General features: G+C 45.6%; 1 protein-coding gene across 1 annotated transcript; it reads left to right on the top strand.

The window, feature by feature from the left end:
* Positions 1–37,022: 37,022 nt before the first annotated feature.
* Positions 37,023–131,096, top strand: BATF2 (basic leucine zipper ATF-like transcription factor 2). The gene is made up of 3 exons (XM_069645080.1): positions 37,023–37,183; positions 107,879–108,004; positions 123,874–131,096. Exons 1-3 carry the CDS (start codon positions 37,112–37,114, stop codon positions 124,072–124,074), a joined length of 399 nt encoding a protein of 132 aa, XP_069501181.1. The 5' UTR covers positions 37,023–37,111; the 3' UTR covers positions 124,075–131,096.
* The last annotated feature ends 13,083 nt before the right edge of the window (positions 131,097–144,179 follow it).

Here is a 144,179-nt window from a genome sequence, read left to right as displayed (position 1 = left end):
AGGATTGGCAGACTCCGCCCCTATACAGCTCATTCCAGATCAGAGACTCGCCACAACGCGTGTACGCATTGCTACTTTGCCGTCCCTTCTTCGAAAGGTTTTGCCGAGAGGCAGTACTAGTCTACACTGTGCAGTCAATCGGGTGCAAGAGTGCCGTGTCGGCCTTACAGACACTAGGAGATTACTCTGATCGCCGAAACTGATTTCAGAATATTCCATCAATCATATTCCCGTTTCCAGGTACAATTCCGTTAGATAGAGTACACATACTATCTATTCCCTTGTTCTAACATACTATTCCTCTGACAGGGAATTCGTCCAAGGTCATATTTCACCAGTGCTGCATGCCGGAACTTACTTCTGTCTTTAATTGGGTAAATAAATACATTTCCTATATATCTCTCTCTACTGTACTTTTACCCAAATCTCATACCTTGTTTACTTACCCCTTTGCTTAGACATCTGTGTTCGACTAGAACTTCCAAGACTAAACTGCTGCATTGAATCCATCCTAAGCAGACGGTGACCTGAAGACGGAACAGGGTTTTAGTCCCAGGAGGTTTCCCTGAGATCCTTCTCCTCTTCCGGGCTTTTCCTGCCGTTGGGGAGGAGGAGAAGGAGTTTAAGAGGATTCTTGCATCCACTTTTCCCCTTGCGGTTCCTCATCACTCAAGTTAAGGGGGAACAGAACCTTTGGTGAGTCCTGTGGTTAATTCCTTGCCTGATCAACGTATATAAGAATATAGATATTGAGAAAGAAAAAAGAACTGTTGTAATTACAGGAAGTGTCCAATTTAAGCCACAATTTGCAAAATGTTCTTTGTCTTTGTTTGGCTGGTCATGCGTCCTTCTTCCTCGTCACGGATCTCGTCTGCACGTGCTGTGGTTCTTCCCCGTCGCTCGTTGATTCCTCTCTTTGGGGTGCAGGCAGGAGCCCTTCTCCGATGTAGGGTTTGATATCGCCCAGACAAACCAAGCTCTCCTGCCTTGTAGTTTCACTGCGGATGGATTGCAGTCCTCCACTGTGAAGGGACCGTTAAATCTTGGCTCGTCCCACTTTTTCCTTGTATGGTTCTTTACAAGGACGGTGTCTCCAGGGAATATGGATGGTATACAAAGTCCTTGAGCTGCTTTTGTAGTAGTATCTCCATCTGTGTTTCGTGCTGCCCTGAACCCCTTTCGTCGTCGCTGCAGGTGGTCTGAAATTACAATAAGGCAAGATGTCATGCAGTTCAGGTAGTTTTGCATTTCAGACCTTAAATTTTCTCCTGTTGATTGGGCATCACATCTAGCTCTGTCTCGGGGTGTCAAGGGAGTTCTCATTCTTCTTTCTGTGACTATCTCTTGTGGCGTAAGATGATGGTCAGAACCGGGTTGGTTCCTAAATGCATATAGTGCCAAAGCAAGGCAGTGCAACCGTCCCTTTCTTAGAGTCAGCTTCAACTTGGCTATCCTTTCCTTTAACAAGCCGTTGAGCTTCTCACAGATCCCGTTACTTTGCGGATGATATGCCGACGAGAACTTGTGCTTTATACCAAGCAGCAAGCTAATCGGTTCGAATGTCTCGTTTACAAAGTGAGCTCCATTATCTGATCTCATGACTTCACACACCTCCACCTGGGGAACATCTCTCTCACTGAAAATCTGGCCGCACAGGTAGAGTCTGGGTGTGTACAGGGACCTGCCTCAGTCCATCTAGAGAATGGACACACCACAACAATTAAGTATCTGTACCCATTACATGCTTAAATCATGTCGACGTAATCGACCTGCAAGTGCTGAAAAGGCCCATTTGGCTTTGGGATGATTCCTCTCATTACTTTTAATGTGTGCCCAGCTGTGAATTGTTGGCACAAATCAAAAAGCAACATGCTCGGCTAAATTCATTATGAACTAGTCTTCTGCAAGTGTTGCTGCGAAATTTTATTTTGTCATGTGCGCCCGATAATGCAACTGCTCCAGCGCTATTTTTAATAAGGCTACAGCCATTACTGATTTACCAGTGCTGTCTTGTCGCCACAAGCTGTCAGAGGGGTTTAAAGAACACTCTCAACGTTTCCAAAGGTTCTTTTCTTCCTGTGGTGCCTCCCCTTGGAGTTCCATTAGCTGTGTTTGCCCCAAATTACTGTAACTTTCAGGTGCAATCCATGCAAACATCATTCGCTCGTTGGCATGCATAACTTCCACTTCCATAATAGTCTCACTTTTGGATGCCATACGCTTGGCTTCCGTGTCTGCTGCGTGATTTCCGCGTGAGATAAAATTTGTCCCCTTCGTGTGGGCAGCCCATTTTATGACCGCTATGCCCACTGGGAGCTGTAGTGCCTTGATCAGCCTGTCCAATAAGGCTGCGTGTTGCACTGGCGTGCCGTCTGCTCGGAGGTAGCCCCTCCTTTTCCAGCGCGCTAGTCCTGCGTGCACTGTCAACGTCACATAGGCGGAGGCACTATACACCGTTACTTCCTGGTCTGCATGATTATCAATGGCGAGTATCAATGCCAATAATTCTGCAGCCTGTGCTGAATTGTGAGATGGTAATAAGTACTCTGAATTCTCCATTTGCTGTGTGCTTCATTACAGCAACGCCTGTATATCTTTGTCCGTCACTTTGATCAGTCCTCGAAGAAGCGTCAATAAAGACGATCTCTCCTTCTACCAAGGCATTTTCTTCCACCCTGGGAATTTCATCATAAAATTCTTCATAGCTCGCACAGTCATGTATTGGCTCTACTTCAGTGACTGGCTCTGCTATAAACGTAGCTGGGTTCACTATCTTACATCGTAATACCTTAATCGAGGGATTTCATATGATCACTTCATAAGCAGAAGCTCTCTGAGATGTCAATGTGCCCTTTGGTTTCTCTAGAATGGCAAATAGCGACTGCTCGACGTACAATGTCATGGAGCATCCCATCACAATGATTGTAACTTTCTCTATAGCGAACGCTGCGGCAGCTAAACTTTGTTCGCATTACTGTGTCCAAATGTCCACTGTAGTAAGCCAGGGGCTTGTAACCCAATGTGGTTCTCTGCGTGAGTACTGCTATCATAGCGCTGCCATTCGTGTGTGAAAACAGGTAAAATTCCTCTGCATAATTGGGAATCCCTAGAACTGGTGATGTGCAAAGGGCTTTTTTGAGTTCAGCGCAGACCATTCAATCTTTTCTTTCGTTACTTGGGTCTTCTATAGGGCCTGAAGTAAAGGCTTAGTGTAAGAGCTATAGTCAAAGACCCATGCTCTGACATAGTTGCATAGGCCTAAAAAGCTCTGCTCTGTTTTTTTGTGTGTGGCTTAGCAGTTTTCAGTATGAATTCAGCCCTTTCTGGGGTTACTCTCTTTCCCTCATGTGAGATCAGCTGGCCTATTTACAGCACTACTTGTTGACAATATTGTAACTTCTCCTTGTCAACCTTATATCCTTTCTCAGCCAGTATAGTCAATAGCTGAACAGAATCGTGCCTGGATTGTTCTTCTGTTGTACTGCAAATTAAGATGTCATGCACATATTGCATGACGACACTTTTTAGTGCAATATTGCTCAAGTCCATCTGCAGGACTCTGTTAAAAATTGATGGAGACTCACAATACCCCTGCGGTAGCCTCATGCTTTTCAGACGCATCTGTCTGAATGTAAATGACGTCAGATCTTGTGAGTCACAGTGCAACGGGATTGAGAAAAATGCATTTTTCAAGTCAATCACCGTGAAATATTTTGCCTCAACAGGTATATTACAGAGAATTGTAGCCGGGTTAGGGACTAGAGGGAACTCGACCTCAACAATATCATTTATTGGCCTCAGATCTTGGATTAAACGCCAAGACCCTCCCTTTGATTTCTTGATCGGATAAACTGCGGTACTGCATGACGACTCTAACGTCAATAAGATGCCTTGCTCCATCATTGCAGAAATTGTCTTAAATATCCCCTCATCTGCCTCTCTGGATATGGGATATTGTCAGGCTTTTGGTAGAATTGCTCCTGGTTTCAGTTGAATTTTCACTTCTCCAAACCCTTTCAAGAGGGCCTACGTGTTAGGGGCCTGTGGTCCATACTGAGACAGGCACGTGGGCCATGTCGTCATCAAAATATTCAGGACGGTTTCGTGCCAACATCATTCTCTGAGGCACTTCTCTTTTGATCATTTTTACCTAAAAGATCAGACTCACTTCCACCATTGTCTCTCCCATATCTGCTTGCTCTTCAAACAGGTCGTCATCGGTGTCATCAGTCAATCGATATCCTTCTTCAATGGCAATTACTGCGCACCATTGTCGGCCCTCATCATCATAATCATCAATCAAGGCCATTCTCCCTCGTACTGCAGCTGTGTGGATCATCAAGGGAAATACTTGTCCCTTTTCCTCGTGCATCGGTATTCTTGGTCTAAATAAGAACTCATCTGGGGTTCTCATGATTCTGTCTGCAAGGCCTGGCAGTCCTGCCATAGGTACACGCATACCATATGTGGATATTTCTGGCTCTAATGGTATAGCCCTCATGGCTGTGTGTCCCGCATATGCTCTGATTATTTCGCATACGTTTGAATAGTGCATCCCTGGAGTTGAGCATGCTATGCCCTCCTCCATGAACGAGATTGTCATGTTTAACTTTGTCATTAAATCTTGACCCAAAATGTTTACTGGGGTATGACGTAAATATAGTAAAGGCACATTCAATTCACATTCTCCTATAGAGACTGGAAGTGCATTTGGGAAGGGAACATGACTTGTAGCTCCTGTAAAACTCTGAGTATTTATGGCCTCACTGGACAATGAAAACTTGCCTTCACGTATGCACGAGTGTGTTGCACCCGTGTCAACTAGGAAGGAATATTCTTTATCCCCTATAACGACATCCACCCTAGGTTCCCTGTGAGGGTCTGGTGTCACTGGTAGGATAGAACACATCAGGGTTCCCAGTGAGCTGTCCTAGTCCATATACACATTTGGCCCACTGTGTGCTGGTGGATTTTCCCCATTCCCCTTGTTACTTCCCATTCCAGGGGTCTGCCCTGTGCCAATCGTCTGCGATAGTTGCATCGGTGCCTGTTGGGATTGTCCTTGTGGAAAATTCCCCATGTTCAGTAGTTGCACGCCTTGTTGCGCTCCTGGCGCTTGTTGTTGCACCGTGTGATTTTGTGCAACACCCTGCTGTAAAACTGCAGGTGGATTCGCCATGCCAGCTCCTGTCCCTTGGCCGTTCTCCATCATGCCTTGGTTCCTGCATGTGCGCGCTAAGTGCCCTGTTATCCCACACAACCAACATACTGGCGGTGGTCGGATCATCTGCCCATTTGACATATCTTGATTGCCATTTTGCATATTCTGGAAACCTCCTTGGTTATTCTGAAAGCCTCCCTGATTGCTCTGCCATCCTCTTCCCCTAAATCCTCTTCCCTGTGGGTAAAACCCAGTACTGCTGTGATTATTCTGCTGTGGATTAGCCACCTGCTGCATGCTCGATTCAGCTGCGCTAGTTATCATGGCTCCCTCAAGAGCATATTTTGACAATCTCTTCAGCACCAATTTCGCTTCCTCACCCTTTCGTGCAGCTTCCTTTTTGCGATTCTTTTCTTGCAGCAGTCTGCAATAGTGTGCGATGGTCAGCTGTATTTCTGCCCAAGGTTTCTGTACCGGCTCTGGCAGCCCTTGGCACAATATATGGTAGAACACAGGTACAGATTTCATCCAAGATTCATGAGTCTTGAGTACCCATACGTCTTGAAAATTCTGTATGTAAATTAACGGATCCTCAGACTCCTTCATTTGTCGTGTCATTATAGCTCCCATATCGGAAGTCTCTGGGTAAAGCACTCGTAGCACTTTCCATACTGCAGCTCTACAATTGTTAAATGGAGATCCGTCATGCGCAGTATTCATTGTGGTTATACCAGGGTAGCCTGCCCGTGTCCACACTGCTCTCTCACCAAGTATGGCGATTAGGAGACCCTTAATATCACCTATTGCTAACATGTTCCCTCCTGTTATTTTCTCTAACTCATGTATCCACTTTCCGGCTCCCGATGTCAGCATTGGAAGCTTGTTCTTCAAATGTTCTCGATCCATGTGTGGCCATGTAATATATTGTGGTCTCACTCCCCTTTCTCGAGTAACGGAAATTGGGATGCATAATTCTCTCTCTCTTCCCTCATGGTTCTTCTACCTATGGCAGGGGTGATATTTCCGCATCATCGCCTGCCAGGTAGGGACCTAAGTCTGTCCACGTAGGGCGGTGATGACACCCCCCTCTGACTGTGAGATAATTCTTCATGTCGGTCTGACTGCATGGCTGACTCTGATGCCCTCGGTGCAGACTCACTAGTGTCTGACCATCTTATTCCTTTTTCCCTTGGGAGTCGTCTTTCGCTTCGTCTCTCTTCCTCATTTTCCTCACGCTCCTCCCTTTCTGAGTCAGACATTGTCTGTGCTTAACTCGTGCCACTTCTCGTGTCTTCTTTGTCCCTACTTATTTCTAGCCTATCCAGGGAAAGCTCTCTATTCCCACTACTTTGGGAGACATCCTCAGTGTCGTACAGCTGGGTGCTCTCCAGGCACTCATCTTCCCCTTCCCTTTGGAGTATTTGTTCTAGCCCCATTTCATCATATATTCTATCGACTGTTTCTCTGATGTTTCTGGTGTCGAAGTCATCTTCAATATGCGCCCTAGACATGCCTGGTACTGAATCATATGCAGGAAAGAATTCTTCTACATCTTCCAATCTACTACAGGATCAGGTTTTTTAACCTCTCTCCCCAGATATTCAAGATTGCGTGCTCTCTGTCTTTGCTTACGTTCTACATCGTCATTAAATTCTTTGCGCTTCCTCGCCTCTTCTCTAACCCTATCTTCTTCCTTTTTCTTTTCATTCCTACATTCATCTGCCCTTCGGATTTCCTCATCTCTTCGTCTCTTTATTCTTTTCTCTCGTATTCTTTGTTCTTCCTCTAAACCTTCCTGTCTGTCTTGATCATTGGCTGCTCTTGGTTTGCGACTGAGCTGTCTTTCTTGCTCTTCGGATTATAGCTGTTCTCGCCTTTGTCCTTCTTTCTTATTCTTTCATCTCTTAACTCCTTCTCTTTCCCCTTTCTCTGTACATCATCTAACCTCTCCTTTTGTTTCGCGTCATCAATGCCTTTGCCATCAAGTTTCAATAAAATTTTCCCTCCCATCCATTCGTCTTTTGCGAATGCTACCTCATCAGTTCTATCTTCGTTTCCCTTCCATCTTTTCCCTTCTCTCTCTTTGTAGAGAGATGCGCTTGTCTGTACTTGATCCCTTCTTTCGTCATCGCGTCTCCCCTTGTCCCTTGGGACTGTGGAGGTAATATCCTTATCCTTATCTTTCCCTTGATTTTCGTCACTACTTTGTGTAGGTGACCCATATGCGGGGTTGGTATACCTCATGACAGCTTTAAGTTCTCTCAGCGGGTATAATCCATCGTCTTTACTTTCTTCAACTTTTGTTTCGGATGGGGCGGGTGGCGCGGTCGGCGTCTCAACCCCCTCTGTGCATACGTTAAGTATCCAATCTATTGGCGGCTCCTCTCCCTTCTCCAAAGTTCAAAGTTCTCATTTTCCAAAGTTCTAAAATAGCTAGGCGTTTGTCTAACTTTTTGCCCGTGTATGTGGCATGCAAATATGTCGTCATATGTTGCAAGACAGCTTTAGATAAGGGCCCACCTTGTGGCCATGGCATAAACATTTTGTGGGCGGTTCCCTTAACCCACTCTGTACTGTATTTCTTCAGTTTGGGTGCGTGTTTCGGCAACTGTTTGCATAAGTGTGTCAATGGAGTTATGTCTTCCATGCTTAAGTCTGTTCCCTTTCCTATTATATAACACTTGTCAACACTTTCTCGTGACTTAAACAGTTCCAACAATATGAGTCAGCACCAACAACGCAAGCTCCAATCCCAATTTTTCACAAAATTTTATACCTTCTATTTTACTCAAAAAACATCAATTCATATGCAATATTATCTCAACTACTCAATAGCGTAAAATTGAAATCAGTTTTCTCATGGCAAATTTTCTGATGTATGATGTCACAACAAAAAACATGTAAGAGAGACGCTTAACAGACTAGACGAACACCATTACCCCTTCATGGAGTTTAAACGTACCCCTTGCACGGCGTCTTTAATCGCCGTGGTAGTCCATTTCTTCCCCTTTCTTTGGGACTATGGGTACACGTTTCTTCTAGTCGCTTGTATGAAAAGCGTAGGAATAAGGCGAATCCTCTCACTTCTCAGGCGTCTTCGCCGGTAACCTCTCTCTTCTTGGGTGTCCTCCCCGGTAACGTTTATTTACTTAATTATCCTCGAGTCATTATCCCCTTATATATATATACATTCTTCTCTACTTCTAACTATATTTTGTTTTCCCACCTCCCTCCGTTACCTTTTTCCTTTACTTGTTCTAAAGCATGCACTTTTGCCAAAACACTCAATCTTTTTTACTCACCGTTCTCATATTTCCTCTCTGGATCCTCGCGATCACCACCTTCATCACCGCCTTCTTTGGCTTTTCACCCGCTCAGCTGCCCGTAGGAATGGAAAGGAATAATGTGGGGAACACGGGTCCCTTCAGACCCTGGTCTGCAGTTTTTTCTTACACTACCACTGTCTACGTGGAGCTTCATAGTCTACTCTGCCGAATGGCAAAGGACTTGTGATATATTGCCAAAGACCTAGAGTTACTTTATGTCAACGGTCAATGGGTTTCTTATTCTAATCAATAATTGATAATCAATAACCATCAATCTCTGCTACCAAGTGTACTCCGGAGACCCCCGGCCAGCCCACAGAGCTGAGGTTTGCTCCAAAGTACTTTAAGACGAGATAGCTGCACCCTTGAGATGGATGGGGGTAGATTTATTACTCCAACACCGATCAATAACGACAACTCAATGGTTTGGCAAAGGGAGTCCGTTTAATGACAAGTACAAAAAACGGGGAGTCATGGAAATCAGCAGTGATGCGATTGTCCTACTCGCTTCAACTCCAACGAACTTCATACAAGTTGAAACATTTATGCTCAAAACTCGTCATAATTGACGTGTAACACTCAAAAGTTAACATGCAATTCTATTGGTTCAGAATATAGGTACTATATCTATATATAGTAACGGAGTGAGAGGATTGGGTAAACACTGTCAGGTGGGCATCTAAGCCCTATCTTCAAAAATGACTACTGAAAACGTCACTAAAAGTAGGACGTCTCATTGGTTCTACTCACTATAGGATCCTAGATTATTTGGTCCGCTGTGATTGGGTTGGCACCAACACCCTGCATATTCTTCCACTTCACTTAGCAGCACGCAGAATGGTCAGCCAGGTGCGGGGTGCACCATAGTTACCCGGCCTTTCTCCAATTAAGGTTACACTCAATCATTGCTTCAGCAACTATGTGTCAATTATTTCACTGTGGTTGGCTTGGAAACTGCATCTTCAGTCTGGAAAAGTTCTGATATCTCTGCCTGGGCGGATGCCAAGCATAGGTGTGAACCTGTGCTTCTTCTCGCTCAGCTGGTCACGTGCTTCCCACACCATGAATGTGTCTAGTTTCTCTCAATTTGTGTATTTGATTCTTATTTAGCTTGCCACTTGCCTACGCCTCCTTATCTTGACCTTTCACAGACAGGATATTCTGTTCTTGATTTTCAATTATATGTAGCTACTGTTCGTTCCTTCTGTTGGTATGCCCTTGGCTCTCCAGGCACGAGTTGCATCTGCCGAATTTCGATTCAGCCGTCTCTTGTTGTTTTGCTAGAATATGAATCTCTGTTCATTTGGCCTATAGTAACCTGAGTTAATTCTGCTTTGTTTGCAAAGTGGAATATACTTATACTAAAGTGTTTCGTTTAAGGTAGATTTATGTATAATGGCACTTGCCGCACTATTCTTCTACTTAGCATAGCAAGCCACACTGTTTTCTTAGCTTTCTTGCGATTCCAAGCATATTTACAGGTGTAAACTGGTTGAACATCTTCCTTTTGCTTACAGCTTGAACTTCTTTGCATTTCAACATCGTTCTTCCACCTTAGGTTCCCGGTACTTCAAAATGGTGAACCGGAGTGCAGGCATTATTTGGAACCTCCTCTACACTTGCGAGGGCTGTTGTCGATTAATAATACCTCAAAAGATTTGAGAATTTCCAGCACTCATTGCCTCCACCATCGTATGGCCATCACAGAAATTATACCGACATCTTTGAGATCTGGACCAATTCCTATATTCATTTTTTAATTCCTTCTTTTGGTTAAGAATCGATGAGGAGAAATGTTGGTAACTTAGCACCCGTATTGCCTTTCTCATTGCTCTTTTGCGATTCAAAGTCTCCTTATCGAAAACTGTGCTCGTGTGTGCTCATGTGTGCTGGATATTTGCCCCACCTTTGCTCTCGGGGGGGGGGGTCTAGATCCCAAGGAAATTTCACAAAGCCTGCCAGTCTACATGACTTTTTCCATTCAGCATCAGCTATAGCGCTTAACACTTCCACTGATTTTGTATTCAGATTGGCCACTTCTCGAACAAATCTAGATATTCTATTCTTTCTGGAATTTACCATGACAGCTGTATATACACATTTCTCTGCTTTCTCCATTTTAAATAGAAAGCAAGCTAGTAACGGACTTTGGTCGCTGATTCTTATCTCTCTTATTCTCAGGGTTTCACAGCAGTTAAAAATGTCTGTAGAGAGAATCAGGTAATCCAGTACTGATCTAACTTTCCTGTTCTTCCAAGTAATCATAGGGATCAGATCTCCATTTACGTTCCCATTAGCTAGTCGTAAATTCCAATCGGCAAAGAGTCTTATTCATCTTTCACCATTCTGTTTCCCTATGGAGTTCTTATTAGTCCTGCCTGAATTCTCAAGTCAGTAGGAATTTAGTTTCCCTGCCGTTAAGAGTCCATCCTGGCCAAATCTAGAGTTCACCTCTGTGAGTAACGTGGATAGTTCCTCCAGAAACACAGACAGGTTTGAATGCGCAGGGTTCCAGTATAAATGAAAAACTACTATTGATGCTATTACTTTCCCCACTTTGAATGACACACTCACAGCTATAATTCCCTGCACACTAACCCTAACACTAATCATGTTAGATTTTTGCATTTTTGAGTTGTGTATCCCTATCAAGAGACCTCCTGATGGTCTACCACCATTTAAGCATGTAGCCATGTGTGCTATAATCATGAAACCATCCAGATTGAAATTCTCCTGCAACCAAGCCTCTTGAAAAAGAATCAAATCATATTCCTGGAAAATAAACTCACTCATCATCTGACCCCTAAAAGAACTGGAATCCCGTGTATTCCAATTTATAACATTAATTTGCTCCTTTGCTAAAGCAATTTCTCACTCACATTCAGTTTTTGAAACACTTGGAACAGAATGTCTGGAAGCAAGGCCCTGATTTTAGTCTTCTCCATTACAAAAGTATTACTTTCTCCCCCACCCCCAGATCTCCCACTGCAATCACCAACAGTACTTTTACTGTCAGTCACTTGCCTCAGACTTGGGGCCGAGCTCCCTCTGCCTATTTCCACACTATTTGTTTTGCAAAGTTCTGGGACAGAAGCTACAACCTAAATTCCCAGCTTTTTGAATTCCAAGTCACAATTTAACATTGCATTTGTACCCATCCTGATTTGCATACTGTCATGGTTCCGGGAGGTTGGAGGGTTTGGAATCGTTGGAGAACTAGACTCCATTAATTGTGCCATTACGTTTTTCACTGCGTTTCGGTGTGCGGTCTAGTCTTTTTTGCAACATGGCCGCTGCTGGCAACCTGTAAAACAGTTAGAATCCCGCCGACTGGCGCGTTGCAACTCGTTAGAATTCCTGTTCTACTTTGCTGCGTTTGCTTGCTGTTTTTTCTCATTGGCAGTGCTCTGCCTCTAGTTTTCCTGTTCTGTTTTTCTCTTGGTCCTTTTCTGTTTCCTCTGTCCTTTCTGATCTAATTTTGGCTTCCTAGCCGGTGATTTCTCTCTTGTTTCCTGTGTTTACCCTTCACCTTTCACGGCTCCCCGCAGATACTCCTCCTTCTTTGTTTTTCTTTCGCCGCGCGCTTCTGCAGTTTACTTTCCACTTCTTACCTTTCTTCTTCTACCTTTGGCGGCCTCCCGCCTGCTTCTACTTTTGCTTCTGTGGCTCTGGTCACTGCTCCTATTCTTTCCTAACTTCTGCTTACCTTTCCGATGCACGCTGTGTTTCTTGCAGTTGTGCCCGCGGAGGGTTGGCTCCATACAGGTACCGCTGGGGTTCAGTCTTAGTACCTACCCTTTAATAACCTTGTTCAGAACGGAGTGTTCTTTTTTTTTGTATTGGATACTCCTTGACAACTTGGTACAGTCTACTCTACTTGGACCATCTCCCGAGTATCAGACTTTCCTCTGGACACCACAAACTACTCTCTATTCAAGATTTTTGTTATGCTTTGCGGCTTTTTCCCCTTTTCCACTGGCTGCCCCGGAAACAAAGTCCCCAATTCTGCCTTTTAGGCAGCCAAGGTGGCTTCCATTCGTGGCAGACCCTATCTGCTAAAAAATAAAGAGAGAGATTCCTCTCCGAAGACGGAAGAAGGAGCCTTCGCCAGAGATCAGCACCTCAGGTGAGGAGGAGGAGGGGGACTTTTTGACAGAATCTACCACTTCTGAAGGAGAATTTGATAATAGTGACACATACCTACTTCAACAATATGTGTACCATCATCATATGGGAAACAAACATATTCAATATTATAGGTGGAGACCAGAAATAGATCTGGAATCTCTCTCATTAGTGACATAATAGTACCACGATTTAATACTCTGTGGCCTTCACTTATATTCAATTGTTTTAGCCATACTTTTGGCATTGCAAAGGGCTTGGGAGCATGACCCTCCCCAACCATCCCATTCTCTACATTAGATTCCATGGGGGGTTGTCATCTGAATTTCTTTCCTGGCTGCCCATTATTGAAGCTGGGTATCTGATGACACATCCGGACCTACTAGCTCTAAGTTAACCTCAAAAGTTGGAGCCACATGGACTTTCAGAGAATTTGTTGCGGGAGCGGATAAACAAACAGAATTCTACCTCTGGGACTCATCCTTAAGAGATATTTCTGAGGCTCTTACTTCCTCTACAGAAAATGGGAGCCCAACGGATTGGCTGGGATGCTGGCGGAGCCGGCTTCTCTGTTTGGAGGTCCACACTCATTTTTCTGATTCCATGGCATCTGCTTGAATCTTAATAGCGTTATTCATATACACCTGTTGACTAAAGGACTTGGTTTTAAGTTTTGTGCAGGTTTTTTCCTTGTGTACCTCATCACAGATTTTATTTAGAGTAAAAAAATTAATCCTTCCGGCCTTTTTCGATTTTCCTTGTCTTTGATGATTATTTTTAGGGATGCAATGTTGTGACTCACTTTCAACTTCAACTTTTCTTTACTAAGTGCACTTCCTGAAGTGTGCTGATATAGCTGACCGAAGACCTCACTGTTTGCTGCTCTGCTTTCTGTCCTGTGCTCCGTGCCCTTTATGCTGCACCAGTGACTGGAAACACGTGACCCGTGTGAAGTCCCTCCCACTCTATCCGCAAGACTTACCAATACGTTTGCCCGCGCATTTCGCATGCGTGCATCCTGGATGTCCGCTTCCTGAAGTGTGCTGATATAGCTGACCGAGGACCTCGCTGTTTGCTGCTCTGCTGTCTGCCCTGTGCTCTGTGCCGTTTATGCTGCACCAGTGACTGGAGTCACGGTATGAACACTTTACATGAAAGCAGGTAGCAAGGACTAATGCTAATCTATGTCTGGACTGCCAAAGGACTTTCAATGGACTCTGTATAAGAGCTAACACATACTCTATTTTCCTTATAGTGACCATTGTGAAGTCCCTCCCATTCTACCCGGAAGCCTTATCAATCCGCTTGCTCGCACATTCCGAAGTGCGATTCCTGAAGAGTGCTGATATAGCTGATAGGGCTGGAGCCTGATGTGCTGCAGTTCGATCCGTTTTGATTTCTACTTAATAAAAATTGAAGGTATCTAAGAATAGTTGGTGAAAATTGTAGAACTAGCGAGCGTTACATTTTGAGTGAGTAGACTAAAGCGTAACGATCAGCTACTTCATTAATGTCAATCTGTTATACTCTGAGCTCTGCAATGCCCTCACCAGACAAAATAGCTTGCGCCATGGCTTTGGCTAATGTTACCCCCAAATGTTCGTCTCGCTCTGTGACTTTAAGTCGCAGCGCGAGCACTGCTAATCGTGCCAAAGCCATGTCGCTCACAACCGACATTAGAAAATGTTATCCGGCCCCTCTCCTTTTCCTCTGCTACTGGAGACAGGCATGGTTACGGGCTCCTCTATTCCTCAACTTGATACACTGTGTGAGGAAACAATCACGCCCATAGACTTATGCACTCCATCAGATTCTTTAATGGTGGAATTGGATTTACCAAATATCGTGCTTGCAGTAGAAGGAGTGTTGCAAGCGCCTCAAGACCAGCTTCAGACACTGGATGTAGCCGTCTGCTTTCATAGAACTGATGATGGTGCTTCGAGCTTTGTGCATTCAGCTAACACCTTCACAGAATCATTGAATGGTTCTGTGCATTTTATGGGTCTGTTTACGGGAGCTGCTATTTCAGTAATGTCATCCCCGAATCAGAATCTTGATGATACCATATTACCAGTACACTCTGTTTTATCTCAGACTCCTGTGATGTTTTCCAGCTCTCTACAGGATGCCTCTAATGCATCACTCTGTTATGCTCAGAGCACCCTGAGAAAAGCTAATGTAGCTGATGGTCAACGTGGAGACACGGCTATGGCAGCTGCTTTACCGTTCACTGAGATATCAAAAGATATATGAGAGTCTAGACTACAGACTCAGTGAACAAAATGGAATGATTAAACAGATTTTGGAGGGCCAATGTCAATTGAAAGTTTCCTCAAATGTGTGCCCCAAGAATTTGCAATTTAAGTCTCCGACTAACAGTGACCAACAATTAGATAAAAGAGAAGTGGAAACAATCGCAGCTCCAGAGGCATTGGCTACCATGAAAGCTTCTGATTTCAATTTGGCTCTTTCTCAGGAACCATCAGTAGATATGAACACTATTGTAGATACTATGAGTGTTCAGCAATCTCAAGGCAAATCAAATTGTAAAATCATAAACTCTGAGAAGAAGTTAGACTCTATAACTCTGAGTGACCCTAACACCGAATGCATTGGTGTGCTGGACGGTAAACCGATATTTAATATATTTTCTAAGCCTAAGGTCAACAAACACAGTGGCACCCAAGTGTTAAATGAGCAGGTTACTAACAAGAAAAAGATTGCAGCTCCCACTACTATGAAATCTAAGTCTAATTCCCGGTTCTTTATACATTCATTGTCTTTACCTTCAAAAATCAAAGCTAAATTAAAGCCGACCATAATGAGAAAACGAAACAATAAAATAAAAAACAGGCTGGTAACCCAACTGAAAAAACAAACACCAAGCCCTTCCAGCGAAGCACTGAAGATTTGTCCATATGCCCCACTGGACAATTTAGTCGAGAGATCCAAAAAGTGGAAACGAATCAGCCCATCTCACAAGAAACTCTTATTGACTCGGCACCAACAGTGAAAGCCCTAGATCAACAACAAGACATTGCAGAAATTTCTCGTGGACAATTTCTCACACTAGAGGAGCGTCGTAAAGAAATTGAGCAAATCATTCACTTTCTTTATGGCTGCCTCTTCAAAGGCCCTTGCCCCTGCCCTATTACAAACAGATGGCAAAGATCCCTTGAGAATTCCTATGGAACCGGTTCTATATAAACAATTCCCAAACACGTCCAAAAACAATCAATTGAACACTAATAACAAAGAACCTTCTAGGTCTTTTGATCCGAATATTTTGGGCAAACAACCGCATCAAGCCCAAACAAACATTACAAGAGAGATAGACCCCATTAATAATCACTCTAAATCCTTTTATAGGCTGAAACATACCAATTGTGACTCAACACATCACAATTTGATTTTACGATGTAGAGGAAATGATTATCCAACCTATGATTTAAATAGGATCTCGATTTTAAACATCTTTGAAGACATACCCAAGTTACAAGATATTAACTCTAATGATCTTGCGCAGATTGAGTTCATCCATCACTGTGATACAAAAGTAGCTTGGTTATGGATGTCATCAGGGACAATAATAAATATCATCTGGAGTGCTCATGAGATCTATACAACATGGGATTTTTACTACTATATCAATCTAATCTTGCAGTAGGTAGCCATCTAGACAGCGAGCAGAACTCTCATCCATTACAGAATAAGCAATGGATTACAAATCCCTTAGTGGTCTCTCGCTCCTGTATCGATCCACTTTCAGCCTCAAATCTTGGACCCAAATCGAATTACAACTCATCAACGATCAAACTTGCTAAGTGAATATGACATAGTCATGCTACAGGAAGTCTGGCTAACCTCAGCCCCGATATGGGAGAATCACGTAATTGCTTTGATTCCAGCATCTAAAGCAAATCGAGGGAGATCAAAAGCTGGTCTATTAATTGCTATTAAATCTTCTGTGAATATTACGATTCACCCAGGGGCCTCTTCAAGCCCCTACATCCAACTTGTAAAGATCAGATCTTCGGCTTTTAACATCGCCTGTGCAAATAGTTACTGGAATCATACCGCAGAAATCGATGATCAGTTTATGGAGGATATGGAAACCACATTGGACCTCATTGCCAATGGCTCCTCAATTGACTATACAGTTGTCGCTGGTGACTTAAATATTCAGTGTCTTCTGTCCCAAAGCAAGGCAATGTCGCCTTCTGCGGCTCGATGGGTGAATCTCATGCACAATTGCAATCTTCTCTTAACAAACAATGCTAATTCTGGAAATAAACCGCCAACTCATACATGGCAAAGAGGTCGACAATCAACGTTGATTGACATTATATATATATATATATATATGTATATATATATATATGTATATATATATATATATATATACACACACACACACACACCATAATCTCTTTGCACATATGAATGAATTTAAAGTAGTGTTGCAATCTGTCAGTGATCACCATATTCTGACCTTGACGTGGTCTTTATTACTGGTTGATCAGACAGAAAAGGCAAAGTATTACAATTCTCAAGTATCTTGCACCAGTAAAGGCTACCGCTTTAGATGGACGACTGATAAATTACAGGCTTTTATGAGAACAATTAGATATCCCTATATCCTGATGTCATTTATAGAGAAGGGACCTATGTTGCAGCCATGCAAATCTATAAGACAAATGGAATAAATCGAACAAACCTCACTATCACGTATATGAACCTGATGTTCAGAAACAAAAGGCTAGCTTAAGAGCGAACATCCAAGCTCTCATCAATTAACCATATGAAATGAGAATTCGAGAAACTCAGACACTCAAGAATAAATACAGAAATTGGATAAAAGCGCAAGGAGCTAAGTTACACATGAATGATGCTCAAACTATGCTACGATCCCTCATATCGAAGAGCTCTGCTCTAATATGGGGTCTAATGAAAAAAGTAATCTCTCCTAACCAAACCATGATGCAAATAAATGCAGTCCCTGAGTTAGTTTGGACGCAATATTATAGCCCTCTGTATGCAGCATCCCTTGGGCCTATCATCCCCTTCCTACGCCTGTTAATTTAAAAATGAATCTGGAAATATCGGAAGAGGATATATTATTTTATATATCCAAATTGTCCACCTCATGAGCACCTGGCCCGGATGGCCTGTCTAATAATATGTTGAAAACTCATCCACAAGAGTGGGCTCGAATTTTACATGTAATTCTTTTACAGACCGTTATAACAGGCTGACTTCCTCCTGCCTGGCACAAATCCATAATTGTTCCCATATATAAGAAGGGTGATCGAACCCTCCCCACAAATTATAGACCGGTTGCTCTCTTAGACACATCGGGCAAACGTTTTGCACAGTTTATTCTTAAGGAATTCAACCGATGGACTAAGTAAAATAACATTCACGATCCCCATCAGTCTGGATTCGTGCCGGGTCTTAGTACAGCAATCAATTTACATACACTACACATTTTTAAACATCAAGAAAGATGTATACGCCCAGATGCCTTGGGGTCAGGTGCACTCTACAAATAAAAACAAATAAAACAAAATACAAGACGGTAAGAAACATCAACCTCTCTATGCAGCCTTCATTGACTTCCAGACGGCTTTTGATTCTGTATCTAGAAACCCTCTTTATTCTAAGTTGATCAAAGCCGAATGACCTGAACACCTCTATTACTGGATCAGAGAATTTCATTCAAACACCATGATCCAAATAAGATTAACATTGGATGGCAAACTATCAGAACCCATAAAAACTCATAGAGGCCTAAAACAGGACTGTCTTCTGGCGTCATCGTTGTTTAACTTTTTTATATCGGATGTTAGTGAAGGTTTTCTACAGGTAATTTCAGAGCCCCCTCGACTGGTTCAGCATAAGATTCCCTGGTTATTTTATGCTGATGATTTGGTTTTGTTGGCAAAGATGCCTAGAGGCTTACAACTATTATTGGATGAGCTGGGCAAATATGCTCAAAAGAATGAATTGATCATTAATCATCTGAAATCTAATATAATCATCTTCGCCCCTCCTAATAAGAAGAAGCAAATCAAATCTAGGTTGATGCTACAAGAGAAACCTCTAAAAGTAGTACACCAGTCCAAATACTTGGGGCTGACTGTGAACGATGAACTCTCAGAAGCCCCTTACTGTTGCGAACTACTAAAATAAAAATGAAAACTGCGACAGCTCAAGCTGTGATAACTAACAAAAGATATGGCAGATTTGATATGGCAGATTTTCATTAATCCCGACTCTAATGTTTCACATGCAGAAAGCTGTTCCCAGCACTATCTATGGAGCTGAGACAAGGAACTGGCAAGGTCAGCTTTTTTGGACAACTATCAAAGGCCAATTTTGGAAGAAACTCTTAAGGCTACCAAAGTGTGTCTCGATGTGCATTGTAAGATTTGAACTGGGTCTAGCATCGTTATATGTAATGTGCATGTGGAAGCTTTATCCCCTGCACAGAAAGTGTATCAAGAATACGAAGGAGGGCTCACTAATGGAGATACTGCACAAATATAAAAACACGACTGATCATAGACAATTGAGCATATATGGCGATCTAGGGTAGAGGAGTTTCTACTTGTAGCTGATGTAACACTTGAATTGTGAATCCATAATCCCATTAAGGCCAAAATTAAAATCTGGGAGTGGGACTGGGACTGGAGCAATACAAGAATGGAGTGTCTAACAAAGAAACTTTTCAAAACATACACTTCTCTTGATAAAAAACCACAGACGCCAGAAACATATATCCAACAATTTCCATCTGCACGATATTGTGATCTGTATATTCGGTTTAGGCTAAATATTTTACATACAAGAGAAGTTCTGGCAAAGTGGGGCCTGATCGAGTGTAATAGGTGTCGATTCTGCAAACAAACAGGCGAGTCAGAGACTTTTGTACATTTGATCGTCTATTGCTCCGAATTAAGATTGCTTAGGAAGAGATATTTTGAGCACTTCTTTACTGGGTATGATATGATATGATATTTATAAGGCGCCATCGACTGATAACTTCGGAAGTATTTTGGAATTTTGGAACATCTTATATACTCAGATTACTTCAATAAGATTAGCAATTGTTAACTTTCTGTTGGCTCTAACATTGGATGTGGATGAAGTCACAGAGTTTTGAAAGAGTCTATATATAAACACACAAAACAAAACTGGTCAAACAGAGAAAATCTTGAACAACTTAGTCAGTCCTGATATATGTGTCATGCTGTTTGTAAGGAGATTCCCTTGGAGCCTGAGAAGCCAATGGCAACTCCGCCGCCATTAATTGTTCCACCTTTTTTTTTCCCATTTCCTGTTGCTACGCTCTAGTCTTTTTCCTGCCTCTTCCTGGTTTCGCTTTTAACCACGCCTCTTTGTTTTGCTCGGCACGTTGCAACTGAAGCTTTCACGCTCTGTGTCGCTTGTGCTCGCTTCCAGTTTCCTGCTTGCTGCCTTGCCGGTCTTATTCCGGTACTCTTCCCTTTCTGCCCTTTTCTTAGCCTTTCTCTTTCCGGTGCCCTTTCCCTCTTTAGTTCTCCGCTGATTTCTCGTCTTCGCGCGTCTTAGCGTTCCGGTATTTTTTTCCCTTGGCCTTTTCTTCTTTTCTCCTCCCAGTCCCGTTCCCTCTCTCCTTGTCCTGCCTTTCCCGGGTCTCGGCCCTCCTTCTTCCGTGCTTACCTTCTTCTGAGCTTACCTGTTTCCTTACCCATTCTTTTCGGGTCCATTTATCCTTCCTCCGTTTTCTATTCTTACTTCCTGCTTTTTTCTCCCTCCTTCTTTCTTTTCGGTCTCCGCTTCCACTCTTCCTCTTCCCGGTCTGCCGCCGCTCAACCGGCATTCCACTCTTACCGCTTTCCCCTTGCCCAGCTCAGCATTCACGTGATCCTCAGCGGTCTCTGCGATCCTCTGCTACCCGGAACATCCTCTCCTTCGGATACCTGGAAAAGAACCTTGTCTGGTTATCCTTACACCGCAACAAGATCGAAACACAAAAGAGAGGTTTTTTTTAGCATAAGCTTTTTCCCTCTCTTACGGCTTCTGCGGAAACGGAGTCCCTTGTTTCCCTGGTACTACGAGGGGAAACAGGGTGGCTTCTAACTGCGGAAGACCATATCTCTTCTCAAAAAAGAAGTCTACAAGAAAAAAGGGGCGAAGAAGCGAGGAGTCTACAGAAGAATCAGGTGAGGAGGAGTGGGTTCTGCATAAAGACAGTTCTGGTTCCGACGAATTGAGTGATCAGCCTAGCATTCCTGATAGATTGCAACGCCCAAATGATCCTACAATGGCTACAGATACAGGAGTTGCTAACTGCGGTACACAATCTCACACAGGAACTACAAACTGTCAAGGCAGAGAACGCGGTTCTAACACAACATATTGACAACCAAGATAGAGCACGTGCAGAATTACCCCCTATGCCTTTGGCATCGGGTAAATACGATGGCTCTCCACATAAGTTCAAAGAATTCATGGAGGCATGTATTATACATTTTACTTTCAGACCCCAGACATATGCCTCCGATAATGCCCGCATAGGGTTTCTCATCTCCAACCTTACTGGAAATGCACTGGCATGGGACACCCCATTAGTTACCAGTGCTAGCCCACTGCTGCAAGACTATAGTGGGTTTACGGCCCATTTAAAGAAGCCTTTGAGAGACAAGAAACCGCCTTGATAGCCAGCGAGCAGTTGCTTGACATCCGTCAGGGTAACTCGGATTTGCTATCCTACATTTCCCGTTTTAAGAGGGTCGCCGCTGATACCGGGTGGCAAGAGGCGGCTCAATACACCATTTTCCGTCGTGGTCTCAGAGAAGAATTGAAAGACGAATTGGCATGCGTGCCCACACCTGCAACTTTGTCGGAATTGTGGTCTACCGTTCTCCAATTGGATTTCCGCCTTTCCAAGAGACGTTCAGAAAGACGAAGAGGTCGAATCACACCTATTTCCTCCGAGCCTCGTCTACCTACTGCCTCCTCCGCCCATCAAACCAAGGATGAACCCATGCAGATAGGTACCACCCGGGGGCCCCTTTCGTCTGATGAACGAAGGAGAAGAAAGGACAATAATCTGTGTCTGTATTGTGGTTCTAACCAGCACCTGTTACGTGACTGTCCAGAAGTACCTCCACGACGGTCGGGAAACGCCCCGCCTCGGAACTAGTGGGGACAAGTTACCGAGGGGGATTTCCTGGTCCTTACGTCTCAATGTCGATAACATTCATCTCATCCACAGAGGACACCTATCTCATGGTTCTGATAGTCCAGCTTACCCTTCATCAAAGGACTTATGATGTCCTTGCTTTACTGGACTGCGGTGCAGCAGGATGTTTCATGGACATCATGTGGCCTAATCAATCTGGTATAGAACGACTAGAGAAGGATGAAGACCAGAAGGTGGAAGGAATTTATGGCAAGCCCTTAAGTTCTGGCCTGATCACCCATGCCACCCCGCCCATGACTATGAAGTTGCTACAACATACAGAGACTATCCAGTTTGATCTAATAAGAGCTGCCCACTTCCCAGTTATACTAGGGGTATCATGGCTACGCAAACACAACCCTACCATAAACTGGAAAACCAATCAGATGTCTTTTTCTTGTGATATCTGTTTGAGGAAATGTCTTCCGGAAACCAGCTACGCCACTGTCCAAGCCATCTCTGAATCCTCTCCAACATCTGACACCTTGGGAATTCATACAATTCCCATCGACCTGGCTCAGTATAGTGAAGTTTTCCAAGACCAAGAAGTCCAAGAATTACCTCCACACAGACCTGAGGACTGCGCCATTGATCTGGTCCCAGAGGCCCTCGTACCATTTGGGCGAATGTTCTCCCTTTCTCTTAAGGAAAAAGAAGTCCTCAAGAAATACCTTGACTCCAATCTATAAAACGGTCTCATTCAATCTTCACGTTCTCCTGCTGGGGCATCCTTGTTTTTTGTGCCCAAAAAAGATACTACAGAACTAAGACCCTGCAACGACTACCGAGGTCTGAACAGCATCACCATTAGAGATCGGTACCCGATGCCATTGATTAGGATATATTAGAAGCCGTACAAGGGGCCACTGTTTTCTCCAAGATCGACCTTCGAAGAGCCTACCATTTACTACGCATTCGATCCGGAGATGAATGGAAGACTGCATTTACGACCCCCTTCCGCCACTACGAGTATAGGGTGATGCCGTTCGGCCTGGTAAATGCTCCATCAGTTTTCCAGCGATTCATGGACCGTACCTTTTCTGACTTGTTGTATAACTGTACTATCATCTACTTGGACGATATTCTAGTGTTCTCTAAATCCCCGGAATTACATGCACAACATCTCCATCAGGTTGTCCAAAGACTTAAAGATGCCCATCTAAAGGCTAATCCAGACAAGTATGTTTTCCAGGTAGCAAAGGTTCCTTATCTTGGGTTTATCTTGTCTGCCGAGGGAATTCAGATGGACCCTCGGAAGGTAGAAGCCATCTTGCAGTGGCCAAGTCCGACTTTGGTAAAGGAAGTCCAAAGATTCCTCGGGCTAGCCAATTTTTATCGCAAATTCATTTCTGATTTCTCCAACAAGGTATTGCCCATTACCTGTTTGTTAAAGAAATCTTCTTCTCCCTTTCTTTGGTCCAAAGAAGCAGAGGACGCTTTTCACCAACTTAAAACTGCCTTTTGTTGTGCCCCAGTGCTACGTCAACCAGATCAAGACCTCCCTTTTATAGTATAAACTGATGCTTCATCTGCAGCTTTGGGAGCAGCATTGCTACAAGAACATGACGGGGTTGAATTTCCTGTAGCCTATGTATCTAAAACTCTAACACCTAGCCAACGGAACTATTCCGTGATAGTGAAGGAGCTGCTTGCGATGAAAGTGGCATGTGAAGAGTGGCGACATCTCTTACAAGGGGCTGCTTTTCCTTTTGAACTGCGCACGGACCACAAAAATCTAAAGGTCATACAAAATATGGAGTGTATAAATTCACGACAAGCCCGATGGGCCCTTTTTTTCCCAGTATGACTTCGTGCTTACTTACTTACCTGGAACCCAAAACTTGCTTGCTGATGCATTATCCAGAAGACCCTCTCCAGAATGTCTGTCCGAACAACATCTAAACCTCATGTTGCCTCAGAAAAAGGTGATATGTACGGTAAATGCTTTTCTAGAAGGGGTACGCAAAGCCACTGCCAACATAGACAAACCCCCTTCGGTTAAGGCTTCAGAAGATCTCTTCCTCCAGGATGGCATATATCTTTGCAAAGGACGTCTATTTCTTCCAGACTCCACCTCCCGTCTACAGGTCTTGAAATGGTGTCACGATGACCAAATAGCTGGACATCGAGGTATTAAGAACACTCTGGATTTACTCAGACGTCATTTTTGGTGGTCAAGAATGGAAAAGACAGTAGACGAGTATGTTTTGACCTGTCCTATCTGCTCCAGATCAAAATACAGCACTCAGAAACCTGTTGGATAGCTACAACTAGAAGAGCCACCTAGGAGACCATGGAGAGTAATCTCCACCGATTTTGTAGTTGACTTACCTCCTTCGGACGGTTGCTCCTGCATCATGGTAACCGTGGACAGTTTTTCCAAAATGGCACATTTTACCCCCTTGGCAGGACTGCCAACAGCAGCTGAGATGTCTTCTGTTTTTGCCAAGGAAATAGTCCGGTTAGATGGAATTCCAGACAAGATCATTTCTGACAGAGGTTCACAGTATAACTCCCGTTTCTGGAAAGAGCTCTGTAAGAGGCTTCGAATAGAAAGAGCTATGTCCTCAGGGTTCCATCCGCAAACGAATGGTCAGACAGAACGGATAAACACCTTACTGGAACAGTATCTTCGTTGCTTTACCAATTCTCAACAAGATAATTGGGTGGCCCTGCTACCTACAGCCGAGTTTGCTTACAACAACTCCACTCATAGTGCCACCAAATTAAGTCCTTTATTTTGTACTTATGGCTTTCATCCCCGTTTCTTACCAAACAGAACCTTTCCTCCTGGGGATATACCTTCTGTCGACGCTTTGCTTGCCAGTATTTCTGAGGCACATAAGACTGCTTATGCTAGTCTGCAAGCCAGCAAGATCCGGTATAGTTCTTTCAGCAATCCACGACGCCTTCCTTCTCCCCAATGGCAAAAGGGCACCCAAGTCTGGTTATCTACAAAGTACCTCCCTCGCTGGTTGCATTCTTCCAAACTTACTCCACGCTATCTGGGTACTTATACCATCTTGGAAAGGATAAACCCAGTGGCCTATCGACTTCGGTTGCCCGACTACATGAAGCAAATTCATCCGGTCTTTCATTCCTCTCTTTTGAAAGAATATCAGGAAGGCACCTACAAGCGAAGAATACCGAAAGATCAAAAACCCAAAGACTTACCACCTGACGAATATGAAGTAGCAGCCATCCGAGACTCCAGATATAAGGGAGGCAGACTGGAGTATCTCATACATTGGAAAGGTTACCCGCATTCGGATGATTCTTGGGAACCTGTTTCTCATGTCCATTCCCCTCGTATAGTGCGGATATTTCATAGACTTCACCCTGGCAAGCTGGGGGGTGTCCCATGGAAGGGGGCATACTGTCATGCCGTTTGTAAGGAGATTCCCTTGGAGCCTGAGAAGCCAATGGCAACTCCGCCGCCATTAATTGTTCCACCTTTTTTTTCCCATTTCCTGTTGCTACGCTCTAGTCTTTTTCCGGCCTCTCCCTGGTTTCGCTTTTAACCACGCCTCTTTGTTTTGCGCGGCGCGTTGCAACTGAAGCTTTCACGCTCCGTGTCGCTTGTGCTCGCTTCCAGTTTCCTGCTTGCTGCCTTGCCGGTCTTATTCCGGTACTCTTCCCTTTCTGCCCTTTTCATAGCCTTTCTCTTTCCGGTGCCCTTTCCCTCTTTGTTTCTTCGCTGATTTCTCGTCTTCGTGCGTCTTAGCGTTACGGTATTTTTTTCCCTTTGCCTTATCTTCTTTTCTCCTCCCAGTCCCGTTCCCTCTCTCCTTGTCCTGCCTTTCCCGGGTCTCGGCCCTCCTTCTTCTGTGCTTACCTTCTTCTGAGCTTACCTGTTTCCTTACCCATTCTTTTCGGGTCCATTTATCCTTCCTCCATTTTCTCTTCTTACTTCCTGCTTTTTTCTCCCTCCTTCTTTCTTTTCGGTCTCCACTTCCACTCTTCCTCTTCCCGGTCTGCCGCCGCTCAACCGGCATTCCACTCTTACCGCTTTCCCCTTGCCCAGCTCAGCATTCACGTGATCCTCAGCAGTCTCTGTGATCCTCTGCTACCCGGAATATCCTCTCCTTCGGATACCTGGAAAAGAACCTTGTCTGGTTATCCTTACACCGCAACAAGATCGAAACACAAAAGAGAGGTTTTTTTTAGCATACGCTTTTTTCCTCTCTTACGGCTTCTGCGGAAAGGAGGTCCCTTGTTTCATTGGTACTACGAGGGGGAACAGGGTGGCTTCTAACCGCAGAAGACCATATCTCTTCTCAAAAAAGAAGTCTACAAGAAAAAAGGGGCGAAGACGCGAGGAGTCTACAGAAGAATCAGGTGAGGAGGAGTGGGTTCTGCATAAAGACAGTTCTGGTTCTGACGAATTGAGTGATCAGCCTATCATTCCTGATAATATGACTGGTCAGTTGTAGTCAAGGAATTACAGCCTGAAATATAGATATGTGAGATATCTTTTATATGAGTTAAACTAATTAATTTTTAATTTGATTTTAAGCTTTCTAAATGGATAATGAAATAGAAGGTCAAAGTTTTATTTCTTCTCTTCTATCTCCTTTTCTTTTTGTTTTGATTTAATGCAACTGATTGATTTTATAGTGTTTAATTGGTTAATTGTTTATATTGAAAAGTGTCAACAACTGAATCAATAAAAAAATAAAAGAATTCAAATACTACTTTTTTTGCTTTCTTTTTCTTCTTTATTTGTTCATGTTGCTCATGTCAGAGGCCCATCCGAGCATCTATAGCAACAGTCTTAACAGTTGTGGTTAAGGGTGTCATTTCCACCTCTCCTGATATACCTGCTTGGACTTCCTCTGAACTGAGATTGTCTGCAATTTTGGACGTACCCGATTAACTCTTCCAACATCGGCTGAGAAAGTGGTGTGGCGTCCATCATACACAGTGCAAACTCTTCCTCTAACTGCGATGAATTCATATCTGTCACTATATCCTTTGATCTATTAATGTTAATATCTTTTAGATCTTTTATTTCTTCCCTGTGCCCATCTAGCTGATCATTAACGTTGCCAATACTATCAATGAATTTTTTCGGGCTTACCGATTGGTCTTGCTCTGATGAATTCAGAGTCATCAGGGCATTCATCACAGATTTATTAATTGAACCGCTCAGACCCACCATCGATGCACTGCAACAGCCCATCTCCTTCGACATCTCTAAAAGGATACCCGAGTGCATTTGTACTTCACTTTTCAAAAGTTCGAAAATGTTTACCAGAGAATTCAAGACAAAACTACGTGCTCCTAGAGTAGATTAATAGTGGTGCGTCACCCATCTCTGGAGCGTTTAGATCATCTCTTAGACTACCATTTCTCAGATACTTCTCAGATTGTAGATGTTAGGCATCAGCGCCTTTCCCTATATTGCAGTCTTTGTACTGAACCACCCCGAACAATTACAGAGGTTCCACTTATGACTCGGAGGCCTTTTATTATGAGATCACTCCTGATCAAACGATCTTTCACTGAGACACAATCTGCCATTCAAAAGTCCACCTCTTTGGCTTCCTGAAAATTGGACGAATGACTTGAAAACACCTATACTATGCCACTGTGGGTTTATATTACTGGTCTGGTCTTATGTGACAGTACTCTGTTGCACAACGATGAGCATAGCCAACTCACAATAGCCTTTAACATATAGACTAAACAGCGAAAGATTCAGTAATGCAGATGCAGGCCACAAAACAAATCAATCGCCAAGACTAACAGAGTCAGCGTCCAGCTGTCTGAGCTATTTGTGCAGTGAACTATGCAGAATTCAAAGTACAAATCAATGTCGCAGGGCAGTAATTCAAATGGACTCGGCCATCTCGGCCATCTGATCAATTAGGAAATCCGGGTTGCACATGCTGACTGTATTTTCTCAAGCAGAGAGATTGAAAAACTGAGATCAGGCGGGGCAACAGACGGTCTCTAAATAATAAGCCCCGAAATTACGCCTCGACATCTCCAGCCCAAGTTCAATACAATCCACAGCATCAGTCTCTCTGTCTCAAACACTCACCGAGCAAAGGGTTACTTCCATCAACCAGCATCCATACCTCCACGACCACGAGAAGACGTCAACACACTCCACAGCGCTCTGCTTACAAATGGGTATTTGTGTGCATGAAGGTTCTGCCTCCACAGCAGATGGTGAAAGCAGACTGCAAAGCATTTTAGGGTCCACACAGCAACATACTCCAAAGCATGATTACTATTATCTTATGGTATACATATTTCGCCATATTGTACAAACTAGGTATATGCTTTTAATTCAGAAGCTACAGGTGAGGTTTAGTTTGACTTTCAAAAGAAATGAATCTCCAATGATTTGTTTAAAACATAAGGTAGAGCTGCATACCTACATAATATATCCCGTTACTAGCTGAACCCGGTGTAACATGCACCACTCTAGCTGTACCCAGCGTAACAGGGAAAATTGCAGAATCAAAGCATGCTTTCCCATGTGCATGAGTCACGCTTTGTGCAAGTACTGTAAGGCAGTCTTTTGGTGATTCTTACTATGGGGAGGGAAGCAACATCTCTGCACAACTTGCAAGAAATATGCATTGTCTGTTTCACCCACATTGACTGCTTCATGAATTTTGTGTCGTGCTTTGGTGGAGCCTCCAAGAATCTTAAGAAGTGCTGCTCCTCAGACATTAATATTACCATCATACTAACTGAGAAAACTGTTTTGCTGAAATATTTGGGACATGTAGTACTTTTGATGTCTGGCATGGGTTGTGGGAGTACTGGGAGTTAAGGGGGCTAGGAGCGGAAAAGAGACATTTATTAATGGCGGGTGTCATGACCCGGCGAAATTGCCCCTTCTGGACCTCATGGTCATTGTCACGAAGGGCTTGTACTCCTTCTTCCTCCCAACATGGCCGTACCAAGCTCCGTGCTACACACTTGCTTTCACGTCGTGGCACGTACTATAAATTGGTCACGCCCCTGCGGGTCCGCGCGTCTCAACGCTATCTTCGGTAGTGACCCGACGTGTGTTTACTCTCTACATTGATTTCCTTGATCCTCTTGCTTCCTTCCTTGCCTTTATCCTGTTCCCGGATTCCCCCCCTACTTACTCGTTCTATGCTAATCCTGGATACCCTGAAACCACGGACTTCCCGGAACTCTGAACGCGTCCTGCAACCTGACGAGGAAGAGTCCTGCGGCCGTAAAAGGGAGATCCCGATCACATGTGAGACGGGGGAGATTTACGACAGTTTGAGACGCCAAACGATCAATACGGATTCTACCATGGAGAATGCTATTCAGGACCTGATGCGCGGAATGCAAGAACTTTCCACAGAGATGCAGAATTTAAAAGCCGAGAATGCGGCGCTAAGACAGCTTGTCTTGTCACGTGACTCCGCGAATAAGGACAGCGTACTATTGGGAGGAGTGGTTGATAAATACGACAGTTCAACAAAGACCTTACGTGGATTCCTGGATTCTTGTTTGGTACATTTTACCTTCAAGCCCTACTATTTCTCAACTCCTAGGGCTAAGGTGGGCTTCATAATATCGCATCTTTCCGGTAATGCCCTTACATGGGCCACTCCTTTACTCAATTCAGGGGATGCTCTCCTGGATGATTATGAAGGCTTCATCGCGGAACTCAAGACCATGTTCGAACGTCGAGAGCTGGTCCACGGTGCTCAAGAGAAGCTACTCGACTTCCAACAAGGATCCCAAGACATGTTGACCTATGTTACCAGATTCAAACAGCTAGCCAAAGAGGCGGACTGGCCCCTGGAAGCCAGTTTTACCTTATTTCGCAGAGGTCTAAATGAAGAGATTAAGGACGAATTAGCCAGAGTGGCACGTCCTAGTTCATTCCAGGCCCTCCTGGACTTGTCTATGCAAATAGACTTCAGAATCCAAGAAAGAAAGGCCGAGAAGAAAAAGAATAAAGTCTCAATTCAAAGAAACTCCCCAGAGAATACTACAAGGACCGAATCTGCCAAGAATCCGAGCACTGATTCTGAACCCATGCAACTCGGAGCCTTTCGTGGACCAATTTCCCCGCAGGAAAGGTTAAGAAGGATACACACAGGCTTATGTATGTATTGTGCCTCAGATAAACATCTAGTTAAAGAGTGTCCTCTGGCTCCTCCCCGACGCTTGGGAAACGCCAGCTCCCGATCCTAAATGGAGCAAGGTTTCGGGAGAGCGATGTTTGCTCCACATCAATTCCATCCTTGAACTCTCCTGGACAAAACAAATTGGTGATATTACAGGCCTTTTTATCGCCATCCAAGGACAAGGTCTACCCCATACTGGCCCTGGTGGATTGCGGAGCAATGGGAGTCTTCATTGATCAAGACTGGGTAAGAATTCATAACATTCCATATGAAGCAAGAAGTTTTTCACAGCCAGTGGAAGCAATTGATGGAAGACCTCTTTCCTCAGGACCCATAAGTCTGCAAACAAGGGAGATCCATCTTTCCATAAATCATCATCAAGAAAGGATTGTGTTTGACATTATAAAATCAGCCCATTACCCCTTGGTTCTGGGCATGCCCTGGTTACAAAGGCACAATCCATATATTAACTGGACGGCCGGATCCTTATTCCTGGGCTTGGAGTTCTGTATGAACCATTCTTTAAACCTGGATACCTCAGTCACAGCTCCTATAAGTCTACCAAGGTGTCCAGAGACACCACTCATGGTTTCCAATATTGTACAAGTTCCAGAGATCTATCAAGGGTATGCTGATGTATTCTCTACTGCCATTGTTCAAGCCTTACCTCCACATAGACCCGAAGACTGTGCCATAGATACTGAACCCTAGGCAGTGATTCCTTTTTGCAGGATGTTTATCCTTTCAGAACCCGAAAAGAGAGCCCTCCGGGAATACCTAGACACTAATCTTGAGAACGGCACCATAAGACCTTCAAAATCACCAGCTGGTGCTTCATTGTTCTTTGTTCCGAAAAAGGATACTAAAGAGCTCAGACCTTGCCTGGACTATCGGGGCCTAAATCAATACACCCTGAAAGACAGATACCCTCTACCCCTGATCTCGGATATCCTTGAAGCTGTGAGAGGTGCAGTGATATTCACGAAACTGGATCTCCGAGGTGCTTAACATTTGATATGTATCCGGGAAGGAGACGAATGGAAAACAGCCTTTAGAACACCCTTTGGTCACTTTGAATACCTAGTCATGCCCTTTGGTCTGACCAATGCTCCCGCAGTCTTCCAGCGTTTTATGGATAGGGTGTTCTCTGACATGTTATTTCTCAATGTTATCATCTACTTGAATGACATATTGATCTTCTCCAAGGACTCCTTGAAACATGAAGAACATGTAAAAGCAGTACTTCAACGTCTCCGTGAAAATCAACTCTTAGCCAAACCAGAAAAATGTTTGTTTCATGTCACATCAGTTCACTATCTGGGATTTGTTCTCAGTTCAGAAGGAATTAGTATGGACCCATCAAAGGTGAAGGCCATACTGGCTTGGCCCGCCCCAACATCTGTTAAGCAAATACAATCCTTCCTGGGGCTTGCCAACTTCTACCGGAAATGTATTCCCACCTTTTCCGAGATTGTTCAACCCATTGTTAATCTCCTGAAGAAAGACGTTCCATTTAACTGGTCTATACCACAAGACAAGGCATTCCAACGCTTGAAGAAGAATTCACCCAGGCCCCCATCTTGGCCCAACCTGATATAAATTGTCCTTTTCTAGTGGAAACTGATGCCTCCAATTACGCCATAGGAGCAGTTTTAAAACAAGAATCCGATGATAAGTTGGAACATCCAATTGCTTATCTCTCACGGACCCTGACCACCAGCGAGACTCACTACTCAGTTCTGCAGAAGGAGTTATTGGCTATTCGTCATGCCTTCACTGAATGGAGACATTTACTCCTGGGTGCTAAATATCCAGTTCAAGTCCGTACTGATCACCAAAATCTTCAGGTCCTACAATCCATGGAGTGCAGGAATAGTAGACAAGCTCGATGGGCCTACTTCTTTGCTCAATATCAATTTCAAATTTCACATGTTCCTGGATCACAAAACTTGATTGCCGATGCCCTTTCTCGGCGTCCCGACTATGTTCCCTTGGAGGATAAGATCTATCCAAAAATGTTTCCACCCACAATCTTTGTAGCTCAAGCGATCAATCTCCTGGAAGAAATCAGAGCACAGACTCAATTATCTGAACTCTGGAAGGACATATCGAAGAAAAATCCCTGGCGTCTGACAATCAAGGAAGGATATTTATTCAAGAACAATTCCGTGGTCATTCCGACAAAAGAACTTCAACAGAAGGTAATGAATCTATGCCATGATACTCTTCACTCCGGCCATCGAGGAGTAACCAACACCTTCCGTCTTATACAAAGACAATTCTGGTGGCCAGGGATGAAGTCCAGTGTAGTTCAATACATCAAGACATGTGCTATTTGTAGTCAGAACAAGTACGATAATCAGAGGCCGGCGGGTCTGCTTCTACAACCTACGTTGCCAACCCGATCCTGGGAAGTTATTGCCACTGACTTTATTGTTGAATTACCACCTTCCCGAGGATATACAACCATTATGGTAACCATTGACTTGTTCACTCATCTAGCTCATTTTACACCATTGTATAAACTACCATCTTCCTCAGAACTTGCTGGAATTTTCCTGGAACATATTTTTCGTCTTCATGGCCTTCCTTCCAAGATTATTTCGGATCGGGCACACCAGTATATTTCACAATTCTGGAAACATCTCTGTCGTGTTCTAGGAATCCAACGTGCCCTTTCTTCAGGCTATCATCCACAAACCAATGGGGCAACGAAACGAGTAAATCAAACCCTGGAACAATATCTTCGTTGTTTTGTCACCAAGGTTCAAGACGATTGGTCTCTCCTTATACCCTTAGCCGAATTCTCCTACAATAACTCAGATCATTCAGCTCTCAAGATCAGCCCTTTCTATTGCAGTCAAGGTTATCACCCGTCTGTTTTACCATCAGTTCTTCCCGAATCTACTCCGGTACCTACCCTTGACTCTTGGATTCAGACGCTGATCGACTTACAAAGAGAGGCAAAGGATCAGTTAGAACAGGCCCAGAATCGAACCAAAAGATATGCGGACTATAAGAGAAGGCCATCACCTTCCTATTCAGTTGGTGATCAAGTCTGGTTAGCCTCGAAAATGTTACCTCGACATCTACGACCAAACAAATTAGCTCCTCGCTATTATGGTCCATTTTCTATAAAGGAGGTCATCAATCCTGTCTCCTTCCGACTTAAGCTTCCGGATTCCTGGAAAAAGATACATCCAGTCTTCCATACTTCCCTGTTGAAACCCTACGTTAGTTCTACTCGAAAACCCTTCAAACCCGCACCTGTGGTTGTGGACGACCAGTTGGAATATGAGGTGTCCAGGATATGTGATTCCAGGTACAGGAGGAGTCGACTACAATATCTGGTCGAGTGGAAAGGCTACCCCCCTAGCGAGAGAACATGGGAACCAGTTTCTAATTTAAAGACCCCTCGTTTGCTCAGAAGATTCCATCTTATTCACCCAGGCAAGCCTGCAGGAACCAGTCTTCAGAGGGGGCATGCTGTCATGACCCGGCGAAATTGCCCCTTCTGGACCTCATGGTCATTGTCACGAAGGGCTTGTACTCCTTCTTCCTCCCAACATGGCCGTACCAAGCTCCGTGCTATGCACTAGCTTTCACGTCGTGGCACGTACTAGGAATTGGTCACGCCCCTGCGGGTCCGCGCGTCTCAACGCTATCTTCGGTAGTGACCCGACGTGTGCTTACTCTCTACATTGATTTCCTTGATCCTCTTGCTTCCTTCCTTGCCTTTATCCTGTTCCTGGATTTCCCCCCCTAATTACTCGTTCTACGCTAATCCTGGATACCCTGGAACCACGAACTTCCCGGAACTCTGAACGCGTCCTGCAACCTGACGAGGCTCGGGCGAGCCTATTCAAGACCCGAACCATCCACAGGAAGAGTCCTGCGGCCGAACAAGGGAGATCCCGATCACAGGTGAGACGGGGGGAGATTTACGACAGCAGGGAGATGATAGCTTTCCATCAACTTTAGTGTCAATTTAACTAATTAAATGGTGAAGTTGAAACCGGTACAATATGGTGCCCACTGGGTTTAGAAGAGCAGGGCCAAAGTGGGCTGGCTTACCGGGTACTCTAGAGATTTCCTACGGGTCCTTCGCACTAGGAGTCTCTTTTTGTGGTTTCAGTTCTGTTTACCTTTCTCCCATGCAGCTCATTTTTTCCAACTACTCCTTATCCCCCACCTCCAATAATGTGTTTCGAAGACTCACTCTTAAGAAATGTAATATAGCAACCGCCAAGGAAACGTAACAAAACTTGTACGGAAATGTACAGAGTACTATGGAAGTGTACGGAAAGCGGAAACATACCCAAGCGTTTTACATATATCTATATATAGATAGATGACTACAGCTTTCAAGTACATTGGGGCATGGTTTGGGCCTGTGATCGAAGCAGATCTTATTTACCAGGGAGGTATTTGGGTTGTGAGAGTCACAATGCTTCAAAAATTAACAAAATCAGCACAAGGATGGGACAAGTGAAACAAATTCTCCTCCCATTTTTGGTCCTGTCAAACCATCATGATCCACCTGGCTTCTCCTAATTTCCCCCTCCCGACCGCCATCTTTGGCTTTCAGAAGTGCCCTATTTTATAGCGGTGTGTTGAAATGTACACAAATCAGAATAAACCACCCAGACAACTATATGAATCCTTAGAGAAATTTGATTTTAGTGTTATTTCTGCAATCTTTTTCAAAGGTAGACTAAAAAAAACAGAATGAAATTCAGCGTGAGGCTAAAAAAATGTCCTGCGTATTTTGGGGCTAAGAAAATTTCCTGCGTGCATTGCAAATGCACTTTGAAGACTTAGACTCACAGCAAAAGATGCGTGAAAAAGTAACCTGTACGTGTTTAACTGTGACATTCTATGAAAAACAAAGGCTTTTTGCTTTCGAAGAAGTGTGAATAAAAAGAAGGCAGATAGTTTAGAATTCTGTTTTTGTTTAACATATTTCATTGTCTTGAAAGTAGACATTAGGTCTGGGTAGCTAATCGGTGCGATCTGTATCCTGTTAAAATTAAAACTCCATACTGCAGCTCTTGTGCCTAAAGGTTAAATTGTACGTTCTTGTTGAAAAGAAAGATACTGAAATGAACCATCACCTACAAACAGCTTCTTATTTAAATGCCCCAGTCTAACAAAGAAAGTATTAAGTACTGAACTATTCGCCGGCCCAAGTGGGGCCTGCTGTGAAGCTTTTTTTTTTTTGCTTCGCCACTGGGGAGGTGGTTCGGGGGATGCATCTGCACTGCCTCTCTGGGGGTTTGGATGTGACACCAGTGCCTGGTCAGGGAAGGCAGAAGAAATGTGCATAGTACTTGCAATACACAAGACAGCTGGGTCCTGCAGGGCCCCATGAGAGCGGGCCCTGGATAAACGCAAAGAGGGCCCATTACCAGGGGCATCCCTGTGATTAGGTTCACTGCTGGCGTAGTAGCATAGCAGCAGTGCTTTAAGTGGTCCAAAAGAAATCGAAGGGGTCTCTAATGCGTTGTGATGCAATATTTGGGGACAGGGTCTAAAAAGGCTCTTGCTCAGCCTCAAACCCCAAGTAACTAATAAGCTTTAAAAGAGGGGTGGCTTGTGTAATTCAAGGAGTGACTTAACAGAGCCAACCAAGTTTAGAAATGTGCAATGAAAGGGGATCAATTCTGGTTTAAAACATGTATTAAAATATGGTTAATGTGTGTAAAAATGATGACAAAATAAATATATTCAAATAGGAAACAGACCATCAAATCAAAATGGGTCAGTAAACCATGCAATACCACAGTTCTACTGAAAGAAATCCATTATTTGTACATACTAATAGCATTATAATGATAGTACTTTAATATGTGTAGCAAAAATTGTACAATGTATTTATTCCCTTAAAATGTCCCTTTCATTTTTGAAAACAACCTCATTTCAAATGTCTTTAACTGATATGTTTCTAAACATCCCTTTGCTGTTTGAAAACAACCTCATTTCAAATGTCTTCCATTGAAATGTTCCTAAACATTACTGAAGGGGACATCTACTGACAATGAGCAGTATTTCCACACTTTTTTTAAAGAAATGTGGCAAGGGAGGCCAGTTCGGAGAGCTCTGGCTCAAGGGCAATATTTGGAGACTGCCAGGGCTGAGCTCTTGCTAGCCCTGGCCCACTTAAAGCACAAAGCAGCAGTTTCATCCACTATTCATCCTGCACTCCTGCAGAGCAGTAGACATTTCGTCAGATATGGATTAGGAAGGAATGCCATTTGTGACTAAGAAAAAGCAAAGAAAGTGCGCAATAGAAGGCTATTTCTCCTAAACCGTTGGATTCCCCCTTCTTATCTGGCCGTCGGAATTATAGTCTTCTGTCCGTTTACCCGTTTTACTGGCAGAAGAACCAAATATACAAATTAAAAGTATATATTACAGAACAACCATCCCTTCCTCTTACATCACGCTCAAACATTCAGAAGCGGCGTGATGCCCAGAAGTGTTGCGGGGATTCCAAGCACGTGACTTCTTGCCGGACGCTACTGCCCTTTCTAAGCAACGACCTGGTTTAGAATAAATCGAAACTGCAAGAAGAGTAGTGGGACGGTCATCATTGGGGAGGGGCGGGGCATGGGCGTATCGTAATCCGGATGTCTAATGGAAAGAGATGGGTAATGGAAAGCGATTTTAGATGTCATTTCGGAATTGAGAGTTCACCCAGTTAAAGCAGCGGAATATGAATACGCGACCCAGTTAGATTAACTGTTAAACATGCTTTTACTTATTTACATTTAGTAATGATAAAATATCCCACATTTCTATTTACATTTGTTAATTATGTTTTTACATATTTTTCCTCAAGCATTACAGTTGTACTCACTTTTTACTTTTATATTCCCCAAATGTAATCTATACTTGCGAATTAGTATCGTTCAAGCTGTATTTCAGGCGTCCTTTATTCATTACGCATGAAATGACATCCTTCAAACATGGCGAACAATATCGACTCTTCTTTGGCCGTCTTCTGTGTTTGATTTTGTGGGGGCTGCGTGTAAGAAGCATTTAAAGGACTCAAGGCCAGCCGAGCATTCACAGACAGAGCACAGCTTGGGGTTGATGTCGCGCGCGCTGACTTCTTGTTTCCGCGGGGGCGCGCGCACCTGCTCTTTAGAGGCTTATGGAGCCGCCGCACAGCAGCAGTTGCGGCAGCATTTCAGAAGATTCGCAAGACATGTGCTTTGTAGTTCAGGTGAGGGACCGCCGTGTCGCAAGGGTTCGAGCATGGAAATACTGTCTGCATGCACTGGATAGAATAAGTACTATTGATTCAAAGCGTGAATTATTATTAAATTATTATCCGCAGGTGCCAAACACTCCCCGCAGAGGTGGTAGGAGAACACAGTGGGGCGCTATTGTATTGGTGTACAAAAAAAGAAAATTACAGTAGCTCTGAAGTTGTCAAATGTCACTAGTACGTTCAGTCCTGTCTATTCGTTACATTCTAATACCTGTAGTTTTGCTTCCCTGACTTTTGAGGTTAGTATGTCCCTGATTGCAAAGGGGGCGAAAACAGGACTTGATGAGCTGCTGTGTTCTCCGGCATAGGTTTGTTATCGCTCCACCAGGGTGCATTGTGTACATGCACATAAAGGACGATAATCAAACAGTGCACTGTGTATAGGTCCGTTTGGTGTTGTCATCTGAAGTGTGGAGTTGGTGAGACACCAGATTGCCAGCACGAGTTTCCAGTTTTTGTGCGTCTAAGACAACTTAAAATTGGGCTTCGAGCGGGGGTGTTTTGATTTTTGCTGTGTGGGGTGACTTTTTTTTTGTGCACATACTCAATGCTTAAGTATCTTGATTTGCGACAAAAATGTGTAGAAATATCAAAATAGTTTAACATTAAAATTGAAGGTGTGAAGCAGCGTACAGGTACATCGTTTTGTCACACGGAAATGTGGTAAATTTTGGTTTCTTAACGAACAAAAAATGGAAAATGCCAGCAGGGGACTGCCTATGTTTGCACTTACGTGCTTTGTGGTCCCCTGCATGCAATTTTCGTCACTCCAAAAGAGGAGATTAAACAGGTGAAATTGCCTTGCAACTCATGTTGCAATGACCCGTTATATAAATGGAAGTAGTAAAAACCTTGTGTAAGGCTTTCTATCCCCTTTTAGGCAGGCGGGCAACCACCAGTGTCTAGTGCCAGACCTTACGCCTACATGAGGGATTTTTAGTTCTTGAGGGGTGGCAAATTGTGCATTGAGCAGGCCTAGTAACTTTTTAGACTTGTCCACTGCTGTGTGATATAGGCTTTAATGCCTTCTATTCACGCCACAGCTCATTTTTAATCAGTTTTGTGGCAGAGAGGAGGGGCGGAGCACAACTTGTGTTTCCGCCGCCTCCCTTCCTCTCTGCCATACAAATGCTCCAGCATTTGCACTGGAATGTGGTCCATTGTAAATGCTGCTTTCCTTGCTCACATGGCAGGCTGCATTGCTCGCATGTCGGGCAGCATGTAATTGTAATTGTGAGCGCCTCTTGCCATACTCAAATGGAAAGTGGCGCTCACACTTAAACATAACCGCTGCCTGCTATGTGAGCATACCATGCATCGCTTACTCACTTTGCACGGTGGAGTGCAAAAGTGCATGGCGAAAGGTGGCTGAAACACGTATACGCCGCCTTTTGCCCTGCACTTTTGTACTCCACCGTGCATATGATGAAAATCTGGCGGCTGGGAACTGCCTACGTGTATGTCAATATGTAACTGCTCCCCAACGCCAAATTACGTTATTACTTAACACGACCTCCCTTTGCTCTCTGTTTTTACTCTCCTCTTTCAGATGAGTAAAACATGGGCTGCATATACGCTTTGCTGGCTGTGTAAAATGTGCAGAGTATTCCATTGGAATCCATTTCTTTTATGCCTGCATGATCCCATGCATGTGTAAAATAAAGTGTTTTCCTGAGGTGGAAGCAAGGCAGAGGTGCTCTCAGCTATGCTGCTCTCTATGCCTCAGGACGGCAGAAAAATGAAGTGTAAAAGCAATTTCACGCTTTTCAATCCTGCTGCTCATGACCAACCCTCTCTGCCCCCAACGTGTTACTATCAGAAAAGGTGAAGACAAGACTCTAGGGGTTTACCTGAACCAGACCACGAGTATGCAACCCCAGATTACCCGCATAGTCTCTAGGTCAGTGTATTATAGCTAATTGCTGACTTTCATCCGACTGTTCCTGTCTAAGACCAACTGCATCATCCTGGCTCGGACGATCGGCTCCAAAATTGATTATTGTAGTAGTCCACTGGCAGGCGTCAATAAGGGTGACATATCAAAACTTGAAGCGATCTAGAATAGCGTGGTGAGTGTCATGGAGGGGTTAACAAGGAGAGATCATGTCTCCCAAGCTAGAAGAAAGCTTCATTGGCTGCCCATCAAAGTGAGAATCTTACACCGTTATTACCATAGTGCACACATGTCTGTCTGGCAATTACCGTACATATTTAGTAGAAAGCCTGGCTTAAAAAACTGGTGCAGGGGGGCATAAGATCTAATGACACTAACCTGCTCTGTCCCCAGGACAAAACCAACCACAGTAGGGCGATGTGTATTCTTTTGCGGCAGCAGCCGGGGCTTGGAATGCCTTGCCTCCTGGATTTGAGAAGCATTAAATCCCTGGAAATCTTCAAGCATGTCTTGAAGACACATTTTTTTTTAAATCTGATACTTGCTTCTTTTTGGATTCCTTAGTCTGGAACTGATTTCAGCCCTTTCGGCGTAGGTCTGTTTGTTTTGTGTTTGTACCCATTTTGGGTTAGTGCCCATTATGCCTTTGGACCCTTTTGGAGCTCTATAAATATATACATTTAAAAAGTGCAAACAGGGCTTTGCCAACACTGCAACCCATACATACAGGTTGCACAGGCTCTCTAGAGATCCAAATACATGTACCAGGCCCCATGGGATGAACATTTGTAGAGGTCAATGTTTTCTCTTCACATGCAAAAGTCTACTGAATTTAATTTGGGAATTCAACAGCCTACCAAATCTAATAATGCTGGAAAATGCCGATTTTCTTAGCTAGTTGTGTACGAAAATGGTGGGTTTTTTTTAATTAAGGACAACGAGGCATAGATTTTGTATTTCAACCTCTTTACTAACTGCCAGTAGCAAAGACATGACGGGGTTAACTTGTACAAACAGAAAAAGGACTTTGCCCTGGCCTCCCCATGACCCAGGTGCACTCCATCACCAATAGTCTATAAATAGTTCTGTCTCCCGCCTTGTCCTCTTCTTTGCTCGAAACGGCATCGCCACCAGCGAACCAATGGAAACTTGCACAGGAACCCGTCGTGCATGCCTTCTCAGCCAACAGGACCACCTCTTCAAGTGTTGCTTCCTGAATGGTTAAGGCGAGGACAAGGGCGGGAGCATCTACGCCTCTTTTGTCTGTAATAAAATCACGATTTTTGTAAACAGCTAGCTAAGAAAATCGACTTTTTATGGCAAGACACAGAGGCTGCGATTTTGCACGTTCAAAGCGCATTCACCACCAATTGCGAAGCATGCATGACCGGCATAAAATGGAACACCTTGAACATTGAATCGTCAGACCAATCAGCTGCTCTGAAAATGTCCTGCAATGAACCCCCTGCTAAATACGATTTCAAAGCCATGGCACCCCTAGAGGAATGGGCGCCACACTGGGACACATCAATACCATATGGGCACATCACCCATCTAACTCACTGAGATAACGTAGAAGAGAAACTGGTCAAAAAGGCTTCTTAAAAGAAATGAGCAACTGCGAGTCATTTAATATTAGAAGTAACATGTTCATATTGTTTCAAACATTTGACCACACAACTTTTCGTGTCACGGAAAAGCAGGATAGGAGATAGATGAAGAATTGTGTTTAATGCGCCTGATAACATAAAAACGCACTGCAAACAGAGTACTGTTGTCCACATCCAATGCCCTGACATCAGACACCCTCCTAAAGGAAATGAGGCAGAGCAACATTGTCCGCATAGCAGACAACTGTTTCAGCGATACCTGTGAATTACCAGGCCATGAGGGAAAAAGGTGAAACACCAGACCAACATCCCATAATGTGGAGTACCTAGCCGCGGGGAGGCGGGGGGGGGGGGGGAGTTCAACACATTGACCTCACTCAGAAACCTGCAAACCAACGAGTGACTACCCACCCGTACACTGTCCAACAAGCAATGTGCCACAGAAATGGCAGCCGATACAAATATATTGTACAAAAGGCCTTGCCCTGCTCAGATAAGGTAGCCAGAAAATGTACTACCTCCATGGAAAGCCCTGCAAGGGGATCCAAGTCTGACCCTCGCACACCAGTGCACCCAAGAAGACCCTGCAATACCAACTCGTGAGACCTTTTGCTCCGGATCCAGTAACGCCTCTGGTAACATGGGCAGTGGTCATGGGCAATCTACGGACAACTCTAGCAGGGCTTGGCACCAGGACTGAGCTGGTCAGAGAGGCGTCACGAGGAGCAAAGATGCCCTCTGCATCCTCACCTGCCAAATCAGTCTTGGAATCATGACAAGGGGGGGCTGGGGGAAGCATACCCTTTGATGCCTGCCCAATCCTGCTGAAATGCAGCTTCGGGGTCTGGTCTCCAATGGAAAAATATAGGAACCTAACAATTGAGGCGGGACGCAAAAAGCTCCACCTGCATGGATCCCAAATCCCCACAATCCATCTGCAAACTTCAGGATGAAGGCTCCAATCGCTGAAATTCTGCAAGTACCTTGAATTCCAGTCTGCCACTGTATTGCGCAGGCCCAGCCATGACAATCTGTCTGTCCAGGCAGAAATGCCCAACATCTTTTGCAATTTCTGCTAATAAGCGAGACCTGGGACCTCCCATCTTGCTCATTATATGCAAACATTCCCTCTCCTTTGCAAGACTCTTCAGAGCGAACGACCCTGCTGGGAGCTCCAGACAATTGGTGAAGGCCCCTCTCCAGGGTAGTCAATTTCCCTCATGTGCACAGGGTACCACATCTCGCCCCCAATGCAGAAGTCTGGCATCCCACTCGATAACCATCTCCATGGACATTACAGAAATGGGCTTGCCATTCCACGCCTGCATATGGTGAAGGCACCCCTCCAACTCCTCCCAGGCTTTGTAGGAAAGGGCCATGCAATCCACATAACCCAACCCCAGCCTCTGATGCGGTCTTCAGCCTCTCAAGGGCCTGATAATGGAGAGGCCCCATAGATGCCTACTAAAGACCTGCAATCCGCGCCAGCGTTCTGAACGACACCATTTTAGCCGCCAGGATAAACCATCTCTTTTTTGTTTGCCTTGATATTGGCCAGTGGCAACAGGGTTGCTTGCACAGTTCGATCTGAAACCCCTAGAAATCTATCCTCTGACTCGGCTGTGTCTGAGATTTCTCCAAATTGACCACGAACCCCAGGCTTTGCAACAATGATACCGTGATCTATAACGGACATAGGGCTGGCTCCTTGGACTGTGACATCAAAAGCATGTTGTCTAGACAAATGATGTACCGAGTCCTGAGGGCTGCCACTACCGGCTTCGTCACCTTCGTGAAGCACCGCAGGCCTAATGACAGCTTGAATGGTATGGATACTTATTGATTTATATAGCGCACCTTACTGTAAGGTATCTTGGCGCATTACGTAAGGTTGCACAATGAGTTTCATACAGGCACAAAGATATACATCCATGAGTTATATGCAGCAAGTTATATACAACAAGAAGCGCTATATAATTTATATATATTAAATTTATAGAAGTATAGCATAGAAATGTAGCAGATGATTACAGATTGGCAAGAAGAAGCATGCATTTACGGAGTCTCCTGGGTGAGGAGCCAGTTTTTACGTTTTTTTTCTATACCAATGCCCATTTCTAGAAACTGCAGGCACTTCTGGTGCGGGCTGTGAATAGGTATGGTCAAGTAAGCATCTTTGTGATCCAACCTCATCATCCAATCCCCCGGAAGGAGAGTGTCTCTCATAAGATGAATACTTTCCATCTTGAAATGGTTGCATTTCAGGAACATATCGAACTCCCGTAGATTGATTACCGGTCGCAGGGGTAGGCCAGGTCACCTGGTGAATCGCCCCTTTTCGGAGCAGGTTTTGCACCTTCTTATCTATCACCTGCACATTCTCCTTCGAGAAAACGATATGCTTCGGAGGCGTGACCTGAAGGGCTCCTTGTAAAACTGTATGTGGAACCCCTAAACAGTCTGCAGCACCCTTGGATTGTGTGTGGGCACGCACCAAGAATGGAAAAACCCAGTAAACTTGCCTCAGAAAGAATTGTGAGTTGGCAATAGAGGAAGGCTCACCTCTGTGCGTCCTGGAACTCTGGCTACCTCGGGGGGGGGGGGGCTCGGTCTTACCCGCCATCCTCTAGCATGCTGCGGATGGTCGTTTTTGAGCCAGGGCGGCTCTGCTGACGGCTGCACAAACTGTGACTGAAGGTTAGGGCCTTGACTGAGACAGCCGGGTAAGCGATCCTGTCCTTTACTAGCCCGTCCAAAAAACACGCCTGCAAAATCCCTCTTCAGAGAGGCCTGTGCCTTATCCAGCGAAGTATAGTGACCCACATACTTCGATATATCTTTAATAAACTTGTCTCCAAGTGTGTGCCCGCCTGAACCCCGGGCTCTCTCTTGGGGCCAAATCTGCCAACTTGGGGTCTAGGGCAAACAACACACTTTTCCGGGGCTCCGCTCCATAGCCGCATTGGCGTTGCCCAATAAACAAATGGCCCTCTGCACCCACTGCCGAAGGCCCTGGAGTCCACCAACCTTGCTCCAGTGCTTCTTCCGAAAGATCAGAAATCTTTGCAAGAGGTCGCGTAACATCAAGCACTTTATCTTGACCCAACTTCAGAGCCCTATCCAAACCTTTTTTAGGATCCTTGCCTGACTTGGCAAAACTGCGGGGTCACGGTGACCTTTTGAAAAGTGGACTGCCTAGGGAACACTGACTGTAGCCTATTCTTTTCCTCTCCAATGGCTTCCAAATGCCGTGCCACGGGGGGGGGGGCACCCACTCCGGGGACCCAGGTTGGGCAACAGCAAGGGATCAAATAAATGCAACCCCTGTGCATCCAGCATCTCCTGTGCTGCCTCCGGTGCTGCGCTACCCTCACCCATAAGGGGCGCAGAGCCATATCTACCCAGGTCGCAGGAATCCGATTTCCCCATCACTCCCAGAAGGGGAGACTGCGGCATCCTGCTTTTTCAGCGCCACACTTGCCCCTGCCACCATGGACACAGGGCCTGTCCCTGTACCCCGGGCCACCTTCTTTGACTGAGGCGCACACACCACCTTCACTTTCCTTGCCACCTCTGGAGGACTTGTGCCCATACTTTGCCCCCCGACTCTTTCTTCAAAGGTGCCTGCATAACTGATTCCTCCGGTCCTGACCACTTAGCCGACCAAAACTGTTCCTCTTCATGAGCCATCTCAACGGGGGGGCATCCCTTTATTGCCCATGTGATGCCCCTCTGATAGCTTTGCCAAGTTGGTAGCCATAGATGAGGATAGAGATTGCACAACCCCCAACAGAGAGGAATGCAATTGTGCCAGTTGCTGAGCCTGCACCGCAGAGACTGCAGAAGGCCCTTCACCAGGCCCAGACTCATTGCCACTTTGTGACCAGCTGCACACAAGAAGACCACTACAGAACTCTGCTGCACCAAAAAAAACAACAATTAACTTAAGTGGGACAGCGAAGTACGAAAAGAAAAGCACTTAACTGGCAGCAGCAAAGAGGACGAGGCAGGAGCCAGAACATGATTTGGTATCGGGTAATATTGTCCCCGTAAATAATGTCGCCATACATATAGTGGCCGGGAAATGGCATGCGTGACATTATTTATGGGGTCAATATATAGAGGATCAATCCTGCTCACGTTGCTCCAAGATTTCTCGGGCGAATGGGGGAGTTGCAACGTTTGCCGCCATGTACTTGCCGCCTATGGTTGCGAGTGATCTGCCAATAGCCCTTTGGATTGTCCAAACATCAGCTTGACCTGTAGTCATGCAGGCAGCATTTACAATGGCGCCCACCTGCGTTTATGCTGGTGTGAAAAGCAGGCGGACTCCATAGGAATCCACAGCATTTGCGCTGGCATGAAAATCCATGCTGGTGCAAATGCTGTTCTATTTGTTGGGAGGAGGTGGAGGGAAGTAGCAGACACTCTGATCTCTTGCTCAAAGGTAGGGCATTGCATAGCCATGGGGTCGGGTAATGAATGGCCCTGCCGCCCGAATGTTCGTTTTTACTAGTAAAGGGGCCTACCAATTGACTGATAGGCTTCAGCGGACAGGTTGGTCCCTTCCTCGTAGTGGTCTCTTGCAGCAAGAGAGCCCCATGTTGATGGCTTCATGCGCTATGCATGGTGCTTTACAAGGGGTTTCCTGACTGCAGCGTTCTGCAATTGTGTAGTCTTTTCAGTACATGGGCGGGCAAGTCTAGGGATAAGGCATAGGCAAACGTTAGCCTCTGTGACGCCAGTGCTGATCTTTCTACTTGGTCCCTCTAGATATGAAGATATGCTTCAGTGTATTCAGACAGAAAAAAAGAGTGCGCGACTGCTACCTCCTGGTCCGAACCATGACCAAACTCAATCCCCAAGGTTTCTCCCCTCCATTACTGGAACCAGGCACTGTCTAAGCAGGATTAAACGGTTGCAAGCTAGTCACCAGGTATAGTGACTCAGTCGCACCCTCACTTCTCCCCATTCACACACAGCACAACATCTCTTGCTCAGCAAGAGTCCCTTATCACTAGCAGTGAGTTTAAATTGTGAGGCCTGGTTTAAGTTCTGTTGATCAATATTAGTTTGCAAAAGAGAAGTATCTGGTCTGTGCACTAGTGTCTTTGTTTTTGATGGATTAAGTTTCAACTGTTTGTCGTGCAGCCATTGAGGCTTATGGGTTTGAGAATTTGACAACTTGGAAGCACCTAATCTGCTTATTTGTGAGATTTGATGCCACCGTTCTTCATTGGCGCTGTGAATAGGCACCCGCACACCTTGAATAGGAGTGGGGACACCGAGTTGGCACCCCCATATTCTTGTGCACCATTTGGAAAACAAAAATGTCCATTCCAGGATGTCTCTGAAATGGCAATATGTCTTGCTCCATCTAGAAGAATGTCTTGATCCCCTCTTGAAGGCCACAGGCAAGTTGAGCAGCACCAAGGCTGCGGAATCCCCTTAGTCTACTTGGTTTTGGGTGGTATCGTGTTAACAGCCTTAGTGCTGCCGTGCGCTTGGCTAAACTCGGGTTAATCTCCATGATACCCTCATGCAGCTGGCTTCGAGCCGCAACCATCCGTTCCAAATGATGGACTCATGTATAGCAGCATCACGTTTTTGCAATTGAGGGGTGATAACGGGTGTTTTTAAATCGTGGTACCCCGCCAGACGGACTAGAAGAGTTATGTGCAAGATTGTTGCTAAAGGCTGGATGCCAATTCTTTAAACAAAAAAAGAGTTGTCCACAAAGCTGATATCGTAGTTAAAATAAAAGAATGTTATGCGTGAAATGACTTGGTGACTATACAGGGCTCCTCTCACTCTGCATTCCACAATTGTTGCAGGCAGCCTCCTAATAAGATCACTGCTTTCCTCCAAAATCGGTGGTTAAAAAAGATTGGGCAAGCTGCAGCCCAGTTTGAAGCCCTGCCTTGGTTACTGTCTTAATGTAATATTGTGAAAATGCGGATGGGGCGATTGTCCCGCGTCCCTTCAAGTTTATGCCCGACCCTTACAAGACAGCATTGGGAAAAGCCTGATTGCATAAATGCTCGTTTCATTCTAGTGACGCCACTGCCTCGAAAAGAAAAAAAGCGCCCGCTGCTATGTGACAGCCCTCCTCCTCGCCCCCCCTTCCCCCCAACAAACTCCCCACTCCCCTTCGTTCCTCCTGCCTTTGAGCGCTATGCTGGCACTTTTTATTGAGGTAAACATTGTTTCTACAACTAGCTGCTAGTGGCACAGCAGCCTGTTGTTGGCGTTCGCAGCTGCCAGTGAGTTGCTAAGCAAGCATGGAGACCGTGCCACGTGTTACACGTGTTCCTCAAGTTCTCCCTTTTCACCTCACCCCTCCTTTGGTGCATCCCAACGCCCTGGTCCTACTGGCTGGAGAGAAGGTACGTTTAAAGTGTTTGTATGTATGCGAGCGCATGTTTAACATCTTGATACTCTGTGACTGCGTGCCAGTCTGTTTGCATGTCTAAATGTGCAAGTGTGATCGGGGTGATGGAGGGGCGGCACCGCACCAGCAGCATGAAAGTTTTGCCCGTGCAACTTCAGCGAAAGGGAATCACAGTGACTCTGCCTGCGTTTATTATGCACGCAGCGTCCCTGGCATTCCCCTGGACGAATGCTGGTCCTTTTGGGCACTGGGTCAAGTTGGGTACAATATAAATGCTAGCCTGGAGCTCTACATTGTGAGCAATGGCGTGGCCATGAACTCATAACCTCCCACCCTTAAAATGCTTTTAGGATATATTGGGGAGCAATATTTAAGATTCACGAAAGCTGTGCCTCTTAATGTTTTCACTCTTCTTCTGAAAACGATTGGCTTTGTCTGTGCGTGTTACTCCAATTACCCCATGGATCGGGGTTCTTACCTCGGCTGCCAATCTTGTAGTATTTTTAGTGCAGAAGCACTCGCTTTCCTCTCCTAAACATCCGGTCCTCTCCACCCCCTTTTTTTTTTTTTTGTTTTTCATTTTTTTTTTTTTTTTGGTCTCTCTCTGTTTTCGTTTTGGCTGTTGCTTACCACACCTGTAAGCCGAAACAATTGCATTGAGTACAGATGGGGAGGAATGGCATAAGGGGGGGGGGGCGGCGTCGGGGGTGGGGGGGGGGGGCACAGCCTGTAAGTGTTTGGTTATTTACGCACTCATTGACTGCCCATGACCATTCCTACCCAGTTCCTGTCCCGCCCTGCCCAAAACCTCTCCCCAAGGGAATTCTTTGAGTTCGCATTATTCGAGCCTTACCCTCAAACTTGCACTGGAATTGCCTGCCAGTTATTTTTTTTTTTAAAGCAGTCCTCTGAGAGTTGATGACTTAATTGGAGTTGTAAGCCCTCTACTGGTGCAATTTAAACTGTCTGAACCAGGTGTGCCTTCAGCCACCCGATTTATAAGCACTCTGCTTGTCCTTCACTGAAGTCCTGTTAAAAACAAGCATTGCCAAAGCCAACAGTTTTGGCTTGTGTATGTATCCGACTTTGCCTACAAAAAAGCTCAAACTGTTGGGATTGCCAATGCTTGTTATGGTTTAATGGCACCAGCTGCTTTTGATCGGCTCTCCATCAAGCCATGACGTGATGAGGACGGCCACTGTATTGCTGCCACAGCATCTTGAACCGCTCCTGAACCCAGTGCTTGCAATTGGGGTAGCTGCGCCTTTTTAGTGGGCCAGCACAAGCCTTGTACACATTCCTCCAGCCAGGTTTGCCTTTCAGACATATTCTAGGATTAGGGTATATGCCTTGAAACACTTGTGAATGGTGCATTATAAATAACCAATCGATCAACCATTTGGTCCTGAGTGGCAAGTAGCTATTGCATCTCCCTGGCTTCTCCATACGTCCCTCTAACCTATTCAATTACCACGTCCTCAAAATCTACATCTGCCCATTAGGGTTCCGACTTCGACATGGGATGTGCTGTGTTATGATCTGTTTCGGACCGTGTCCTTGAAACTGAGGGAAAGACCACCTACTTTGCTCATGCTGCACTGCTGTTATGTATGGTGGGCATCACTAATCGGTAGTGTCGTTTGTTCCTTGAAGCATAATGGCCGCCAATGAGAACTCTTTTCTTTCCTTTTTCTCAGAAATGTGTACATTCATAAGGAGTGCAACCCAGTAGTTAAAGGATGTAGGTCCTCATGTACACATTTTCTAAATACCAAGGATGCTCAATTGATAGCACAATGAGTTGTATTGATCTTAGGAAACAACTTTTTCAGTTTATTAGATATACATCTAGCCCATTTGGCTTTGTATAACACAATACATACAACATAACATACATACAATTCATCTGTGTCCAAATGTTAAAATTCATATAAAAACTAAAATACATTATTCAATACATTTAAACATTTCCACAATCTTTAGATAAAATAGTACCAAAAATATATCAAATTGATATCATTTCCTCTCATAAAATTCAACCACAATTCCATATTTGCATTCACATCGACAGTGTTATCATAGGATTAAAAATCTTTAGTTCTCAAAGTCATTAAACCTTCACAATTCCTAATCAAATGATGTAGGGATTCGATTACATTATTGCCACATAGACGGCATTTCCTCTGTTCTTGGGCAAGTCTCAATCTGTCGCCTTTCGTCTCTAAGGCCTCTGACACATTGAATTTGAGCAGTAAGTAAGTGAAAAATGTTCTAATGCTTGGATAAGCCTTTATATACATTGGGGGCACAGTTCTAGATCTCTCTTCACAATATCCTCCAGTGTGTGCTAGCGATGCCAAGTTCACCATGGATTGCTCATAGCTATGGGCCTGCGTTTTCTTTTTTAACCATACTTCCAGTTGTATTCTTGTACTTGCCGGATCACTTCCCAGCTTCCATTTTTCTTTGTAGTAAACCCATTGTTCCTATGGTCACATTTTCCTCCAGATTCAAGAATGCTTTTACATATGGTACTATTATCATGTCAGTTTGCTGTTTGCATATCTTTTCATAGGACATTACGCATTGACTCGTCGACATACCAGATCCCCATTGTATTGAACTCCAAGTACAAGTATTCAACACTAACACATTGAGGCAATCTAAATAGTTTCCTCAATATTTTAGCTTCAAACATCACAAGGTGTTTTACAAATTTGTGTCCCCAAATTTCCACAGCATACAGTAACATTGCTCTTATTTTTGCCATGTAGATGGTAATTACCGCAGACACCGAGTATCCATTGTTTCTACCAATGAAAATACACCATGTATTTACCGGTACAAGACACTGTGTTTTCAAGCCTTGCCACTGTTGCTCCCAGTTAAGCTTCTCATCAATGATTATACCGAGATACTTATACGTGGTGACCTGTTCAATCTTTTTGAGCGCCAAATTCCATGAATATCTCTGCTGTCGATATTTATTGGAGAAGACCATTGTTTTACTTTTTTCTATATTGATTGTCAGACCATTCTCCCCACAATACACGACTAATGAATTTAACATGCACTACAGACCTGCTGGAGTACAGTCTAACAATAACAGGTCATCGGCATATGCCAACTATCCAAGATGTACATTGTTAACTTTCACAGAGTTTGCTTCGGGTATAGTGAAAGCCGTCTTCATATCTGCCAGATATAGGTTAAAGAGAATCGCAGCAATCGTGCACCCTTGCTTTACCCCAGAACTGGTTGCCATAAAATCAGAGAGTCTTCCTTCTGCATTAAATCTTATTCTTAGAGTTGTATCTGTATGGAGCAACATAAGCATTTGCAATAATCCCTGTGGAATTCCCTATGAGTTTAATTTCTGCCATAATCTATTGCGTAACACTGTATCAAAGGTGACTGAGAAGTTGGTGTACGCGCAGTAAATGTCTAGATTTCGTTTTACCCATGCATGTTCTACTGCCTTTGTTAACATTAACAAATTATTATTATTTTTTTTTTTTTTTATTTGATTTGGCTGAAAAATTCAACCTTTCAATATAAAATCCATTTACTTCATTAAAACATATAAAATGTGTCATGACACTACATAAGTATTATATTCATTTAACTGATCACAATTCTCATAAGTTATTTCTAAACTATTCTAGGCATAAATCATTTGGGTTCATATTAAAGCACAAGTAAAAGATAAACAATAAGAAAATATGAAGGTATAAAGAGAGAAAGTGCCATGTTCAAGATGAAATCAAATGGCAGTTATTTAGCATACAGAGCAAGGTACTTTGTACAGTTCTCAGCATAGCATATAATTATTGTTTGTTTTGATTGTGTTATCTATTAGCTTTGTTTTTTGGTTCTTCATCATTTTCTAGTTTTAATTCATTTAGAAAGTTTACCGTTGCATATCCTATTGATTTTGAGTGCACATGAAATATAAACTTCCATAGATCTTTAGCCTCCATGTGTGCTCGGTGTTGAAAAAGGTTTTTAAAATTATTTAACTCTTAAGCTATCCAACTTTGTACACTCAGTGAGCAATTGTTCTAGTGATTCCTCATGCTTATTACAGAAGCGACATAGACTACATGCTACAGCATCAGGAAACCATCTAGATGTAATGTCCCTGGTTTTCCATTGGTTCAACCTCAAGCGCAGAAGTCCTGCTCGATTCGAGACATTTGGTGATTTTAAGAGATACTCTTCAGGGGAGCCAAGGGATTTTAAGGCAAAAGGATTCCGTCTAAAGGATTTGTAGACTTGACATTGTTCTCTAGTGCTTATCCAATCCATTTCCCAGATCTTTTGCTTAGCTTTGTCAGGATTTAACAAAAGCTCATTCCCTACGTCTGCTTCTTGCAAAAATTTCTGCGCTTGGGCTTTCCAATGCTTAGCAAAACTGTAATTCGATGTTTTTACGTTTTTACATAATTTGCTAAGTGTTTTACCAGCCTATTCCTATGATCTTTCAGGACACATTTTCTGTATAGCATGCATACTTTCCATTTGTAGGTGGCTTGCATCGATATAAGCCCTAATTCGTGCCTTATGAGGGCTATGGGTGTAGATTTCGAGAGTTTCAAAAGATTTTTCCAGTATTCTCCTTCTTTCTTATCCCAATAGTTGCGTGTTTTGTATAATCTTGTCTCTGACCCATATAATTGTATTGGCAGAGCCTTTTGCTTATAGTATGTCATTAGGGGAGCGATGGTGAATTTACAATAATTGCCATTGATAATTTTTGCTTGGGAGATTAAATTATTCCATTTAATTATTGCAGTGATTTCATGTGGAGTGTTCTGTGGGCTATTGTTAATGTTCACTTCCAGGTAAATATATTCACCCACTGATTCGAGCTGCTGATTATCTAAGACCCACCTATGATCTTTATTTCTTTGCTGTGAATTTCCAAATTGGATCACTTTTGTTTTTTTAATATTTATAATCATACCATTGCATTTGGCATAGTTCTCCAGTACATTGAGCATATTGCGTAACCCCATCGGTGTCTTTGATAAGAGGAGGAGATCATCGGCATACAAGAGCCATTTGTTTTCGTGTTTGCCTACATTTGGGGAATCAGTTATGATGATAAACTCTTTACCCATGTCAGAAATGAAAAAATTAAATATTGCCAAGTCCTCTCGACGTGTCAATGGGGTCAGTCAGCAGACCATCGCTGTTTAATCTTATTTGTAGTGAGGTACCCTGATGAAGCTCAATGATCCACTTCAAGATGTTCCATGGGCAATTGTTTCGCATTAGCTTCGCCACTAGCAGCTCCCTCAATATAGAATCAAACGCAGTTTTGAAATCGATGAATGCAATATACAATGGTAGATTATTACTCGCTTGTTTTGCAATGATGGCATTTATAGTGAATAGGTTAATACCTGTTCCTAGACCTTTAATGAAACCTGTCTGCCAAGGGTTCTTCAGTCTCTCTCTGTCTAGCCAGTTGTTAAATTCATGCAAGACAAGACGAGCAAATATTTTCCCTGGACAGTCCAGGAGGGCTATCGGTCTATAGGATCCCGGATCAAGTCTGTCTCCCTTCTTAAACAACTGGATTAAAATTGATTTTTTCCATGATGTTGGAATCAACCCGGTGCGCATCACTTCCGCAAATATTTTCGTCAATATTAGTGACCACACTTCTATCTCTTCTTTGATGGTTTTGTTATCAAGCCCATCCGGACCAGGGGCCCTTGAGGAGCTTAGTTTTGAGATATAGAATAAAATGTCATTTTGATCGAATTGTATCATGTGATCCCAATTCATACCTTTAAAAGGTATTTGCTGGATCATCATTGGTGTCTGGTATATTTTCAGGAAGTAATCATGCCAGGTTTTAGCCGATATGGAGTTAATTTGTACAGAAGACTGCTGTTTATAGGTGACATTATTCAGGACTTTCCAGATTTCCGCTAAAGATTTGGTGGCTATTTTTTTAAGCATGTCCTCACTGTCTCTCTGGTAACATTGGGCCTTTCTACTTCTTAACCAGTTTTTATATACTGTCCGTATGTGCCTTATCTGTGGAAGTTTCTCTTCTAATGTTAGATCTTTTAGTAGTCGTATTTGTTTTCTCATTTTAGCTTTTTTGGTTTTGACATCAATGTCAAAAACATGAGCGTGTTTGTACCCTTGTCCTTGTGAGGTGTTTTTCACATATGCATATTTCTGCATTATTGTTACATAATCCAAGCCTGGACGAGTGGACAAATGTTTGTCAAAATCCCGCAGGGAAGCATTAGACCACTTGATTTTATTCCTCCTGTTAGTAGTTATATTTCCATAATATGTCTCACGTGCTTTTATTGGGGGATTTTTCTGTTTCCCACACCAAGCAAAGTTGGCTGTGATCACTTTCCCTTTTTGACTTTACAGTCATGGACTGGATTAGATTCAACAGTGCATTGTTCACGAATATGAAATCTAGTATGGCTTCAGATGGACCATCATGCCATGTGTTAGCAGCCTGCGTATCCCCCTCCACAGTCCCATTTAGCATAAACAACTGCATGTCTTCCATTATTGCTAGCCATCTTCTTTCTTCTACCGTTCTTTTTCTTTTCCTCTTATTCAGCAGATGCATGTTAAGATCGCCCATGATCATTATATGATCAACATTTCTTTCTTTAGCAATTTTGCCAAATACTTCTTGACAAAGTTCAAAAAAACAATCCGCAGTTAGATGAGACCGTCCCCTATAGATGTTTGAGTATAAGTAGGTGTGAATCACTCTTCAATTTGACAGTTTGGATAAAAGGGGTGGTGGAATCATACAAAGCTATTGTAAAGCCTTTTGATTTCTTTACTGCAACTAAAAGCTCTGCCATTGGTCTACCACGCGGTAGGCATATTGCTGGTTGTAAGCATATTTCATAACCATCCCAAATTGGGGCTTCGGCCAACCATGTCTCCTGCAAGACCACTATGTCAAACTTGTCAAGTTCAGTATTCGCCGTATTCGTAAAGTGCTTGAACCCCCCCGAGTGTTCCAACATATCAGTTGGAGTTTCTCTTTTGCTATGGGTTGTTATGAACGATCTAAGTAATTACCTCTTCCCTCATCTGATGCAGCAAAGTTGGCGCCATAAATGCGGGGAATCCACTTTGTGGAGCCTCCGACTTCTTCATTCGATTGACAGTCTTCTTGATACAAGTTAAAGCCCATTTGAAAGAAAGCATCTCTAGCTTGCCATAATATATCTGCAAGAATGGTTGAGTGTATAGATATTCTGGATCGTGTTAGATCCTGATCATCCATGAACTCAACTCTGTCGATGTCCGACGTTGAAATGTTCCTTAATTGAGATATCTCCCTGCAGATGTTTATGACTCTTGATCGATTCAGGTCAAATTGCTGGAATGGATGGTCCCTGTATTCCAGTATGAATCAGTGGCTGTTCTTCTGAGTCACTGCCCTCGATTTAAATGAGACTTCTTTGCTCATATTCTTGTTCTTTTGCCATTGTGCTGTCTTCCTCATACTGGCATTCTCCATCATCTCATTATTTGAAGACATTGCGTTGTTTATGGGACCTCTCACTAGGCGACCTCCTGACATGGATTTTATCTCCATCTTGCTAGATCCAGTTTCCGTAGTTTCCTTTAACTTGCTGGCCATGTAGTTTTCTACAGTTTTTTTTTTTATTTCTTCTCTCATTTGCACCTCATTTAACCCCCCCCCCCCCACCTTGAATCTATCTTTTCACTGTTGGGGAGTGCCTGAGGTTGGGCACTTTCGCTTCCTCTCATTGCTGTTTCTACTGCAACTAAGTCATTTAATGGTTTGTAAAATAGGCTTGGTGTAATTTTATCAATACTGCTTAAGGGCATAGTTCTCATGTGCTCACCGCTTTCATCAGTGATTTTTGACTTTTCTCTGGTTTCTTTTATAGCACTTGTTATCTTCAAAATTCGTCTATTCTTTACTTTCCCTTTAACACCTTTTGCTACAGACATGGTGCTTTTCATTTTATGTGTTAGGGATTGATTCTCTTTGTTTTGCTTGTTCTGTTTTGCAACTGTTTTCTGTTGTTCTTTTTCACTACTACTGGGCTCACTAGTTGCTTCCACGATTAACTTAGTCGTGGACGGCTCACCATCGCTACCTTTTGCAACGTTCTGTAACAGATGCTTTGAGGGTTCTTCAAGATTAATAGTGTTTGACGCCCCACTAAAATTGAATTGTTTTGGGTGCAAAGGAGTCTTAAACCTCTCGTTCATATTAGTTAGGGGGATTGTGGTCTGAGTTCCCGACTCTTTTGATTCACAATGTCTAAATATTTCGTATTGTTGAATGCACTCTCTTCGTTCTCCCATTTCCTGGCAGCTGTTACTTTGATCTGTCAGCTTATTCAATAATATAGTTTGATAGTTCAATTTTTGGTCCATTGCTTCATATAGTTTGGTCAACGATAGCAAAGCCGTGTGCATTGCTAACAGGACCGAATTTTTCTCGATCAAGGCCTCCGCCTCTTCTACAGGACTTTCAAGAGGGATTACCGGCCATGCTTTCCCAACAGTAAGGTTTTTATTTCCCCTTATAGCTTGCCTGGAGGTTGGGGGGGCAAAAGAGAGTGATTTCACAAACGCTTCTTCCTCGGAGCATTCTAGCATTTCTAAAGATGTCATTGCTTTGTAATTTTGTGATACATCCATTATGTCATCCTCTTCAATTCTACGCCTACTTGTGTTATGTTGTTGTTGTATTGGAATGGGCGACACTGTCTATTTGCATTAAGTCTCCTGTGTTGGAGTGTACAAACACAACTCCCTCTGTACTCATCGAGGCAGAGCTACAATCCATAAACTGTATTGCTTCCTCATCTGCTTGACCTGTGATTTGCAAGTTATGATAAGCCTCTTAGTTTCTGCTGGGCTTCGATCGTACAGGGCTTGGGCGGACTTTCAACAATTTTTTCACTTTATCATTTTCACACCGTTTACTCTCATGTTCCATGGTAGTGTCTGAGATTGCATTTCCCACTCCAACATTTAATATTACAGGTGCGCTTACTTTAATGGCAGCTACTTCCATGTCAAGGCGCTTATTCAGCTCAGTGAGCTTTTCTTGATTCATATGACAATTTTTGGTTTGTTGTTGTTGTTCTTGGGGAGTTTCAGTCCCTGTGCTTGTATTCAAATTGTAATATAAGCGAATATCAGGTAGCCTTGACATTAAGCGGTTCCTGTTTCTGTTTCCCACTTTTTTTTTCCCCTGCACAGGTAGCTCCTTTTTTCTTTAAGATTGGGACTGTTGGAGTGTGCGGCATACCCACCATATTTTTTTATCTTTGGATTCATTCCTTCTTTAAATAGTGCACTATTCATGTGCGGCATACCAGATTTCGGTGTGTAAGGACCCTTCTCCATGCTACCACAAATAAAACACAATTAAGGTCACACTCGTGCACGGTGCGTAGCCTAGAGATTACTCTATGGGTGGGAATAATAGTACAGGCAATAGCCTCTCACCCTTTCACGTAGAGCAGTTTTCCCCTTTATTTTTTTTTTTAGTATATAATTTTTTTAAGCACCTTTCTTTCTCCTCCTTGTTTGCAGTATGGCTAAGTCAAGAGCTTCCAGCCCAATCCGTGCCCCAGTCACAACGAACAGCAAACAGTACTTATCCGTACTTAGTGCGCGGCGCAAGTGCGCCAGGGAGAGAGTATTTGTAGAGGAGGAGGGGAGGAGTAACTTGCACGTCACGTGCTTAACAAGGACGGAGTCTTCCCTCCAGGAAGTGCCCTAAACAAAAGAATAAGGATACACTCTTAGTAAGGCTTGGTGTATGTGAGGACAATAACAGGCTTATCCAAACACGAGTTCAAATAGAGTCCAAATATGCTCATAAGACACGAGTCCAATTAAATACACACACACACACACACACGGGGGACTGGGTACTCAATCACCTTGTGGATCAGGAAGTCAGGCGCCGCATGCAAAGACGTCCTCCTGGACGATTTACTTTGCGTTTTCACGGCACAGCAGCGGGCTCAATGAGAGTCTCGTGGTGATTTCCTTCAGCGTGTCCCGCAGATCCAGCAAACAGTACTTATCCATACAAATTATGTGTGGTGCTCGATTTGTCCCTAAAAACTATTTGGTTGGTAGGAATTATTTTGATTTTTTTATTTAGTATTTTTTTTATTTTTTAGATCCTGTAATAATACTCTTGTGAAGATCTTTGATGGGATGTCCAGCATCGTTAGTAATCGAAAGTTTGCTGGTTTGTCCCACACCCCTTTCTTGTGTGCTGTTAGAATGTGACCAGTTTTCCACGAGGGGGGAAATCATTCCAAGTTTACTCATTTGTTTTAATAGGAGTAGTGCAGCGCCCCATAATTCAGGTTGTCTTTTAATATCCCATCAGGGCCTGCTGCGCGTGAGTTCTTTAGATTTTCGATTATCACAATTCTGTCCAATTCTGAGGCCGTACAATCCCAAATTACATTAGGAATCGGAAGTGTAGCCACAGGCAATGCGACTCTTCCCAGAGTTTCATTAATATATTTTCCCCAAATTGCTTCAGTGATGCAATTAACGGTCAGATCACGTTGTTTACTTTTGCTAAAGAGTTTCCATAGGCCCTGATTATTATTCGATAAAGCCAATCTTGCTATTTGTTTTGCCATTGTTTGATCTCACAATCTTTCTTGCGTATTTTTAGCCATCGTTTATAGTTCCTTTTCAGAATGTTTTTTTTTTTAAATTTGGCATGCTACTTCATATTCGGACAGTTTTTTTTTTTTTTTACGTCCTTTTGTCTCATCACACTCTTTGTCATAACGCGTAGATTATTCCTCACTATATTGATCATTTTATCATTGCCAACTCTTACTGGTAAGACTGTTCGATCTTTCACCTACTGTTTTATATGTTCTCGTTTCTGCGACAAATTTTGGGATATTACTCATTAATTCCAAGTAGTTTGGAATCTTCGAAATACTGCCATTCGTTCTCAGCTCGCCTTCCCGTATAAACTCGGGCAATAAGGACGTGACTACATGGATTGCCCTGTCTGTTTTGTTAGTGCCACAGTATACGATTTTTTTTTTTAAATTTTTTTTTTCCCCTCACTTATGTAAACCATTCCATTGGCATCATAGTCAGAGACCTCTTTCATTTGATTTGGGATTTCGAAGAGGAGACATAGCGGCAGATCGCTCTCCTCTCGCTCTACGATACCCATGTCCCGTAAAATATTGGATGCCCATATTTGAGAAAATGTAATCTAGAGTTGCAGCATAAGGCCATTAAGTTTCACTAGTTTGTGTGCATGTAGTAACTTAAGCCATTTGATCCCTTGTTTGTTATGGGTCTTGCAATTTGATTTAGATCTATGCGTTCTCCCCAAGCGCTCATCATTTGTACCAAGATCGCCAATTTTTGCATTCAGGTCACCCATTAACCATAAAGGGTAACAATGGTTATACATCTTTAGCACGATATCAACTGTTGACATATTTTCTTTTGTCATTACCATGTTGGGGGGGATCATAAACATTAATTGCTATAATTATTATTTTAGTCCACGATAGTTTAGTTGCTAGCACATACTCCGTTGACATGGATAGTTTCTCAATCTTCCATGGAGATGAAACTAATACTAGCAGACCTTCTTTCGTCTTCCAAGAGGACCTTTAGTGGCAACTTGACGGACCGTGCTTCTGTCATCTAACTGCACCTCACTGTTAGCCATGTTTCTGGGAGTGCTACCACACATCTTGCCATATTTGCGATAAGACCTTCTTCTTCAAACAAATGTGTATGCCCTCCTAGTATTCCAGGAGTATAGCAAGGCTAATGGTTTCGGTCATTGTCGTGTATCCGCAAAGTGTTGCTTAAATGTCAATGGCAGCCATTGCTAGTAACCTTCAGGAATATTTTTTGGGTCACCCTTCACTATAATAGGGGCTAGGGGAAATGCATCCCTCTCACTACCTCGTTCCACGGCGGAATTGCATTCATCCATATTCACTACGACTTAGAACCCTACCAAGTACGATTCTGGATTCTGCGGAGCTACTCTGTCAAACTTCCACTTTCGGCCAACCAAACGGCCACCATTCATCTAATCTATAGACCGCCTGGCCCCCCTTCATCATTTGTGGACGACATTACCTCAATAGTTCTCGACAAAGCAAAAACTAACTCTCTCCTCGGAGATCTCAATCTAGGCTACTAAGACCCTAATGACCTTGCAGCCCTTGACCTGGCCAACACCCTAACCGATTTAGGTTTCTCACACCATATACAAGAACCCACTCACATCAAAGGGCGGGCCTTGGACTGGCTAAGCGACACCAACTGTAACATCAGCTTGCTATCTAACACCCCATGCGCCTGGTCTGACCACCATATCATCATCTAGCAACTCCTCTACCTACACATCCCGTCGCTCCAGCCATTCCTACTAGAAATAAAAAGAACATAACCCCTGAAAAGCTACTCCCACTCTCAATAACGTCACTGACTCTTGCTCGAACCCTACTATCTTAGCCGACACTTATAACCAGACAGTGCTTGCAGCTATAAATTCTATCGCCTGCTCAAACTTAGGAGACCTGAACAACATGTGCTCCTTAACTCGTGGTTCACACCACAGCTCCGAGTGTTACGCAAATAGAAACGTCTTACAGAGTCACGATGGAAAAGTCACCCCCCCCCGACACTTGTCCTAAAGACAACTGGTGTACCAATATTCAGGCAGCACTCTTGGGCAAAATTGCCACTCCCCAAACCAAAATTAGTGACAAACAAAGTCCCTACAGTCAGACCAACTTCCGACCGTTCCCATGCCTAGTACCCACAACGCCAACTTGACCCACAAACCGTTCTCCTTCTCCCCTCTCACTACCATTGAAGTAGAAGGAATTATAAACAAACTCAAACCTTCCTACTGCCAAGGCGACCCCTGCCCGGCGCCTATCATTAAGGAAGCCTCTCACAACCTAGCTCCCTTCATTACAGCCTTCATAAATGCCTCTTCAAAACGGGTATAGTCCCTGACAACCTCAAGGATGCCTGGGTGATCCCACTACTTAAGAAAAACCATCCCTTGACCCTAACATACTGACCAACTTCAGACCGATCACCACAGTCCCGTTCCTGCTCAAGATCCTATACCACGCACCTTACCTGCAGATCCAAGACTACCTTGAATCTAACAATCTCCTGGGGCTGACAACAATAAGGCTTCCGCCCGAAACATGGGACCGGAACAGCTCTGATTGATTTTAAAAACACAGAAGGAGACTCTAAAAGACAATGGGAAGTTAGCACTACTCCTTCTCCTTGACCTCTCTGGGGCATTCGATTTGGTTAACCACCAAATACTCTGCCAACATCTCAAATCCGCAGCCCACTTCTCAGACTCTGCCAATGCCTGGATCCACTCATTCCTAAGTAATGGGTCCATGCGGGTCTTCTCATCCACAGCATTGGCAGACCCTTCTCCTATCCTTTGCGGTGTCCCTCGAGGCTCTTGCGTGTCGCCTACACTTTCCAACGTGTTCACCAACCCCATTTTTGATGTGCTCGATTATCTGGGTGTCTCCTACACTAACTATGCGGCTGACACCCAGATACTAATCCCCATCACTGGTGATTACACAGCCGACACTAAATCATTGAATGATGTCTATCTAGTCATCCAGGCCTGGATGGCTCAACATGAACTTTGCCTCAACGATGACAAGACTGAGCTCCTGTTACTAGGATCAACTCAACGTCTCTACAAACTAGAACCAGCCTACAAGTCCTTCAACTTTGACGGTAATGTCTTCAATGTCTCTAAAGACACTAAAACTCTTGGCGTCTTCCTGGCCTCCACCCTCTCCTTGAACAGACAAATGCGGTAAGGTCGGTAGCAGCCTACACATGTAAACTTATTACCGCCTGCAGACCCTTTCTGAACCCGCATAACTGCATTACCCTTGCCAGAACACTCATTATGTCCAAAATTGATTATTGCAGTGCCCTTTACCTAGGGACTCGCCAGTCCAACCTCAATAAATTGCAAACCAATCAAAATAATGCCATAAGGGCAGCTCTCAATATTCCCACGGTCTCACATTTCCAATGTCGGATCTGATCAATGCTGGCTCCCGGTAAAACAAAGCATTGCCCTGAAAACTCTAGCCTTGACTCATAAATGCCAGGACAACCAAGCCCCACCGTATCTCTCTGCTCGTATTACACTCCACACATCCTCACGACCTACCAGATCAGCTCAAACTCGCAGCCTAATCCTGCCCAAATTTAAACTCCAAAAAGCAGATGGTGTGAGCTTCCCTGTCCTAGCCTCAAAACCTTGGAACACACTGCCCACCACCATCAGAACTGAGTCTTCGTTCCTAACTTTCAAGAATAATACCAAATCTTGGCTGTTCACGCAGACTCTATGCTCCTCCACCAATTCTGCTATTGTAATATATCTCTTGCTTGTATATATCTTAAAATATTATAATGTATGTGTATCTTAATCTATGTATATTGTAACTTGTTTCTAAGAATATGCGCCTGGTTGCCCATGGGCCTGGCTGCGCTTTACAAATAAAATAAACTTCAAACATGATTGAATTGCGTAGATGGAGACCCCAGACCCTGCTTACTCAGGGTATTTCTATTGGTAAGCTTATTTGGGACCGTGGTACGACCACCTTGCACTGTTTTGGTGGTGGATATCTGTCCTTGTGGTGAAATCTCATACCGTTGTTTAACCAGCGGTATCTCTACTCTTTGGACAGCATATCCCAAGCACAATAGGTCAATCTCGAATCCCATGGTGTAAACCAGAGTTGTCTCGGCTTCAAAGCACACATTGGTGATGTAACGGTTTGATACTTCTTGCTGATGGACCAATCTTATATCGTTGGATGTGATTACTCTCAATGGCACAATGTATTGAAAGATACATAATACAGTTGCTCGATTGAGGAGTTGAGTGCCTTTCCTGATGGACTTGGGTGATTTGCATTGCCGCCATCTTATTTTGATTAAGTTTTGCTTGGACACTACTATCTGCGTTAGAGTTTTTTTGACTCCCATACCTCCGGTAGTGTCAGTCATTTGCACCTTATCTACCGGTCCACTCGTGGTTGGTGGATTTCTCACATCAGTGGCTGGCTTTTTCACAGTAATGGTTTCATGAACAGATGTGTTTTTTTTTTTTCCCCTCTTCTTTGTCATCTAATATCATAACAGCAGTGTTAGCTTTTTTTTGCAGCGGTTCCTTCCATTTCATTTGTTCGTTCAGAACCTTTCTTTTTTTCACACACATCACACCGATGCTCCCTCATATTTGTATTAATCAGTAACGATTGGACATCAATCTTAGTCTCCAATGATTACATTTCGACAGCAACATGGACAACAGATTTACTAATGCGTAGAACATGTCATCAGAGTTCAAACTAACGTTCACATCATTCACACTAATTGCTACTTCTTGATCTGTTTTAGCATTAGGGGTAAAAGCAATGATATCCCTCTTTTCAGCCCAAGCTTTAGACTTGAAGCTAAATATTGGTGGAATTATTGGAGCATATTTAATTGTGTCAGGGACCATTACCCCATAATTTATGCCAATCGGTACCTCAGAATCGATTGATTCCAATTTATATGGTTGCGTTGGGGTGGATAGCGGCACTGAGGGGTCATTACCCATATACTCAATATCAAACTCCTCTAATGCAGAGTCAGAGAGATCGATTGCACCTTTTGCATTATTACTGGGCTCCTTGTGTATCATGACATCAGTCCGGACCTTTTGGGTTCACATATCCATTCTGTTCCACACTTTGCTCACTGCATATTTCTGTTGTATTGTAATCTGCATTAGCGACAAATACAGTAGCCATAGGGTTGGGTTTGCTAGCCGTAGAGATGTTATCAACCCTTTCCCTCGCAATGATATTTACACCCACGCTTTCACATATTTTATGTTTTGGATTACCGAATAACACATCAGACAGTAATTTGCTACTCACACAACCCAGTTCACTTGCCAGCTCAGAGGCCAAATCTTCGATACCTTTTGTTAGGACTTCATCATTTACTATAGAGTTTGTGCGAGTCACAGTTGGCATCTTACTAAAATATTCAGTGATCGCATTTCCTTGGATTGCAGCTTTCTTTGGTCTAGAAATTATTTTAGGGATGCAAATACGCCTGTTTTTCAGTTTTGTGCATAGCTATTTTCTTTTCATAGTCATCCATGACCACCCCTTTTGGGGATTATAGAAACTCGTAACGTTTGGAGATTTGTTTGTTTGGGCTATATTAATCCCCTTGAAACCACTACTTCTCAATGGCATAGACAATTCAATGTTAACAGTAACACATCAATACCACACAATACAGCTAAAGATTTTACAAGCGACTTACTTAATTTTTGTGCAAGGAGGTAACACTTTGTAGCTGGCGCCTTTGTATCACAGCGGTCACGGCAAACCATAGGCAACACAAACAACAATGGATCGGCAGCGGCTGCCGGCTAGCTCGCTTGCTCCACAGCGAACAGCTACTTCCGAGCCACTTCTCAGATCGTGCGCGCAGAAGGCTACTTTTAATGACATGTAGGGCATGGCTTACTTCCTAGAAAAATGAAATAAGATGGAAAATGAGGACTATAAATCAATGACAACTATAAATATATTAGAGTCCAAGTCAATCTAATTATAAAGTTCTTGGGTAGAGATGAAGGCGTACCAAGCAAAGTCCTCTGCAGCACAGGGTGAGTTGAACGTAGATTCCAACCGAATAGCCACTTCCGAGCCACTTCTCGGAGCAAACAACTTTTAGGAAAGGCACACAGGTGGGATTGGTTCCATGTGATAGTCGCATGGAAAAAGTACGGGGCAACGTATTTGTGTTTTGTGTTTTTTTTTTTTTTTTTTTTTTTTTTTTTTTCCTGACCCCTAAAATGCTTTCCCCAAACATTCTAGGAGGGGTATAATTTTATATTATAAACTCCAATCCTAATATATTGGGGAAAGTGTTTGATTACTGAGGGTGCATTTTTATTTATTTATTTATTTTTCCAGGAATTATCACTTGACATGTGGGATCACATAGCCAATATTGATTTTACTTTCCACCCCAAAAAATTATCTGAATACGCTAGAGCGGGATTTCCCTATTTAGCAACGTTCAATTACCTGGTATACACCACGGACCGGAAATTACGTTTTTATTATAAAGTTGAGGTTTAACTTGCTTTCCTCACTTATGATAACTGGGCCTAGGGACAATATCCTGTATACAGATCGTCTTTGTAGACCTTTATTAAAAAAAAAAAATTGGAAACTACAAGGCATTTATTTACTCAATACCCTGCACTGGACACTTTATATTCGAACCTAAATGTTGGCCACGTAGATGACATTAAAAATAATACCACTGACCAATGTTGGCCTAATGTTTTGGCGGCCAACCCTAGGGTGTTTACTCAATGCTTTTTCAGAGGTATGGAAGTACATTGGTACTGTAATAACATGTACACCTTAGTCTTTGGTCAGTGAAATGTATCTGTTAAATATAAAGTAATTGCATTTTTAGATGACTTGCATGAAGGTATTGATAAATTATGCTCATCTAATATATTAGATGATAATTCGTATTGTTGGATGTAAATTATATTGAATTGTGTAAAGGTTACATTTTGTAACCCAAGTACATTAAAAAAATAAACATTTTATACAAGTTGCCCTACTGCAACATCAATCCTTGTAGCACCCCCTCTTTTCCAGACGTACACCTGCACCCACCACTAGGATCCTATTGGGGGATGGGAGGGATTGGAGGTAGCAGGGTCCCAGGCCCCCACAAAAGCCTTGTGGATGATGCAGAGGGCCTTGAACTTGATCCTTGCAGCAGCTCGGAGCCAGTGGAGAGATTTTAGGGCTGGAGAGAAGCGGCCCATGGGCTTGAGGCCAAGGATCAATCTTGCAGTCCTATTCTGGATTAGTTGAAGGGGGCAAAGGTAAGATTTAGGCAGATTGAGGAATAGGCTGTTCAGTAGTCCCTCCTGGAGAAGACCAGAGCTCTGGAGACATTGAGTTTCTGGGGGAAGGTGAGGAAAGGGAGAATGCCTTTGAGGCGGTGCAGCTGATGGTGGGCCTTCTTGGCAAGGCCCGTTATGTGTAGAGTTGGAGATGACGACAAGGTTTTTTTTGCCTCACAGGAGGGTGAGGGAAGGAGGTCCATGGAGTTCAGCCAGAGAGTAGGAGGGCGGCCAAAGAGTAGGAGGCGAACTGGGGTACCAATGAGCAGGATCTCCATCTTAATGGCATTAAGCCAGAGATCATTAGCAGTGCACCATGCCTGAATAGCAGACACAGTCCAGAATGAGAGAGGAAGAAGAGGAGGCAGTGGAAGGAAGCCTGAAGGAGAGCTGCGTTTCATAGGCGCATAACACTGGAAGTGAGGAGAAAAGGCTGAGATCAAATGGGCTAGAGATGTTGAAGAGCCACGTGGAGAGGATAGAGCCCTGAAGGATACCAAGGGTGGAGAGTGTAATGGAGGAGAGAAAACTGCCCAGTTGAACCTAGGAATGTCGGTCAGAGAGGAAGGTCAACCAGTTCAGAGCCCGGTCAGTGATGCCAAGGGTGGCATGATTACCCATATCAAAGGCAGAGGAAAGGTCATGAAGGCTGAGGGAGAGTTGGAATCGAGATTAGAGAGCAAGTCTACATGGGAGTTAAGGAGGGCAGTTTCCATGCCTCTGGCTGCTCTGAAGCCAGACTGGTGGTCTTGGAGACCACCAACAGATTCAGTGCAGTGGATATGCTGGGAGATGCCCGGCTTCTCCAAGAGTTTGCCCAGGAAGGGGGGGGGGGGGAGGGTAATGGCGGTAGTTAGCTAGACAGGAGGGGTCGGCAGTAGGCTTTTTGAGGAGAGGGTGCACAAGGGAGTGCTTGAGGAGTAGCTGGAAGGAGCCAGTGGCAAAGGAGTGATTGCAGAAATCAGCCATGGCTGGAGCAAGGGAGGCAATGTTGGCCTTGGTGGGTCTGGAGGAGCACGGGAGCACCTGTCTGGATGAGACTTTCATAGGGTAGCCTATTCTAGAGACCTCATCATTTGGTTTGAACTTTTATGCCCATGCCCATGTCCATATCCGTGTCATCTGGGAGATTTATCAGTCTAATTTCTCCTTTTGCATTCTGCTTTGCCCATTGTAAATCTGAACTAAGGTCTCAGACTACAAGGAGCCTCTCCAGGAGGGCATTGGACGTGTTGTTGTTGGTGGCCGTTTGTACTGAGTTGTGCATTCGGGCACAAATGCTTTATGCTGCAGTCTACCATACCTTTTCTTTCAATTTTCCTTTTCCATCCCTGCAACCTCATCACACTTGCACACACATCCTCGTGCATATATAATCATAGAAAACATTCTCCCTTCTCTAAGATGCACTGAACACTGTAATATGTAGTTTTTGTGGAACCTCTGTTAGTCAGACTGAGTGTATTGTGGGACATGTTGCCCTTTTGTGGGGGGATCTGAACTGAGTCACTTTATTTTGGTCTGGTTGTCTTATGGGGGCATCTGCATTTTGTGATGCAAAATGCATTTGAGGCATGTCATTTTTTGGAGGCATATGTCCCTTATTGGGCAGAGGGGATTCATAAAAGGAAAGTCCTGCGGGCGCTTGCATGCAGATTGCGACAATGTGTATTCCTTTCATTGTGGTTTGTATGTTTGATGGGACTTAAAATAGGTGGTAAATGAACTGCAAGAAGAATGGCAGATTGCCACGTGTGCCCGTAGGTAATCCTGAGCTCTCTTTCTTTAAATTCTTTCTGGTAACCCAAAATAATTCAGTTAATCCAGCCACAGAATGCGAGCAGGGAAAATCTGGCCTCTTTCAAAATGCTCCATCATGGTGGAAAATTTGCACTAGCCATTGGATATTTCGCTTGGTGAGAAAGAAATGGTATGCTGGGTGTATGTATAGAATTGAATCAGCGAGTGCCTATTGTTTGGCTGGCAAGTAGCTTGCAACCTCAATTTCTGCCCCCCTTCCTCCATGCTGAAAAAGTATTGAAACAAAGTTTGTATGCAGGAACTGTCTACTGGCACCCACGGAAGGTGCCCTGGAGTTCAGCAACATGGCAGTTAGGGAACATGTGCATTCCTGCAAACAACCTGCTGGATCTAAACGTTACAAGATCCAGGTTAACCCGTAACCCTGGGCAGCCCTCATCAGAATTACTTACTGTGCACCCCCAAATACTGGTGCATATTCATTGATAGAAAACAAATATAAGCAGTACCTAATTTGACATGGTGGCCTATGGGGAATATATAGTTAAACTGGTCTAAAGCCGTTGATGTTTGTTGCCCACCGGATTTCCAGTGACTTTCAGCTGTAGCACTATCTGGGGATGATTTATGTAACATTCACCAATATGGCATCTTGGCGTTACTCAACAGGGGAGGGGGGGGAAAATTGAAGTTTTCAGAGCATGGTGAATGGAGAGATTAGCTGTGGCCCGAAGAGGACGTGGAAGGGAGTTCCACAATACAGCAGCTACAGCCGAGCAGGAGTCGCCCGCCCCATCCAACTGAACATATCCCTAGGGACGGGGACAAGGCAGGCATCCGTGAGCGTAAAGCACGACCAGGGATGTAGGGGTGGAATTTAGCTTGGAGGTACTCTGCCCCCTGTCTGTAAAAGGCACAGTGTACCAAGCAGAGGGCTTTGAATTGAATGTGCTGGGCTACCAGGAGGCGAAAAAGTTTCCATCGAACAGGAGCAATGTGGGCACAGCAGGGCATAGAGGTGGCCAAACGCGCTGGCACAGAGCTGCTCCAGAATTAATGTAAGAATTTTACGAAGCAATTTTAGCTGGAAGTAGCTCTAATGACACACTGCACTGACTTGTAGTTCCATAGAAAGGGAAGAGGAGAGCTTAACTCCAAGGTGTTTGGGCCCCTTTCCTTCTCTGGTTTCTGTTGTCAAAGAAGGCCAAAAAAGCAGGAGTCCAGAAAGATGAAGCAGACGGAGGGCCCACCACCAAAACCTCAGTTTTATCGCCGTTCAACTAGAGCAAGTTACTACACCTCCATTCTCCCACGGCCTGAAGACTGTGTAACCCAACACAGATTATTGGGGGCCACTCCTAGAAGCACCCCTTTACTCTCTGCTGAGAAAGCGTGTGATTCTCAAGTGAATAGAATATACCCAGGAGGTGGGAGTGGGAGGGCAGGGTAAGAGGGGATAAGTGCTCTAAAGGAAAACCCTGCCAGCACAATGGAAAGTTGCACCAAGGTGGTAATCCCTGGAGTTTCTGATTTACAGCAGACCATGGATGGGGAGGAGTTGCAGCCAGGAGAAGGATCCACCATCTTGGAATCTTGGGCCCCTATTACTTCCAGTTCGCCCCTCCCACTTCCTGCAGACAAAGCACTTTGGGGTTTGACATCAGGCAAAGTCTCATCTCACACAGCCAGGAATGGGACCCTTGCAGAAGGCTTGAAATGGACCAACCCACTGCAGCATAATAACCACAGGGGTTGAGACTCCCCTCACAACCCCCTTAACCTCTTTAGTTTATTCATCCTTGGACCACAAGATTTCACCTGGAACATTATTTGGCTACAGTCTGCCCTTAGCCCTCTGCCAGAAAAGGGAAGATAAAGAAGACTACTATTAAACGAGCAGTGATCCTAATCAAAGGTGAAACGAGGAACCACATGACTGGTATACCTCCCTTGTCTCTTAGGGTAACACAGGCTACTCTGGATGTGAGCCAGCACAGAAGTATCCAAAACTGCAAATGCACTGTGGTACCACAACAAAAGAAAGGCCCACTTCAGGTTCTATTAAAAAAAATGCAAACCTTTAAACTAAAATACACAACCAACCCCTTTAAAGGAGAATTGAATATTCAGCCTTTGGAATAAAGGAGTACTCTGAAGACTGGGGCAGACCGGCAAGAATTTCAGCAGCAAATGTTCAAAGAAGATGCCTTTTTAAAAGGAAGAGACTGGGGATTTGAGTCACTTGGGCTGTTAAGGCATACCAGGGGCACAGGACCACTTCAAATACACTTTTTTTTTTTTGTTTTTTTTTTTTTTTTTTGTTGTCCTAGCGAACCCAACAGTGTTGAACCATGCCACTAAACGCTTCCTGAGGCAGTGATTCTCCATCTGGTTGGTGAGCTGGTCGACTGGGTCCAACATGCTTTGCAGTCCAAGCAGCAATGACATGTGCCATGAAGTTTGGGGCAGGCATAGCATGCCCAGGTTGGAACCAGGGCCAGGGTTGCTGTGAGGGTCTGTACAGTCTTTAGGAGAATGGGTAGTCCTTGTCCTGCGCTTCCATGCTCTGTGGTTTACCACAGAGCATCTACAGGAACTGCAACTTCATTTGAGCACGATCCTGGTTCCACTATTCAGGCATCAGGTAAGACCTTATTCCACATAGCAGCTTCACCCGAAATATGCCCCTGGGAGCATTGCACAAGAGCTAACCTCTTGGAAGTCTTTGGTGTTCTCATCTCTGGCAGAGCACCTTGGGCAGACTACTTCAACCAGGTTCCAGGTGAATCCTTCCGGAGCACAAAGAGAAATCAACTAAGGGTTGGGGATCTCCCTCCTCATCCCCACGCCTCACCTTTATACTAACAAAATACTACAACAGCTTGGTCCATGGGAAGCCTCTTAAGGGTCCAATCTTGGCAGCTGTAGCAAGTGCCCTTTGGCTGCCAATGTCATACCCAGAGTGCCTTGTCTGCAGGAAGTGGGGATTGGGACAGGAGGTTTGGGATCCCTAGCAAAATACAAGATGGCGAGACCCCTCTGGACGGAAGCGCATTCCTGGGCTATTCTGACCCTGCTCCCTTCTAAACGACTCCAGCAATTGGCATCCAGGTGGGACGTGGCCATCAAAGTGACAAGGCAGTCTTGGGAGCACTGGTTCCCAGGGAACTCCCAAGGAGTGTTTGTTACCTGGTGGAAGGTGACCACATTTCTCAGGTTGGTTTAAAGGAAGGGCCAACATGGTTGTTATGGGTACACCAGCTCAGTTTAATATGCACCAGGCCATAATCATAAATGTGATATCCCAGTAGTCTCAATTTCAAAACCTAGACCTGGCTTATATTTATTATATACTGCTACAAGATAGCTGGGAGTCCTACAGTTTATATAACTGTAAACCGCATGCTTACTTTCAAATGTATTCCTATTTTGTATGTGCAAAAAAGCCAGTCTGAAAAACCTCAGCCAGCTCACAATTATTTGGAGCACATCTTCCTACAGTACGAGCCCTCCAGACCTTTACCACTTTTGTAGCAATTTGCAACCAAAATTGTGTTTATGATTTTTATTAGTGAAAATTCAGGTTTATAGGGGGTGACTAATGTGTATCGTAAGTTCTATAATACTCCCGGTGACCGACAGGCCCTTCTGAGTATGAGCTTGCCTACACCAGTTTGTAAAACCCAGCGTGCTGTCTGAAAGGGAGAGTGTTTAGCAGATCGGAGTTTCATGGCCGAATCCATTACTATAGCTCCAAATACCTTCGAGATTACCTGTAGTAGATGGCCAATATGTCACACCCTATAGTTGTATTGTTTATTTATAGAGCGCACCGGGCCGTTAAGCAACTGGGCGCTTACAAGAAATAAGTCTTGGGCTACAGGTACATAAATATTTACATTTCTTATGTTACATGGTCACATATCAAACATTAATTATGTTACAAAGTAACGTGATTACAGTTAGGATATGTTAGTTTCAAATATATTATAATAAATATACAGAGTATTTAGTGGAGCTCTGCCTTTAGCAGTCATTGGTGTGAAGGCAGAGTTTTACATTAGCTTTGAACACATGGAAGGAAGGAGTAGCTCTAAGTGAATCTGGGATGGAGTTCCAAAGATGAGCTGCTAGTACTGGGAAGCAGGATCCTCCAGTTCTTTTCAGTTTGAAGTTGGGAATTTTGATACTGTTTGATTGGGCCTTTCTGATGGGATGTTCAGAGGAGTACTTTGTAAATTTCTCTGTGAGGTATGCAGGTGCTTTATTGTTCAGACAGTTGGGTGTAATATTCAGGGTTTTAAGTTTGATACGGTCATTGATGGCCAGCCAGGTAGCGGCTCTTCTTTGATCAGATATGTGCTGCCCTTTTGGAATGCCTAATGCTGTTCTAAGGGCGTTGTTCTGCAATGTTTGGAGTTTGCTGGTGCCCAGGTACAGGGCGTTGCTGTAGTCTAATTTAGAGAGTATGAGGGCTCGTGCTATGGTGGTGCAGCTGTCTGTAGACAGGTATGGTTCACAGGCGTGAATAACTTTGCAGGTGTAACTAGTTGCTGAGGCAGTAGCATTAACTTGCTTGTCGAGGGTAAGGGCTGAATCTAAGTAAAAACCTAAGGTTTTAACTTCTTTGGCTACCTTGATTTTGATGCCATCTATAGTGATGGATTTGTATAGATGATATAATTTGTTAAGTTTACTGGTGGACCCGATGATTAAGAGCTCGGTCTTGTCTTCGTTAAGACATAGGCCATGTGTGGTCATCCATGTTTGGATGATTGGGTAGATTTTATTTATGAGGCTAGTGTCATTGTTTTAGTCTCCTTGGCTTGGGATAAGGATTTGGGTGTCATCGGCGTAGTTGGTATATGAAACCCCTAGTTTGTCCAAAATATCAGAGAGACTTTGTAAAAATGTTATAGAAAGTGGGGGAGACACATGACCCTTGAGGGACTCCACAAGTGATGGGGACTGGATCCGCTGCTGATGTTGGTGAGAAGACTCTTATGATCTACCAGGTTGAATGCGGCTGATAGGTCTAAGAGATTAGAAATGTCTCCTCTGTCTTTGCTCTCATCTAGTTGGTTTTTGAGCTCAAGGAGTGCCATTTCGGTACCATGTCTGGGTCTGAATCCTGATTGTCTTGTCCCTAATAGGTTGTTGATCTCCAGGTAAGATTGGATCTGTAGAAAAGCAGCTTTATCTAGGATTTTGAGGAGGAACGGGACAGTTGTTATGGGCCTATAGTTCGTTGGGACATTGGGGTCCAAGTTGGCTTTTTTTAGGAGAAGTAATATCCAAGCATCTTTAAGGTTGGTGGGCACACAGCATGATTTAAATGAAGCGTTGATGAATGATGTGACGAGAGGGGCTTGTTCATGTGCCCCTTCGATAATTGGGGCTGGGGCTTGTTCATGTGCCGCTTCTTTGATAATTGGGGCTGGACAGGTGTCGCTGAGACAAAGCGAAGGTTTAAGAGATTTAATGATATTCTTAGTTTCCACAACAGAAATGGCTTTGAAATTGAATTGGTTAAGAGGTTTGGTTGACAGCAATTTCTTGAAGGATTGCTTCTTGCATGGAGAGGGCAATGTTGTGGAGGGAGGATTTTTTCTGGCTGATATTTTGTCTTGTAACATTGATTTTGTTGCATAAGGCATTTTGATTGTTTGCGCACCAGGCTTTGTCTTTGATACAAGAGTCTACGGGTGCAATTGGGGATTCTAATTCTCTCAGGATGGAGAAGATTTCCCTGGTATTGGAGTTCGCTTTTTTAATTCTGTCGTTGAAGGTCTCTTTTTTTTGCCTGAATGATTTGTTTTTTGTAGCTGTTAGTAAGGAGGTTTTTATTGTGAGGAGAAGGATTTTTTCTCCAGCAGGCTTCATTTATCTTTACGTAGGGCTTTTAGGGTGGGGGTGAACCAGGTATTAAGATGTGCAAGCGGTTTGGATTTGGTGAGCTTCAGCGGCGCAATGGCGTCTATAGTATTGTTATACAGGTCAGCTAGATCGTTAGGGTTGGTGATCAGGCTGGACTGATTAGTGATGGGTTGGATCAGAGGAAGGAGGTTCGATATTGTTATGTTCTTTTTACAGCGGGTCAGGGTGTCATGATGCCCCACACTCCACAAGGCCCTCAGCTCTGGGAGCAGGCATCCAGACATTTGTTTAAACCTCAGCAGCCCCGGCTAGGGGCTGTCTGGGTTCAGTCCTGGTGCCATAGGGGCCAGGCTCATAGACTTTACTTACCTGGTGCAGACCATGCTGCAAAAGAGTCCAAGCCTACATGAGGCCTGGATGGGACTATTTTGTTACAAGGACAATTTATTTACTCTGGGGTGGCTCTAGGTAACTTCTTACCTGGAACTACTTTGGAGGTTATTTAAACCACACCCGAACAGCAGCACATGCTTCGCGTTATTCTGCATCCAGCAGCGGGGCGCTCACTGTGCCTGCAGCCTGCATCCAATCTTCTGCTACGCCCGCGTGCCTGTAGCCAGCATCCATTCTTCTGCCACGGCCGCCTCGAATCGGGAGCGCCTAGAATAAAGAAGAAAAGGACAAGGTTAGAAAACAAACTTATTTCAAATTCCTCCCCTAATTCTGGAACCATTTCATCTCCGGACCTGGAAAGTACATCAGTCCTGCACGCGTCACTTCGCTAGCTCCAGCACGGCACCATACTCGCCAGTTCTCACAGCATCTTTCGATCTGGCACTGTCCATCATTTATTCGCCGTAATCCGGCACCTAGGGGACACAAGAAAAAACAAGGTGCGCCAAGGGAATCAACAAATACCTCTTACCACCATAGACTTACCACCGGTGGTATTATTCCATAACTCTCCACATTTTCATATGCCGCATCTGTAAAGAGGGAGAAAAACACGTTAACGCATGCAATAGTTACCGGACAGCGTTGGGTAACAGACTCTTACCTGAACGCCAGCAGCAGCTACGAGACCTTCTTCTCACAAACTCGGTTGCAACTTAAGGAAGGAAGGGGACAAGAGTGAACATCGGGCACATTGAACTCTTTGAACCTGATACTTACCAATCCCGCCAGGGACTTCAGAGTCAATACTTGCCGGAACTCTCCCAACGCCTTCAAACCAGTGAAGTAACTGGTATCTACGCGCCCCTGCAAGACACGCAGGATGGAGAGCTCATCTTTTACGAACATAAGGAAAATACTTCTTCGGGTCCAGCAGACAAGACTAGGCGGGCCAGTCCAGACAGTCATCTCTGCACTACGCATCACGTTGAAGGAGACCGCAGCTGTCTGGGTCCAATCGACACCCCTGTGGGGTCCAGGTGAGCGTAACGCAGGGCAGGAGGAGCATGAGGTTTGGTAGATTTGGGTTGGGGCAGGTCTGTGATGGTCAAGGAGATCAGATGGTGATTCAATTGCTGTTATAAAGGAGACGCAATTGATGTCTGCAACCCAGTCCAATGTGCGACCTTTAGCGTGCGTGGAGCCGTTATTCCGAATAGAGGCCTGCTTCCAAAATAGTGTTGACTATGGTGGAGGCATTAGTGTCTTTTAGGTCATTGTATCCTAAGTTGAAATCACCTAGTAGAATTATTTGTGTTCCTGGTTTGGCGCTGGTGTTTAAGTCTTCTTCAAAGGTGCCTAGTGGACCAGGGGATCTGTAGATAAGGTGCACTGTGATGGTGCGTGAGGCAGAGATTTCTAGTTTTAGGGAGAGTAGTTCAGCCGATGGCATGGTGATACTATCTAGTTCTTTGATGGTAAGGTTGGCCCTGCAAATAAAAGCTATGCCACCTCCTTTGGAAGTATCATCTCTAACTTTTCTAAAGATAAGTTCGGGGGTATGGCAAGCATTCGGGCGGGGCCTTCAGCTTCGTGCAACCATGTTTCAGTGACTGCTAGGAAGTCGAGTTGGTTGCAGGTGATGTCAGTAATTTCAGAGGCATGGGCTATAAGAGATCTGACCTTGATGAGGCCTCCCTTGAGGTTGTGTGTTGCTTTAGGACTATCGCTAGTGAGGACCTTGTTGGGCAGGGTTTCAGAGAAATTGTTGTGGGGTGTTTGGTTATGGCTGAGTTTCCTTTTGTAGGTGTTGCGCCTGGCGTGTGTTGACTGTCTTGGATAGGCCGTGAGGCAGGTGGGCATGTGGTGGATAGGTAGACTAGTGCCTAGTCTATAGTTCCTTAGGTCAGTAGGACAAGCCTGAGTCAATTGAGTCTGGGTGGGGGGAGCAGGCTGTTGGAGTGGCTGATCCACAGGCTGTTCCCTATCTGTGGGCAGATTGTGGTGGGAGGCTGCCATAATTGATAAGGCAGTAAGTGTTGAGAGTATGGCTAGATAGCGTATGGGTATATCGGGTGTGGGAGATGTCATAACGGTGTTGGTGTGGGGTTAGGCTCTAGAGGGCAGGTGTGGAGCCTGAGAGAGTTAGTGCAGTGTAGTGAGGGTAAGCGAAGGGTCATGCAATTGCAGTGTGACACCAACAGTTTAGGGCTAGTGAAGTTTTAGTAACGGTCAACATGAGGTTAAGTCTGGCATCAGGCTACAACAGGTTACTATAAGATAGTATGGCAAGTAGTCCTATACCAGTATTGATATTAACAGACTAAGGGCGTACAAAGGTAGTGTGCCATGAGTACCATGAGTATATGGCTCACCTATTCTGTTTTCTAGCACTCATTATAATGTTAGGCGGATAAAACCAATTACAACAGAGTAGCAGCCGCTATGCATGGGTAATGTAGCTGTTTGTGGTGCCTAAAGCTGCTGTATCGAGGATAATATATTTGCAATCAAGTGCTGCTGGCAAGCCTGCACATGTAAATTAGTTCAACGAGCCGCTAAAAGAAGGTGGGGGCGGTACAGTTGACAATGAGCATAGTATCAGAGAATAAAGGCATGTTGAGGCAATACAGTTCAAGGTTACAGTAGTATAGGAAGGTAAGCAGTGGTGGCTAAGGCATACCAAGTTACTGCCAGTGTTTTCGGGCTGTAAATGTTAATTGCGGCTGCGTCGGCGGGGGTATTTCTTGCTGGGTGTAGACAGGAGCGTGGTAGGGCTGGTTCACTCGGCGCAGGGGGATGGGCCCTGGCCTCTGGGCAGCTCTGGACAGGCGCCTTAGATCGGCGCCTTTGTTCTCGGGCCGGCGTTCTCGCCTGCCGGTGCTCGGTGATTGGGTTATGCAGAAAGACTGTAGCCAATGGCATCAAGTCCAGACAGGAAGCCAGGTAGAAAGCGGGGCAGTAGATGCTTGGTGCATCTCGGCGGCCATCTTAAGGTACACTTTGCTGGACATGGATTCATGTCGGATAAAGTACCCGACACGTGCAATGCACTGATCCTGATCACAGGGAGATTGTGTGTAGACACAGTAAAGTTTGTATGAATATGCAGGCTATTGTAACTTATTCACAATTGGTTGGTAGCATTTCTGGGCTGCGGCTCATGTGGTGAGGCTCTTGGGCTTACCTCCAGTATGGGTAAACGGCATCGTGGGCAGTTAGTTACAGTTACACAGGATGAGCAATTGTGATCTAGACTTCTAGTCCTCAGTGTGAACCATTGTTGTGTAAGGCGGAGAATGCCTCTGGGGAGGGTGGGGGAGCATTTATAATTAGTTTTGCTAATTGCATATTATTTTACCCTAATATTAGTTGGACATGTATCTCCCTGGAGACTCTTTACTGGGTTAGTCTCAGTACAATGTCTGTCACGCTTTCCTACTGAGATGAGGCACACTAATTGGACCTGGTTTCACTTTTGAACTGAATGAGCTGTTCATACCTGAAATGCCATCCTTTGGCGCCTTAGTACTTTGTGAAGGATGTAAGGCAAGACCTACAGACCAGAAAAAACACTCTTCTAAGAAAGAAAGCTTGATGTACCTCTTTGCAAGGAAAAAACAGGTTTATGTTGTATACAAAAAGGAAAAAAGGTGATTGAAGGTCCCCTAGAACCAAACTGCCACAGAGCTCTGGTAGTTCAAAGCAAACATGGTGTTATAAGGAAAGACTTTGTCATTAATAACGCACACAATATATAGTGTTCATCCCCCAACCCTCATTGGCTACCACCTATAGACACACTACCAATCCCCTATAGTGATATTGATCGATTGGCCACATCCTAATCTACCCCTGCCCTCTAACATGAGGTCCCCCTACTCTGTCATCTTGGTTTCCCGCTGCCTGTTTGGTGGGCCACCTGGAATGTTACCCTCCCCTGGGCCTAGTCACATGGTGTGCACCTGGTCATTAACATGGGCTCCGTGTATACCTTTTGAGGTCAAATTGTCCCTTTAGAATAATGGTGTGCTTATCTTGATAACATGCAGGTGCCCTACCATGCCTCCCTGTCATGGTACTACATTTGCTGGCATCTCCTCTTGCAACTTGTATCGCAAATCACAGGATGCCTTGCTTCCCCTTATCCCCATCAGCTGCCCCTCCGCAGAGCTTTTTCTGGGCCTCTCGAGGACCACACTAATCAGCCACATTCTGATGGACTTGGGTATTCTGTTTTATGGGCGTCTGGCAGTTCAAATGGGATGACCATTATTCTGGTGGGTCGTTGTGCCCTACATCTAAGCCTGGCCTTTTGGCAGCTTGAGATCTCTCCCATGAGTTTGTCCTTCAGGACTGGGGGCAAATCCCTGCCTGTGCTCGCTCGGCTTTCACATTCCTTTCTGGTTTCGTAGGCCTACAACTCGATACAAATACCTTTGTATCTGTTTGGCCTGACGGCCTCCATGTTTGGTTTCGCTGATCAGGCTTGGGATGGGAAGGTGAATTAAAACTCTATCGCACTATGCTGCTACTTTCAACAGAGCCTGCAACATACTAGGCCTCACTACCAACATGGCGGTGCTTCAGTAATTCTTATGTCTGTGACCAGGACCTATGTCATCATCATTGTGCACTGCATTTGAACTAGTGTACTTCAATATCACTCATGCCCTATACCTGGACCTACCTAGATTTCCATGACTAACAACTATATTTATTATCCCCTCTTCGCGCATTCCACCCCGCTCCCCTTCCTGCAGCCGCACATGCTCCTGTGCACTAGTATATTTTCTGCAGCCTAAATCATTTGGGAGGGCATGGGAGCTCGATGTGCATCCCAACAGTCCTGTTTTCATTAACTAACCCATCTGCTTCGCTTCTATAGTTATCTTTCAGTATCCATGTCCTTTATACATGACGTAGGCTTCCCCCACCCTGGGCATACTGTTCCGGGGTACATGGGAGAAAGAGGCAGTCCCCATCTCCCGCTAGGTTGACCCAGTATTCTCTATTATGTTCAGGGTCCTTTGGGGGTGATATTACAGTGCCAGGGGGATGTAGAGGCCTGTCAATTGCCACAATGCGCAATCTATTTGGATTCTCTGTTTGGGTATACCAGTCGTTTGTGATAGGAGGAGCTCTGCCTTCCCTTATCGAGACCAACATCATGGCACTGTTCGGGAGAGTCTTTGTGCTGCACTGGAGTATCATTTGGCACATGCAGAACATTCCCAGCAGGCACATCATGATAGGAACCAGTACCTTCACTGCTACTCCTAGCCATGTTGGTGCCCACGAGAACATTGTATCAAACCAATCTCCAACCTCCAATCCTGCTTCAGTCTCCATGTCTGTCTTCAACTTGTGTAGGGCCACTGATGTGTGACCCGTTTTCTGCATCGTTTGCGGGTGGGGGGTAATATATGTGCAACATAACAATCCAATCTTCCTGCACACGCCCCCTTCCATGGCCATTTAAGTCCAGAACGTAACAGTTTTTTAGGGTCATCAACTGAATCCCACGCATCTCACTTTTGATCAAATTCAACCCTTTTCTGTGTCGTTCGCAAACTGGATCATTTACCATTGCACGATTTGGTGTTGGCTGCGGCCCAGATATCTGGCAGTAGAAGAGAGGCAAATCACACTTCTGTTTTGGTATACAGGTGATATTTTGCTGAAATTGCTTTCAATAGTTTGGAGGAGTTTTCGGATAAGTAATTTGTTTTCTTATCAGTGATTGCTTCTTCCTCTTTGCTTGTGGGGGTTGGGATGACTGTGGCTCTGCAGTGGGCATCTGGAACCGCTAAAATAACCAATTGCAAGGTCGCTTATGAGCATGTTCCTCTCCATGATGGTGGGAGATGCATGTATGCCCGCAGGCAGCACACCCAGAAGATGTCCATAAGAGCTGGTGTGCCTTTGCTGAGAGCAGGAATGAACAATCTTGTGTTACATTTGCTGTTAGTTCCCACAGGGGAGTTTGGGGTCTTTCATCTTTTGCAAATCAATCAATACAACTCGTACTCTGTGCCCTTGGAACATGCTTCGTACCCAACACAGTGCCAAATGAACTAAACACTGGGCTTCTAGGGATGGCATCTCTTGGGATGCTAACATTTTGGCTGCCCTGACGCATTCTGGAAAAGTGAGCAAACCTAACCGCTCCTATTTTACCTCAGCTTACCCACTGAGCGCATGTGACTATACCATAGGTTACTAAATTTTGGATGGTGCACATCAGTCATTGTGCCAAATACTACCCCTTTATATTGGTCATATTCCTTCTCTTCTTCAATTCCTCTTTTAACCATGGCTTCCATTGCCATGTAACTGTATCATGTATCTGGGTTCTTTTTATATTTAATACCTTACTTTGAAAGACATTATTCCGAACAGTACCATATTCAAAACCTTCCTTTCTGTACACCCTATAATATACCTCCCCCTTTAATATACCTCCCCCTTTATGTCCCCACCAAATAAACTGACTCAGTGAATATATGCATAGTCCTAAACAAATATACAATATAGACATTATTGTGCAATGCTTGTGATGAGAAATCTGCCAGGGTGAGAAGAATGAGACAACCATGCAATATTAATATAATTTCTCATGTTGGAACGAACACTTTGTACTGCTGGCCAAATATGGTCCTAAAAGGGAAACTCATCATTCGGTGGAACTTGTATTTACACAAGATGCCAAGAGCTGTCAACTTTATTCAGATGGACACTAAGAATCTCGTAAAGGGGAGCTGCATTTGGAGCCTTCCGGACATCAGAAAGGTGCACCTAATACCTCAACTCCTTTACTGCGAACGGGGTGGCATAAACCACGCTGTAAGGTTCGTTGAAGCGCGGCACACCATCTGCAGACAAAATTGCGACTGTAGATTGTCTCCAGGCTGTACCTGTAGTGGAGGCAAGCTCGCAGTTTCTGGTGCTGTTGTCTTCCACTCCTGCTTTTCTTGGCACCATCTGGTGAGAAAGAACTTGTATGCATTTTGTTAACTGACAGAAATATCCTGTAAACTAGCCCTGTGAGCATTGGATGCACTCCGTTTAGGTGAAGTGGCATGTGTAATTTACTCCCCGTAACAATTTTGTGAGGTAAGAGGTGATGGTCCTTACAGGGCTGTGTCCTTAATAGGACCAGGGTCAAACAGTGGACACAATTCTTTTTGAGGGTAACACGCAATTTGCCAAAGGGCGTTCATTCGCTCAACAATGCCACTGGCCTTTGGGTGATAGATGGCGCACATCTTGTGTCGAATGCCGAACAGAGCAGCTATTTCTTTAAACGGCTCATGGGAGGCGTGGGTGCACCACGATCTGATTTTAATACTTCACACACTCCCCAGTGAGCAAACACTACTCGAACAAAAAATGTGGCTGCTGATTTATCATCTGGTTGTGCGCATGCCCAGCCTCAGTCCAACAGAGAACAGGCAGACAACCACGATAAGGTACGAATAGGTATTGCACCGCTCTCTCACGTCAGCACAGTCGATATGTAACTCTCAAAATGGTCCAATGGGGCACAGTAATGTGCCTCGGAGTGTCCTCAGTGTTTCCCCCCATGTTGTATGTATGACAGGTGGTGCAAATCGCAACATTTAACAATTCTTGGATGTTTGGCACAATCTATTTGTATGTCTGCAGCGGTGTGCTGCTTTGTCATGTTCGAGGGGTGGTGCAACTGTTTAAAGCAACTATCGCTAACTCTTGGGGCATCACTACTTTACCTGTGATGATCTGTCTCCATATCAGATCAGTGGGAGATTGCATACACCCTCTCTTCTGCCATAACCGTTTCTCTTCCTGAGGTGCCTGGCCCTGTAGTTCAATAATCTGGTTAATGGGTAATGCTGTCTATGGGACCTATATTTGTACTTGCACACTGGCCACTTGTGGGTAGCCACAATATCTGGCAGTGGGAGCTAGGCAGCTAATTCGGCCGCTTGATCTGCTGCCTTGTTACCAAGAGAAATTGGGTTAATGTTCTTAGTATGCATGGCACAAGAGAGCATAAATCAAATAGTGCTGCGTGCTGTACAGGGCACCCGTCAGCCCTTAGAAACCCCCTCCTCTTCCACTGCAATAATTCCGAATGCACGGCAGTGGTGATGACATATGCTGAATCGCAGTATATTGTAACGCGACAGCCTTGGGATGCCACCAGTGCCTCATTCAGGGAAATGAGTTGTGCAGCTTGGGCAGAATAATGCGTGGGCAATCTCCTCTGCACTAATACCTCGTACTCTTCATCCACTAAGTGGACCACTGCTGCTCCCGTGCCTCTTGTCCATCTCCTGGTCAATAGTTGCTGACCATTCAACGAAAGATAGTCCCCATCCTCGCGAATACGGTCCCTTGACTTGGATATGTCATCCTCTGGACCCTCCTAAGTGACAGTCATGTACGTCATCATCCTGAGTGATTGGCTCTGTGATAAATGTAGTTAGGTTCATGGTATTACACCTGACCATGTGAATGGACAGGCTGGATAGTATTACCTTGTATGCTGAGGCCCTTTGTGTTGTCAGTGTGGATTTAGACATTTCCAATATTGCAAATATTGCATGTTCTATATATAACGTCAATGAACACCCCATTGTAATAGCAGATTTTTCTGTGGTAAATGCTACTGCCAGAGCCTGTTTACAGGGGACCTGACACTGCAGTACGGAGCCCAGCATGCCACTGTAATACGCCGAGGGCTTGTGACCCATGGTACTTTTTTGTGTCAGCACTGCTGTCTCATCTGTCCATCTGCATGTGAAAATAAATCAAATTCCTGTGCATAGTAAGGGGTTGCTAAAGCAGGGGCTGTAATAATGTCCTTGAGCTCCTGAGCATTTCTTCTGTCCATGTGATGGTGCTTTTTGTCTTTTGGGTCTCCTTGAGTGCATGTAATAATGGCCTGTGTATGTAGTGCAGTCAGAAATCCATGCCTTGCAGTAATTGCACAACCCTAAGAACTTCTGCATGTCTTTTATTGTGACGAGGGTGCTGTGCACTGCAGATATGCGCTCGGGTGTTACTTTCTTACCATCCACGGAAGTCAGTTGACCTAAATATTGCACTTCTTGTTGACATTACTGCTTCTTCGCCCCGTCTACTTTGCACCCCCTGGTCAGCGAGCACTTTCAACAGTGTGATGGAGTCCTTTCTGCACTGCTGTTCGTCAGCACTACACATCAATAAATCATAATCCTATTGGATGATGGTACTGGGCACATGTATGTTACCTAAATCTGTATAGAGTACTCTGTTGAAGATAGTGGGGGACTCGCAGTAACCCAGTAGGAGCCTAGTATGCTGGAACTTCATCCTGCGATAGTTAAACGCAGAGAGGTACCGAGAAACGGGATGTAATGGTATAGAGAAGAAAGTATTCTTTAAGTCAATGACACTAAAGTGGGTCGCTGTGGTGGGTATATTACAAAGTATTGTTGCTGGGTTCGGTACAAAAGGAAGCTCATCCTGCACTATACCTTTTTGTAGGGGCGTAAATCCTGAATCATCCTCCAACTTGGTCCTTTTGCTTTCTTGACTGGGTATATAGCTGTGTTGCAGGGGGAGTTTGATGGTACTTTAATATCCTTATGTAACAAGGCTGTGTAAGTATTGTGTATCCCCTCATCTGCCTCTTTTGACAACGGGTACTGTCTTACTCTGGGCAGTACTGCGCCTGGTTTGATTGTAATGTGTACTGCTGCCACACTGTGTAACAGCCCTATGTCATGGGGATTGCTCGTCCTGTACCAGTGCTAAATCATGCTCGAACTGTGGGACATTCCATGCTAACCTCATGGGGCATGGAACGTTTTGATACTGAATCAGTGTGTCACATGGGACACATACTGCCAATATTATCTCTCCATCTTTGTCCATGTCTCCAAACCGCTGACTGTCCCAACAAAGTGCGCCACTCCCCCACCCCCTCTGCATGTGTCCCTATCAGCACAATCTTGTCCTTTGATACCACCACCCCTTCCAAGTCAATAGTGATAATCTCCCCTGCTTGCTACATGCTCTTGGGGCTGGGCTGGCCAGCACAAGGATTCTGATGGTACCCTCCATGATTGCTAAGCCTTACCTGACACTGCGCTGAGCAATACTGTGGCCCCGTACATGAACATGTCCCGATGTATGGGTACTTCTCTAGTTGCACCCTCATTCCCTAATGTGTGCACAATAAGTATTACCCTCACGTAGCATGTACCTGGGGTGGAACACATGACCACTTCCTCCGTGAATGAAAGAGTCCTGTTCAATTTGCTTAACGCATCTCTCCCCAGTAAATTTACAGGCGATGCCGTTCAAAATTATGGGGCTCGTATCTCGCTAAATCCTACTGTGTTGGGTAATTCATTTATTGCCCCCAGAGAAGCCTTGCATGTCATTACCTGACCCGATAAGGGGAAATGCCCCTCACTAATGCATTCTTTTTGCTACTACGCTTAGCATGGAAACGCATCTCCACGCCCACCAAGGGTTTCTCTTCTGGTTAGGAAGTGACTGATGGGACTGGGCATACTAACGTTCTGAGGGCTGTCCTAGTCCGGATAAGTGTTTGTCCCTGGGAAGATGAAGGGATTCTTCCCTATCGCACTGGCCCCCTGGTAATTCGCTATTGTGCCATGGGGTACCGCATTATTGTGGGTACTTGGGCCTTTGGCTGCCCTGGATGTATTGCGTACACTGGTACAGTATTTGGTGCTGGGGGTGACAGTTGCAGGAACTGTGGTGAAGGTGCAGGAGGGCCCATAGGCAGTGTTGTGCCGTACAAAGCGTTCGAGGGGTGCCATGGCATACGGCTGTGGGTAAGGGGCGGGGGTGTGCGCAATGCACGTATGGAGACCTTTGCGGGTTGCATGCAGCCGCTTGTCTGCTCCTACACTCCTGTGAGAAGTGGCACATCCTCCCACACATCCAACATTGCCCCGTATTCCCCCCACCTCCTTGGGTCCATCATCCAAATCCTCCTCTGCCTCCACGAGATCAGTGAATCCTCCTAGATATGGTCCTTGATATCCATGTTCCAATCGTACCCTCCTCCCCATGAGGGGATCACCCTCTCAGGGATCCAAATTAGCATTTCTTGACCAGGAGCAAAAAGCAGCTCCTAGGTATCGGGCATTAAAAGTTAGGTCGGAGCTACCTCTTTGAAACCAGGAGCTTGTACATAGTGTGAGCAAATCAGAAATGTGCACAGTAGGCAAACTGTAACTTTTTGTCTATAATGTCATCCAATATGCTTTAATTGTCCTGTAGATGTGTCCTTTATTTGCTTTAATACATATCACTAAACCTACACAGTTAATAACATACAGCTATGTTTGTATGTTACCACTTGCTGGGCGAGTCAAAAGTAGCTCATGGTAGCTATTGGTTGCAAGCTGACCAGGCTCCCCTTGGCTAGAACCAGTAGCTAAAAAGCTCCCAGCTCCTGGCAATTTTCGAACCCTGACGTCCTAGTGACGCAGTTACTACTGCTCCCTCCACCAACTTTGCCAGCTTTTTCTGCACTAGTTTATCTTCCTCGGTCTGTACGCTCTGCTGTTTCCTTTGCCTTCTCGGCCAACCATTTACAATGATGTAAAATTATAGACTTTATCTCCGCCCGCCCATCATTTTGCTTCAATCCCCACCACCTCATCTAGTGACTTCTGCTATTCTTTGGGGAGGCCTTTCTTAACCATAAATAAAATAAATGCTATGGACCGGTCCCATGATTTCCCCCGTTTCTGCCCTCCACATCTTCTGTATCTGTAATATGTAGTGGGCTGGGTCCTCAACATCCCACGTAGTCTGTGTCATTGACTGGAGATCAGGCGTGACTGGGTACGTGTGCCGCAGCTGCCACCCACACTCGGGGCCCCTACCATCATTAAAATAGGCTCAGTCATGGCTGTTGTCCACTATCCGTACCCCGGGATCTGCTGCCTTGACGCAAATGTTGTCTTCCTGATCTCCTAACACTGCGGCGAGCAAGCTTTTCATGTTGCCCACAGCGAGGGTAAGACCTGCTGTCAGTTTCTTGAATGCGTATATCAACTCCCTGCTCCCGCTGTGAGGGATGGTAACGCCTTTATTAAATTATTTCTGTCCATGTGTGGCCAGGGTACATATTGTGCCCTCCCTGGACGTTTGTAACAAACGGAAACTGCGCCCTCACTGGCCTAACCACCTCCACCCTTGCTTCCCTTTACTACCGCTTTGCGTCCATGTTGTGTTTCTCAACCCGTGCCCCTACAAACTCTCTACCCATGGCAGGGTCTCCACCTAACCCTGCTCATCATCTGTGTCCCACTCTCCCTCTTCTGCAACTGTGCCCATGTCGGTGTTGGATCAAACCAACCTATAATCTAAACAGAATCCTGTCCATTACCATCTTTTTCTACATGCAAATCCCTGATTGCCGTACTGTCAATTTTGAACAAGATATCCCCCGCTCTCCACTCATCGGTTCCAATAGGTGCTCGCCGCCCATCTCCTCTATCCAACTTCAGTCTCGCTAACTTTTCTTCTGTCCTCTTTAACACCTCCTGTGACCTCTGCTCTTTCTCTGTGGCCTCTGCTCTTTCTCAACGCACTTCAGATTGAGCGGCTGCAGATTCTATTTGGTTTGGGATCGGAGGAGGAGGAGGAGGAGGAGGAGGAGGAGGAGGAGGAGGAGGAGGAGGAGGAGGAGGAGGAGGAGGAGGAGGAGGAGGAGGAGGAGGAGGAGGAGGAGGAGGAGGAGGAGGAGGAGGAGGAGGAGGAGGAGGAGGAGGAGGAGGAGGTTGTGTACACTGATGCTGCATGTGTGGGATAGCCCCCTACTGGTGGAGGTTTCCCTGCTTGGACGGCAGTCAATGGGATGGGGTACCCTTCGGTGTCATGGGCGTGGTCGGGACACACATTGCGGGTGGCCCGCTTGCAGTCATCCTCCAGCATCTTCCATAATTCCAACACCTCTTTTCTGTTTATTTTCTTCCCCTCAGGGTTCGAAATTGCCAGGAGCTTGCAGCCATTTAGCGCCTGGTTAGCTTGAAACAAATGGCTACTTTTGACTCGTGGTGCCATGCAAACCGAGCAATGTGATTTTTAACTATATATGTTTGGGAATCTTTATAAAGGATGATAAGAACACACTTCAGGGACATTTAGAGCATATTGGATAACCTGAAATGGCCAAAAAGTTAGTTAGCATCTTGCGCAACTTCGATTAGCTGCACACTGTAGTAGCTCTTGGTTTCTCCAGAGAGGGCTCCTGTCGAACTCATTATGCCGATACCCAGGAGCTGCTTTTTGCTTTTTGCTCTTAGTCAATAAATCCCAATTTCGATCCCTGTCCCCTTATACTTTGCTGCTAAGAATGTATCCATATAACCCAAACCCTCCCCTGTTCTCACCATGGTTTGTACACCCCCTCCCCCACCCTAACGTGTCTCAGCCATCCTCTCCTGAAGAGCCGTACACATATACTTCAATGGGGTTGACGGCTCTATGTTAACTACCCCATTCCAATTTAACATACTTGTTAATCCAGGCTCTGGTCCAGCAGTGCTTTATCGGCTCCTTCTCCACCCCTTTCCTGTTTCCAATCCCCTGCCCTTCCCCTTAGCCACTGTTCATGCACACGCCTCACTTTTACCTCACGCCACTACGCCCCACGCACCACCCACTAGCCATACACACCTTCACCTCAATATATACAACAAAACCAGACCCCACCTTGGTCCACCGCACCATAATAAAAGCACCAATAAAACACTATCATTTGTCCTCCTGCCCCCTTTATATTGAGCGGAGGGGTCCCAAGCCCTCTCAATATACGGGGCATCTACCCTTATTCCTCTTTTCCTTTTTAATCCTACAGCGCTGTCTTCTCCCTGCACCTCCCCAATAAGAGAGGATCCCGCTACTCCTTCATCCTCTTACCTCATATAATAAAAAATAAAATATATTTATTAGTGCCACATGGTCTTTCCACTCCACGTTCACTTCACTATCACACTGCACACCAGTATTGTTTTCTCCTGCAAAAGGTGCACTTACATCTACATGCTCTCCCGAGTTCCTGTCATGGGGTCCCATCAAGCACAATCAGTTTGGCGACCCGCTCCAAAGAGCAGACAGGAATTCGGGCAACATGGCTCCTGGAAACTTCTATAGTTTGTTCACAGGGACTAGTCACTGCAGGTGGGTGCGGCCCTTCTGGATGTACGGTCAGGAATCCTGCAAAGGGCATGCGATCATGTCCGGGACGCCAAATTTGTAAGTCAAGACCTCAGACAAGAAAAGACACTCCTCTGAGAGAAAAAAGCTCTGTTCACCTCTTTGCAGGGAAAACCAGGTTTATTTTGTATAGAAAAGGCGACAAAGGTCCTGTAGAACCAGCCCTGCAGCTCTGTTAGTTCAAAGCAAACAAGGGGTTATAAGGAAAGACCTTGTCATTAATGATGCACACAATATACAGTGTTCATTCCCCACCCTCATTGGCTACCACCTATATAAATGCTACCAGTCACCTATAGTCCCTCGACCGATTGGCCATATCCTAATCTACCGCTGCCCTCTAACATGTGGTCCCCTACTTACGGCATCTTGGTTTCCCACTGCCTGATTGCCAGGCAACCTGAAATGTTAAACGAATTAATTGGCAAGGGGGGGAGGTTTGAGGTTCAGCGCAAGTATCTAATGCATTTAGTTGGAGTGAATAGAGCTGCAGGTGAATGCAGGAGGCGGGATTTGCCGAATCTGCCGCCAGGTAAGGAACCACAAGAGCAATTGTTTTGCAACCACACTGCGCGTAAACACTAGTTGAGTCCAATGTGGTATAGTAGATTTTAATTGACACTGAGGTAGCCTGACACGTGTTTCGGGCACTTGCCCTTCAACTGAGGCTACAGAATTATTTGTATATACACAATATTGTGGTACAGAGTTAAACAGAAGCAAAAATTGGGGACCCAAGGTAGCAGGGCAACCAAGGCTGAGGGCCACAAACACATACATTAATGGCATGAGATCGCAAGATTTTGGTCCATAGTATTAAGAATCAAATTCAAATTTTTGAACAATTTTCAAAGAACCAAGACAACATAACCGAAGACAACCAAACGTAAATGCAAATGAAAAACCATACCATATATATATAAGCGAAATTCATCAGGATAAGGTGAAGGGGGAAAGAAAATAAAACAGACAACCATTAGCTGGGAGGTTCTAGGTGGGCCATACAACATGGAGGCTAGTGGTGAAGAGGGAATCTTTTTACCTGTGAGTCAGGTGTGTTCAGTTTGGGCTGAGGGAAAATAACCAGTAGATCTGATTAGGGCAGCACATGGATTGCCATTTTAATAAATTGAAGCTTGCAACCATATTGGGAATTAATGTATTACCAAAATACTTACCCTGAATAGGGTTAAATGATAAAAGATAATTTCTCATGCGCTCCACTGAAAAACAATTATGGGCGCAAGAGATTAGACATGTACTAATCTATAATGGACTAACATTTGAAAGAGGGGCAACTGCCAAAATAATACCTGTCACATGCAATTGCACTCAATTATATGTAGAAGCGTTTCCGCGTGTCTTTGGAGTAGAAGATGGAAGGGGGAGCCGTCCAATTGGCGTGTGTCCAAGATGAGAGGGAAAGAGGAAGGATAGAGAGACCAATTAATTGATTGCAGATGCGTGTCTGGCTAAGTAAATACGAGCCGCGCAGACCCTGCCAGCCTAGGGGTCTGCGTAAAAGTATTGGAACCTGAAATGTTACCCTACCCATGGTCACATGGTGTGCACCTGGTAGTTAACATGAGCTCAGTGGTTACCTTCGAGTTACCTTCGAGGTCAAATTGGCCCTTTAGAATAATGGTGTGCTGCTCTTGATCAAACGTGTAACACTCCTCTAACTTACCCTCCAACAAATGTAACTAAACCCTTGTGAGATGGCTAAACCTAGGTTGCGCTGATGGGCTGCTTATTTAGGGTGAGGGGATAGGTAAAGACACTGGTCCAATCACTATTCTATTACAGTGACCATATATTCTAAAATACACATATTAGCGGTATGTTTCGTTTGCGTCGCAAATGAAATGTACTCCACTTTATTCTTTTTCTATGTTTCGCAAGTAAAACGTCCTACGTACACGAGTCCGTTTTTGGTTTAAAAAGAACGAATTTTGTTGTTCCAACTGAACATTGCTAAATATCATTCTAGTTCTTGTGTAATGTTACTAGAAGGAACTTTTTACCCTCTGAATGGAGTTAGGAAATTTAGAGACCTTTTTACCAACCCAATCGTCTAGTCTTTATTCAGAAAAAGGTCAAATCGGGCTTACCGGTTTCAGTGGTGTATATTGTTTTACCACTTTCTTCAGGGCAACAGCATTGTCTTACGTGCTGTCAAAAAAAAAGGGGGAGAAGGAGGATTTTTCTCAGATGAATCACCCCACCGTTACTTGGTTTGTGCCAGACTCTGAAATCATTATGGGTGAGGCGACTGGTGATTCTTACTTGGATGCACTTTCATTTAGCATTCCTGTCCGCCCTGCTAAATAAGGTGTCGCTGGGGAGAGAAAACTTCCTTTCACGAGAAACGGAGCGGTCTGTTGCTCGTGCATCCAAGTGAGATCACCAGTCGCCTCACATGAGATCTTATTGTGTGATACGACTATTAGGGGAATCGTCAGGTGTGAACCCCCAATAAGTCCAAAAGGTGTGTTTTTGGTGCTTCTCTTGATGCCAGACATTCAGGTGCCCCCACACTGCCTCCCCGTCATGGGCCTACGTTTGCTGCCCTCACCTCTTGCTACTCGTATCGCAAATCATGGGATGCTTCACTCCTTGCTCAACCCCCATTATCCGCCGCCCCTCCCGAGTGCTTTTCCTTGTCTTGAGGACCACACTACTCGGCCTCATTCTGATGGGTTTAGGTATTCGGTTTTACGGGCGTCTGGCAGTTCAAATGGGATGACCATTGTTCTGGGGGGGCGCTAGTGCCCTAAATCTGGGCTGGTCCTTTTGCTTGCTTGAGACCTCTACCCCGGCTCCCTTGAGTCAGTCCTTCAGGATGGCCACATCCTCACCGCTTGGTCATGCACATTATTTTCTGGTTTTGCAGGCCTACAGCTTGATGCAAGTAGATTTGTATCTGTTCGGGCTGAAGGCTTCTATGTTCGGTTTCACTTGGGGCTTGGGATGGGATGGTGATTCAAACTCGCTATCGCACTTTAACTAATCTTGTCCTATACCTGGGCCTACCTATATTTCCATGACTGTTGCAAAACAACTATATATATTATTCCCACTTTTTGTGTTCCACTTCAGCCACCAGCGCCCCGCCCACCTCCACCCCCCCTGCAGCCGTACATGTTCAAGGAGCAGGTGTTCTGGCATGTGTTTAGAGTATCCTGGCAATTTGTTGGCGCAACTGGGCATGTGTGGCTGTACTTTTATGAGTCTGTATTTGGCATATGAGCAGCACCTGAATATTTAATGGCAATGCCTGGCATGCATAAGGCTGCACCGAGGCATAGCCTGGCAGTGGAAGTATTTGGCTGCACCTGTCCTATGATCGGAATACTTGAACCCAGACTGCTACACCATGCTAGGCGGCACGTGTGCATATGAGACTGCAAACGGCACTAAATGAAACCAGACCTATCGGCTTTGTTTTTGGCACCTTTCTTGCTCACAGCCTGCCTGACCTTACATTGCGCCCAGCTCTGGTTCAGGACAACTTGGCCAGGGAAATGTTTGTGGCACAGGCAACTAAAAAGCCATACGCCTGTTTCCTGGTCAGATACCCGGCTTGCATTGCAGGCACAGAAGGAATGCATGCTTGAATAACTATCACAGACCTGTTAACATGAAGTGCGTTTGGTTTTGCTTGGTGAGAATGGGGAGGGTGGGGGGGGGGGGGGGGGGTGTGTGTGTGTGTGTGTGTGTGTCACAATGGAATGTGAGTAATGCAGTCAACCCAGCATCCTGCCCAATGACCACCCTTAAAGTCCAATCCTCCTGTTCCACCCCAAGCCCCCTTTTCAGCGTTGTGTACGCTCATCTGCCCTAAATGGTGGGTAATGGGGGTAACAAATGCTCCATTGTAATGTAAGGACTCTTTCCACCGCTAACCATCTAATGTATGCTGTAGCCAGTACCAATGTACAGAGCTCTTTAGTTTCAAGTTCCGTAAATACAATTCGTTTAAACTCTGCATGCAGTGTGTGTGTGGTCCGTGGTCTGGCTCCCAGGCCTGCACCCCCTAACCCGCTGACCACGCTTCCTCTCAATAGACACGAAGGCCTGTACTGACCGTCACGCGACGCTCGCTCGCTCGGCAGAGGTTGGTTTTTATTTACCTTTGTATGTATTGCTCTACTTCTACTACCATGGTGTGGGTGTTTGTTTTACATGCGTCCTGTTTCTCTCATTGCACGACCCAATGTGTTAGTCGTAACATGTTGGCATGTAACTGTGATTTAGACCTTTTATGGTGGGAGGGTGGGAACCGAGAGCTCTGAAACGTACATAGGAGCTGTAGAACCCTAGGAGCGAATATGTCACCTATGTGCAGAATCCCGCCATTACGGACCTGCCTTCACTTAAAAACAAGCGTTGGCAATGCCAACAGTTTGGGCCTTTCTGTAGGCATGGGGAAGACACTTGCCAGGCACTGCTGTAGTGGTATTAACTGCCAGTAGCAGGTGCGAAGTGGTGTGAGTACCTCTGCATCTAATAGCAGTGCCTGGCATGCCAAATTATTGGCTTTGCCCATGCTTGGTTTTAACAGGACTTCAGTGAAGGCCACCCATAGTGCTTATTAATCGAGTGGCTGAAGGCAGACCTGGTTAAGACATTTTTATTACACCAGTAGAGGTTTTACATTTCCAATTAAATTATTAATTCTTAACTAGTTTGAAAAACACTGGGTCAAAGTTTAACAGTCAGGCTTGATTAGAGTGAGTTCACAGAGATCCCATGTGGAGGGCAGGAAGTGGGTGGAAATGGCCATGGGCAGTTAATGGGTGGGCAAATAGCCAAACATCTACCAGCTGCGTGTCCCTCCTGATACGCCATTTCTCCTTATTTTTGTACTCTAATGCAATAGTTTCAGTATATAGGTGTCATAGCCCAAACTAATGAACTTGAAGATTTCAGCGATTTGATGTGTGTACAAGCCTCGCCAAACCTTTATGTTCTACAAACTATAATCCCTAGCCCGCACTAGGCTAAAAAGGGGTATGTATACGTGTGTGTATGTTCAATTAATATTTCCAAGTAAGGAGGAGTCTGAAAAAAAAGAATGAAGCAATTGCAAGTTAGTCTCAGTATCTCTTAATTTAGCAATTTTAAAAACTGAACATCACATCTATTCAGTACAGAAGCAGGATTTTCTGTTATTGATTTGGTTTTTCTGAAGCAAAATGGCAAATTCCCCCTCATTACTTATCCCCCAAGCAGTAATAAATGGGAGTGCATTGTTTAAACGCCCCAGTGAGAGCACTGGGGAATTTGGTGGCAGAGCAGTGTTATGTACCCTGTCTCTCACAGGCATTCTCTGATCAATGTTATGCTGGTGGCAAAGGAAGGCAGCCACCACAATCCAGTGTAATTTATTTATTTCAGGCCCTGTGACCAGAGCCAGTCCTAGGCATGGGCAGTCTGTGCCGTCGCCCTGGGACCTCTGCTTTTGCGGGCCCCGCAGCTACCTGCTGCTGTGAGTATAAGAAGTAGCGAGGGCTGGGCTGCTTCCAGCCACAGGGCTTTTCTTTGTGCCTGTTTTAGCAAGGAGGCCATGCTGTGAGCTCCCAAACGCGCTTTTAGAGACCAATACCTCCCACCCAGCAGCCCAGTAGACCCATGGGGCCCCTCAGTTTGGGCTGATCACGCTCTTTGTTTAAAGTAATGGTCCGTTAAAGACTTCTGTTTTGGACAAGGGTTTGAAAAGAGTCATTGCATTCTGAAAGCACATACAGGAAAAACGAGTTGCCGCCTACATCTATAAAACATGCCTTTGTCAAATGATGCAAAAGGTTACCATTGCACACTATCTTTTATTCTGATAAGTCTTGAAAGACAGCCTACACTTGAATTCTGATATTTGTAGTCTTCCAGATGGTGTTAAAATAACGCAACATTTGTGCTCTTTTTGTTTAACATATTTCTATAAGGATTCCTATATGGCTGGAGTACCTTAATTATGATGTGTGTATTTTTCAAGTCCGATGCATCAAACAGAATATTGTTAAAAGCCAAACGTGGTGAGGGAAGGATCGGAGGACACATTTCTTGTGGTGATTTACCAGGGCCATGGATGTGGAAAGAGAGGTTGCTGGGCATGTTCTCCCTGGTACTGTGCTGATTTTCAGGGGACAAGTTGAGATTGTCGCTCACATTTTTCACAGTGCCGACTCCATCGCTCATGGGTGTTTGTGAGGCCAGCATGCAAAAAAAGCTTATTTGCTCACATTTTTTCTCCCTAGGATTTGTACCCAATAACCCACAAAACCACGTGAGTTTCTTCAAAGCACACGCCTTTGAGTTAAAATGTGCACACCTTTTTAATATTTTGAATTTTCTTCTATTTGGAAATGCCAGTTGAATTAAATTAGCATATTTCACTATAGGATACATTCAGTCCCTGTGCGTATGTTAATGAGGACTTGAGCCCTATTGATGACATTTGAAGACCTGCGGACTTGCTAACTCGTGACTGCCTCAGTACCTCTGGTAAATAGGCTTTGTTACGATTGCACTATCCTGCAGCAAAAGTGCTTTGCCCTGTGTGGCCGAGGCCAAGTCCCTGCCCTTACATCCTTGGAACGTGCAGTCACATTCGGTATGTTTGGATTACTTACCAGTTCTCTCAATTAAGGTTTTGTCCTGCTCTTCCTCATCAAAAAATCTTATTGGGGGAACTGTCGCCCCTTTTGAGAGGTGGGGCCAAGGGGCATGTCTGCCCCCTCGTCACTCCGGCCCCCCATCCCCCAGTTGCCCAATACAGTATCTCTTCATAGAACCCAATCCTAGTGATTCGCATAAAAGCAAAGAGGAAACTTCATAATGTCCTCAATTTAATCACGCCTTATAGTGGTTTAGTAAGAAGCCCTTTTAAGTGAATATTGGACTACTCTGTTTTGATTGGTCGCAATATTCACCCTAATAAAGAGGTGTCTGTAAATTGCAGGACATATATGCTAGTTTGGACAGCTGCAACACTCACTGTGATGCTTTGTGGCAGTTTCTACCTGTAGTGCTGCGTCTTCTGAAAACCCGTTGATAAACGGACGGGTTACTCGTGCATGCAATGTAGCAAGCAGACTGCTTTCAGAAAACTAGTCTGGGCTCTGTACCGAGTCTTCTGAAAGCTATCTACTCGTTGAGGCGCAGCACCTGCGAGAGTCATGTGCTGGCCCCTGGGTCTGGGAGACGGAGTGGTGCGTCGGCAAGACATTTATTGCCGGAGCCCAGCTCTGTCTTGTTCCGGCCCATTCCCTGCTCTGATCACCATGGATATTGATGACTCATTTTGTGACGTCATTTTCTGCAATGCAAGTAAAAGGGCCCCACAAATCATTCGGGCGGCCCTGCCTGGGACAATCCCTTCTCGATCGTTCCAGCTCTTCCCTGGAGAGGAGCATGAAAATCCAGACACCCCAGGGAAAATACCGTAGATTGGGCAGGTCTGCGCGGATCACTCGCGGTTATTTCACGCTAGCCATAACCACACAAGCAAGAGGTTTAATGTTGTCCCCGGTTCATAGTGATAATATCGAATTCAAAAATCTCGAAAACCAAAATCTCGAATACAAAAGGCCGAAAAATAAAATATCGAATTTTTTTTTCAATGTGTTTTTTTTTTAAATGGGGGGGTTCCCTCCCAACCCCCTTTTTTTCATTTTTTTTTATTTTACCCCTTTTTTTTTACTTGCCTGACCCCAAAAACATATATAAATAAATAAAAAATTCGATATTTTTTTTTTCGGTCTTTTTGTATTCGATATTTTGTTTTCGAGATTTTGACTGACTACCGTTGTCCCCAGTCGCACTCTTTCTGAGGTGGCCATAAAGCTGCCAGTCAAGAATTCAGCAGCAGAGTAAGCATTGCATGGGCAAGACTTTGGGCGAGGGCTTTGCAACATGCTAGAACTAGGTAAGAGCTAAACCGGAGGCAAATAGTTTTAGGTAGCCATCATTTTCATGTATGCCAATTATTTAATGTCCACTGTGCCCCATTTTAGGCCTGTGTCTCTACTGTAGGTGTTACTGCATTTACTGTTGTGCCCGCATATTGGCTCTTTCCTCCCTCTATTCAGATGTCCGAAATCTAGAGAGTTTCTGCCTCTGCTGTTGTGCCCCATTTTAGGCACTTTCTTCCTCTACCCAGGTAACAAGCCAGGTTCCTCTACTCAAAACAGTTACACTTATTGATGCTGTGTCCAATTTAGCTGCTTATACTAGCTACTGTTGACCCAAATCTGGGTGTCTTAGTACAGATCAGACTCTCTCAAATCTAGCCATCTGCAGTAGTATCTCAACCACACCCAACCCCATTGTCTCCAACCCGCTCACCTCCAGCCACACCCTTACATGACCATGGCCATCAGTACACACTCAAGCCAGACACAAGAACAACCTAGAGCTCTAACCATACATCACCACACTCACTCATACTGCCACTCACCACACCCCTCACACATACAAAAGAGAAGAGCTCTCAGGCAATCCAGAATACACCACCCACCCTTGCACCCTCATCCTCGAACCCAGGAGCACTCACCCAGAATCGTGCACACAAACCGCCTCTCACCCCCCCCTACTCAGATACACAAGGAGCTCTCAGACCTTTCCAGTTGCAACCCATCCGTCCTTCATGCATCAGCCTCACACCCTCTTTCCCGAACCCAGTACTACACACACCCAGAATCTCACTTACGCACCACCTCTCGCCACACTGCTCTCCTACACACAGAGCTCTCAGACATTCCCAATTACACCCCACCTACATCCTTCACCCTCATTCCTGAACCTACATCACACCCCACAAATCCTCTTCACTTGAACCCCAGACATACTGACCCACTGCCACCCCCCCCCCCCACTCTCCACAAACCCTCCAACTCTCTGACCCATGAGCTGCCCACTGCCTTCACCTCTCCCGCCGCTGACCCTCCCACAACCCCCAAATCCTCTTTCCCACCCTCCCTCATAGAGGCCCCACCCTCCCACATGCTCTCGGCGCTGACGCAACAACTCTCAGACCAGAGCGGCACTCTGGCATGTCCAGAAACAACTGTTCCCATCAACCCCTCCCATTCCGCCACCTACCCTCTCTGCTTCCCCGGGCGGAAGACCAGCCCGTTCCCAAAGCATCCCACCACACAAATTTCAGACTAGAGGAGCCCTCTGGCGCGCCAAAAAACATTGCCCCACTGCTAGCTCGAACCTTGCACAGACTTGGGGAAACGCAACCTGCACCCCTCTCACCATGCCCCTGTCCCTCAGCCACATAGCTACAAACACCAGGACCACCCCACATCAGCCTCAACCTATCTCTCACATGAGGGGAGGCTCCCCCTCAGCCCAACTGTCCCTCCTGTCCTCATGCACCCGCCAAAACCCTCCATTACACCGACCACCTCCAGAAGGCCTACTGCTGTCACCCCCTTCCCTGAGCTTGGTGCGTCTTGCCCTTTCCCAAACCATTGCCTCAACCTCCTTCCCTGCAGAGCGCCCGGCCTCTCGCACACTCCTTCAGCACCCAAACGCACAAGTCTCAGAGGTAAACGACACCCCTCGCTGTCCACTCTGCAAGCCTCACCTGCCCTACACCTCTTGTCCCCCTCCGTCATCCCTTCCTCCATCCCCTGACTTGAACACTGCATCCCCAGCCTTGAAGACGGCATCCTCATTCCCTCTCCTTCAACCCTCATCCTCTTCCCCTCTCCCATCACCTGTGCACCAATCCGTAACCACACCTAGCCAGACACCTCTGAACCACCCAGCACTCGGCTGTTCGCTGCCAACCAAGCTGCCCATCCCATCCGACGCCACTACTCAGTCGAAGACCTTTGACTGCCCATGCTCTCTTCCCGCTCACTAACCACCCGTGACCCTCTACGCACCCATTACAATATTCTTTATCCCTCCGTCCTATTCCACCACGCTACCCAATCAACCCTCTCCCCAAAACCAACGAACCGGTGACTGCCTCATCCCCCACCCCCCGACCACCCCAGTTCTTACAACCACGGACACCTGGGAAAACACTGCCACCACTAAGTCACCTGCCTCCTCTTCAATGCTGCTCCTTAGCCAAGAATAAACACAGCATCTATGATTTCCTAACCTCAGAGAAGAACCCTGATCTTCACTTCATCAAGCAAACTTGGTTCTCAGATGACCTCACTATTGCTCATGAAGCATTTCCACCTCTATTCACTCATCACCCACAACAGACTTTTATAGGCAGCGGATTAGCTATCCTCCACAAACCTCACTTCTCATCGACTGTTAGATTCCACAAACAAATGAGTTGCAATCTCCTAGACCCAGCGCAATCCGGTTTCCGTCCGATGGAACAGAAACCATGCTGATCTCTATCTGGGATGACCTCAAAGTCACAGCAGACTTGGAAGGATGCGCAGAACTCCTTCCTGACCTCTCGGCAGCATTTGACACCATTAACCACATTATTCTCCTTGATAGACTGCACTCCTTAGGAATCCAAGATTCAGCATTCTCCTGGATCGGCTAATTCCTCACTAATGGACAACCGCCCATTCCCCCTCCACCCCCCCCTTTCTCTCCTCTGTATGCCCAGTAAACACTAGAGTACCCCAAGGAACCTGCTTCTCTCCCCTTCAACCTTTACATGACCCGCCCCTTCCCCCTGTCCAGGATCATCCGCTCACACAACCTCCCTTGTTTTAACTATATGGATGACACACATCATCTTGAGAATTCCTAAATTGACCACCTACCCTGGCCCTCACCTAGCAGCATGTCTCACAGACATTGACTGTTGGATGACGACTAACCATTTTCTGAACCCAGGTGAAACGGAGATCATGGTATGTGGCAAAACTGCTCTATTTCCTCCCTGGTCACCCTCACATGCCCTTCGACTACCACCACTGTCGAAAATTTCAGCTGCACAATGGACTAGGACCTAACTCTGTCTCACCACATCAACAATGCATCTGAATCCGGTCATTCACACCTTAGACTCTTGAGGCGTATCTTCCCTTATGCCAACTACCCCAACAGACCGGCTGCAATTATGTCAGTTTTTATGTCTTGACTGGACTATGCAAACTCCCTCTACCTGGGTGGTGCAGCGGCCTACCAGCTAAACAAACTCCAAAGAGTACAAAACACGGCTGAAGACTGCGTCTCGCATTGGGATGAATGGACCACATAATCAACTGCTCTTCAAACCCAACACTTGCTCCCAATTGGACGCTGGGCCACCTTCAATTTCCTATGTAGTACCCACCGAGCGGTGCACAAAGCAGGCCCTAAATACGCCTTACCCCCCAACTCGCACCTCAAGCACTGCCCTTCTCCAAGTTGGCCAGGATCAGATGGTCCGCCTACTGAACCCTGGCACCAACTTTGTTGAACTCACTGCATTAGACACAGCGAAGGCTACATTGCTTTTCTGAAGGGCACTTAAAACCTGGCTCTCCGGCTAAAAAACACATAAGGTAATGCTTCCACCACAAGCACTAAACTGTTGTGGTATCCCGCTCAATACAGACCTGTTCCTAGACTCTCAGGCCAGACCATATCTACCCCCATTATCTGGAGCCGTTGCCCCAGACTTGAAACCTGAATCGTAGTGACAGAATTGATTCACTTCATCTGCAGGAATACGGAGGCCTAGATTTGCCAATCACCAATAATCTGGACCAGCTGTGCTAGATTTGGGCTCTGTCATAATCCCACATTTTAAAGCCCGAACAGCAAAAATATATATTTTTTTTTTGCAGCCTGTTTTTATGCAGGCTTTAACGTGCAGTATTATGGCATCTCCTGCTCATGCTCTCATTAATCAGGGGTGGCAAGGGGGGGGGGAATTGAACTCCCCCACCCCTTCCCACATCTAAACATGTATTCTCCCCACACATACAGTTTCAAACTTACCTGTTACGCCCGCATTAAGTCCGCTGGGTCACACAGGGCCTGTCGGCTCCTGCATGCACGTTTGCCACGGGGGCTTGACAGTCCGATTTAGAAAGACCGCTCTGTGCAGTCACAGAGCAGTCTTTCTAAATCAGTCTTTTTTCCATTTGGAAAAAAGAGGTCTTTTGACCTACGACCGCTAGACTCGTAACTCAAGCACTTATAGCACTCATGAACTTGATCAAAGTCGTGCAATTATGCACTACGCTATCAGTCCAAGAAGGCACATGCCTGCTTTACCTACTCATCTGCAAATCCAAGAGCAGAACTAGATACCAGGGCCCTTCTAGCCAGTGCTCCATATAAGATTTTGAGGTGGGAGAGAGTAAATGTGATTTTAAGAGTTAAAAATGACACTTCTTCCTTGCAAGAGCGTAAAATGTATGTGACATCCAAAAAAACTGTATTGAAATCATTAGTATGCGACAGCTTTCGGCATTGTGACAGAATACACCTTTCATTATTTCTGGGCATTTGATCTCTCCTGTATATATTCAAATGTTAACATCACAAAAACCTAGCCAATTACATAGTAAAGGATACATGAATTTGTAGTGTGTGTTTTGAGATTAGATAGCAGAATTGTCTTTTGATGTTTAATGAAAGTCCTAATTTCCTGGCGCTATTGCTACCTAATGTTATGATACAACAGTGCAGAGAGGCAAGGACTCATGCTAAATTCTATATCTAATCTAGTGGTCAAATCTTTTATATAGCTCTTTTGGCAAAGCGCTGCGCATGGAACATATTTATCACAATTAATCCCAAATCAAAGTCGGTACTCCTTTATTGACCTCGAAAGGCTGAGTTGGACTTGCCGGGATTCGAACCTGCAACCCACAGATCACGCAGAGATTGCAGCAGCGATTGCTCAACTGGCTGAGCTATCCTATTGGCATTAGAGGTTGGTTAACTGAGTATCGACTGAGGTATAATGATCACAGTACCTAGATGTACTCCTCCTCTCCGTGATTTCGACACTACCCTCTTCTCTGACACTTGCTCTTCTCTTCCATCTCACCAAGACTTTGCACTACTCTCTCCCGATGATGCTCTCTTCCCTTTCATCTTCTATCTCCACTGCCCTAGACCGACTCTACCCCCCTTTCTCTCTTCCGCCCTACTCAGAAACCTTCTCAGCCCTGGCTTACTTCCCATCTCCACTCCATGCGGCGCCTCCTCAGGCGATTAGAGACACTCTGGCTCAAATCTCCCTCGCTTTCTAATCAAACTTCTTACTTCTCTTACCACGCACTTTACAACTCTTGTCTTGCAATGGCCAAACCCTCTTACTACTCTAACCTTCTTCATTCTCAAGCCTCCCATCCTCTACGGATCTTTCAAACTCGTTCCCGCCTTCTCTCACCTCCCACTCCGGATCCCTCATCCAATTCCACACTCTCTCCCTCTGACTCTGCTAACTACTTTTCCTCCCAAATCATCACACTCAGGCAAAATATTAACTCCCTCCCTGACTCCCTCTCTTTCCCCCCCCCCCCACCCTCTCCCTCTTCCATCATGTCTACCTTCTCTTCGGTTTCCTCCTCTGACGTCTCCTCCCTTCTATCCAAAGCCCACTCCACGTCCGCCCCCTCTGACCCTCTCCCCTCCATTCTCATCCCTAAGATCTACCTCTTCTTATCCCTTACCACTTTCTTCAACTCCTGCCTCTCCTCATCTACCTTTCCCTCTGCTTTCAAGCATGCAACGATCATTCCTATTCTTAAGAAACCCCTCTGCTGATCCACTGCTAACTACAGACCTATCTCTCTTCTGCCTTTCCTCTCTAAACTCCTTGAACGCCTTGCCTACTCTCAACTCTCCTCCTTTGTTTCTACTTCCCCCCCCTCTCCTTCCCAATCTGGCTTCTGTCCCAAACATTCCACTGAAACTGCTCTCACCTCTATTCCTAACTCTCTCCTCTCTGCTCATCATGCTAAGCAATCCTCTATCCTTATTCTCCTCGATCTGTCTGCAGCTTTTGACACTGTCGATCACCCACTCCCGCTCCACACTCTCTCCTCCTTCGGGTTCAAAGGCCCTGTTCTAAAATGGCTATCCTCTTACCTTTCCTCCCGTTCCTTTGCTGTTTCTTGAGGAGGCCAGACCTCCCCTTCCTTCCCTCTTATTTATGGTGTTCCTCAAGGCTCTGTACTTGGTCCTTTCCTCTTCTCTCTCTACACCTCCCTCATTGCCCCTGTGATCTCCTCCTTTGGCATCTCCCATCATTTCTATGCGGACGACACCCAACTCTTTCTCTTTCCCCTCCTTCACACCTGACCTCCTCTCTCACCTTCTCGCAACACATTTCACTCACCTCCCGCTCCTGCCGATACCACCTCTACACTATTCGCAAAATCCGTCCCTCCCTCACATTCCACGCTACCAAACTCCTAATCTCTTCTCATCTTTTCCTGCCTCTTCTACTGCTCCGCTCTAATCTTCGGACTTCCCGCATCTCAGCTTGCCCCTCTTAAATCTATATACCACTCTGCTATTCGTACCCTCTGTCTCCTTACCTCCCGCGACTCCATCTCCTCCTCACTCTCCCACCTTTGCTGGCTACCTTTCCACCTACAACTAAAATTCCACTTTCTCTGCCTTGTTTTCAAATCCCTCCATGGTCTTGCTCCTCCTTATCTCTCCTCCCTTCTCTCCTTCTACTCCCCCTCTCGCTCCCTTTGTTCCGCTGACTACTTCCTTCTCACTGTACCTCCTTCCCCCTGCGCTTCCTCCTGGTTCCGCTCCTTCCAACTCCTTGCTCCTCTGCACTGGAACTCTCTCCCCCTCTCAATCTGCTCTTCCACTACCCTCACCTCCTTTCGCACTTCCCTTAAATCCCTCCTCCATTCCCCACCTTGAAGCCCCCCCCTGCCCTCTCTACCCCCCCCTATTTTTCCCCTCTTTTAATTCCCCTCTCCAATTATACTCTCTCTCCCTTCCTTTCACACTCAGTCAATCCTTCTCCTGCCCCCCTTAAACACTCCTATTCCCACTCCCCCCCCTCTCAGTTAATTGCTCTTTGCACTGTTTTTGTTGAATGATTCAAGTTGACATTTTTGCTCACAATGTTATTTCTTGTTATTACTCTGTATTTGTTGTTCCATTGTACAGCGCATTGGTGTAAAGTGCTCTATACATCAATGTATGATGAACCATTTATGAAGCGCTACATAAAGTTAAATACCTATCTGGATTATTACAGGGCGAGGTTTTGCTGAGTTTCTATTTCAATTACCAATGTAACTTTCATTTGTTTAAGCGCTTGCACTTTCTTGAGTCAGGTTTTGGATGTTTTATTTGTAGTCTTGAAGATTTGAGAGGCTAGAACACCTGTGATAATTGTAATGACAATTACTCACCCTTGAGCAAAGACTCTGCTGCCACTGACCTTTTATAGTAATGTACCCCATTGACTGCAAGGTTGAATGGATGTAAACTAGACTGTGCATAGTCATCATTTTACGCACTGTTTTTATAATTAGACATTAAATTAGAAGTGTGAAAATGGTCCGCCTCTGAATGATTATGCACACGGCACCGGAACTCTGAAAAATACAATTGTGCAATACTGGTTTGCTTTAGCATAACTTGTTGAGAATAAAAAGAATTCTCAATTGCAACTTAGTTTTCCATCTTATTAATTATACAATCCTAACATTCTAGGAAAACATGCACAATGCTTCTGAAGCTGAATGGAAAGAAACCACTCCTTTATCAGTGTGCAGTTTATTTTTTTGAAAGGCTTCAGAGAAATACATTCTGTTTCAGAGGTGGCTTGCAATTACATCCATGTAGATGCAAATCACAAGAAGCCTTCTTGGTTCTTTCAAGTAACCTGACCTTTGACCTGACCTCTGCTCTAAACCTGTGTGTAAATGTACCCAGGAAAATAATAAAGCTGGCGTATTTGCAAGATTTTTATGCGTAAAAAGGCCTGGTACTCGCCTTATCTGGAGGCCTGCATCTAGCACCTATTTTGCTAATCAAAGCGACCAGCAAATGTATTTAGCAGAACTACCTACCGGGAACCTATCTAGCAGAGCTAGCACTTAGCACTTATGAAATTGATAATTGCCCTGCAAATATGCACCACGCGATCAGTCCAGGAAATGCCCTTGCTTGCTAATCCCACACATCTGGAAATCCCTGAGCAGAACTATATGCACCAATGAACGTTCTAGCATTTATTCTTTGCTAATCCCAACTATCTGGGAATTACCTATCTGGGATCCCATTTAGCAGAACTAGCGACTGAGGACATCTCTAGCACCTATGCAGTAAATGACATGAGTTTGGGGGACAATCTGCCTGTCTTCACCAAAGCGTTTTGACCCAACAAGACACAGGGAGGGACCCTAGCCTAACAACCTGAACCCAAAGGAGATACCCCCCCCCCCCCCCCCACCAACAGGCACTGGAAGCTCAAAAGGAACAGTCCCTCTGGACAGCGCAGAGACTCACGCACCAATATGTTAACTCTTTCCTCTGCACCAACAAACAATAGAATGCAGCTGTACCCCTCGCAATTGGCCTAGCTGCACACATAATCTCATTCACAAACACTGGTGCTGCCAGAATGCAGATGTCCAAGTCCATTGGTCTTGCTGCACACATTCTTCTGATCTCACAAAACCACTGCATCACACCAAGCACTAACATGCAGCCACACACTACTCATTCCACACTAGCTGCACACATACCGAGTGCACCAAAGCACATTTTTTACTACATTACTCTCTCCACTGACATGGACTGTGGTCCCAGAGGGTGTTCAACGCACACTGCTCTGGAATCATACCATTGGTAAAAGGCGCTATACAAATGCCCAATAAAATAACATAAATTAGGATAAAACCTATCTGGTTTGTGGGGGTAACACGTCCATTTGATGTGAGGTCACCAACAATTTACAGGAGCATTTTCAGACACATTTTTTATAATGCCTTTGCCCATTATGTGCCAGGATTCTGCAAGTGTAGGAAACTATATTGATTGAGCCCACACGTCCATTCTGGTGCACCTATATGTGCCACTATTCCCACACAAGAAAATGCTCCTGCTTGCTTTGTCCATAATGCCAGTAATGATTCTATAACAAAATAGGTTTATGCTAGCTCTGCCAATATATGTCTGTATCCCTCATGGGAGAACCTACTCCTTTTGGATTTTCCTTAATGACAATTAAAAAAGACCAAGCCACAGTAAGAAAACATATCTTTGCTGGCTACACAAATCCCCATATAAGAACAGTCGTGTTGTATTTGTTCCCTAATGGCAGTAAGAAATGTTATGCCACAGTAATATTGCCCTGGAAGCTGCTCAAATGCCCTATACCCCAATGTAAGAATGCTTCTGTTGCCTTTTGGCCTTGACGCCAGTAGTAAAATGCGATGCCACAGTAAGAAAACATGTCCTTGCTGGCTAGCCGGTGAGCTGAGCACTCGCTGTTGTGATCTGAGTGATTCACAGGTTCAAATCCCAGCAAGGCCAACTCAGCCATTCATCCTTCCGAGGTCGATTAAATGAGTACCAACTTCAGTTGGGTGATTATGTAAATAAATATGGTCTTTATAAAGTGCTTTGGTGAAAGCGCTATATAAATAACATATCATTACACAAATCCTGCCACATATAACACTGTTGTTGTATTTATCTTGTTTTTGTTCTGTAATGTCAGTTAAAAAAAAAGTCATGCCTCAGTAACAAACATTGTTATGCGGGCTGCACAAATGCCCTCCCTCATGTCAGAACATTTATTGCCTTTGACCTTAAAACCAAGCCACAGTAAAGAAAGGTGCCCTCCCATACGTAAGAACACTCATGTTGGCTTTGCCCTTAATGCAAGTACAAAATTCCATGCCACTGTAGGACCCAGTGAGCCACACTATAGTACCCCGTCCCTCCTACCACCCCCCCCCCCCCCCCCACATAACACTCAACTTGGCTTTGTTTTGCTCAAACACGCCAGTAAAACATGGGGGGGTGTGTGTGTGTGTGTGTGTGTGTGTGTGTGTGTGTGTGTAAATTGGGGAAAGGAAAAGTGAAAAAAATACACATTTCGCAAACCCACTGGTTACTTGCTCACGTACCCAGAGACTTGTTACCCAGAGTACTTTGTACAGGAGGGATGGGCAGGAAGTTGTAGAAGGCCCTAGCAGAAACCAAGATGGTGGAACCCCTCTCAGCCCCTACTTCTCTTCTCTGGCTACTGTAACTCTTCCGCCTTCAATGGGACTCCAGTGGTCTGACCCTTGGTGTGAGTGTGGCTTTATGTCAGTGTTGCCTTTGAAGCACCTGCTCCCAAGACACCTCCTGGGGGGAAGTTCCTATAATCTGGAGGAAAGTGTTGGCTTTCCTCTGAAGATCAAAGAAGGCTGCGTCCTGTCCTTGGACGCACATAGCTGTTGCGGAGGGAAATCCTGACCAGACGGCTAGTGCACATCAACGCTAGCGAAGCCGAAGCCCTAGTCACAAATTGATAATCATGCAACGTTAACAGCCAACATGCCATGGCTTATATTTAAAGATTAACCAAACCCAAAGCTGGGTACCTCCATAACACTGGCACTTTCAGGTAAAGCAATTACAAATGGAACAAATGTAGTGCCAGATAAGAGGAAGAGACTGGTGAGATAGAGACTAATAGTGTTCACTGATAAATGTCCACATCATAATGTGGACATTTATCAGTGAACACTATTTGTTTTGTTATGAATATATTGTATTGAAACAAGTTTATATGCAAACTTCCAGTTCTTTGAATAATGAACTTTTTTAGATTTGAATGGGATGTATGCAGTATGAATGAGTTGCGTTCTTGAAATTTATATTTGTACACTTTTTATAATCAGAATGAAATGAAATAATCAGTTCTTACAGCGCTATCTCACCAGTCTCTTCCTCTTAACTGGCACTATATTTGTTCTATTTATATTTAAACATTAACTTCCCACCAGGCTGACCAAGGTTAACACTACTGTGTTTGAGTCTGAGGTGCAGAAGATTAGACAGCCACTTTAGCGAGCTATCACTTTGAATTTCAGCAGGTGTCGGGAATAAACATGCGACACCTGAACCTGCGCAGTGTAACTGCGGGGCTGCTGCTGAGGGTGTCCATAGACTACCTGAGCAAAGGCAGATGTTAAATCTGCGCAACTTAACTGCAGACTAGTTTAAACTGTTTTTTTTCTTCAGTGAATTGCAAGGGTTTTGTTCTACCATAGTCGTCTTTTACGGCCCACTAGCCATGGCCTTCGGCCTGTCCATGTTCTCCCAGTGTTTCTTTTGGACCCACTAGGTAGCCACAGCCTTTGGCCCTGGCCACTGTATATTTTAAAACGCTACTGTACCTCTAGCCACAGCCTTTGGCAGTATCCACTGTAAATTTTCCCCAATATGTTTCTTTTGGACCCACTAGGTGGCCATGGCCTCTGTACACGTCTATCGTGCTCACTAGCCAGGGTCTTTCGCATTGGCCAGTGAGCAAGGTCTTTGTGCTCACTGGCCAGGGCCACATTGCACCCTTTGACATGTTGCCCCCAATAGGTTACTCTCACACCTCAGTAGCTGTAAAATTCCCCTTTTTTGTATTATCTCATTTTGTAAACTTTTTAAAAAAGATTTTGTAGTTTGTTTTTTTATATTCATGGTATTATACCTGTGACGCACTTTCCTGATCCCCCCCCACCCCCCCCCCCTCCCTCCCCCATTTTCTACTATACCCCCAAATATGCAAAAACATTTGAGCTCTGAACTTGGTCATCAACCAGTAATATAAATGGGAATCACACCAGCATGTTCATTTACTGTGGTAACCATGCATGGGCTCATGAAGAGGTGTGGGTGAAGAGGCTGCATTCTGAACCCCACAGTCAAATACCAATACCCCCCCCCCCCCCGAACCCCCAGCAACATGTAACCTGGTTGGTGAGGTCTCCCTAAAAACAAGGTCCATCACGCAAATTAGATTCACCACCTCCATAGGTTTACCTCCTACCCTCCCCCTGTAGCTGGAATGCTATTGGAGCACAATGCCCTCCATAATAAAATTGCTGCTAAACGCCTCGTATTACTGGTGGCACCCAAGCCCCACTGTTGCACAGGTGCTCCGGTGAGTAGTGGAGTGCTTGAGTGGGCCAAACGTCACTGATGTCTTGAATACGCTGCTTATAGGAGTCTTTAGGCAACGTAGGCTTTCTACAGGACTGTCATTCTATAGAGTATTATGGCTAAGTGTTCTTCATAAATAAATAACTGTTTGTGGAGTGGGGAACATTAATCTGTGTCTAGTCAGCATTTGCATAACTTCTTGTAATTACAGAATGTCTGTTTAATGAAGCACTTGAATCAGTTGTAATATTTTGTGAGTAGCATTTCATACAATTTGGGAGCACCCTACCTTGCTCCACATAGGCCGCCTGGTTGCAGCTCTGTCTTGTTTAGTGCAAAGATGTGCATTCATGACATGTCTATTGCTTTGTTTTAGTACATTCAGACTTGTAAAAATCCAAAAGAAGTGGTGGGGAGAAAATTGAAAAAGAGGGAGAAGAACCGAGCCGCTGCCCAGAAAAGCCGCCAGAAGCAGACTGAAAAGGCAGACTTGCTTCACCAGGTTAGTAAAAAGCTTTCCCAAAGGCCCTACGTGAGCAGGTCTCAGGAAGCTAGTAGGCGTCCAACATTGCAAGGTGTTCATTGCAGAGTGCTAGTTGCGCTGCAGTTATCAAGCACTTGTCTGCAGTTCTGACACCCCTGGTTTATTTTCCTGCTTAGCAGGGGCAATTGTAGACCTCTGCATTTTGGCTTGGGGATCCCTGGGGGCAGTCTGAAGAGATGTTGGGTAGCTTTATTAGACCTAACTGGGACTGCTGAGATCATTGTAATGGAGGGGACCCCCTGCCATTTGTGCATTGACTGGGCTGTCAGTTTACTGTAATAGTAGATTTGCAGATTCCCCTTACCTTTTTCACATAACAATCGTAGATTGTGTTGCGCTGTAATGGTTGTGCGGATGGGCCTTTAATCACCTTAACCCAAAGCCCGCCCACCACTTAAGAAGCAAGTGCACATTTGTATGTAAATCAAGTTTATTGTACAATCAGCTGGGAGGGGCTAGATGATTCTATAAACTAGCCAGTCTCCCTGAACCTCATAAGGTGACACATTATATAAATTTTTGCAACAGTTAAAACACTCCCATATATTTTATTACAAACCGCCCCCTACACATGATTGGGCAAAACCAATCCCAAAGAAATTCAATCTTTCTCCAATTCCCTCTTTCTCATTGGTCACAATTATTGTAAATACCATCTTTAGCTCATGTGTACAGCACACCTCCTTTTAGGGTTTGTCTGTGTTAGGTCATGATATCATCACACAGTTACACATTCATTACCAGTTCCAGTTGGCCTGAGACAACCTAACCCCCGGATGTGATTGTCCATGGTTTGCAAGAGTACTTCAAACAATATGGGGAGGGGAAGAATAAACAGGTTCCCTTTGAATTGTCGATAACCATCTCACCCACCCTGCTCGCTGGTATCTTTGGAAAACTTTAATTTTAACAACTACCAATTCAACATGCATGGACGCCGGTGATATCCTGAAAAAACAATCGAAACTCATGAAGCATCGGTCAACTCTGGCCTCAGGCGTCCCTTCACCCCTTTTTTTTTTTTTTTTTTTTTTTTTTTTTTTTTTTTTTTTTTTTTTTTTTTTTTTTTTTTTTTTTTTTTGCTGGTCAAAAGCAAATGGCTGGCTCCCCCCTGAACAATGAATAACAAGCCGCCATGCACTCAAAAAATTGCATTTTCTTTCTGCCATACTTCCAAGCCATAAAAACCCCGGGCTGGCCTGTTGGCTGACTATCTGCCTAATGTCGCGGTTACTCATTACCTTTCCTTGGCCTTCAAAACGTGCAGAGTTTAACCAGTTTATGAAAAGAACACACTGAATATAGATTTGTAAATTCCCCATGTATGTATATCCGTGCATGAATGTTTTATGACTGTCTTCTTCACAGTGGATTCTTCGTGACAAATCCCCTTCCTCGCATGCACATTATGCAGCTCATCATTGCCTAGCTTCTAGGCGCTCCGTGGCACACCATACCAAGATTGTATTTATATTTCCTTGGTGATTTTGATATTTGTATTACTGTGTGAGTGCAAATCTTAAATGTATCAACTTAAACACAAATTAACACTTAATAAGAATGGGATATATTTGTTACTTTAACTACACTGGAAACATATAAAATTGCAACATTGCGCCATCTTCGTTGCTTACCCAGTCACAAATATGGCGCGCCCAACGTAGACCCCTCTTTCTCATTGGGACCTGTCAACTGGAACAAACGTATTCAAAGGGAGCTTCTGAAGGGCTGTATTAAATGCACTAACAAAGCTTCTCCTCTGCATGAAAAGACCTAATACCATGCACTTCTTGCCAGCACAAAGTGGTTGGCCAACCATACCTGTAGTGTTCCAATTTGCCACAGGACGTACTGCATGATGTAATCCAAGAAAACCACAAAATGAGATGTAGCCCAGTGCTGGGCTGGGACTAGCCAGTTGAGTAGGTGGGATCAGGAAGCCTGCAGTTCATGAAGCAGGTGCTGCTTGAAAATGAGTGGCTTGCCCTTCGTTCTGAATTGCATGATTTTGACTCTGCTCCAGATGAAATTGTAGCTTCCCCCCCCCCCCCCCCAAGTTGCCACACCAGCAAACTGAGATTGCAAAATATATGCATAGATACTGGGAAAGTAACACCATTTGCCCCCAAAATTGTAGGCTTTCTCAAAGGCTAACTTGCAAGGGAGAGTACCAGATTATTCTAAAACCTTTTAAATATTGTCAAAGGCATGCAAGAGATATCCCTGTGCCCCAGAAACACCTTTGATCATGTCGGGGTCGGAGAAAAAGGTGGGGGGGGGAGGGGGGATTAGCGCATGCTTTCTCACTATGACTGTAGTCTCTGAGCAAACTAAAGGCATACTTGTTTGTCAGTACCTCATGCTTTTTCTTCCTATCCCAAGGCAGGAATCTTCCCTCTTCCCCCACCTTTCCTTTGTCCTTGAGCCTGGTATGTGTTCACAAGATCTGGCGCTTTCCCGAAAGCATCCAACCCAGTGATCTTGAATCCAGTATACTGGCCTGTGTGATTATACTGGTTTATTGCTCTCCAATCCACCAATTTCTTTACCTAACTGTGGGGGTATTAAAAAATGTCCTGCTATGTCAACACGCTAATTCTGCTTTAAATCAAAGTAGATCAATTTGACCTTCGTGGAAGAAAGGTGAATTGAAAATGGTAAGGATGCATCCCATTTTAAAATGGTGAGTCTGAAGATACAGGAGCTTTTATATAAATGGTCTCCCAGGAGCTTTATTCTAAAGGGGGTGGGAGGGGGGGGGCAGAATTGCCAACATTGATTGAAAACGAAATAGTCTGCACCTCTCTACCTATCAAACTTCAAACTATATGCCACAAATTTGGAGTGAAAAGCTGCTGGTCCTTAACATCCAGAAGATTAATTATTTCTGTGGTTAAGGCATAGCCACTAGCGTTCACCTGCAGACAACAGTCCTGATGGATAGGTCCCTCAAGCAGTAGTTCAGAAGGCTGTAGTGCCCCTGTTGGAACAGAAATCTGCTCCATCGCGCCAGCAAATGGTAAGAAATATCCTGATACTTACTGGATCCGGGAATATGCCTCAAAAATTGCACAAAAGGTTTCTTCACAGCCAGCAAAATACCTCAAAGCATCATCCTGGACTAATCTGAAGGACTAATCTGAAGGAACGTTGGGGGGGATGTTAACATATTTTTGGCTCAATTGAACAGATGTGCCTACATAATCACTTTCTACCAAAAATAAAATGGATGTTCCCCATACACAAAGGACATTGGAATGTGCACATCATGAATCTTCAAACGTGGAAAGAAATGCAGTGTTTTTGTGGGGTTTATCGTTTGCCCCCCCCCCCGCCGCAACCCCATCTCACATTTCACTGCAAGGGGCTATTAAGTCATACATTACTGTCGGGGGGGGGGGGGGGGGGGGTATGCAAGAGGGCTGGGCATTGCATCTTTTGCGTTGCTGTTCAGCCCCACAGAAATGCCGAGGTCCCCTTTTGAGAATAAGGTGACCTGTGCATTTCTCAAGAAAGTGGAAATCTAACTTCGCATCAGCTGCACTTTTTGGGAATTTGTAGTTATTCCTTGAGGTTCTGGCCCTCTGAGTCCATACTGACAGGAAGCCTAGTACAGTTAATCCCTCGTTGCGTCCATTGGTAGATTAACAGTACCACCACAACGTTCTCTGCAAATCTCGGGCTCACACATTTCATGAACCGAATTGCTCCTGAAATCCTACATCACAAAAATGCGTAGATGGCGACTTTTCACCGGGGGCTCAAGGATCACTTGTTTGTTACCCTCCCCCATTAAACTGCTCCAAAAAGTGCCCGCCATGCTGAAAGGGCAGATCACGGAGCCCCAAAAAACAATGGCAGAATCATTGCAAGATGAGCTTTACACTTGACAGAAAACAACATATGCAATCCATTTTTCCTCACCCTCCCCAAATCGGAAGTAACTGCACCAGCTCACCTTAATTTAACAGATTTGAAATGATTCCCTCCTTTCAAGGTTCTTCCACATGCCCAAAGTCCAGAGACTTGTACAGGGTGACATGAATACACCGCCAAGCTCTGTTGGGCCTCGGATTCACAATCGGCCAGGTCTCCCACTCCCTCTTCCTCTCAGAGTGGGCTGACCTCACTTCTACTCTCCTGGCCTATACCCCCAAGCTTCTCCTTCTCCGAGACTTCAATATTCACCTCGACAACCCTGATGCAGCCTCTGGTCTTTTCTGCAACCCCTGTGACCATTCTTCCCTCCGGTCCAACGCACTCATCCAGACACACCTTGGATGCTCTCATCTCTGCAAACATCCCCATCTCCATCCCTCTCATTACTCCTCTCTCCTGGTCTGATCATTCTCTCCTTTCCTCTCACCTGGACCTCCTGGGTCCCCCGGCTTAAGTCCCCATCTGCACTGACAGTCTCCTCTGTCATTCATCCCCTGAACCGAGTGTCAGTTGCTGCTTTTCCCACCACCTCTACTCACCCTCCTACTCCTGACATTTATTTTGTTTTTTTATAACACTTCTAATGCCATACCTGTGTACAGTTTCTAAGCACTCTTATTCCTGGGCTCTGTCCACCTGGCCACTCGCTTAACCCTCGGCACTCGCCCCCACTTCACCTCTCCCCTACACTTCTATTACTGCACTTGCAGGATCCGAATGTCACAAGGCCTAGTGGGACCGCTCTTTTGTCATCCCTGTACCGTCCCCCCCCTCCCCCCCCCCCCCCCCCCGTGAAACACATTGTGTATAGGCGCATTATAAAAACCCCAATAAATCAACAATAAGTAAAATCTGGGTCGTGTAGGTCAGCGATGCAGCAGCCACTGTCATAAACATTGCTCCATCAACGGATGCATTAGCATGAAACCACTGCCAGGCAAAGGGTCATGCAAGTGCACAGGCAAACATTGGCTCTAGCAGATTTACAGCATTCAAAGAGAAAGTACTGTTGCTTGATTCCTTTTCCGTGTTCTGGGCAGTTAAGGCCCAGCCTGCCCTGTGGGCAGGTTTCTGTGATTCTCACGATCTCAATTGTTTTGATTAAAATTGCATGTCCGACATGTGAATCGCAAGACAGTTAGTAGCTCTGAATGGCTTTGGAAATTATGAAAGGCTCCATGCTATGGCTTCTTTAGCACAATAGCTGTGTAAATGCCTATTTTCAAATGGGTCTGCTGCAATCCATCAGACCTGGACAGAGCTACTCTGTTATTTGTTACAAGACGATGGCTGCTTTGGAACTCTGATCCCCAAAATATGAAATCGGGGGCAAAATAAAGGGTCCTTGTGTTGTGAAATATTTGCTTCTGTTGCCCTAGCTAGTTGTACACAGCTCCTTCTGGATACCTTGCAAAGTTTTCAGAGTCAAACCTCAAGAACCCGCAGTAGTCTGACCTTGTGAATTGGCTTAGGGGATGCTGCTTGCATCTTCTTTGAATGCTCTGCATTAAAGATATCCTGGTTGGTAATATAGGCTACCATTCCAGAGAGTTGTGATCTAAGTCTCAGCAATCTCCTAAAATAGTCACCTGAGGTTCAGCTTCCTCTAAAACCTTAAGATTTCCCAAACGTATTGCTATCGCAACAGAATCTGTTTTCAAAACACATGTAGAAGGTGGTGGTGGTAGCAGCAATAGTCATTTGTATATCACCTTTCACAGTTGGTATGTTCCCAATGCGTTGTAGGTTGTACGCCCTCGGGGGGGGGGGACTGAAGTCCAGTTATGGGAGATTAGTCAGAGCAGTTTAGAATGCATGTGTGCATTTTAGCCAAAGCGACAATTGAGTAGGGGTGGCCAGATCCTTACTAGCTACCCATATTCAGCTGGCGAAATTTTGTCGGGGGGAGGGGGGGGGGCTTGGGTGGCATGGAAGAGGTGTTGTGCAATATGTCGTTGGGAATGGAGTATGGGTGCAGATGTTTGCAGGTGAGTGGCCTTTCCTTCCAATATCTTTCATAAGCATGGAGTGTGATATGTACCCGTCTGCTGTTGCCGGCTTCTTGGTTTGGCAGATTAGGCAAGCACTCTTGTGTGTTCTGCTGGAGATTATTACATTATTTTTACCGTCATTCGGTGAATGCTTGCAGGTTCATTGCTGCCCAGGCCTGCCTGGAGTGATGGAAGGCGGGGTTTGTCAGGGGATGGGGATGGGGGGGCGTTTGGAATAGCCATGTCTTGAGTGCCCTCAGGAATGCCAAGTGGTCCTCTATGCGTCGGATGTTAGGAGGCATTGTATTCCATATAGTGGGGGCTTGGACGGAGTAGGTAGTACCCTCTCTTCTGGTCAAGGAGGAGTCTAGCTGTGTCTAGGCAGGGAAGGACAATGTAGATTGCAGTGACTGTAGGGGTAGGAGAGGTAAGGGACGATGCGCCTGAGAGTGCAGTGGTGTAGGTAGCAGGATTTAGACCCTGTGTCGTTAATGTGTTGAGTGTCTGGTCAGTGTCCATGGTGCAACCCAGGTTTTTAACTACAGTGGATGCAATGCTGGGGATGCAGGAGGTGAGGGGTGGCTTAGGGAGGACGGCCATGTGGTGGGTTGTGGGAAGACAGCTGTCTTTCTGCAGAGCATGATTTCCGATTTTTTTTTTTTTTTTTTTTTTTTTTTTATTTTTTATTTATTTTTTTTTTTTTTTCTTTTCAGGATTAAGGTAGAGGTGGTCATCCAGTGGTCAATGTCAGAGAGGCAGGATGCAAGGTCAGGGTGAGGGGGGAGTGGAGGAGACAGACTTGTGTATCTTTAAGATGATTGTTGTAGTGGGTGAGGTTGTGTGAGCGGATAAGTGCGGGGAGAGGGCTCACGTAGAGGTTGAAGAGAAGAGGTGATGGGCAAGCACCTTGTGGGACTCGTGGGTGGCTTGGATGGTCCGGTCGGTCGAGGTGAAGAGGCAGGTGGGTGATTTGGTATATGTTGGTGAGGAATTAAGAGATCCTCTTTAGTGCTGTGTCTGTTATGCTGAGGGAGTGCAGTCTGTCAGTGAAGATGCTGTGGTCGATGGTGTTGAAGGCCCCTGAGAGGTCAAGGAGTATGAGTGTGGCACAGCCCTCTGTCCCTGCTGTTCTTTTAAGGTCCTCCAATATGGAGATTAGGGTTGATTCAGTTCCATGAAGGGGTCTGAAGCCAGGCTGGGTGGGGTTGAGAAGTTAATTGGCTTCTGTGAAAAAGTGCATAGCTTGGAGTAGGTCATTCGGTCAATGAGTTTGGTTAAGAAACTGGTGTTAGAAGTTGGCCTGCAGTTGGGAGGTAGGAGCGTTGGGGCGTGGGGGTCTAGTGTGGGCTTTTTGAGGAGAGGTTTGACATGTGATGTATTGAATGCTGCTGAGTAAAAAGCTTCCGTGAGGGATGAGTTAAGGATGGATCTTGCGAAGCTGCCTGCACAGGTTGGGGTGAAGATTTCTTTGAGGAGGGCCTGTGTCTCTCGGGGATCCGACGGATGGCTGTTGGCCAGCAGCTTAAGGAATTTAGGTCTAGAGATGGGAGAGAAAGAGGAGAAGATGGGGAGGCAGCAGGGTGGGTTGGAGGATTCGTGCAGGGGAGTAGGAGGTAGTGCTGCTAGTTTTGTGCCTATGGTGAAAGGATTTTTTTGGATTTGTAGACATGGGTCTGATGGGCGTATGCAGTTCTGTATTTGGGGACGGCCTGCCATCTGCATTCCCGGAAATGGTTGAGTGTTTTAAGGGATTTAAGTAGGGGGTGAACCGTCTAGGGGCCTTGTCTGTTGGGGATTGATCTTGAGGGGTGAGAGGTAGGAGAGCTTTGAAGGGCCATGTGCCAAAGTGACTGATATAAGAGATGTTGGGGAGAGAGAAGAGAGCAGGGAGTCGGACAGGTCTGGGTTACTATGACCTTGTTCATAACTGGACGTGGGTGGATGGTCCAGTATTGGCCATGTGCGGAGGATGGGTGGGGTGACAGGATTGAGAAAGGAATGGCTGCGTGGTCAGTCCATATGAGCGGACACGGTGGGAGTGTGGAGACGAGGAGAACATGACATAAGATGCTGAGTCAGCACTGAAGTTTTAAAATGATTAAAAAGCTGATGTAATTATGCAATCTTTGAGGCTTGTGCTACAGCTGGAGCTTGATTTCCCAATTGGGTGTATCAATTCTGTGCTACTTCACCTGCTTCACTGACTTTTTATTGCATATGTCTTCATTACCTCCGCTGCTTTCCATGAGCAAATCAATTACTCTGCAAGGGTTGTGATTATTTCGGAACAGTTTTGTCTAAGGACATTACTCTTATTGCCGCCCCTTCTTAAATTGCATGAATATATATTTATTGTTCCTGTTTTCTTACACGGTGTAGTCTTAGATCAAATTTTGTTTTTTAAACCTGGGCTGGTGAGTGGTGGGACGACGTGGTGATGGTGGGCGGAAGAACTTCTTTATGGTGTGGCAGAGTTTTTATTTATGTAGAAACAGGGTAGGTTCTGAGACAAAATGGGAGGTCAACTGCCTTCACTAACCGTTAAAGAAAACGATGCAGTATCACAATATCAACGGTTCTATGGGAGAACAAGGTCAATGTGTGCAGTCCATAGCCCTCACATTAATTGGCAAACAGCAATTTAAGCCAACAATGCACTATATGTCCTTTGGAGGAAGAACACCCTGGCCCTGGCCTGAGCGCCTGGCCCTAGTTAGAGGCTGGTGCACTGCCTATCTAACGGGGACTGCCAAAGAGAACTGTCCCTCAGCGCTACCAATTGTTAGAGAATACAAATGCAATTTAGACAGTTAAAGGCTAGCAAAGAAAGCACATCCAATCGGCTGTTTATCAACGGCAGAACTGGTCATTTGATTCTGTCGAGGCAGCTCAACGTGCTGGCACAACTACTTGTAACCTGGGGATTTCTATTCGTAGGTTATTCACAGTTCGATTTCTGGTTTGGCAAATACGATTGGTGTGTTCAACAAGTCAATGAGTTAAAAAAAAAAAAAACATATACATGGGATGCTATAAAAGGCCCACTGAATGTGAGTGTTGGGTATAGTTTGTTTCTTGTATTCCCTATTTGGTGTTGGGGATATCAGAAAGAGCCCTCGTGACCTAAAAGGGCGACCAGTTTCGATGGCGTGTTAGATTAAGCCATCTTCTTCAGGGCCATGATTGTAATCGGTAGTGATTCCGGTTCCAGGGTGCCTCCACGTGAGGCACTATGGACGATCACTTCCGTCCCCTGCAGGGAGACAAAAACACATATGGAAGGCCGGGTATTAGTAAACCCATGGCTGCATCTAATTCTTAATTTAGCAGCCAGTGAAAACACATTGTTGATCAAATTGTAGAAGTAATCCCTATTTGGACTGGCATAGATATGCCTGGCCACGTGCTGGTGCGCATACTCTGGTACCGGTGGGCGGGCACAGTCTAAGTGCATCGCTACAGATTACTGGTGTCGTTTTACAGAGTGGACGTTATCACTCACTATTGGCTGGTGGTTTCAGTGATGCTGGGTATGAGTGGGATCAACCGCTACAATCTATACAGAAGCACTCCCACCTGATTTCTTTATTTATATAGCGCCGACAGCTCGCGAGCATCATGCTAACATAGAGACGTTAAGACTAACGCATGTAGTCGCAGGACAAGGCGCTCAGTAAGGTCGTAAGGGGGTATCAGTCGCTTAGTTCCAGTTTATCATTTGAACAGGAATGTCTTGAGTTTTCTCTGACAACTTCAAAACTTGCATATTTGTGTTCAAGCCTTAGAGTGATGGGTAAATTATTCCACACCGTGGCTGCTTTAATGTGCAAAGCTTTTCAATTTGACCTGGACCTAAAATGGGATGATGTGCAAGAGTCTTCCTGTTCCTGCCAAGATTAACTGTGCACTGAACTGTTGACCTTTTTTTGTGGTTCCCAAGACACAAACCGGAAGAGTGAGGAAATGCGCTTTACTTGGGGAAGCTAGCAATGCTACCAACTGAAGCCAGACTAAGAAGCGCTTTGTGACGGGCACGTTCCTTTCTAAATAGCAAAGACGAGCTAGACCAGCTGTTGCCTTACTGCGGGGGCGGGTCACTGGAAGGGCAGGTGGTCCTGAACATCCATTGATAAACACTCCACAGGTGGAATCTGGTTTCATGAATTTGCAGAAATATCTTATGGGTACGTGGAGGCGTGTGCTTGCTTGAATTTATTAATTCGAACTTTCAATCGCCTTATTTTCATATGGTTTCTTCTAAATAGTTTGAGGTTGAACTCGAGAGAAACAGGAGCTCTTTGTGGAGGCAGGTTTTGGACAAAAAATATGAAATAATATAAATAATAATAAAATCGTGTGTAAAAGAAATGGTATAATTATAATGGAACAATAATGTGTGTATATAAAGGTGGTGTTTGCAGTATGTTCCGGTCTCTGTGAAACACGTACATGTATTTTTGGGGACGTTTTAGACCTTCTCTTGCTTTTTTTTTAAGCAACTCTACAATTTTGTTAGTAGACTGGGGAAACGGATGGGTTGGAGTTACTTTACTATGTTGAGCCGATTCTCGACTTTTCAAACCTATGTGCCTGAAGAGTCGCTAATCGCAATGAGCCACGTCACTAGGCCACTGCCCCAGCCGATCGAACATCTCCCAGACCAATGTACTGTGTTATTGATTGGATGCATTTCGAGTTGGCTCGAGACTTTAGCCTTTGTTTGACCCCATAGAAAAACGTGTGCTTCGAGTTGCAAGACACTTGAAATCACTTGAAATCACTTTAAATTGATTCACAAATCTTGTGAGCCAGTTTAGTCCCAGTGGCGAGCAGACTCTTGTGCCTTATATTTTTGGGGATTCCACTGCATATTTTGATGCCAATCCTCGTTTTTGTCACAGCTGAGTGCTGTCACGAAGCATATATGGTTCAAATCTAGGCCAGAGGTGGAATGTTTCCCCACATGTCTTGATTAGGGGTGTTTTATTTTGGAGAACATGTCAGAGCAGTTAACCTCAAGCCCAAGAATGTGAATCAAAGTAAATGCAACGTGGTCCCCATAGTCGTGCTTCATGTATGTGTAAAGGTCTCTTGGAAAGGTTAAAAAAAAGTCCAAGGTTTCAGTTCTGTTTGGGGCTGGTTCGTAGTTCTTACTGGCTTGGTTTAACAAAGTTCCAAATAAAACCTGGAATTTGGAAGAAAAATGTCTCTTGCTGTTTTAGACCACAAGCAAAAACTGTGACAGTTGCAATGTTTTGGGCCTCTAAGGGACATCCGAGAGGCTCCTCCCGTGTCTCCTATCTGCGCTGGAGCCTGGTAGTTGAATCTGGAGCTGACATGCATTCCCTGAGCCACAGGAAAAACAGGAGGCCACCCCAACGATCTTAACGGGTTCTTCTCTATGCGGCCCTCGGTCTTCCGCGTCCCAGCCCAAACGCATTCTCCTCCTTGACATCCCGCCATGTGTTCGTACCTGGGGCCCTTCCTTCACCCCCTTCCTCCAATGCCCCCCTTTTTTTCTTTTTTTTCTTCTTCTTCTCCCCTCCTCCTTGTGTTTCTCCTGAATGCTTTGGCATGTTTCTCTACCTTCTTCATTAGTCTTCTCGTAGTCTCACTGCTAATATCCTCCTGATCTTGGTTTCTCTCTCCTACTGTCTCTCCCCTTCACCACTTCTCTCTAGTCATCTTTTTTTACTAGTCTCACTGTTCACCGCCTCCTTTTTGCCCCTCCTTAAATCCGGGGCTAATGACTCGCACTCTATGCCCTCCATCTCTAGGCACCCACTGCCCCTTTCTTTTGATAAGGCCCTGGCACTGCCATCCAGCCTGGGGTGGCCTCTTGATTCCATCTACCATAATCTTGTCAGGCGCAGTTCTAACCAAAAGCGTGATGCTGCCATGACTGGAGGGTCTCATTTTGCAGCTGTGATATTTTGTGGACCATGTTTTCACAAAAACAAAAAAAGGTGGGTGGGGGTTGCGTATGTGCTAAGGGACAGGTGAGGGCCCTGTGGAAATGGATAACTGGATCAACTCTCATAAATCTGGGTTACAAGAAAGCCAATGATGCTGACTCCCCAAGTGCACAGTCCCCTGTAGCCTTTGACACAACCAGCCAGCACATCCGCCTAAAAGAAAATGTTTTGGAGACACTGGATTGGACGAAGCAGAGGTATGCTGGGTGATGTTCTTCTGGAACAGGACTGAGACCACCTACATGCCCCCTGACAGTCCCTCTATTCTGCTATATCTTTGTGTGTTTGGGGGGGGGGGGGTACCCAAGTGTCCAGTCTTGGGAGATCATCCCTCACCTGCTACACTTACCCAGTTGATACTCTATCTACAAAACTATGCAAGTCTAACAGACTGAAACTCACCCTAATGACAACCTCATTCTACCCCCCCCCGGCCCCCCCCCACCACACACAAGGCTGCTCCTCGAAAACCACCCACCCCATAAACATTCTCTGGCCAGAAGAAATGAGAACCTGCTAACACAGCCAAGAACCACTCATTTTCTTATGGAGAATGATTGTCCTTAAACCACGCGTTAAGGTTCTAATCGGTAGCCACTGAGCTCCATAGATGGCACTTCGTTGTAAAAAAAGATGCCATCTGATGCCTCATGCAATACCTGGCACTGCCACATAAACCAATGGCCGCCCTCTTGAGAACTTCCCAAGAACACTAGATAACTGGTTGGAGGAGTAACCGTAGAAGCCAAGGAGAGTGATTAGATTCAGGACCCCCTGACGAAGAGTCTTCTACTGTCTGTCTTAATTTTGAGAAACTGCCACAACTCCTTGCATTATTTATTTATTTAAATTTGTAGAGCGCATGTCAGCCCGGGGGCATCGTGGCGCTTGTTACAGGCATATCTTAGTTGCAATAATACAATAATAACAAGGAATACATTATTTACAAAGGCAATATATTTGTACAAATTGCAAAGCAGAGTATTTACATGGCATGGTGGGGGTCACAGATTATTGGGCAAGGAAGGAGGTCTTCAGTTTCCTACGAAAAATCGGGAGCGAGTGTTCCGATCTAATGTCTGCAGGAAGAGCGTTCCAGGTCTTGGCTGCAATGTAGGGGAAGCTTAGGCCACCGGCTTTGGCTTTTTTGATGCGTGGAATGCAGAGTAAATTGGTGTATTGCGTCCTGGTTGGTCGGGGGAGGAGGGTTTGGAGATGGTCTCTGATAGATAGGACGGGGCGGAGAAGGAGAGGCATTTGAGGGTGAGGATTTTGAGTGTAATCCGTTCTTTGACTGGGAGCCATTGGGCTGAGTGTCTGGCAGGAGAGATATGCTCTCTTCTAGGGATGCTAAGGGTGGCCCGTAGAGCATTATTTTGTGTGACTTTGAGTCTGTTTTGGTTTTTTGCTGAAGTGCCTGCTAGGAGGGCATTGCAATAGTCCAGTTTGGCTCCAGTGGTTGCTCTGGCTATGGAGAGGCAGTTGGGTTTGGAGAGGTATGGCTTGATGGCGTTTATGAGTTTAGTGGTATGCGCAGAAGAGGAGGTGATTGCGCTGACTTGTCTGTTCATGGATAGAGAGGAGTCTATGTATACTCCCAGTGTCTTAACCGCTGTGGAGACGGGGATGATAGAGTTGTCAATGGAGAAGTTAGCGTACAGTATGTCCCGTTTGTCTAGGGTGCTCTGTTGGCCTAATATCATGATTTCAGTCTTGTCTCCGTTAAGGCAGAGGCCATTTGTAGCCATCCAAGCCTGGATGATGGCATAGATCGAGGGAGTTCCTTTGCGTCGTCGTGGTATGAGCCTGAGAGGGGTAGAAGCACTTGTGTGTTGTCCGCGTAGTTAGTGTATGTAATGCCGTATGAGTCGAGTTTGTCAAAAAGGGGTTAAGTGAACAGGTTGTAGAGTGTGGGTGCAGTGCAGGATCCTTGAGGGACCCCGCAGTGGATTGTTGTGGGAGTGGCGTTGGCTATGTCTGAGAAGACTTTCATGGCTCTACCTTCTAGGAAGGAGGTGGCCCATCGCGCTGATTCTTTGGAAAAGTTAGCAGAGAGAGTGAGGTGTGAGGTGAGGGTCTTATGGTCAACTAGATCGAACGTGGCTGAGAGATCTAGGAGGAGTAGGAGGGCTGGCTTGCCCTTGGCCATGATTTGGGTGATCTGATTCTTCAGATCCACCAGGGCTGTTTCTGTGCCGTGTCCTTTCTGGAAGCCTGATTGCCTCGACCCAAGGATGGAGTGGGTTTCCAGAAAGTGCTGAATTTGGCAATGTGCGGCTTTGTCCAGTAGTTTCAGGAGGAATGGCACTGTGGTTATTGGTCTGTAGTTGTTAGGTTGTAGGGGGTCGAGGCTGTTTTTTTTTTAGGAGGGGCCGGACCCAGGCCTCTTTAAGGCTAGCAGGGATAATGCCTGTTTTAAAAGACGCGTTAATGAAAGCCGTAAAGAGCGGCGCAAAGCAGTCTGCGCAGTCCGTGATGAGTTTTGGTGGGCAGGTATCGCCTTTACAAGGGGAGGGTTTGAGATTTTTTAGAAGATTGACGACTTCTGTCTCAGTGACGTCCCTGAAAGAGACGTCAGGTATGGTGGGCTTAGAGGTGGAGGATGGGGCGTTAGAAGGCTTGGAGCCTGTCTGTTGAGGTAGTGCTTTGCAATGGTCTTTGATTTTCTTTTGGAGGAGGTTAATTTTATGCAGCATGGCAGTTTGAATGCTGGCACACCACGCTTCATCTTTAGTTATTTCATCCGGTGTATTGGGGGGGGGGGGGAAGATGAGCTTGTTGAAAATGGCAAAGATCTCTTTAGAGTGCGATTTGGCATTGGAGATTCGTGTGTTGAAAGCGTTGGCTTTGGCAGCAGTGATGGCTGTTTTGTATTGCTTGGAGATTAAATTAAAATCGTTTTTGGTGCTGCTGGATGGGTTAGATTGCCAGTTTTTTAAAGCTGCTCTTTTGAGGGATCGCATTGAGTGCAGTTCTTCAGTGAACCAGGAGTTGGTGTGTAGTGATTTCTTTTCTTCCATTCAAGTGGTGCTATTTCATTGATAGCTTTAGTGACAACATCTTTGTAGATGTCTGCCAGAATGTTGGGGTCATTAGTGAAAGGTGGTGCAAGTTTGGGGGTGTTGAGGAAGAGGCGCAGGTTGTCTTCAAGTTTTTGGGAGCTTCTGACTTGTGCAGCGACCGCCGGGGTCAGAGTTTTTTGATTTTTGGTGATGGGAATAGAGAATTCTATGCAGTTGTGGTCTGTCCATGGCAGTGCTGAGATCGAGGTGATTGTGGAGAGGCAATTATGGTCTGCAATCCAGTCTAGGATACGGCCTCTAGTGTGAGTGGGACTTTCTACTTTTTGGGTGAAGCCTAGGTCATTAAGATCTTTGGAGAAGGCGGCTGCAGATTTGTCTTTAGCATCATTAAATCCCAGGTTGAAGCTGCTCGCTGATGATGTTGAAGCTGATGATGTGACGTGGAATGTTACTTTACACAAAGCGGCCATCTTGGGTCCAATCCACAGAACACACCCATGCGCATTGCAGCTTAGCATGACAGTGCAGGGAACTGCGGCTTTTATACAGCACATTTTATTTTGCAATTCTTCTTTTTGTTCATTTTTATTCATTAAACATACAAAATGAATAATATACTCGATTCGATTACCTATTCCAATACATTGCACGTATTTACAAAGATTTGTGATTACGTTTCAGAGCATAGGAGGCTGTTAGGAATGTTGGGACACCTGTTTGGGACTTATTAACACTTATTGGGAGGGGCTTTGAAAATTGGGACCAAAATTGCCCTGTTCATGATAAATGCTAGTTTGTTAGGGTAGGGTGTTTTGTTCATATTGGTAATTTTTTGGCCATGAAGTGAAATATCCCCTGCCCCCCACCGGATACCTAATTTCATCTTCTTTTTCTTGCAGGAGCACGAATGCTTGGAGAAGGACAACACTGCCCTGAAGAAAGAGATTGCTAGTCTGAATCAGGAGCTGAGGTACTGGAGTAAAGCCCTGCACGACCATGAACGCACCTGCATCATGTGCTGCCCGGACGTCTACCTGGACCTCCTGCATAATGCCCACCCTCCGTGGGCAGATGAGGGGGTTAAAGTGTCTGCCATCTGAATGCCCCCACGCTCCTCTTGGGGATGTCAAGAACCTGTGGCATTTGGGTGCAGGCTGGAGATGATCGCTCTCCACACTCTCCACACTCTCCAAGATCTGCTCAGGCTCTGCTCTGGGCCGTCCCGCTGTTGGGAAATGGTCATTGGAAGGCTGTGTGACTGGAACTGGCTTCATGCCTCCCCCTAAATCCATAGACACAATGCACTAAATGCAGATCTGTACTGCACACCTGTATTTCATGCAATGCATAGTCCATTCCTGAGTGTTGGCAATGGTAGTCCATCTGCTCTGTCGTTAGACCTGACATTTTGCGGTAGGTTGCTTTATTCTGTGCAGACTTACTTTAATATCACTGACCTGTAGGTTTTCCTTTTGGGACTGCTAACCTCTGGATTCCCAACGCACCAGTAATTGGTTTACAGAGAATACTCCTGATGCTGGGGTTTAGGTGCAAAAGACAAATCTGCTTTACAGCAAGAAGGAAGGTGTAGGACTCCTGTGGGCGTATGTTTAGCAGCGGTTAGGATGGAAACCTAAACACCAAGTAGCAGGGAAAGCCTACCTCATAACTGTAGTGCCATGATTTGTGAAGTGCTAATCTACCATTTCAGTACGAGATGGTGGGTGGGGGGGGTGGCATCTCCCAGTGCAGTCTACTGACCCTCTGTGATCTATTTAATGTAAAACCTGCTGTAGATGGGTTCTCCTAAAATGGTTGGATATGCAGCACTGCATGGTTAGCGGGAGCCGCACAGCCCTATGTTCTAGTGTAATATGTTCATCTGCCTCAAGGTCTATATGGTGGCCAGGCTTTGATACTGAGTCGAAGAAATCTGGTTTCAATGTAAGCATCGCCTGTGAGCTATGATTATGTCTTTCATCCCCACTGTGGGGGGCAGACATAGCCTTTAACAATGGCCTGCCAGCCTGAGCCAAGGTAGGCCTCAGTGAAGCAAGGGCCCTGGCGATGGCTGGGGTCTGTTAAAGGCCATGTCCACGCCCAAAAGCCCCCCGAACCCCACCAAGCTGAGGTGAAAGCCATTCGCACCCTGCGGTTTATTTGGGGTGTGAATCGTTCCCCACCCCTCAGGGGAAATCTCCAGAGGAAGTAGGGTGGGGGAACAGATGACTGCTGCCATATTGTCCCTATCTATGGCAGCGGGGAGACTGGAGGAGCGCCGGGACTGGAGCACTACGCTCTGGTCCAGCAGGTAAGTGGAGAGAAAGGGTGGGGGAAGGGGTTTGTTTGGTTTTGGGGGGAGTGGAGAGGCAACCGGGAAAGACTTCCTGTTGCCTCCTCATATTACAAAGAAAAGAAAAAGATGGCACCACCCGGGGAAGAGCCTGGGGTGGCTGGAACAGCGGGCATAGAATATGTATTCTTGCCCGCTGTTCCAGCCACCATATTGGCTCAGCGCCTTGCCCGCGTGTGAATATTGCATCAGAGGTGCCTGTTTGTGGCCAGTCTCCTGCTGTTGGTAGCTTTATCTGCTTTACATTCACATTCCCTGCAGACTGTGTGGCTGTACTAATTGGTTCTGCCAACAGTATAGTCGTGTACATGGTGTGTGGAACAGTATAGATATACAGATGGATCTACAACCTGCATGGGCCCCTCGACCGCATTCAGTGTTTATTCTCAAAAAAGTCAAAAAAAAGGGCAGGGGTAGGGTTAACACAGTTTGTGTAAGAATGCATATGATTTTTTATTGCTGTTTCTTTTGTTGTTCGCATTGACTTTTTTTTTCATGCCAACTAGGTACACAGTGTGCCAGAGGTTGAGGCCCAAAGCTACATCTGGCTGGGCCACTTTAACATTGTATGCTGAAGACACCGTCATAATCGAAACATTGGGGAGCGAAATAAACATTCATTCTTGTGTGGGGTAATAGGAAATGAATCCTCGAGGCTCCCACCAAAGGGATGGGCCCCATGTCCTGTCCATTGCTTCTAGGGAAGTCCAAAAGGTGCAGATCACCACCCCCAAATCTACTACTTCCTGCAAAGGTTCTGTGCATATTACCACTTCAGATAGTGGGGCAATCGCCATGTAACCCAAAGGCAAGAGCACATGAAGCCAAGTGTTTTAATTAAAAAAAAGGTTTGGCAAACTACCCCAAACTATCACACACAGCAGTTCCTTCATGGTTAAAAGTAAAGCATGTGTTTGGCCTTTGTCTTGATGAAAAAATCAACCACCTTAGCACTAACATTGCAATGTATGCAAGCAGCCCCAAATCACCAAAACATAGCTATAGTGGCTGAGAAACAGGGTAATGAAATGAAGACCTCACGCTGCTGGAAGTGTACTCTTGGGCTCCACAGAGACTGCATGCCCACAAACTGGAGGATTTCTGTGGTTGGATAAGCCACTTCAGATGAAGGTACCATACGTCCTGATTTTGATTTGGAAGCAGTGACTGAGACAATCCCTTGGTTTAGTCTGACCACACAGTCCTTCCAGGATGCAAGGATTGAACGGAATGTTCATTCTACTACTTTAGTGTAGCAGGATGGGGGCAAGAACACATTCTAAGAGGAGGTTAAGAAACCGATTTTAGACGAAGAGCAGTGAGTACCCAGTTTCCGTCTCCCCGAATGGTGACCAAATTACTTTTCCGTATGATCATAAGAAATGCAGCTGCTCATTGTAACATTGAGCTGCAGCAGGAGGACAGTGATGCAGAGTTCCTGGGGGGGAGACACTCCATTATTTTCCAGTATGGTGCAGGTTACAAACAACTGGAGGATACGATGTTGGCCCCATTTACAGCACGATCCATGAATCCACAGACCAAATGAAAGGAAAAGGTTGCCCCATCGGGTCCAATAATTGTAACAGGGCAACATGCTCAATTATAGTGACAAGTGCACATAAAATAGGTATGTTGCCCACCTACGTCCACATGAAGTGCTCTGTAAGGAAGGCATGGTATCAACAGTAAGACAGACACAAGTGTCCACAGTTCAAGGATGTTTATTTAACTTCAAAAAGGGTGTAATAAACACCTATCCAATCCTAAATCTACAGGTGGGAGCAAGCTGCGACCATCAAGTAATCACGCAGTCCTAGTGGTGTCTTGTCAAAATAAAAGGGCCTATACTAATAAACCTATTGCCAATCATTACCTCTAAATACCAATAGTGTGGGAAAGAAGTGTTCGCAAAATAATATGTTAGGGTGTTCAGGCTGTTGGCCTCCCTTCCCCATGTTTTCGGGACAAGGCGGTACACTGAAGCTGCGCACAGTCTCTGGTTTCTCTAGCACGAGGATACAGTTCAATCATTAGCATCAGGGCCTTCTGTGCCCAAATCGCTTTGCCTTTGAAAGTCTCTTCTTTCAGAGGGCGTGATGCAATAAATGAACAATAAGTTATTTTTCCTCCTTAAGATTTCACAAGTACTCAATTTCTCAGTGGATTCCCTATTCATCTCGGATCCCCCTCAGCGGGCTCAGATCCTCTTTAACACACTGTTCAATTAGTTTCCCTCCGCCGGGCTCAGACCAACTTCATGTAGTTTTGTCATCAATTTTCTTTACGCTATCATCTAAGACTTTTGATTGTGCACAGGATTTTGCTTGACCCATTGCAGGACCACTTCGATTCACAATTCCTTGTCACTCTTTCGCTTTTGCTACTTTTCAGTTGGATACCTTTCAGAGACTTTCCAATGAGCATGCACGCAGTGCCGGACCACACTGTGTAAGGTATTGTATCTTGGCTTCAAAGTTCAATCACTCACCTGTTGTTCAATTTCACTCGCCTTGGTGATCACATAGGCTTCAAACACTGTTCGCTACAGCGTTCACTGTACAATGTTGCCGCTTGCAACCTTGGCTTCACCACAGACCAGTCTGTTATCAGTGCCCAACTGGCTGGTTGTGCTGATTTCACTAGCGCTGCTTTTTTGTAGGAGCCATGGACAGTACCACAGCGGCAAGCATTCTCCCTGCCTTGACTATCGATGCAGGAGAGCCCCGGGTACCTCTGATACGCAATGCAGGATACTTCAGCTTTGTTTCCTGGTCTTATGTTTTCTATTCGCGAAGGCTCATGAAAGTAACGGTACCTCCTTACGATTCCCCCTCCAGTTTTACCATTTTTCGCCTTGTATTAAACTGGCATTTTTGGAACAGCTGCTTCCTCATGTGCTTTGCCTTGCTCAGTGTGCTCTCGGGCTCCACCTTTTATCTGTGTGGGGAAGTGTAATGGTAATTGCCTGACCCTGCCTGACCATTGTATTCGGACATGTCCAGTATATGGCTTGGGTGTTAGTCTGTTTTCTCTCATAGTGAGCTGTCTGTGAAAGTGTGTTGGGAAAGGGGGGGTTGAGTTCCTAAGTATCCTACCTGGTAGGATGGGGTAAAGGTGTTAGAGGGAAGGGCATACTGCATCTTGCCATCCGGTGTCCCGTTCCCCGAAGACCCAGACCCTTCACCCAGGTGATCCTCCCACACTGGTCCACCCCCAGGAACTGGATCCAAAATCAATGGCCGTGTTCTGGCCACCTGGATGACAGATCCCCCAGGGACTAGCAGGCGAGACACCTTCTGGTTTCTCACAGCTCCTAGAGATGGAAAAAACGAATTCCTTCATGCTATTGGCAGGAAGGAGACCACCTTTGCCATGTTGAATATCAGGATGGATAATTGCACCACTATTAACTCTGCCTGACTATAGTTGGTGGGTCAAGGTAAAATCTATTCTCAAACTCTTACCAGTGGAAGCCATGACAAAGGCTCACGCTATCTTTCAAGAAGGCCATGGAACCTCACGTTTCTCTGCAGTTGGAACAGCAAGCAGCTTGTTACCAGTGTTCTGTTAGTGAAATGTAATGCATTGTTATGTTTCTCTAATATCAGACCCGAAGTTCAGGCCTACATTCTTGACTTGTCTTTTGATGGCCAATCTCTCGTTGGCAAATGAAAAAATAGATCAGACTCTAGATATGCTCAAGAAAGAAACCAAGTAAGAGAACCCAGGGGCACCAACAAGTAGAGCATTTTAAAATAGGGGCATTTTCCAAAACCAGAGAGCCAGTATGCCAGTATGCCAGTCGACTGACTATGAATCTGTGCAATTCCTTTCCACGCCAGCAACGAGCTTGGGCTAAACCCAAAACCCACTCGGAGGCACCTTGTGAGGCCAGTACTGGAGAAAAGGGGCTCTCCAACACAGAGGCCTGTCCCTCTAATCTGACAACCACTCTCCACGCACGACCCACTGTAGGAGGAAGACTAAAAAGTATTTCTCCAAGAGTGGGAGGACACAAAGACAAACTGGTGCTACTTGCTGTTTGCAATACGTTCATAGGGTTTGCCCACATACACACCAAGCTAGGTTCGCACACAAAAGACGGCACAAGACAAGAACACTTCTAGCCTTGAAAGAAAATCGTTTCGCCAAAAAGGGTCAATCGAGTAAGTATCATTACTGCAAACTAACCAATTTATTGCACACGCTACATTTCTCCCAAGGAAGACACCACTTTGACACATTCTGGAAAGAAGATAGTTTAACAGAAGGGACAAGGCAAACATTGAAGATGGCCATGCTTTTAAATGTAAACTCCGTTAATGCAAGCCAATACATGACCACTGTCCATCTCAAAGAGGTATCAGTCAAGTCATGTCAGTGGATTTGGCGTTCAAGCCTTTTCAGAAACGGATACAACACAATGCATTCTAATCACCCAGAGAACACTACAGCAGTGTTGTGCATAAACAAAGTGGAAGGGACTCATTCTATCCAACTTTCAAGGTAGCACGACAGACATACATGTGGTGCCTGCAAAGGAACATAACTCTTGTAGTAGAATAATTTCCAGAATACCACACTACTGGATGCATGCAAACAAGAAAGAAGCAGACTTGCCTTACTATCCCTTTTTGACAAAAGGGGTACTCCAGCCATAGATTTGTTTGCAAATCCCACACGGATGTCCTTGCATACCTAGCAAACATGGATATCTTGCATACCTATCTCACTTTGATGTCTTGCATAGCTAGCACACGTGGATGCCTTGCATAGCTAGCTGGTGGAGCACACTACCATAATTTCTGCAACAATGAGAATGTTGTGTAGGCTGTGGAAAAGCTGCCCATTGTAGGATATGTAATTACAAAGACGGGCGATAATGAATGGTGGTGGATGTGCTGTTTTAAGGTATTTGATGTGGGCAGGGACTGCATCCGGTCCTTTCACCACTTTCAAATGAAAGGGGCCACAAGGCTCGGGTGGGGGTGCCGCAGCAACGTCCCCCATGTAGCCAGTCCCCAGTCATGTAACGCAGCAATATATTAAATTCTCTATTTTCGTTCTGGGGCTTAAAGTGTGGGCTTTGCAGCGCTCGCATTACAAGCAGCGTTTTCTCTTCGCACGGGACATATAGAAGTGTTATCACCTCATTGCCTTCAAACACTGGATGCTCCACATCAGACACTTGCTGACGAGGAAGGCTTTAAAGGTCTACAGTGGGCATTTGGTGTTTAAGCTCCCTGCTGACTGGCCATCATCTTGGTCGCCATTGTAATGCATGCACTGCACAAGTGCCTCTGACTGTTTTCGCTCTAAGCAGGGGCCCCCAACCATCGTGTTGAAATGGACCCCCCACTCATCATCAATCTGGGCCTGCCAGGTGGGAAGAGGGGCTTGTCTGTGTTTGTTTCACTTTTATACTTGCCAAAAGTATCCCCAGACAAGGACACATCCTGTTGGGTAGGTTTTCTGTCAACTCTCCCACACGCTGTGACAAGTGGAACATTCTGGTAAATGACAACGTCGTCCGGTTTGAACATTTCCCACCTTAAAGTATCTACTGCCGGTTTTCTAATCCACATTTGGATGAGCAGTGCAAAGGGCCATGGGAAAAATCAGATACTTTCAGCTCTACCTCACTTTTTTCAAGTTTTACATGTAGTGGACGCATACTGTACAAGAGGACACATTTCACCTCTTCAGATTTCTATATGTATATGGGATATTTATAGAAAAATGTTATTAAAAGTTACAATATTTCCACTGGCTGCTTCTGTTGGTTTGTGGGGGTCGCATCCTTCAACACTGTCTTAGTTGTTTCTTGGCTGCTGGCCTGTGTTTGGTCACTAGACCCTGTTTTAGCAAGCGTGTCTCCTAGTAAGCCGTGGCAGCTTTTGGGCGGATCCTAGTGGGCTAGCGGGGAGGCTGAGGGCGCACTGGGCACCAGGTGAGAGGCGCCCAGGGCCTGGCCGCCCCCTCTGCCACTGCTAGCAAGTAGGCAAGTGTGCCCCTCCATGCATGTTTTTGACTGATCAACCCTCAATCCCGTTGCCATCAGCAATCTTTTACTTGCATATTTATATTGACTCTAGACCCTTCTGAGAATCCGCACTGGGACCACATGTGCAATGAACATGTCTCATATGCAACTTGCTTCATGCCCTCTTTCTCATCCTTACTGCTTAGTTGTTTTAGCTCATTTATTGTTCGCGCACTCATGGTATTTTAGTGCCACCTACTGGATGAAAGTGAGAAGAGGGTATGCAGCTGGACAAGATTTAAATTGCGCCTTTGCCGACACTGGGCCTCATTACGACCCAGGCGGTAAGTTACCGCCTGGGTCGTACCTTTACCACCATGGCGTAAACTATGTTTACGCCATGGTGGTTGGCGGACTTACCGCCCCATTCCGATGTTGGCGGGGCGGTAAGTCCCCAATCCCCATTTACCCTTCCCCCCATTCCCATTTTTGCCCCATAGGGCATAATGGGAGTGGGGAAGGCGTTAATTACGCCACCGTAAATTACGGTGGCGTAATTAACAACAAGGTCCCTTAGCGCCATGGATTTTAACACCTGCTAAAAGCAGGTGTTAAATCCTCCATGGCGCTAAGGGACCTCGGAATCAGGCGGTAAGGGTCGGCGCTGTTTACGCTGCTGTAAACCCCTTACCGCCTGGGTCGTAATGAGGCCCACTGTCCCAGTGGTGCTGGTTCTAAATTGGCTTTGTAGCCAGGAATTCATGGAATGTTCTGCTTTCGTTTTTATCATAGTCGTTCTCTCTCTCAGCCGCGTTCCTATTTACTTCCAACTGCTTCTGGGTTTGGAAGACCCAACCCTGCCGGCAACAGGGACACCCCACTATGACTAAAGCAATCCTTGCTGCCCTTTGTATGTAATGAGTAGTGAGTCACCCTGCCCATTTCATGTCGCTGCGCTAGGCTCCCTTGCTTCCCACCAGAGCCAGCCTTAGGGGTGGGCGTCCTGCCATTAGACCCCACCAGGCCAGTTCGGGGAGTCTTTCAAGGTCTCCCCCGAGTTGGAGTGGTAGGAGAAGGCGTGGCAGGCGCCCTATTGAAAATAAATGTGATCCGCTCTCGGGAGCTCAGTGCATTGAATAGCAATAGGGAGCTGATCAGCGCCTATTGAAAAATGTGGCGCTGCCCCCCCACGCCCCCCGCATGTCGAGGCGCTACTTGAGGGGAGGGCACCACATTTTTATATTGCTGCCCAGGGTGCTGCGGCCGCTAAGGCCGGCCATGCTTCCCACCCACGCAATGCCATTGTGTCATGACCTCTGCATTACCCACCCACCTACCCCTGCTGCTCCCTGGTGGTCATTGCTAGGTTCCATGTGCATTCCTCCCCTCCCCCGTGAGGTGCAGATCCTCCATGCTGTCCCATTTCCTCGCACAACTTATTTGTTTATTTATTGTGTGACATAGTTTCAGCCAGTAAAACTTTACACACATCCACAACTATAAAGAAAAAAACTCTTTACAAAAAACATTTAAAATGTACATGAAAAGTGGAGTGGATAACAAAAAACAGACAATCTACACCTAAAATACTTTAGCCAAACATTAAAATGAATTAAACGCCATAGTTGGAGTATTTATTTTTACAAAAGTTGATCGCTAGGTTGTAAAAATAAGTTCCACCACAATGTTCCCATGAAAACGGGGGGCCTATTTCTAAAATATAATTCAAACATTGCTTCAGGATAATGTGCATTCGATAATTCAATGTTTTAGAGTTTCATTAAACATCATACAGAGGCGATCAGTCTTGTACAATCTATTCTGAGCATCCAAAACATCCTTCGTTAACAGATTGAACTTAACCCGTAGCCTAAAGTCCCTCAATTATTTTGAGGGATGCCTAATCCTACATTTTTGCAGGGAGTTCTAGGACTTTACATCCATCATAAAGTGCTCTAAGATTTTATATTCTAAATGGGATCTGTTAGCAATCCAGTCATTTTCATATATTTTCTTTTTAACCTTAATAGGAGTACACTCCAAATTCTTCTGCAATAAATCGTTAAACTCCAGGATACTCAGCAAATCGTTGATCCATTGGTTCAAAGTCCCACAATCACCCTGGTTAAAATACATATTCAACTGTTCAAAAAGCGTAAATGCTGGGGGATATTTAATGCTTAATAGCTGCACTCTTCACCAGGATACATTGCCTCTCAAGAGACGAGGCCTAAAATATGTCGCACAGGAGCGAAAGGAATACTCGAAAGAAGCGCTAGAACACGCTTCAAAATTATTTACTCTACTTTGGAACAAAGCGAGCTCTCCTGTCGTACCTCAGCCCCATACATCAGCCTGGCACCAAGATTTGATTGTACATTTTTAACACCGGGAGAAGTGAGAGACGCCCATATTTTTTATCGAATACCCTAAATTGGATGGCAGCTGAGATGGCATTTAATTTAAGGGCCTGATTTGCCAAGCCCACTGATTTCTTAGCTTTAAGCAATACACCCACATATTTAAATTCACAGACCTCCTCAATTCTTTGGTCATCAATGTACCAACAAAAAAGTTGGTCCTTCCAGATAGAGGCTTACGACTGTTCACAATCAGGACCTTGGATTTTGGCACATTGATATACAAGCCAAGGTCTTTTAAAGTATCCCCCCGCAAATCCCCCCTGGCTCCCCCTCCCCCCCCCACAGCTGCTAACAATCTTTACCAACCTACTATGGTATAATCTAATAAAACCAGATCATCTGAAATTTCATGGACCACAATTTTTCGTGGGTTTGTCGCAATGTTTCCTAGAGCAGCTCCTATTCCAAAAATGTAAAGTTGAAATAAAGATGGGGCTAGCACGCAGCCCTGTCGTAGGACTTGTGTCAAATCACTCCAACCAGTTGCATGCCCCTTTGGTCTAATCTAACCTTTAGTTGAATATCTGCATGCAACTGCTCCGAAATGTTAACCAAATAATCTGGGCACGCCATCTTCCATAAGGGGAGACGGTCTACGCAATCAAATGCCTTAGTGATGTACATAGAAGCCAAATACAACTACGCTTGGACAGAAGAGCCTCGTTTAGGAGTAAGAAGCAGTTAAGAGATGTACTTGTACCCCTTCTAGAGCCGGACTGATTAATGTCCAATTTGCCAGATTCCTCGGCCCAGCGTTCAAGAGCCTGCAGTATAAATCTGAAACTATCTTATTCGAAGCATCCAGAAGGGCGATAGGGTGGTAATTTGCAGGACCGCTCTGTCCCCTTTTGAAAGATCATTACCACTATTGCCTCCTTCCAAGTAGGAGGAAACTGATGACTCGCTAGAATATTACGGAACAATTGCAGCAGCACCTCCGCCCATAAAAGAGGGGCAGATTTTAAGGTTACATTCGTAAGACCATCGGAGCCTCGTGCATTCAAAATTTTCGCCCTGTTAATTGAAGCAAAATCCCCTCATTGTCTATATCCAAAGCCTTCCATAAGGACACAACCAGAAGTTCTGCCACACAGAAGTTCTTGCGCTCACAACTGAGTACTCGTGCGCCATGCCCTCTCCCCCAATGCTTTGTGGTGTTTCAGAACCACGCTGCGATATGCAATGTCCATCCTTGCCAATGTTATGTAGGGTAGTCTCTGCCTTCCCCAGTGGTTGAAGTGTACGAAAAGATGTAGAACTATGTTCCCTGCTAGCCTGGCCCAGCTCCCTGTTGTGTGTCTCTGCTAACGGAGTACTGTGAGCCCCCCCCAAACAAAGGCCACACGCACACACTTGTTGCTGGGTCGGGCTCCCCGGTTGCTCTGCTGTGGCTGGGAATGCCCACTTTATTTATACTGCACGCGGCGGAGTGCAACGTCACTCTGCTGCGTGTGCCCTTAAAGGGGCAGCACCACACACCTCCTTTTTCATAACAAAACAAAGGATTGCTACCTACAAAACATAAGAACACACTGCACACAAAATAACTGACCCCTTTAATAACAGCCACCCCGTCTCGTATGTAAATTACAGTCCACAGGGTGTTCCCGCCAGTTCAGGGGTCCAAAACATAGTAACTCAGGTGGGCAGGCTTCCCCCTCCCGACCCTCTGGGGATACCTCCTGCCCGGATCGGGCCATCCACACCTCAGTTCCCCCAGGTCGAGGAGCTTGGCGGATGGACCAGGCCACCGCCCTCGTTCGGTACATCAGTCCTGTGCCTTCTGTGCGGTGCCTTCGGCCTGGCTTCTTAAAGAAACTAGCGTTGCAAGTCACAGAAGCAGTCCCATCTGATACTGTTACCATTGAACTGTGCACTGCTACCATGTCCAATGGACCAGGCTCATTGCGGATGACGATTCCTGACCAGCACCTGGGGGCGAAGTCCCCTTCGGATGTTCTCCTGCTTAGTCCTTACTTTCCTCCCCCCTTTCCTCTCCCTTACCACCTGCTCATCGTTGTTGACTGCTGGCTCATGCTCGCCCACTTCTGGGATGAGGCCCCTCGGGCATTGCCTGAAAATTGCTTCAACCGGTGCAACACCCGTGGAAGTATGTGGGGTGGCACGGTCCTCTCGTAGGAATTTGTAGAGGGCCCTCTGCAGACTTTGACCCTGGCCCTGAGCAATGCAAAAGACTTTATTCAGGGTCCTCATCAGGCGTTCCGCATCACCATTCGCCCTAGGCCACAACGGCGTGATCTTTCGGTGGTGGACCCCATACTCCTCCATCATGTGGGCAAAACTCTCCCCTTGGAAGGGCGGACCATTGTACGAGCACAGTACCTGAGGCAGGCAGTCCGTGGGTGGCAAAGATCTTCTCTATCGTGACAGCAACGTTCTCAAAAGCCACCAACTCCACAAACTCTGCCTCTGGGTATCTGGACCACTCCTCCACAATCACAAGAAAATGGGTGTCCCGGCATGTGGGCCCGAAGTCAGCGTGGACAACTTCCCATGGCTTGGTGCCTTGCTGCATGGTCTCTATGATGGGTTCCCTCTGAGCTTGGGACGCCGCCTGGCACCCCATACAAGCCGCTACAAACTTCTTGACCCTCCTCTCTAGATCCAGAAACCACATCTTTTAGCGCAGGCGGGCTTTTGTCTTGGCGGTGCCCTGATATCCTTGCTGTGCCAGCTTGATCACCTGCAAGATCTTTACTTGTGGGATCACAATCCGGTCACCCATGAGCAACAGTCTGTACTCTGAGAATGCCAGCTCATCCTTGACCCTCTGTAGCTGTTCCAATGCCGTCTTTGCTTACTGGGTCCTCAATGCCAACATGTCCACCACACCCCTCCACAATCCCTGTTGTAGGGCCGCTTTCAGGATGATGAAACACTCATCCTCCGTTGCCGCTTTGCTCCAGTTCACAGACCGACGCATTGGGTGTGGCCGACCTCTACCACCAGCCGGACATGCTCATCGGCCGCCTCTGCACTGATTTTCTGTGGCCCCTCTGATTCCCCCCCCCCCCCTCGGATGTCTGGACAAGTAGTCGGCTGCGTTGTTGTTGCTGGGCTGGTACACGAGGGATACCCTGTACTCCAGCAGGGCCAGCATCCACCGTTCGATCCTTGCTGGCGGCTTAGAGGATGACCCTGCCAGTATGGGCAAGAGGGGCTTGTGATCGGTGACCACCGTCACTAGCCTCCCCAAAACGTACAGCCAGAAGTGACAACAGCTCCACAGGACCGCCAGGGCTCGCTCTCTCAATCTGAGAGTAACTCTATTCCATTTCAGATAGGGCCTTGCTGGCATACGCGACTGGCCGGACCTCCGAGTTGGCATCGATCTGAGTGAGCACAGCACCCAGTCCAAATGGGCTGGCATCCACCACAATCTCAGATTGAAGACACGGATCAAAGAAGGTCATGGTGTCCTCTGCCGTAAAGGCCCCCACTGCCAGGTGACATCTTTCTTAGTCGGAGCTCGCAGCAGCTCTGATCGGGATGCAAGGTTCTTGATGAACCGGCCACAATGTGACCATTCTTAGAAAACTTCAAACTTTGAATACGTTCTCCGGAGGTCGTGCCTCAATGTCCTTCACCTTCCGAGGGTCCGGTGACACACCCCCTTCTTTGAAGACAAAACCTAATAACTCGATTTTAGTTTTCAGAAACTCGCACTTGTCCCTGCGTAGTGTTAGACCAAGAGATTGGAGCCGTTCGAAGGTCTTTGCTATCTTGCCCAGGTGTTCTGCCTCCGACCGTGCAAACACCAAGCTGTCATCACTCATGTTCAGTACTCCGTCCAGATCGGCGAGGGCATCACAGATGTTATTCTGGAAGACCTCAGCCACTGATGACACTCCAAAACTCAGGCTTGTAGCGGTAGAGACCACGGTGAGTGGTAAACATTATGTACCGCGACTCAGGGTGCAGCACCACCTGATGGTATCCAGCCCTCAAGTCCAGTTTTGAGAAGAACCGGGCTCCTTGCAATTCAGGGATGTCATTTATGGTGGGGGTCAAATGGTGTTACCTTTTTAATTGCTTTGTTTGGAAGCTGCATGTCCACACATCTGTACTGAGTCTGGCTGCTTCGGTTTCCGAGCGATGACAATAGGGGAGACCCATAGGGGAGACCCAGGGTGTCGGGCCTTCCACCTCCTCAATGATGTCCAATTTGACAAGATTGTCCAACTCTTGGCCAACCAAGTCCCGCAGATGAAACGGGACCCGACGATGCTGCAGCGCAATCGGTTGAATGGACTCATCAATGTGGAGCCTCACCGGGTCACCTGCCATGCGTCCAATGCCCTCAAACAGATGACTGTACTTCCCCCCCCCCAACAGCTTCTGTACATCATCCATGTATATAGTGTAGGCAAAACTGACAATGCCAAGCGCCTCCTCCGCTGCACAGCTCAGCAAGGTGTTACTGCTGACAGTCGTCACGGGCTATGATCGATGCCTCACCATGTCCCACACTGGCTATGAACACACCATCAAACGGGATGGGTTGGGCCCCAACAAATGTAAAGATGCATGCTTTGGGAGTCAATGGCTCCGGCGAGCGGTCCATGGCGTCATAGTGCTCCCGCACCATGACATTCATCGATGCCCCTGTGTCGACCAGCACCGGAACCGATGACCCGTTCACCTTCAACAGGCACCGTGGCTGCCTCCTGTTCTTGGACCGCAGAACACCCACACTTGACACGAAAAACACATTTTCCTCCTCTTCCTCCTCCTTCCCCTAGTCATCGTCCTCCAGAGGGGCACCTTCCTCTCCCTGATCAACTTGGGCAACGTTGTGCGGGTGTTGATACCGGAAGACTCCCGCTTTGACGGGCGCCCTTGGGACCACGACCGGCAGTGGAGCCCTGCACATTCGGGAGTAATGGTCTGACTCCCCACAGCGGCCACATGACTTCCCCGGAGAGATGCGGGAGGTCATATCTGCACTTCATGTATGAGTCTATTGTTCTTGTGCCCCGGTCACGCTGGTTCCCACCTGCCACCCTGGCCACGGCCTACTGCACAGACTTCTTCCGATTTCCCTGGGTACACCCCGCCTCCATTCTGGACGCTCTCACCTCTGACACTGTCCTAGCTCCAAGATGCAAGGCAGCGTAATTCCTGGTTCACGCAGCACCCGCCTGCGTAACATGCCTGATGCGCACCCTTGGCTAAGTTGGTTATGGATCATCGTGTCTGGATTGTCCCACGCACATGGCAGAGCCAGCCAAGGCAGCCTGCTGTAGAAAGTGTCCAAAGTCTCATCCTTCTCGCGAGTGGAGCCCATGACAAAGCGTTCATAGTCAGTGTTTGCCAGTGGCAGGAAATATTCCTCCAGAGTGGCCTTCGCTGCATCATAAGTGGTATTGGGAGGTTGCAGGGACTGACGCACCTCATGCACCGTAGGCCCAGCAGAATACAGCAGTGTCGCCACCTTGCTGTTGTCGTTGGTCTCCCCCGTGGCCCTGAAGTACATGTCCAGCCTGTCTATCCACATCTTCGAGCGTGGCCCCAGACTGGAAGGAGCAACTGAGATGTCGAATTCAGGCATTGGTTGGAGTGCCGCTTGCTGTCTCAACCCAAGCGGCACCGGAGGTAACCCCACTGCTTGACCATCCTGCATAATGGCGAGCGCACAAGCACCCCACCCAAATGAGATGGGGTCGCAACTCACCACTCTGCACACAGAAGATGAGTGTGACAATGTCTGCCTGGCAGAGATGATGTAGCGCACACAGGATGAGTGTGACAATCTTGATGAGCCCCTGCCCCTGTAATCTTCTGATGACTCCTTCTACCACCATGCAACCAGCCGGCCTGTACTTCCTTCCATGCTGCCCGGAAAATGTCCAAAATGATGAAAAGTTGGGGCACCGAGTCCAACAGTGTGCAGATTGGGCAGATGTTGCTGCCAAGCGACCACCCAGCCACTCCAATGGCTCCAAAAACTGAGCAGGGTGGGCCTAGGGGAACAGACAAAGTAACTTGCAGGCCTCCCCCAGCACCTCACCTCATACTCGACGTAAAAATGACTTCAAAAGCACAGCATGTGCATTATCAGCTGTTCCGCTGATGAAGTATCCATAAATTCAGCCTGGATGGCACACAGGCACTCTAGTAAAGAGCCGCAACCATCCAGAGCATGTGTCCCAAAATGGCGTCCAAACTACGTGGCTCTTCCCCCTCTCCGCTGCATTTAGAACGGTGAAGTAAAGATCAAACAAATGAAAAAAACATCACCGCTGTGCCCGGGTTTGTCAGATCACATGCTTCGTTGCCACTGTTGTGTGTCTCCGCTAATGGAGTACTGTGAGCCCCTCCCACCACAAACAAACGCCATACGCACACACTTGTTGCTGGGTCAGGCTCCCGGTCGCTCTGCTGCGGCCGGGAATGTCCACTTTATTTATACTACACTCAGCGGAGTACAACATCACTTCACCACACTCTCCACAAAACCCGATTGCAGCCAGTGCCGGCCCCCAGTCTGCCAGCACCCTGTGCACGATTCTTCTCTGCGCCCCGGGGGGGGGGGTTGGTTGGATGAGCACACCAAAAACTTTTCTCCTGTCCCTCACTGGGCGCTGCCCTTAAACACAAAATACAAGAACAGCAGGGGGCTCCTTTGCTGTTTATGGTCATTTAGTGAACCCGAGGGACCCTCGGTTCACTAACTGACACGCACATACAGTCCTGTAGCCCCCTGCTGTTATTGTATTGTGTGCTTAAGGGCCACGCCAGGCACGGGTGATTCTTTATTAGGCGCTGGCACCGCACCAATTGAAACACTAGGAAATAAAGGGCACAAGGCTTTCAGCTCACTGTCATGCAAACTTAACTATCGGTCGGATACGTTTGCATATCAGTGAGCTGGAGGCAAAGTGCCCTTTATTTGTGTCGCTGGGGGGAGGGAGGGGCTCCTTGTGGGCCTCCCCGTCTGAGCATACCTTGCGCTGGCGCTGGCAGTGCCCCTTCCACGTGCAATCCAAACCCCCAAACAACCGCGCCTGCTGTTTAAGGGAACGTTCAGTGCAGTGCAAGTTTCAACTTCTTGCTACGCTTTTATTTTAAAACTAAGACTTTCCGGAATGGTTTCTTTTTAAAATAAAAGTATAGGAATGGTAAAACGGAATAGAAAAAATACAAATCGAGGAGCGCCGCTCCCTCCCACTTCGAACACTGGCTTTCCGCTGTATGCATCTGTATTGCTCCCAGGGAGACGACTGCGCCCTCACGTTGCACCTCTATTGCCACCCCGCACAGCACCCCCTCTCTAAAATCATGTCATTACATTGGATTGTATCGAGACCTAACTAGACAAAGTATACAATAATATTACAAACGATTCATGTCCATTATTATGTAGTGCCTACATAAGGAACACTTATCTTCAAGGAAGGGCCTGTGTGGCGTTCATGTAGTGGTGCTATAGCTATGGTGCTGAACGTCTGGGAATAAGTGATCAGCTGCTAGAGGCACAATCTGAACAAACTAAACCCAACCACCAAAACAATGTCCCGTGGCTCTACTGACGCCCACAGTGTAAGGTAAAGGCTGCTTCTGTAGGCAATTATTCATATTTGCTTAACAAATGAAATCGCGAGCAACATCCAAACGTCAACGGAATCTACCACTGTCGAGGGGTGGTAAAATGATATCAACACAAATTATAACTGTCATAGGCTAATTACAAATAGAAATTGTGAACATGTGGTAATTAACAGTGATCTGATCCTGGTGACCATCGAGCCACAGGGCCTCATTACGACCCTGGCGGAGAGGGGTTTACGCCAGCGTAATGCATGGCGTACCTCTCCGCCTTACTATGACTTTCCGTAGCGCCATGGTGATTTTTACGGCTGGATTTTCCGGGTGGAAAAATCCATGGCGCTACGGAACCTCTTGTTAATTACGCCACCGTACCTTATGGTGGCGTAATTAACGCCTTCCCCACTCCCATTATACCCTATGGGGCAAAAATGGGAATGGGGAAGGGTAAATGGGGATTGGGGACTTACCGCCCCGCCAACCTCGGAATGGGGCGGTAAGTCCGCCAACCCCCATGGCGGAGTTGGCAGCTCTGCGCCATGGTCCATGGTGCAAATTGCACCATGGATCTCCGCCAGGGTCGTAATGAGGCCCACAGTGTTTAGGGCTGAATCCCATTATAGGGTACTTTTAGCCTAAATTTGTGAGACAGCTGCACTTTTTGCTGGATTTTTCGGTTTTCTGGTTTTCTGTGTTGTGCTCAGTGGGGCTTCCGTAGAAGTTCCCCTGTCACTTCAACTCATACTGTGTGCTGCCCTCTAGTAGCCCATATCATATGGCTACCAGTGCAGGGGTGCTTTTAAGCACCCAATTCTGGACTGAGGGTCATACCCTGTAAGTGTTTTTGGGAGTAGGTTGGAGACAGCTGCACTTTTTGATTTGGCTGCACCAGATTTGTAGCCAAGTTTGCTGCATTAGTAGCCAGAGGCACGTATGTGGGAGTCATTGGGATACTAATGCACACATGGGTGTGACCCCCCCCTTTTTTTTTTTTTTGTCTGTGGAGGCATGACAAGACTGCTGTTTTGCTCATCGTGAGACCACAAAGGCCCCCTTGATTTGAGTCTAAGGAGGAATTAAGGACCCTCCCCCTGACTTTCCAATCCACAAATATGTGGGTGTGCCCGAGTGTTTGGATGCCCTGTCTTTATTGGGTGACTGTCGCAACTTGAATTCTGCATGCATCTGGTGTTGGTGGGCTGGCCTAGCTAGTCTCTCGGTGAATGTGTAAGTCAGTGGAGACCCTGTTCATCCCTCCGATCTGCTTTAGAACTCAACTGCAGCTCAGGCTCCTGGTGTGGCTATACCGGCTGAGCCCAGCCCCTTTCTCCTCTGCATCCAAGCCTCTCTTGCTGGTGGAATCCCTTGTTGACTCTTCCTTTGCTACTCCGAGCCTTCATGGCTGGATTGTCTGGCCATCCTTGCCTGCGGCTGCTGATCCTCCTGGAAATCTCCCTTTGATCCTAAGGTGCCTACATGCTGGAGGAATCTATGCTATGCTGGCCTGGAATTGAGTGGCTGCTTGCTGCCCCTGCCTCAGCTCCTCATTGGACGTATTGAGTCACCCGCCAGCCATTGTATGCATTTTGGGACCATATCCATGCTGGCTGGATTGACCCTTTGTCTCCACTGAGCTGGCCTGACCTGCTTGCTGGGTCATCCTGCTCCTGTAGTGCTCTTCGATTTAGGACTTTTCATCACAGATCCTATTTTTGGAACTGCCACATACGTGTCCTTGCTGCACAGTGGGTTCATGTATCGCCAATTGGCGAACCCACTCTGTTGCCACTCGGACTAATTCCAACATGAAAACTCACCTGTGCCCCTGCCACTCCGGACCTGGGTGCGCAGCAGCCGGCACTGTATTGCTCCCCAGGGTCCGTGGGCCCCCACCTCACAGTTGTTCCAGTTCTCCAGGGTCTCCTGACCGTGTTTCTCCATCACATACCCCACCCCCTTCACACTGTGGCCCGATTGCACATTTGTGAGCCTCTTCTCACTCTGCAGCCAGCCCTCTAGAACTGGCCCTTGGAACTTTGGGCTGGATCTCTACTTCTGTGAGGGTCCCTTGGACTCACCAGCTGGAATGATGTACCTGTGGGTAAGAAGCAATGGTTGCCTAATTTCTGCCTATACCCACAGCCGGCCTACTGGGGTTGACCCATTGATCCCGATGGGAAAACTTTTGGAAACGCTTAAGAAGTGACTAATGCAGTTGCGTACCTGGACTGTCATTTTCCCTGGTTTGCTTTGGCAACTGGTTTATTTGTTTTAAAGGAGCAGTGCATATATTTTATTTATACTTCTTAGTATATTAGCACCCTGGAGGTCTCATCACAGGGCCTTCTAACCAATCAAGAAGCTTGACAGGTGGGATATACCTCATGGTATTGCCCGCATTCCGAGGCTCCTAAAAAGCATAAGGCCGCTATCTTCTCTCGTGGGATGTAAGCCTTCACACCCCTGTTGCCCTTTCTGTGCCTCCTCACCAACCCAGACCTAACACCACGTAACTCCAGCTGCCTCATTCCTCGCTCGCTCCAGGATCTCGATAGACCCCCCCTCCTGCTCCCCCACACCCCTCCTTCCTGCAGCAATGGCCGCCATGGTAAGGGAGAAGGAACTATGTGTAGCTCTCTTCTCCCTACGTCGCTGGTGGCCATTTTGTTTGGTAGTTGGGGAAACGGCAACTGAGCTGTTTATTAACTTTAAAACAAATCTATTGGCACCCAGGAAAGCATGGCAAAGTACTAGCTATGAGCTCCTCTGTAGGTGGGCATTACCAGTCTAGTAATGGGGCCGGGCCCATGTTAAAGCCTTCGCTACGCTCAGGGTTATCACTTGGGCTATTACCAGACTAGTAATGCATTCCCA

The sequence above is a fragment of the Ambystoma mexicanum genome, chromosome 2p, assembly GCF_040938575.1.
Source record: "Ambystoma mexicanum isolate Mex_15411 chromosome 2p, UKY_AmexF1_1, whole genome shotgun sequence".
Lineage (NCBI taxonomy): Eukaryota > Metazoa > Chordata > Amphibia > Caudata > Ambystomatidae > Ambystoma > Ambystoma mexicanum.
This window is presented reverse-complemented; position numbering and strand designations above follow the sequence as displayed.

Coding starts and splice junctions, on each gene's coding strand:
- BATF2 (XM_069645080.1), top strand. CDS start 37,112: ATGGAGCCGCCGCACAGCAGCAGTTGCGGCAGCATTTCAGAAGATTCG. Junction 37,184..107,878: donor ACATGTGCTTTGTAGTTCAG/GTGAGGGACCGC, acceptor GCTTTGTTTTAG/TACATTCAGACTTGTAAAAA. Junction 108,005..123,873: donor AGGCAGACTTGCTTCACCAG/GTTAGTAAAAAG, acceptor TTTTTCTTGCAG/GAGCACGAATGCTTGGAGAA.